The sequence below is a fragment of the Molossus molossus genome, unplaced genomic scaffold (genome assembly GCF_014108415.1).
Source record: "Molossus molossus isolate mMolMol1 unplaced genomic scaffold, mMolMol1.p scaffold_m16_p_3, whole genome shotgun sequence".
Taxonomy (NCBI): domain Eukaryota; kingdom Metazoa; phylum Chordata; class Mammalia; order Chiroptera; family Molossidae; genus Molossus; species Molossus molossus.
The window spans coordinates 120,070,910-120,207,207 of record NW_023425366.1 but is presented as its reverse complement, the minus strand read 5'-3'; the positions used below and the strand labels follow the sequence as shown (position 1 = coordinate 120,207,207).

General features: G+C 52.6%; 11 protein-coding genes and 2 non-coding genes across 14 annotated transcripts; 6 read left to right on the top strand and 7 right to left on the bottom strand.

Moving 5' to 3' along the window:
* Window positions 1-16,522: 16,522 nt before the first annotated feature.
* On the bottom strand, window positions 16,523-22,317 carry HS3ST6 (heparan sulfate-glucosamine 3-sulfotransferase 6). Its single transcript, XM_036280690.1, has 2 exons — window positions 21,905-22,317; window positions 16,523-17,145 (listed from the first exon to the last, which is right to left on the bottom strand). The coding sequence occupies exons 1-2, from the start codon at window positions 22,315-22,317 to the stop codon at window positions 16,530-16,532; spliced, it is 1,029 nt and encodes a 342-aa protein (XP_036136583.1). The 3' UTR covers window positions 16,523-16,529.
* An 11,363-nt stretch (window positions 22,318-33,680) lies between these two features.
* Window positions 33,681-39,739, bottom strand: MSRB1 (methionine sulfoxide reductase B1). Of its 2 annotated transcripts, XM_036280619.1 has the most exons (4): window positions 39,597-39,736; window positions 37,594-37,742; window positions 37,145-37,259; window positions 35,862-36,011 (listed from the first exon to the last, which is right to left on the bottom strand). In XM_036280619.1, exons 1-4 carry the CDS (start codon window positions 39,649-39,651, stop codon window positions 35,980-35,982), a joined length of 351 nt encoding a protein of 116 aa, XP_036136512.1. In that variant the 5' UTR covers window positions 39,652-39,736; the 3' UTR covers window positions 35,862-35,979. The 2 variants fall into 2 exon arrangements, with proteins under 2 accessions (XP_036136513.1, XP_036136512.1); XM_036280620.1 differs by lacking the exon at window positions 37,145-37,259 and having other exon boundaries at window positions 33,681-36,011; window positions 39,597-39,739.
* Window positions 39,740-40,094: 355 nt separating this feature from the next.
* Window positions 40,095-47,652, bottom strand: RPL3L (ribosomal protein L3 like). Its single transcript, XM_036280094.1, has 10 exons — window positions 47,533-47,652; window positions 46,854-47,046; window positions 45,002-45,170; window positions 43,636-43,771; window positions 41,952-42,138; window positions 41,698-41,858; window positions 41,393-41,494; window positions 40,799-40,894; window positions 40,468-40,587; window positions 40,095-40,201 (listed from the first exon to the last, which is right to left on the bottom strand). The coding sequence occupies exons 1-10, from the start codon at window positions 47,533-47,535 to the stop codon at window positions 40,145-40,147; spliced, it is 1,224 nt and encodes a 407-aa protein (XP_036135987.1). The 5' UTR covers window positions 47,536-47,652; the 3' UTR covers window positions 40,095-40,144.
* Window positions 47,653-49,919: 2,267 nt separating this feature from the next.
* On the top strand, window positions 49,920-52,187 carry NDUFB10 (NADH:ubiquinone oxidoreductase subunit B10). The gene is made up of 4 exons (XM_036280122.1): window positions 49,920-50,174; window positions 51,348-51,486; window positions 51,617-51,756; window positions 52,025-52,187. Exons 1-4 carry the CDS (start codon window positions 50,027-50,029, stop codon window positions 52,129-52,131), a joined length of 534 nt encoding a protein of 177 aa, XP_036136015.1. The 5' UTR covers window positions 49,920-50,026; the 3' UTR covers window positions 52,132-52,187.
* A 95-nt stretch (window positions 52,188-52,282) lies between these two features.
* On the bottom strand, window positions 52,283-54,615 carry RPS2 (ribosomal protein S2). Its single transcript, XM_036280121.1, has 8 exons — window positions 54,588-54,615; window positions 54,249-54,428; window positions 54,077-54,166; window positions 53,455-53,562; window positions 53,028-53,201; window positions 52,788-52,947; window positions 52,487-52,578; window positions 52,283-52,402 (listed from the first exon to the last, which is right to left on the bottom strand). Exons 2-8 carry the CDS (start codon window positions 54,423-54,425, stop codon window positions 52,322-52,324), a joined length of 882 nt encoding a protein of 293 aa, XP_036136014.1. The 5' UTR covers window positions 54,426-54,428; window positions 54,588-54,615; the 3' UTR covers window positions 52,283-52,321.
* On the bottom strand, window positions 53,268-53,402 carry LOC118643014. The gene has a single exon (XR_004961910.1). It is a non-coding gene; the product is annotated as a small nucleolar RNA SNORA64/SNORA10 family (small nucleolar RNA).
* A 107-nt stretch (window positions 54,616-54,722) lies between the features above and the next one.
* On the top strand, window positions 54,723-58,363 carry RNF151 (ring finger protein 151). The gene is made up of 4 exons (XM_036279936.1): window positions 54,723-54,865; window positions 55,124-56,841; window positions 57,147-57,243; window positions 57,881-58,363. The coding sequence occupies exons 2-4, from the start codon at window positions 56,675-56,677 to the stop codon at window positions 58,361-58,363; spliced, it is 747 nt and encodes a 248-aa protein (XP_036135829.1). The 5' UTR covers window positions 54,723-54,865; window positions 55,124-56,674.
* Window positions 54,928-55,049, top strand: LOC118643046. Its single transcript, XR_004961933.1, has one exon. It is a non-coding gene; the product is annotated as a small nucleolar RNA ACA64 (small nucleolar RNA).
* Window positions 58,364-60,899: 2,536 nt separating the features above from the next.
* Window positions 60,900-67,508, top strand: TBL3 (transducin beta like 3). Its single transcript, XM_036279393.1, has 22 exons — window positions 60,900-61,060; window positions 62,548-62,599; window positions 62,683-62,778; window positions 62,866-62,913; window positions 63,031-63,172; window positions 63,265-63,349; window positions 63,435-63,605; window positions 63,689-63,764; window positions 63,846-63,939; window positions 64,026-64,207; window positions 64,296-64,437; window positions 64,776-64,834; window positions 64,920-65,023; window positions 65,529-65,676; window positions 65,766-65,996; window positions 66,088-66,158; window positions 66,244-66,400; window positions 66,480-66,538; window positions 66,775-66,878; window positions 66,982-67,053; window positions 67,140-67,298; window positions 67,380-67,508. The coding sequence occupies exons 1-22, from the start codon at window positions 61,020-61,022 to the stop codon at window positions 67,487-67,489; spliced, it is 2,403 nt and encodes an 800-aa protein (XP_036135286.1). The 5' UTR covers window positions 60,900-61,019; the 3' UTR covers window positions 67,490-67,508.
* A 273-nt stretch (window positions 67,509-67,781) lies between these two features.
* On the bottom strand, window positions 67,782-71,401 carry NOXO1 (NADPH oxidase organizer 1). Its single transcript, XM_036279395.1, is given in 10 exon segments — window positions 67,782-68,113; window positions 68,202-68,319; window positions 68,621-68,734; window positions 68,825-68,991; window positions 69,153-69,333; window positions 69,428-69,503; window positions 69,652-69,732; window positions 69,834-69,995; window positions 70,357-70,503; window positions 70,505-71,401. Coding segments are annotated over 10 exon segments (1,356 nt in total). The 5' UTR covers window positions 70,547-71,401; the 3' UTR covers window positions 67,782-67,845.
* Window positions 71,402-72,056: 655 nt separating this feature from the next.
* Window positions 72,057-74,443, top strand: GFER (growth factor, augmenter of liver regeneration). The gene is given in 3 exon segments (XM_036279394.1): window positions 72,057-72,737; window positions 73,120-73,316; window positions 74,200-74,443. Coding segments are annotated over 3 exon segments (1,041 nt in total). The 3' UTR covers window positions 74,363-74,443.
* A 3,946-nt stretch (window positions 74,444-78,389) lies between these two features.
* Window positions 78,390-81,417, top strand: SYNGR3 (synaptogyrin 3). The gene is made up of 4 exons (XM_036279919.1): window positions 78,390-78,593; window positions 80,465-80,702; window positions 80,915-81,057; window positions 81,148-81,417. The coding sequence occupies exons 1-4, from the start codon at window positions 78,495-78,497 to the stop codon at window positions 81,355-81,357; spliced, it is 690 nt and encodes a 229-aa protein (XP_036135812.1). The 5' UTR covers window positions 78,390-78,494; the 3' UTR covers window positions 81,358-81,417.
* Window positions 81,418-85,296: 3,879 nt separating this feature from the next.
* Window positions 85,297-98,433, bottom strand: ZNF598 (zinc finger protein 598, E3 ubiquitin ligase). Its single transcript, XM_036279754.1, has 12 exons — window positions 98,191-98,433; window positions 91,762-91,874; window positions 90,883-91,012; window positions 90,287-90,498; window positions 89,960-90,177; window positions 89,383-89,500; window positions 88,588-88,775; window positions 88,371-88,455; window positions 87,473-88,260; window positions 86,567-86,714; window positions 86,312-86,462; window positions 85,297-86,213 (listed from the first exon to the last, which is right to left on the bottom strand). Exons 1-12 carry the CDS (start codon window positions 98,431-98,433, stop codon window positions 85,860-85,862), a joined length of 2,748 nt encoding a protein of 915 aa, XP_036135647.1. The 3' UTR covers window positions 85,297-85,859.
* Window positions 98,434-136,298: the final 37,865 nt, after the last annotated feature.

The window sequence follows — 136,298 nt, the reverse complement described above, 5'->3', positions numbered from 1 at the left end:
AAACTTAACATATCAAAAATAAAATTGGCCCTGGCCCATTTGGCTCAGCAGTTAGAGCTTCTGCCTGCAGACCAGAGAGCACCGGGTTTGGTTCCCACTAAGGGCACGTACCTCAGTTGCAGTTTGTCCCCGGCCCTGGTTGGGATCATGTGGGTGGCAACCAGTCGATGTGTCTCTCACATCAATGTTTCTCTCTCTCTCTTCCTCCCTCTCACCCTCCCACTCTATCTGAAGATAAATGCAAAAATGTCCTCAGGTGAAGATAAAAATAAAAAATTGATCCCTCCCCCTGAAGCCCCTACATTCAATCCTTCTAGCCTGTCTATTTCATTCAATGGCAACTCCATTCTCCCAAGATGCTCAGGCCTAAACCAGAGAGTCCTCCCTGACATCTCTTTTACACCCTAAATGCAGTCTGTTGACCAATCTCATATGTCCTACCTTCCCCCACTTTCTCCCCACCTACCACCTTCTCCCTGCCAGTCTTGCTGTGATTATTGTAGCAGCCTCCAGCCCCGTCTCCCTATTCCACACTTGCCACCTCTGGTCTCTTCTCTGCACAACAGTCAGGTGCATCAACCCTCCAGTGTCTCCTCATCTCACTGGAAGTAAAAGTCTAAGTTCTCACAAAGACCTTCACACTCCCCCCTCCCCCACATAACCGCCTTTCCCTCTCCCCATCGCACGCAATACCCTCATCTCCACAGAAGGCTCCCTCCCGCCTCAGGGCCTTTGCACTTGATACTCCCTGTCTGGAATGCTCTTTCCCCAAATACCAACATGGCTTGATTCCTTCAAGTTTTTGTTCAATGAACCTTCCCTGGTCACTCCTTTGAAAAATGCAGCTCTTCCCAATAAGGGAAGTGAGAAGCAGATAAGCATAAGGCTAATATTACCCTGATACCAAACCAGACAGACATCACAAGAAAACTACAATTTAGTATCTCTTATAAATATGGAACAAAAGTCCTCAACAAATTACTAACAAACAGAATTCAGCAATATTTAAAAAGGATTATACAACATGACCAAGTAGAATTTATTCCAGGAATCCAAAGCTGGTTTAACATTAAAAAATCTATTCCTGTGCCCTAGCCAGTGTGTTCAGTGGTTAGAGCATCGGCTCACAAGCTGAAGGGTCTCAGGTTCAATTCCAGGTCAAGAGCATGTACCTGGGTGGCAGGTTCAATCTCCAGCCCCAGTCGGGGCCCATGCAGGAGGCAATCAATCAATGTGTCTCTCTCACATCAATATTTCTCTCTCTTTCTCTCTCTCTCCCCTCCCTTCCACTCTCTCTAAAAAAGCAATGGAAAAATATCCCAGGTGAGGATTAAATAAAGAAAAAGAAAAGAAAAGCCTAAGGAATCTATTAAAACCTATTAGAATTAACCAGTGAATTCAACAAAGTTGAAAACTATAAAGTTAATAAATAAAAATCTATTATATTTCTATACACTTGCAATGAACAACCCAAAAATAAAATTAAGAAAACAATTCCGACCCTGGCTGCTGTGTCTCAGTGGTTAGAGTGTCAACCTGAGCACCAAAGTGTCTCAGGTTTGATTCTCGGTCAAGGGCACATACCTGAGTTGCAGGTTCGATCCCCAGCCTGGTCACGGCTAGTAAGGGTAGCAACAAATCTCTCTCTGTCTCTTTCTCTCTCCCTTCCCCTCCCTCTCTTCTACCCTATCTAAAAATCAATGGAAAAAATATATATCCTCAAGTGAGGATTAACAAAAAAGAAAACAATCCATTTACATAAACTCAAAAAGAATAAAATACTTTTATAAAATTATAAAAGGTTAACACAAAAGTGCAAAAGTTACATTCTGAAAGCTACAAAATGTTGAAAGAAATTTTAAAAATAGAAAGATATTGCATGTTCATAGATTGAAAGATGAGATATTACTAAGATGGCAATACCTCCCAAATTGATCTGCAGATTCAGTGAAATCCCTTGCGAAATCCTAACTGGCTACTGCAGAAATTGACAAGCTGACCCTAAAATTCTTATGGAAATGTAAGGGACCCAGAATACCCAAAACAATCTTGAAAAAGAGCAAAGTTGGAGTCACATATCCTGATTTCAAATTTTTACTACAAAGCTACAGTAATTAAGACAATATGGTATTAGCCTAAGGATAGACAGAGCGATCAATGGAATAGAATTGAGAGTCCAAATATAAATTCATACATATATGTCAATTGTCAATTGTCAATTGATTTTTTTGACAATAGTACTGAGACAGTTCAATGGGGAAAGAATAGTCCTTTCAAGAAATGGTGTTGGGGAAACTGGATATCCCGATTCAAACAAAGTTGTATACTTTCCAAAGCCTGGCACAGTGCTGGATACATGGCGCATACTGGGAGCATACTTGTGGCATGATTGAGATAAAAATTACCCATGAAAAGAGCCAATAAGGCCCCCTCAGTCCAACTGTCAGATGAAGAAGCTTGGGGGGTGGGTCCCAGGCTCACATGTCCTGTCTCATGGCCCAGTGCATCTATCAGGACAAGCACCTTCCCTGTGCTTCCCACGGCCAAAATTCCCAGTCCCTGACCTTCTTCCTTCTTTCCCTACAGACGGGATGACAAAGGGAAGCAACGTTGGCTGTACAGAGCCAAAGTCCAACCCCCTTGGGAAATAACTGCAACCCACTCTCTGCACAGAGCTGCGGAAATGCAGAGGGTCTGGCCCGGTATCAGTGGGAGGGCCAGCCTTGCCCCTGGCCTGTCAGTTGGCTTTCTCCAAGAGCTCTCTCACTTGTAGGGTTGGAACTAGAGTCCCTCATCTAAGGAGAAGCCAGCGTCCAGAGGCCTTGAGAGCAAAGCCGCACCAGAAAGGAGGCCTCAGCAGCACATCTCAGGACAATTTGTGCGCGTGGGGAAAGGGGCACGCGACCTCCCTGCCCTTCGGCACCCCTGGTGTGGAGGAAAGGAGGTCAGCCTGTGCACTTCACACTTCCTCCAGGGGAAGAGGTGCACTGCAGGGCCAGTTGCACTGCAGGAGTTGGTACAGAAGGGCTCTGGGTTGCATTTTGTTTATTTATTTGTTTTTATTTTTTTGTTAATCCTCACCAGAGGATATTTTTTCATTAATTTTTAGATAGAGTGGAAGGGAGAGGAGTGGAGAGAGAGGGAAACATCAATGTGAGAGAGACACTGACTGGTTGCCTCCCAAAAGACCCAGATTGGGGCCAGGGATCAAACCTGCAACCCAGGTACATACCCTTGACCAGGAATTAAACCCAAGACCCTTCGGTCTTGAGCCAATGCTCTAACCGCAGAGCCAAACCGGCCAGGGATCTGGGTTGCATTTTTTTTTTTTTTTTTTTTTTATCATCCTCACCCGAGGACATTTTTCCATTTTTTATTCAGGTAGAGTGGGAAGGAGAGAGAGGAACAGAGAGAGAGAGAAACATCAACGTGAAGGGACACATCGAGTGGCTGCCACCCGCACAAACCAACCAGGGCCGGGGACAAACTGCAACCGAGGTACGTGCCCTTAGCAGGAACCAAACCTGGGTCTCTCTGGACCGCAGGCCAATGCTCTAACCGCTGAGCCAAAATGGCCAGGGCTCTGGGTTGCATTTTAAATGCCTGCACCTGGTCCCTGGCAAGACTTGCAGCTTTTTATGAAATGACTTCTTTCATTCTCTCTCAGAAGTAGCGTGTGGCTTTGATTTTTTTTTCCTGGCATGGGGAGAAGGGGTGCTGGAGCCACCTGCGTTGTTCTGGCATCCCAGAGTACAGACACACAAATCATCCCATGATGTGGATGCAGGAGGGCACAGAGGTGAATTCCGACTGAGGACCAGTCAGCCATGCCCAGAGCCTCCCCTACCACCACCCCACACTGGCTGGCCTCCCAGTACCTAAGGACCCCTCTCTGGATACCAGGCACTGTCTCGTCTTACTACCGAAAAGCCTAGCTTTTTTCTCCTCCCAAAAACCTTTGTCATCATGACCCCTGCCTTCACCCTCTACTTCCCTGATCCCATGGCATCCCCTTGGGCCCCACACACCCCATTAGCATCCTGACAGGGTGTGGATTTGGGCTCTGGGTCAGGAAGATCTGGCTGAAGTTCTGGTGGGGGGTTTTCTCAGTGACACGACCTTCATCGAGTTGCTTGGCCCCTCAGAGCCTCAGTTTTCTCATCTGTAAAGTGGAAATATGGTTACACCTACCAAGTCATTTAAGGCTGCAGAGACAATCCATGCATCCTGCAGGAGTGACAGAATGTGGTAAGCATTCAGTAAACTAGCATCTAGGATCACACCATCATCGTCAGTACCATGATGATGTTATCAGACTGTAGGCTGCACCAGCTTTCTCCCCTGAGTTCAGGATGGGAGAAAGCAAACCAGCCTGGCCCTGGGAGCTGGAGTCAGGCTTTCCCTGGAATAAAGGGTGAACAGAACAAGCTCAAAGAAGGCATGGATGGTACAAGGCCAGTTACATCAAGACAAAGAGCCAGGCCCTGGCCAGTGTGGTTCAGTTGGTTGGGCATTGTCCCATACACGGAAAGGTTGCTGGTTCGATTCCCAGTCAGGGCACATGCCCGGGTTTCGGGTTCAATCTCCAGCAGGGGGTATGCAGGAGGCAGCCAATCAATGTTTTGCTTTCACATTGATGTATCTCTCTCTCTCTCTCTCCCCCCCCTTCTTCTCTATCTAAAAATCAATTAAAATATTTTTTAAAAAGAAGAAAGAGAATCAGGTTCCCAACAGCCCCATGTGGGTCTCGATTTTTTTTTTTTTTTTTATCCTCACCCGAGGATATTTTTCCATTTTTGTACAGATAGAGTGGGAGGGAGAGAGAGGAAGGGAGAGAGAGAGAAACATCGACGTGAAGGGACACATCGAGTGGCTGCCACCCGCACGACCAAGCAGGGCCGGGGACAAACTGCAACCGAAGTATGTGCCCTTAGCGGGAACCGAACCCGGGTCTCTCCGGACCTCAGGCCGATGCTCTAACCGCTGAGCCAAACTGGCCAGGGCTGGGTCTCGATTTTTGAGGGACCACTCAAATCAGCAGCACTCGGGAGGAAGTGCAGCCCAGGGGAGCTGCTCTGAGAGTCTCTGCCCATGGAGCCCACAGAGAGGGGCTTCTTATAGCAACTGCATAGCCAACCTGCAGCTGTTCCCCTGGGGTCTTTGCCTATCAGCAGGGGCTCCCTGCCTATCAGCCTTTTATTTCCTCTTTACAGGAGGAAAATGCAGTCCAGAGGTTCACTGGGCATCTACTGTGCCAGCATTTATAGAGCCGTACCCAGGGGCCCAGGCCCATATGGAGAGAGAATGAGACACTGTGTCTCTTCGAGGCCTCACCTTCCTGCAGGAACAAGAACAAGACACACAAACCATGGAAGCTGCAGGTATGGGGTCGTGAATGAAGAGCTTGACCTGAAGGTAAGAAGAAGGCCAAGTTCAATTCTCTGTGCACAGGAGTGGGCGAGGTAGCCGCCCCCAGCCCAGCATCAGAAATACCTGACAGCTTGCTGGGCCAAAACCTATGGCCCTGGGGACATGCTGAATGTCAGGGCCTGGAGAGGGCCTGAGATCTCTAGGTGTATGTGATGTGAAAAGCCTGGGACACCTTACCTGATGGCAGCAGGGGACCAGGCCCCAAATGGAGAAAGTGCAGTAGGTGGAGACAGGGCCAGCCAAGGGTGGTGAGGCTCTGCTCCTCCCAGACACCAACCTATGTCCCCAAGCAAAGACAGGTCTTGGGTCATTGCTTTGGGGTCTGTAATTGACAAAATGACAATCCCTAACCAAGATGTCCACATCCTGATCCCCAGAACCTGTAAATATGTACCGTATATGGCAAGAGAGGCTGTGCAGATGGGATTAAGGTAAGGATTTTGAGACTAGAGATTATCCAGGTGGACCCAATGTCATCACAAGGGCCCTTACAAGTGGAGACCTTTTCCTAGCTGCAGTCAGAAAGAAATGTGACAATATAAGAAAGGTCAGTGAGACTTAAAGCATAAGAAGGACTCTACTCATTGTTTGTGGCTTTGAAGATGGAGGAACGAGCCAGGAGCCAAGGAATGCAGGCCGCCTCCAGAGGAATGGCCCTCAACTGACAGCCAGCAGGGAAATGGGGACCTCAGTCCTACAGCTGCAAGGAACTGTGTTCTGCAAACAGTCTGAGCAGGAAACAGATTCTCCCCTGGATCCTCCAGATGAGTTGCTGTCCTGATAGCACTTTAATTTTATCCTGGTGAGACCCATGCTGGCCTCTGGCCTTCAGAACTATAAGATAACACATTTGTGTTGCTTTAGGACAGTAAGTCTGGCCCTGGCCAGTTTGGCTCAGTAATTAGAGCCTCGGCCAGCAGACTGAAGGGTCTCTGGTTCGATTCCGCTCAAGGGCACATACTTGGGTTGAAGGTTTGATCCTCAGCCCTGGTTGGGGTCATGCGGGAGGCAACCAATCGATGTGTCTCTCTTATATCAATGGTTCTCTCTCTCTCCCCTCCCTCCTTTCCACTTTATCTAAAAATCAATGGAAAAATATCCTTAAGTGAGAATTTAAAAAAAAAAAAGACACTGAGTTTGTGGTGATTTGTTAAGGCAGCAACAGAAAACGGAGACATGGCTCCTTCTTGCAATGCCAACAAGCTGCTTCAGGTTGTCTGCTGCCCTCAGATGGAACCCCGTGCCTCTCCCGCGCTCAGGACACTGCTGCCTACTGAGGCCCTGCCGTGTCACACACACGCAGCCCCCACCCGGTGCTGACACCTTCCAGGAGCCGCACAGGGGAAAGCAAGCATCAGTTCTTTTTCTCCAGCCCTGTGTTAGTTTCCTGGAGCTGCTATAACAAAGAACCACAAACTGAATAACTTAAAAAAAAAAAAAATGTATTCTTTCACAGTTCTGGAGGCCAGAAGCATGAAATCCAGGTGCCACAGGCTAGGCTCACTCTGAAACCTGTAGGGTTTCTTTCTGCCTCTTCCAGCTTCCAGTGTTGCCAGCAATCCTTGGAGTTTATTGGCATCACTCCAATTTCTGTCTCCATCATCACGGCCCCTTCTCCGTGTTTGTGTGTCCTCCCCTCTTGTTAGGACACTAGTCCTTGGATTTAGTACTCATCCTGATCCAGGAGGCTCTCGCCTCAAAATCCTTAACTAATTGCATCTGCAAAGACCCTATTTCCAAACAAGGTCAATCACAGGTTCTGGGTGGACATAAATTTGGGGGAACACTACTCAACCCACCAAGGACCTCTTGGGAAGGTAAGCCTCTGTGGCCCAACTTCCTGTCTGCTTGGACGGGAGCCTCCTGTGGAAGGTCCGAGTGGCAGCCTGGGTTTTCATCTCCGCCCACAGGCGGTTGTGGGGGGTCCCTCACAGAGGGAAGGAGCTCGGTAAGTTCTGCATGAATTGCTTCAAGCATGTCACACAACTAAAAAAGTCCCCAGAAAAGTTCCTGGTGACAGTATGTACCGTTACACAACCCCTCCTAATTGATGCCTGGACGAGGACACAGACCATTGTCTCCACAGTTTGCCAGCTCAGACCTGATGTTACTACAGGAAGGAGCTGAGGGCATTGTCATGAGATCTGGCCTTCCTCCCCTTACCCAAAGGCTCTACCATGTGGACAGGGGGCTTCTGAAGGACCACGAACACCTCCCCCACGGCCCAGGGACCTGTGTCTTAAAGTATTTGTGTTTACAGCAGGAAAGGGAGTAAACATTGTTTCTGGCAAGAATTAATTCTGAGCTTATGATACTTAATGAAAACCAGACTGCACCCACAGGGTCTCATCCAGAGTGGCGCCAGCCTTCCCAGTACTTCTGAGGAGGAGTGGTGGGGTAGGTGACCTGGGAGAGCTGCCCACCCACGCGAGTCCATGGGTGGAAAACACTTGTATAAGCCAAATCACCATATTGTCGCTTCTGGATTCTTCTCCGCATCTCACCGTCTAGAAGGTGAGGATGGCATGAGCCTTGTCTGAGCTTGCTCCTCACTTCCAGGCGATCTCCTGGCTCTCCCGCCCTGCTGCATTCGTTTTCTGTGCTGCCTAACAAATGGCCACCAGTGTAACAGCTTAAAACAGCACCCATTTATCTCCTCACAGTTTATGTGAGTCAAGAGTTGGGCACAGCTTAGCTCAGGATCCAGGGACCCTTCCCAAGATCACAGAGTTGTTGGCAGAATTCATTTCCTTGCATTTGTGAGCCTGAGGCCTCTGCTATCCTGCTAGCTGTAGGCCAGGACCCCTCTCAACTTTGGAGGCAGCCTCTGGATCCTTTCCACCGTGCCTCCACGGGCCATTCTTGCAGACCAGCAAGGAGAGTCTCTTTGACTCCTTCTATCTGCCTTGTAGACTCCCTGTTATGGACTGGATGTTTGTCTCCCCTGCAAATCCATATGTTGAAATCCTCACCCCCCAGGTGATGGTATTAGGAAGTGGAGCCTGAGAGGTGACTAGGTCACGAGGGTGGATCCGTAAAGGTAAACGGGATCAGTGCCCCTATAAGAGCTTGCTTCCTGCCTCTGCTCTCTTCGCACATGAGGACACAATGAGAAAACAGCCATCTGCAAGCCAGGAAGCAGGCCCAACCAGACACCAGATCTGTCAGCACCTTGATCTTGGACTTTCAGCCTCCAGAACTGTGAGAAGCAAATGTTTGTTGTTAAAATCACCTAGTCATTGGTATTTAGCATAGCAGTTCATGCTAAGACACTCCCTTTTTATTTGTTTTATTGAGGAGAAATTCACATATAAAATTAACTATTTTAAAGTGAACAATTCAGTTACGTTCACAATATTGTGCCACTACCACCTCTATCGAGTTCCACAGCATTTCATCACCCTGTACCCATTAAACTCGACCCCCTTTGAACAGCCCACATGATTAAATCAGGCCCACCCAGGATGCTGTCTCTTATGACGACCTCAAAGTCAACAGGTTAACAACAGAATCACAAGAGTGACATCCATCAAAAGAATTCACACTCATGGAGAGGGGATTTTACAGGACATGCACGCCAAGGACTGGGCATCTTTCTTTTTTTTTTTTTTTCCTTTATTGATTTGAGAGAGAGAGGAAGGGAGAGGGAGGGAGAGATAGAAACATCGATGAAAGAGAACATCAATTGGCCACCTCCTGCATGCCCCTCACTGGGGATCAGGCCCACAACCGGAATCGAACAGGTGACCTCTTGGTGCATGAGTCGACACTCAACCACTGAGCCACACCAGCTGGACAGAACTGGACATCTTGAGGGCCATCTCAGAATTCTGCCTACCATACCGGTCCACCCATGGGCCAGCCCTGAAGAACCGCTTCCTCCTTCTGCTTTAAGCTGGCATCCACTTAAGCAACCTCACACCACAGCATGGGTGGTGAGGTTCTGAGCCATGGGCAGACAAACCTGTGTGTGCTCTGCCAGCTCCTGGTAACACTAGGCTCTTTTCAGCCTCAGTTTAGTTATCTGTGAAATGGAGATAATAATATAACCATCTGATAAATAAAATAATACTGATTGAGCATCTGCCCAAGGCCAGCACTGTGCTAAGTACAGGGCTTTTTTTTTTAAATTCTCACCTGAGGACATTTTTGCATTCATCTTCAGATACAAGGAGATGGAGAGAAGGAGGAAGAGAGAGAGAAACATCGATGTGAGAGAGACACATCAACTGACTGCCACCCACACGACCCCAACCTGGGCCGGGGACAAACCACAACCAATTGTATATGCCCTTAGCGGAAACCGAACCAGGGTCTCTCTGGACGGTGGGCCAATGCTCTAACCGCTGAGTCAAACCGACCAGGGCCAGTGCATTTTTGTTTGTTTGTTTTTTGTAGTTCTTAGGTAGTTTTGTTTTATTAATTCCCATTTGGAAAAACTTCTCTCTGTTAAGGCAGAAACTGGAATTGTGAATACGATTCTTGAAGCAATACAATGCTTTCTTTAAAAGATTTTTTATTGGACCCTGGCCGGTTTGGCTCAGTAGTTGGAGCATCGGCCTGCAGACCAGAGTCCTGGTTTTGGTTCCCGTTAAGGGCACATACCTCAGTTGCAGTTTGTCCCCGGCCCTGGTTGGGGTCATGTGGGTGGCAACCAGTTGATGTGTCTCTCTCATATTAATGTTTCTCTCTCTCTCTCTCTCTCTCTCTTCCTCCCTCACTCCCTCCCATTCTATCTGAATATAAATACAAAAGTGTCCTTGGGTGAGGATTAAAAAATATACTTTTTTTTTATTGTTTTTTTTTGAGAGGGAAAGGGAGAGAGAGAGAAACATCAATCAGCTGCTTTGTGCACGCCCCCTACAGGGGATTGAGACCACAACCAGCAACCAACTGAGCCACACTGGCCAGGGCCTAAATACAGTACTTTATTTTATTAATTTATTTATTTTTAATACGTGCCCCTAGCTGCTAGGGCCTAGCGGGAACTGAACCCAGGACTCTCTGGTTTGCAGGCCGACGCTCCAACCGCTGAGCCAAACCAGCCAGGGCTAAATACAGTACTTTAAATACATTCTACTGTGCCCGGGGAAACGCTAGCTGTCACTATTATAATTGGCATCTGCCTCCTTTCCTTCTTTCCCATTCTTTCTAGTTCCCCCGGGGCTTCTGGACTCTTTCTGGGCATACCATAAGGTGGTGAACTTCTTAGGGACAAAGGAATCTTGGGTTTGTTTCCTCTGCTCTTCTGGGCTCGCCTGCAATTCTGTGCCCCATCCATGCTCTTCCTAGCCTGTGTGCATCTCCCCACTTTGCACCCTGACGAGACTAGACTCCCTGCACACCCCACCTGCTTGAGGAGTCTCTCTGCACTCCTCAACCAGAGTCCAGACTGACCAGGGGTCAGACAGTTTCCAGATGATTCTCACAAAAAGATTGGTGTGCTTGGCAGAGGAGTTCCTCTGCTGAAGCCCCTCGTCTTCCCTCCTCTATGGGAGAGAGGCTTTCCCTGTGGCAGGCAAAGCATTTGTCTCCAGGTTGGCTTTCCATTAGATATCCTGTCCTCCCTTGTGAAAGAGGAAGGGAGTGATAGGATCTGACCTGTGGGCAGCGTCAGGCCGGGCCAGCTCTTCCCCCAGGGCTTGTGGCCATCAGGGAGGGCTGGGATCAGAGGGACAGGGAGAACAAGATCTCCAATTGTTTCGAATGCCCAATGCAGTTCTCGTTTTCCCCTTAATCAGAATCCTCTTGTATGAAATCCTCCTGGCAACAGTTTTGCATTAACTGTCTTGGTTGAATGACTTTTCGTACAGCTCTTCCAGGGAAAAGCATAGGCAATGTGGCTCAGATTAAGCAGAATGAAAGGAATTCCTTGGCCTCAAAGCTGGGGATTTGGCTCTGAGCCAGAGAAGGGTCCCTGGCCTCTTGTCTGCTGTCCCTGAGGCCTGGGCAGTGCCCATACTGGGGGTCTTGTTGGAGGAGTCACAGCAGGTGGGGAGGCATGCCCCAGGGCAGCAGGGCTCAGGTGCAGGGACATCACCTGAAGCTGCAGTGCATGCTCACTTGCAGGTCCCTTGGCTCCAGTGGCCTGCTGTCCACTGGCATAATCGTGGTGGCCATCACAGACAGAATCCCCAGCCAACCAGGCCTTCAGCGCATTCCAGACCAGGCTCTGCCCTCAGCCTATCTGGAGATGCAGCCCTGGCAGCCTTGTCCACAGTGCGGGCCCTGCCTGTGGACCCTAGCAGACTGACCAGCCTCCAGGAGCCATCATGGGCCTCCTCATGCCCACCTGGGGTTTTGATCAAACCTCTTCTTTCCAGGCCAGCTTGCCTAGCACAGACTGGGCCCCCAGCTTGTCCCACAGATCCCCTGGGAGCAGGTCAAACAGTCTTCAAGGGAGTATGGGGGGGGGGGGTTGTTGGGACAGGACAAGCCTCTACCAGCCAGTCTCCCCAAGCCCATGGGCCACGGAAGGGCTGCACCTAGCCACTGTGCCCTGTGCCGTGGAAAGATGGCCAGCCCAGGGCCCCAGCAGCCTAGGACCCAGAATGTCCCAAAGCACAGTTTATGTCTGAGACAAATCCCTAGTGTGGGTGCTGTGGATTACAGCTTGGCAAGGGGCCAGGGCTCCAAAAAAAAACAGTTCCTACCACAGAAGGACCTGAGGCTGGTGTTCCAAGTCTGTTTTTTTTTAGATTCTGTATTAGTCTAGTTGATATCCATTCATCACAGAGCCAAACTACCAGCCACAGGTGTTTGTTACATCTCCTGGGGCCCATTCTCCACACCAGCTCCTTTACTTAATCCTCACACACCACACCAGTATTGCCCGGCCCTAAGCCACGCAGGGCCAGGTACCAGACAACCAGGGACAGCCCCTGCACTCCAAAGTCACTGAAACGATTCAAACCAGCCAACCCTAAGCTGTCTACACTGCCCTGTTCTTTCATTTCTTTCTGATGTAAAACTCTCCACTTCAGGCCAAGATAGAGTAACGGGGACTGGGTTTACCCATTTGCCTACAACAAGTGAAAAATGAGGCAAAACCTACAAAGCAAAAACAGTGGTTTTCAAACACTGGATAGCGTGCAGGCAGCATAGACAGTGTCGCTGAGAAACAGGAAATAAGATGAGTCCTACAGTCACCCTGGCTTGCTGTCCAGTGATGGCTTCTGGGTTCAAGGAGGGGAACTGAGGTCACTCCATGAAGAAGAGCCAGGGCCTCCAGGGCAGCCAGGCAGCTAGAGTCTGCTCAGGATGGAGTCCTGGAGAACCAGGCCACTCGCAGACTGAGCCCAGAGATCTGCAGAGGGTCCCCCTCCAATCTTCAGCTGAGGACTAAGGGGTGCAGGTGTGGGGAGAAACTAAGGCTGGGGCAGGATGTCTCCCCTCCCCCCAGAAAGGAGCAGAAGGACTAACCTGGGGCTGTGGACAGCGCAGCTGCCAGCAGAGGAGTCGACTCCATGTGCAGTTCCCCTTCGCCCCTCTCACTGTTATGCCCCCAAACTGTCCCTCCCTGTAACCTCATTTTATTACACTGTGGTCCATGCATCCCTTAATGAATCCTTCATGGCCATGGAGAACTAATAAAGATCTCCCAGAACCTTCTCTCGCTGACCCATCCGTATACTGCTGAGTTTTCAGTTCACTTGAAGGCTGACTCGACTTCCACTTATCACTCTGGCCCCTCTCATCCGTGGTCTGGCCCCCTCCCGGAATGGTGGACCTGGCTGGGGAACAGATCCCAGATGGGACCGAGGGGAGGACGGCCCAGCCCTGGGCAGAGGGGCCACAGTGAAGGACAGGAAGTGATGTGCACACGATGAGGAGGAGGACAAGCAAATGGCTGGCACTTTCTTCTGGTTTCCACTCCTCATCTAGAATAAAGACTCATACTGGGAAAGTACTTTGGGGCCAGTGGGGTGGGTGCATCCATGTTCCAATGCCTCTCCTGTCTCCAGCTTGTTACAAAGCCCTGCTGGGGTTTCCAGGCCTGCGGGGTACACAGCCCACAGTGGAGAACACTGTGCTCATCCAAATGCACCTGCCTGTCCTGGTGGCAGAGAGGAAGGGCCCCAAGGACCCCAGCCTGTACCAACCATAACCAAAAGGTCTGGAGTGGGGTGGGGTGGGGTGAGGACCCCCAAGGTAAAGGCAGCCACCTCCCAGGCTTCTCCAAGCCCCTTCCTGGACACCCAGGGTTCTGAGGACCTCACCCCCACCCACTGCACCCCACTTGGGCTGGGGTAGGAAGAGTGGAGAAGGGGTCCCTGGCCCCTTCTCCTCCACTGGATGGAACAGGAAGAGGGGTGGTTAAATCAGCACTTCTCACCCCTTCTGGAACATTCCAACATGGAAAACCCATTAAGCAGCTGGGGAAGCAATTTAGGGACTTTAATTAAAGGCTGATGAATCTCCCACAGAGCCCCACCCCCACACACAGCTGGGAGGACCCACCACATCTGCCCTCAGTGTGTGCCGAGGCCCAGGCACTGGAGCTGGCGGTTAGGCCGTTTCCACTGCGAGGGGTGTGAGCAGAACAACCCAGTTTACCCTTTCTACTCACGGCTTCCGGAGTCTGCCTTCTGAGCTCGGCCTGGGCCCCGAAGCCAAGCAAACTAGTGGCCCCACAGCTCTGCACCCAAGAAGCTTCAGGAAGGGAAAAGTGGGTCACAGCAGCAGGCTCAGGAAAGGGACTCTAAGTGTAGGGAAGGAATAAGCCGCGAGTGAGAACTCAGTGGCCCTGTTCTATGACTGTCTCCATCTCAGCGAGCACCTTCTGCAGGAAAGGCATCCCAGGCAGAGGGAACAGCGTGTGCAAAGACTATGCAGTCAGAAAGATCATAGCAAGCGAGGAAGCTTGGGGGTGAGAAAAGCACACAGGTGTGGGAGTGGGGGCCACACCTCAGAAGGCTTGATAGCTACAATCAGGAATGTGGTCTTCATTATAGAAGCATTAGGGGTGGGAGATAAGATTTGAGTGTTTTAAAATAATGGGATCTGGTTTACTCTGAAGGCACCCCTGTGGTCGCCATGCATGCTGGCTACTTGTTGCAGGAGAATAAAAGAGGTGCCAGGGCAACAGTGAGGGGCCCGTGAAGCCATCCAGGCATGAGATGTCAGAAGTTTGGACAAGGGGGTGTCCAGGGAGAAGAAACAGGCATGGGTCAGGCTGGGGCTGTCCTGCTTTCCCTCCTGCCCCTGCCAACCAGGGCAGTCTGCCATGCCATCCCTAAGTGGGGCCCCAGCACAAGGAATGGGGACAGAGCTGCCAGGCACAAGTGCTCGCCACCCAGAAAGGATTCCAAAACGGAGTACCCTTGTTATTATAAATTGGGCCAGCCTTCCCCTCCACCCACATCAGAGGTCCAAGTTGGAAATGAGGTTGTGGGTACATTTCACCCACATCTGCCCACATCTCTACCACAGTTCCACCAAGGTGACTGGGGACCAGCCCCCAGCCCTGCTACTGGCTTGCCCTGAATGGTGGGCCTAGAAGACAGGACTGGCCACTCAGGGCAGCTCCGGACTGGAGTGTCCTCTGGGACCAGAACTAAGAGGGCCAGGGGCAGGTCTCCTGGCTGCTGGAGACAGATGTTCCCATCTCCCTCTCTACCTTCTGCTGAGCCTCTGCTCATACACTAACATCAGCTGACCTCAAGTCCACACTATGGGTGGGTCATGTGACAAAGAAAGTGGCCATGATTAGTGGGGCCACTAGCCAAGGAGGAGAATGGTAACTGATACTCTCCTGAAAATCCTCCCTCTTTCTGACCCTGGGGTCCAGGACAGGGTGTGGCTCAAGTTGCCCAGGGTGGAAAGGCCACTTCAGGATCAAGGATATGATATGGGCCCAGCTGGTATGGCTCAGTGGATTGAGCCTCATCCCCCGGACTGAGGGGTCCTGGTTCAATTCCTGGTCAGGGCATGTGCCTGGGTTGTGGGCTTGGTCCCCGGTGAGGGGTATACAGGAGGCAGCCGATTGATGTTTCTCTCTCACATTGATGTTTCTATCTCTCTCTAAAAAAAATCAATAAAAACATATATTTTTTAAAAAAGGGTATGATATGGACCCAAGTCCTGGGATGCAGAGGCCATTGCCAGGTCCTAAGAGGGCCTGGGGCAGTGAGGTTATTGTCAGTGCAACTGGTGGGTTCCTGGCAGACAGCACTGTGATCAGGAGCAGTTAACAGTCATTACTGAGGGGCCTGCCATTCCCAGCGGTAGAGAGGTAGACAGGGCACCCTGCCTGCCGCAGTCTGGCCTGACTAGGTTAGGAACTGAGCAGGCAGCTGGGCTGCAGATGAGCCTTCATTCCTGCCCATCCCCACTCCTCCGGGAAGCAGTAAACACAGAGACCTGGGACAATGAGGGCCTGAGGCATGCCCTGTGATAGGGGCAGGGTCTGGTGAGTGGGACCTGCAGGCTCGGCCTGTGTAGGGCTGTGTGGGGAGCGGACAGGAGGCTGTTAGAAACACCATCCCTGCACACAGGAGTCACCTCACACTGCACAGTAATTCCACCAGGTTTCCAGGAGGGAAGGTCCACCAGGCAGCAGGACACCAAATTAGCCCAGGTCATGAGTGCTGCCCAAAGAGTTGGACAGATCCAGCTGTAATCCTGCCCCACCATTCAAGTGGGTAGCCTGGGACCTCAGTTTCCTCATCAGGAACATGGAACAACTCAGCTTGGTGTCTCGGAGCTGGGAAGAGAGCTCTAGGACAGCCTCCAGAGTCAGCAAAGCTCTGCTGTGTGTCCCTGGGCAGGCCCTAAACCTCTCTGAGCCTCAGTTGCTTATCTGTGACATGTGGCCAAGCATACCTCAAGGGTATAAATATCAGGTTTAGACCTCTTCTGGCACTCAACAGTGCCTGTTAGAGTTAGCTGGTATGATTATCATTACCCTGGGCAGTGGCACCTCCAGACACCTCCAACCCTCAAGGTCACGTGGAAGAACACAGATCCAAACTTTATTTCTTAAATAGTTCTCTCTACCCTGTCACCCAGTATGTGCATATAGCCTGCTTTGGCTGGGTGACAGGCATAAATTAAGGTTACTGAGTATCCCCAGACAGGGCGTGGGCTGGCCTGGCCTCTCAGTCCCAGCCAAAGTCCTGGCCAGTCATCTGGTAGAACTTTCCGTTGAAGGGCTGGTAGAAGTCCCGCAGCCGCTGGACCACTGCCTCCGGCACTCGGGGGTGGGGCCGGCCCTTGGACTTGCCCAGGCAGCGGGGACGGCTGCTCCCCTGGGCCTTCTTAAGGCAGGGGAAGCCCTTGGTGGCATTGAAGTAAAAGTGCTTGTCTGTGACGACCCTTTTGAGGCCCAGGAAGTCCTGCACTCGGCCAACTTCTCCAGCGGGGTCACTGACCAGGCGCTCGCCGCTGACGAACAGGAAGCGGGACAGGGGGAAGTAGCGCAGCCAGTTGTCCAGGTGCTGGGCGTAGAGGCCGATGCGCACGGCGCTCCAGGCTGTGTCCACAGGGCCCAGGCCATGGCGGAAGGCCAGGGCTTGGAAGCTGGGCAGGCCTGGGGTCTTGGAGAGCATCTGGGCATAGTCGGAGATGGCCCGAGTCACAGGGTTCCGAACCACCACGATCAGCTTCATGTCTGGGGACATGCTGTGGATGCGGTGAGGGGCCTCGAGAGTCACAAAGTAGCTGGGAGTCTTCTCTATGGTGATCTGCCCTTCCAGGGTGCGTGGCATCAGACTCCTGTGGGTTGTGTGGAAGAATAGGTGGGCATGGGAGGGTGCTGGTGCCCCTCAAGCCCTCCCATTATAGACCTGCTCCAGGGACCCGAGACTCACCTCCCCTTCCCCCAAGGAAGCTCCAAACCTCCAAGGCAGATTAACCTTTCCCCTGTCCTAGACCCACACATCCTAAAGTGCCAGGGTGGGCAGCCTGGGATGTGGGCTGAGAGCGCCCAGCCCCAGCACAGACCGACAGTGGGGGCCTATCCTGCCAGACTGCTCACCCTAGATAGACTGCACCCCAACCCTGTCATTGCTGTGCCTCCCACCCCAAAGCACTAGTAAGGCCAGTGGCCTGGACTTGCCATCCTTATGGCTCCGCCCACCCTCCCCATTCTAAAGGCCCCAGTACTGTAATTACCCCAGGTCACACTTTCATTAAATGGCTGAAGGTGTCCCCTAAATTAGGCCATTAATTATTGACAAGTGTCCTGACATAGGACAGCTGCTCTTCTTCTCACTCCTTGCCCTGCATAGCCTCTTCCCTCCCCTTTGATTCTCACTGACCTGGGCCCAGTTCAAATGCCAAAAGCCTCCAGCACAGCCCAGCACAGCCCAGCACAGCCCAGCACAGCCCAGCACAGCCCAGCACTTTGGACAACCGTGAGTGAGGTGGCCTGAGGACTCATCCCAAGACCTCAGCAGCCAGGGCCTCCCAGACCTGGCTCAGACCACAGGATGCAAGGTTGTGACTGCAGCATTTCTGATTATTTCTCCCATTCTGACCAGGTTCTGGGAGAGTTGGCTGATGACAGCCCCCTGACTGTCCCAAACGTGAGGAAGTCCCTCCTGAGCACATCACTGGGCAGGCCAGGTATCCTGAGCAATTTCCCAAGGTCAAGCCTCACCTGCCAGCCAGAGGTAGTGCAGGGAGAGGCAGGACAGGGTGCTGCAGGGCCAGCTGAGCAAACAGCTCCAAGGGAGGACTGGAGAGAGGGCTGGAAACTAGGTCAGTGGAGGCAGAGGCTGTGGAACCTGTGCCTTCAGAGGGGGCGGTCTCTGCCCAAGGCCCTGCCCTGTCTCCAATCCTCTGAAGGGACTGTCTCTACCTCCACTGGCAGCCTCCAGATCTGGCCCCAGCCAGGCAACACACAGGTCAAATTTCAGTTTCATCCAGCCTGCATCCAGCCTAAAGGACCCCCAGACTCAAGCTCCTGTGAGGCAGGGCCCCAGTTTCCTCTTCCTGCGTAGCCCCAATGAAACTCAAGCTGGGTGAACACACAGATGTGCAGACCCACATGCTGGGGTGCTTGGCCAAACTAGAGGGTGCTTGGGTTGTGAGCCCCAGGCATATCAATGGCTCCCCTGACACCACTCCATTGGCTCTGGTGGGGGGGGGGTGCATGGTCTCTGGGAGCTTCCCTTATCCCCTCAGGACAAGGCCCTGGGCAGAGCTGGTCTACAGAAGTCACAGGGAAGTGGGGGATGACAATTCTGTCTCCCCATCATGGTGACAAAATGAACTGGAAATCTCCCTCCAGCCCAGTCACTGCCCCCACTTGATTGGCAGGCACGCTGACTCTCAGAGAGGGAGCAGGAAGCTCCAGGATGGCGGTGAACACTGACCCACAGCCCTCCCACCCCTGGGCGGCAGCTGCCGGAAGGGGCAGTGTCAGCTTGGCTTCTGCTCCCAGAGCCCCTGCACCCATGCCCTGCCCTGTGCCCTGGGAATATAGGTGGGAACAGCATCCAGCCCTCCTGGGACAAATCCAGTGAGATCTTGGGTGTTAACAAGGACAGAAGCCAGGGCTGCAGCCTGGGGTGGCCAGCTCAGGGATTCCCCTTTCCCCAAAAAGAAATCAGAAGGGAGTCTCCCCTACTTGGCCTCACTGCCGAGACCCAAAAAGAGAAGCCTGGGCTGGGACAGATGGACTGCCAGGTGGATCAGAAGTCATTGTCCTTCCCTTCATTGACCTTTTCAGGGAAGGAACCATCCCTGATTACTCCAGGACCCTCCCTTCCCATCTTTGACACCCCCTTCTGATCCCTTTCTTCCCCCAGGCACCAAGTGATCCCAGAAGTGCATCCTCTTCCCCACCCCACCCCAAGACTGGGCTCTTTGGGTTCTGAACATCCCCCCACTCAACACTCCTGCCTGACGGGAGGGAGCTGCAAGGAAGAACACCACAGAAGTCAGAGGAGCAGAAGGGGAGGTGCTTCCCGGAACCCTGTGGAAGGGGGATGGGAATGGAGGGGGGCTGCAGATTTTCCAGGCTCACTTTTGCTACAGACCAGCTTTGAGATCTGAGATCTTTGGGATCAATTTCTTATCCTCACCCACCCTCAGAACCCTGTCCTAGCCAGCGGGTGTGGAGGAGGGTAGGGATGGAGATTTTAGGGAGGTGGGAGAGACAGGGGAGGGGATGAGAGGACGGGACTCTGATCTCCACACAGCAAACATCTGACAAGTTGTTCCCAAACCCTCCCTCCCTGTTCATCTGGTCTGCATTTCCCTGAGGCTTCCATCCAGCCCCAGGCTACTCTCCCTCCTTGGTCTCATCCCCACTTATGTCCCACACCTTGCCTGGGCCCCATCCAGCCTCCAGCCAGACTAAGCAGAAGCCATTCAGGATTCCTGCATGGATCCATAGGGTGCTAGAGGTGGACACCGGTCCCCAACCACAGGAGCCTCTCCTGGGTGAGCACAGGGAGAAAAGCCTCACAGAAGACCAGGTCCCTGCCCCCACATACTTAGACTCCAACTCCCTGCATTAGACCCAGAAGTCAAGGGCGTTCCCCCGCCTGCACCCCTCCTGTTTCCTCTCACTTTTCCCAAATACTAAGGTCCAAGTAAAGCCCCACCTGCCCCCAGACAGGATAGCCCTCCTGATAAGACCTTGGAGTGCTCGTCTGTGGGACCCCGGCACCTGCCAAACAGAAGATGCTCAGTGAGTGAATGGACTGAATGAATAGATGAGCAAATGTTGACAGAGTGTGGGAGTACTTTAAGGTCATAGAGGACCCTCAAGAGTCTGAGAGATGGGCTAACTGAGGCCCAGGGAGAGGGAAATGTTTGGCCAAGGTCAACTTTGGGCAGCCCCAGAACCCATCTGCTAAGGCCGTGGGAAGGGCCAGGGTCACTGCCTAGAATGAAGTTAGTTACAGCCCAGTGAGGGTAGGTGTCCCCAAAACTCAGCTGGGGGCACTAGCCATTTCTCCTATACTCACCACTCTAAACCTCCACCCAAAACAGAGCTCAGCACTCCTGGAGGCTCAGCCCAGGGTCCTGAGAGCAAACAATGCCACCAGACCATGCCCAGGGGCTGGGCACCCTCTTGCAGCTGGGGAAGGGGTGGTCATTTTCAGAGGCTCACTGCACACTCAGAGTAGGTTGAAAGAAAAAAAGAGCCAGAGGCACAGGACACCTGTGAGCACACCAAGCCCACATTTGTACATGTCAGCACACGGCCACATGTGCTCTGCACTCTGCATTCACACCCTATCTCGTGCCCTGAGATGTCAGGTGGGAATAGCACCCAGCCCTCTTGGCATAAGTTCAGTGAGACAGACCCCTCTGTGGGCACTCCAGAAGCTCAGCCAGCCCAGCTCCTGCTCCAAGTGCACCAGCCAGTGAAGGGTGGGAGCTAGTCAGCCCAGAGGGACAGCTCTGAATATTAACGGGGCAAGGCCACCAGGACCTGACCCTCTGCATCCTCTGCACCCTCCCCACCCCCCAGTGAAGGTAGCTCTAAAAACGAGAAAGGAGAAAGTCCCTTCTCTACTATAGCTAAACTCACTCCTTAATACCCTGGCTCCCATGTTGGGCACCCCAGGGTTTCAAGAAACCCCAGAGCTGAGGATCAGACCTCCAGTCTGGGTCTAGTGCCTGCTGCCTCTCAGGCCCTCCTCCTCCCCAGACCTGTCCCTCAGAGCTGGAGCATGTGCCCAGGGGAGCTGAGGTGAGAGCTTTGGAGAGTGGGGTGACTCAGTCTCCATCTCTAAGCCATCATTTCCTCTACAGGGAGGGACAAGGGACAGAGCAGGTGGCAGGCATCTGTGCAACTGACAGGCTGCAGGCAGGCCCTCAAACTTAGGCATTCAGTGCCAACCTCAGCAGGGAGAGGCTGGTGGAACACAGCCCCCAGGACAGGCGGTTTTGTCCAGGGATAGGTGCTCCCCCACATTCCACAGCACACCCCAAGGCTGTCCCTGGTGGGGGAAGGAAAGCTAGAGCCCCATGACATGAAGGTGGGGTCCTAATTCCCACCCCTGGGCACTGACTCGAAGGCACCATCCTTCCTCCTAAAGCCCAGACTTTCTCCAGACCCTCAGGACTACCAGGGATTCCTCTTCCCAGGATCAGGAGTCTTGGGAGGTAGACACTTTCTAGGAGACTGCAGATATCCTAGAGGTCCCTTCCTAGGGTAACTGGCAGCAGGGGAGGGTAACTGAGCCTGACGAATTTCCAACTCTCCTCAAACCCCACTAGCCTGAAACTACTTCTCAGCTGGGATTGCAACTCTTCCCCGGAATCTTGCTAATACCCCTCAGCAGCCCCGAACCAGGGTTTTCCCTGGCCTTTCAAAGTTTCTTGGAGCCCCCGGGCAGTGACCAACCCTCGCCGCCCCACCACCCACCCAGGCTGGTCTCAGCCCGCGATGCCCGAGGCCTCTCCCCGCCGCGTCCTGATGCACCCCAGAGGCCCACTACGCTGTTTCCCGAAAGTCACGGGCCAGGGCGCGCAGGGAAGCAGATGGGGAGGAAGGGCCCCGGGCGCTCACCGGTACCAGGCGAGGCCGCGCTCGTACCACCTGTCGAAGAAGTGGGGCTCAGAGCCCAGCGCGCGGACGTCGGGGTGCAGGCGCAGGAACTCCAAGAGGGCGCGCGTGCCACCCTTCTTCACTCCCACGATGAGAGCCTGCGGGAAGCGCCGGCGGCCTGAGCCACTGGCCACCGGCAGGACCGGCACCCCGGGGCTGCGGGCGACGCGGGGCGGCACAGCGGGGGCAGGGGCCGGCACCGGGACGCGGGCGGCCGGCGGGCAGCGGCCCGGGAGGGCGCAGAAGCAGTATGCTCCCAGCACCAGCGCAGCGAGCAGCAGAGGCGCACGGGGTGCCCGCAGCACGGCCCCCGGCCCTGCCCCCGCGCCCTGGCCGCACCTGGCCCCGCTGCCCAGGCCGCTGCTACCTGCCATCCGGCCGCACCGCGCCCAGGCCCGAGAGCGGAGGCTGCAAGAAGGCGCGCATCTCGGTCCCAGCCGCGTTCAGCCCGCGGCGCCGGGCTTCTGCTCTGCGCCCAGCCTCCCCACCGCCCAAGAGCGGGCGCGAGGAGGGGCCGGGGGCGGGAAACCCGGGCCGGAGCAGAGACCCCGCCCCTCCTGGGCCACTGCCCCGCCGGGGCCAAGCCAGCACCCACTGGCGCAGCGGCGGAACTCGGAGTCTCGGACCTCTAGGCTCCAGGTCTTCACCCTTGCTCTCCGCGATGGGGCAGCGGCGGGGCAGCGGCGGGACAGCACGCAGGGCAGTGACAGGGCTGTACCGCGGGCCCCAGCACTAGTCCTCGCCGACCAGGTTGGCGCAGCAGGTGCGCGGGCTGAGCAAGTGAGTCAAGGAGGCACGTCGACCTGGGCCCTAGTGCACAGAGAGATTCCCCGGGACCTCTGCAGCAAGAATGGGGCGCTCCTCGCAGACCGTCATTTTGCCGTTCATCAGATGCACAGCCCTGGTGGCTGGAGAGGGCTAGCCAAGTATGATTACCATCTTAGAATCGAGGAGACAGGTTCAGCGAGGACAGCCTAAGGGCCCGGTGAAATTCAGACTTCAGTCTCCTGATCCTTCTACAGGGTCACACTGTCTTTCTGTGTAGCCTAGTCTACCTGGTGTCCCCCTGGGGTGTCAGTGACCCGTCTCTGATGCTGGCAAAGTGGCTCCTATTGGAGATCTGAAAGACTTCGGAGACCTGTGCTAGGGGAACTAGAAGAAGGAGGAGCCCAGGTGCTATCCTAGGAGCTCCCTCTGAGGGTCAGTGAGGTTCAGGGTTACTCACAGTCACGGGACTTGCTGTGCACTGGGCACTCTGAAGGAGTTTTATGCACCCCTAAGTTCACTGAACCCCCAGGACAGCACAGAGAAGGAAGGCAGAGAGGAGAGCCAGGCTCTGCAACAGTCCTAGGTAGAGATGGACATGGACCCATGTCCTCTCTCCACCCTTTCCCCAGCCCATCCTTCCTGGCAACATGGTCAGCCAGCCTCTCCAGCCAATACCCAGAGGCCTCTGCCCTGAGTTTTGCTCATTAATGGCATCTGGGCAAGTCCCAGCTGCCTGGGGCACCTCTGAGGGGGGGGGGGGCCTCTGTGACCCACAAATATTTCCAGAGCTCCCACACAGAGGAAGCCCTGTCCAGAGTGGCCTATGAAGAGCCAATGGGGTGAAGACCATTGCCTGGGGCCCCAGCCCAGGAACCAGATGCCAGGCATGCACCTGCTTGTCAGGGCAAGACTCAGCCAGGAACCCTGTAGGTGGATTGTTGGCATAGTGGTGTCTGGGGTGCATGCTGGCACATGCAGGGTCAAAGGACATTCTTTTTCTGGTCTAGCTTAAAGCAGGATTTGTTCTAGACAGGCTGGATCTTAGAGCTATCCTGGTAAGGTCCACTCCACCCACAGCACCCACCCAGAGTCCCAGCAGCCACCACTCAGGGCTCCAAATTCAAGTATTAAATCCTGGTTGCCCCTCCATCTCCCTGTCTCAACACAGGCATAGTTGTTTTCACCTTCTAGCCTTTGCTTATACTGTTCCCCTTGCTGAGAATGTCTTTTCCTTAGGCTCCCCCACACTTTCTTGAAACCGTTCCAGAAGAAATTTACCAAGACAAACAGGACATTGAATGCACTGAGGGGCAAGGGGGTGATATCCAGGGACAAGCAGTCTTGGCTTGGAGAGTTTGGCAATTAATTCCCTCCCTCCACCCACCATATATTTCTCAGGTGAGCGAGGGGTGGGTGCAAATGTGGTGACAACCAGGATGACAGCCTTGGGACGGTTGTGCACCAGGTTTGTGCTCCAGCACCTAACAGAGCCTGGCACCAAATAGATACTCAGTAATGGCTGCTGGTGGAAGGGTGTGAATGGAGAGGTCAAGGAAATCTTCCTGGAGGAGGTGATGATCAAGTGAGGAGTAGGAGGACAGCATCCCAGTTGCCATAGGGAAAGGCTCAGCAGTAGAGGAGGTAGTAAAACTGGGGTAGAGTCTGGGCTCATCCTGGTGTAAGAGGGAGCAGCTCTCAGAATCCAGCCTGAGGATGGTCTTAGCCCCACTTTCCTTTAGCATTGGCCTCAGGCTCTTACCTCCCAGAGCCTTCAGTTCCTTCTTTGTAAAATGGAGACCTCAGTCCTGACTCTGAAGTGAAAGACTTCATTTAAATGGAATTCCCACACCATACAATTCAGCCACTTAATGAGTAGAATTTGGAGGGTTTTAGTATATTCACAATGTTGTGCAACAATCACCATAATCAGTTTTAGAACGTATTTATAACCCTAAAAAGAAGTTTCAGCCCTGGCCAGTTTGGCTCAGCAATTAGAGTGTTGGCCCATGGACCAATGAGTCTCGGGTTTGATTCTGTCCAAGGCACGTACCTCGGTTGTGGTTTGTCCCCAGCCCCAGTCAAGTCATGCAGGAGGCAACCAGTCGATGTGGCTCTATCACATCGATGTTCCTCTCTGTCTCTCTCTCCCTCCCTCCCACTCTGGCCATAAATAGAAAAGTATCCTTGGATGAGGAATAAAAAAGAAGTTTCATACCCATTAGCAGTCACTTCCCTTTCTCCCCTCCCCAGCCCCCAGCAACCACTAATCTGCTTTCTGTTTCTATGGATTTGCCTGTTCTCCACATTTCACACCAGTGGAATCATACAACATGTGGCCTGTTGTGTCTGACTTCTTTTGCATAGCATGGTATTTTTGAGGTTCACCCACATTGCAGCATGTGTCAGGGCTTCGTTCCTCTTCATGGCTAACATTCCACTGTATGGATGAACCACATACTGTTTATCCACTCATCAGTTGATGGACACGGGTTGTTTTCACTTCTTGGTTATTGTGAATGATGCTGCTGTGAACACTCACAAGTTCTTGTGTGAACACATGTTTCATTTTTCTTGGGTATATACCCAGGAGTGGAATTGCTGGGTCAGATGGTAACTCTGTGTTTAACCTTCCATGAAGAGTCTTTTTGAGCCCTAGCCAGTTTGGCTCAGCGCTTAAAGTGTCAGCCTGCGGTCCAGAGAGACCCGGGTTTGGATCCCGCTAAGGGCGTGTACCTCTGTTGCAGTTTGTCCCCCGACCTGGTTGGTCGTGCGGGTGGCAGCCACTCGATGTGTCCCTTTCACGTCGATGTTTCTCTCTCTCTCTATCTTCCTCTCTCTCCCTCCCACTCTATCTGAACAAAAAATGAAAAAAAATGTCCTCGGGTGAGGATTAAAAAAAAGTCTTTTTGAAGGTTAAACTTGAAAATTTCAGAAACTGCCTCTTCATGCTCCTCATGCACAGGGTCACTGCCTTCCCCCTCTGCAGGATGTCTGAGTGGCTCCTCCACTCTGCCTCTGCCCTGCGCTGCCATCAGGGTCCAGCCCTAGCTCCCCACTGGCTCCCTCCTGTGTGAGCTAGGGACAGTGGATTCTCCTTTCTGGGTCACATGATGAAAAGTGACTTTGGGACCAGGCTGGTGTGGCTCAGAGGTTGAGCGTCGACCCATGCACCAAGAGGTTGACGGTTTGATTCTAGGTCAGGACACTTGCCCAGGTTGTGGGCCCGATCCCCAGTGGGGGTCATGCAGGAGGTGGCCAACTGATGTTCTCTCTCATCGATGTCTCTATCTCTCCCTCTCCCTCTCCCTTCCTCTCTCTCTAAAATGAATAAAGAAAAAAAAAATTTTTTTTTTTAAGTGACTTTGGGCCCTGGCCAGTTTGGCTCAACAGTTAGAGCGTCAGCCTGCGGTCCCAAGAGACCCGGGTTTGGTTCCCACTAAGGGCATGTACCTCGGTTGCAGTTTGTCCCCAGCTTTGGTTGGGTCGTGCGGGTGGCAACCACTCGATGTGTCCCCTTCATGTCGATGTTTCTCTCTCTCTCGTCCTCTCTCTCCCTCCCACTCTATCTGAAAAAATAAAATAAAAATAATAAAATATAAAAATAAAAAGTGACTTTGGGGCCCGGCCAGTGTGGCTCAGTGGTTGAGTGTAGACCCATGCACTAAGAGGTCTCCAGTTCGATTCCCAGTCAGGACACATGCCCAGGTTGTGGGCCCGATCCCCAGTGGAGGGCATGAGGGAGGCAGCTAATTGATGTTCTCTCTCATTAATGTTTCTATCTCTCTCTCCCTGTCTCTCTAAAATCAATAAAAGAAAAATGAAACTTTTTTTAAAAGGTGACTTTGGGGTCCCAAAAGAGACCAGGCCATGGGAGCACCCTAAAAAGTTCACCCACATCCTGCCCTGTCTGATCAGGGCAAGAACGGGTCACCAGGTCCCTTCTGCCCAACCAAATCTCCCTGGGGGCCCTTGGCTTTGAGGGTCCAGGATGGCCAGAGCTTAATTCTTTTCTTACTTTATCTGGACCCCGTGCCCACACAGGGTGACTGGAAGAGGTCCATCTGTGCACCCTCCTTAGGCCAGTCATCAGACATGCACATCGTCAGGTTTGATGTGGTGGCCTGTTGGCCAGGAGGAGGGGAAATTTGGGAGAAGGTGTACACTGTGCTGCTCAGCCACTGGGCCAATTAAACACCATCCCTGGGGGAGATGACAAGGAGGACCAGAGCAGAGAGGGAAAGAGAGGACAAGTTTAGGGAGGGAGTCTTGGGGAGCAAGGTCAGGGTGGGAGGAAGGCCCAGCCTGGCCTCACAAATTCATGACCCAGCTGCCCAACTATGTATCCCCTTCACAGACTATGATTTCTTTGTGGGTGATGTTGATCCCCATCTGCCTCCTCTACCTACCCATGAGCTCTGCAAGGACAGGGGCAGGGGCAGTCTTGATCCTTTCTCCACGCCTAACCATGATGAGTATTCATGGGTGTTTTCTGAGTCACCAAGCGAGTGTGTGCCCGTGTGTGTGTGTGTGTGTGTGTGTGTGTGTGTGTGTAAGAGAGACTGTCTGTAAGTTCCTCTCTGATGCCCCTCTTTACCTTTTTACCAGCCTGTCCCCAGGAGGGGCACCCCCAGCCTTGTACCCACAGGCAGCAGGGCTGGATGTGTAAGAAGCTGAGTCCTTCTGGAAAGTAATTAATAAGCTGCTCGCTCCATGGGGGACAGCTGGGGGAGATTTCACACTTGAGGGGCTTCCAGGAACTCCCACTCCTAGAACCACACCCTCACCCCCCAGACCCTGCTGGAATTCCAAGGGGAGGGGGCTACAGCCAAGGGCTGGCCCAGCTGTCCTTGATTTATGTGGGGTTTTTCCACTTTGGGTGCCAGATTCGCCTGACCGTATAGAGGATGTGGTTTCCTCCCAGGGAGGGGTCCCTAAGAAATGTCTAACCCACCCCGGAGCCCACTGTGCCCAGTTCCCCTGGTAGGGAACAAGGTGGGGGAGGGGGTCAGGAGCCCATTCCTGGGGGTGGAAGCAGCACCATAACACAGTGCTGACAGCAAGGACTTTGGAGCCTGATTCATGTCACCCCAAACCAAGCAGGTGAACTTGGCAGGTCTCCAGTCTCTGATCCTCACTTTTCTACTTTATGAAACAAAAGTAATACTGTCCTGCTCTCTGGGTGCCCAGCTCCTAAGCTCTTCATGAGAAGGAGGCAGTGGACATGTGACAGTGACTCCAGCACAAGAAGGGGTACCCTTGAAGCTGCTCCCACCCTAGGAGACCTGAGTACTTCATAGTTTGCCCTCCTTGGGGACAAGACTGGAAAGGAAAGGTTTCCCTGGTCTCAAGGTGGCCAGCCAGCCTGGCTTGCCAGAACCCATATCTTATTCCTGGGAACCAGCTAGACCTGGGGATGTTTGCCATGAAAGACAAGATTCCCAGTATTAGGAGGGAAAGTGAAAAGCTTCCCTTAGCCAGGAGTTATGAGAAGGGAGGCCTTCTCCAGCTCAGTAGCCACCTGGAGGAGCCACACATATGCAGGAAGCCATGCTAGGGCTGCAGAGTTTGCCAGAAAAAGCTAGACCCCTCTTCTGTTCAGGGATGGACCCCAAATTGCACCCTCCCTCTTTTCCCTTGGATCTTCACGGAGGGATCAGCACAGACAGGGGGCTATTTGCCACTGGTCCATGCTTCTTCTCCAAGAGAGGGCAGGGATCCAGGTTCCCAGGATGCATATAGCTGGATCCTGCAAATTGCTTCTCACCCACCAGCCTGGCCTAGCTCAATTTATTACAATGCAGAAATTCTTCTAGGCTGGCAGTCCCAGCTCTGCAGGAGGGGAGGGCTGGTAAGAGCCTTTATCCCTGCGGTGAGTCTAAAGGAGCAAGAGAAAAGGGCCCCACAGAAACAGGGCCCCACAACTCCCCCTCCCCTAGCTTCATAGCCCCAAGCCAGGCCTCTGAAAATGGAAGCCTGCGAGCATCATAGGGAAGGCTGGGTATCATACAAGTGGCCCCACATCAGGCCACTGGGGCTCTGTGGCCAGTTCTGCTCATCCATGTCCTGGTGAGGAGCCCCATGGACTAGAAGGGAACTGTGAGCACATTCCATCAGGAACAAGGCAAGGGGCTCAGGAACCCCATCCTCCACAGAGGGCATAGGACAGTGTATATGGGGTGTGTGTGTGTGTGTGTGTAAGCAGGAAAAGGGAGGTTCAGAGACTTGCCACCAGGTCCCAAACACTGTCCGCGCAGTGTGAAAAGCCTAAGTTTGAATCTTCCCGTTTACCAGTGACCTACTTCCAGAAGCAAGTCTAGCCCAGCAGCAGACAAAACCTAGGGAGGGCTGCACTCCATCCCTCTTCACTTCCAAGGAAGCAGCCCACCCCACAGTTGGCCAGACAGACATACAGACAGATATAGCTCAGTGCTCAGGAAGACCCAGAACCCAGAGCCCAGGGCCCAGCACTTTGGGGCAAGGGCTGCAAACTCCTTGCCCCTCCCCAGCAGGACACTCCCTAAGCTGAAGCTTCCTGCTCTGACAACAGGACCTTCAAAATTGACCCTACTCTCTCCTCAGAAGACAATAACCTGTGTCCCCTAGACAGGTCACTGCTGTCCTGACTCTGACTCTAGCTTCCCTGCCCTCCCCCCACATCCAGATGCATACTAGGGGCTCCTAGGCTCGAAGATGGGGGCCCAGCAAAAAACCTACACTTCGAGACTAAGGAAGCAAAAAGCCACTAGAGTCAGAGATGGGAGAGGAATCCCAAGACAACAGGCAGCCTGCACTTCGGGGGGCAGACCCCACAGAACCCTATCTCCTCTCTGCCCGGTCTCTCTTCTCTCTGGCAATGCTGTTGCCAAGCTTTTTGACGCCAAAAGTAGCTTGTAAATGTACTGGTTGGAGATAATACATGATAAGACATGAAGCCAGGGGCTGAACCATGGACAACCTTCAGAGTTTTACAAGGAACAAATCACGCCTGGAGACAGGCGCTGGAGGCAGTGGGTGAAAGGTTGAAATGGAGGGAACTTATCTGCAGGTAATTCTCAGTCAGCCCCCACCCCAGCAGCCCCCCTCCTATCTGCCACAGGAGGACCACCAACTGTCTTCCCTGTGCTACTTGCCCCTAAGTTTATTAAGCAGAGTCCTAGTGCCCAGGGCCAAGATAGGGTGATTGGTAGTCCTGGGGTCCTTGATTCCCCAAACCAGAGACACTCATGCAGATGGGATGCAGAGGAGTGGACAGAAGGCAGTACAATTTGACATACCTTCATTCATCTGATGCTACTGTGTGCAGCCTCCCGAGGGCTTGGCATTTGGAAAAGGAAATGAGATGAATGTGTTAGCCTGGCTAGTGTGGCTCTGTGGATTGAGTGTTGTCCCATGGACTGAGAGGTCCTGGTTTGGTCCTGGTTCGATTCCTAGACAAGGCACATGACTGGGTTGTGGGCTTGATCCCTAGTAGGGGTATGCAGTAGGCAGCCGATTGACATTTCTCTCTCACATCAACGTTTTTATCTCTCCCTTCCTCTCTCTCTAAAAAAAATCAATAAAAACATTTTTAAAACAAAAGAGAGATGGCCCTGGCAGGTTGCTCAGTGGTTAGAGCATCAGCCTACGGACCAATGAGTTGCTAGTTCGATTTCAGTCAAAGGCACATACCTCAGTTGCAGTTGGCCCCCGGCCCTGGTTGGGGTCATGCGGGAGGCAACAAATCAATGTGTCTCTCTCACATCAATGTTTCTCTCTCTGTCTCCCCCACACACACACACTCTATCTGAAGATATTTGGGGAAAAAAATCCTCAGGTGAGGATTTAAAAAAGAGAGAGAGAGCCCTGGCCAATTTGGCTCAGTGGTTGGAGCATCCGCCTGCGGTCCAGAGAGACCCGGGTTCGATTCCCGCTAAGGGCACGTACCTCGGTTGCAGTTTGTCCCCGGCCCTGGTTGGTCGTGCGGGTGGCGGCCACTCGATGTGTCTCTTTCACATCGATGTTTCCCTCTCTCTTCCTCTCTCCCTCCCACTCTATCTGTACAAAAAATGGAGAAATGTCCTCGGGTGAGGATAAAATAAATAAATAAAAAGAGAGAGATGAATGTGTCCTAGTCACTGGCATTGAGGAGCTGTTGCTCTGGGGTAGGGTGAAACCTGCAAGGGGATAGCAACAACCCAGTCTGTGCACACATGTCGGAGACCTGCAGTGTGGGGGAAGGAGACAGCCACTGGGGCAGAGCCACCAGGAAAGGATTCTAGGAGGATTCTGGACATGGGAAGGGGATGAGGAAGAAAAAACAGCAAACTCTAGGAAGCAGAAACACGGGTATGTTTCTAGAATGGAATCTGTCTGGTCGAGAGGCCCAGCTGCTGAGGTTTGGGTGCAGGGGGTGTGGGTCATAAGAATAACATAATTATGATAAACAACGCTGCTGTCATTTATGGAGTAGGAAATCAAGCTGGAGAGGTGGGGTCTGCGGACTCAAGCAAGCAGAGCCTGCGGACACCGCTGACGGAAGTTATCTGGTCTGATGATTGTTTTGCAAAGTTCACACTAGTTGTTGGAGGCTAACTAGGAGCTGTCAGTATTGTGGGGGAGACAAGTGAGAAAAGATGCGTGGGAGGTAGAACTCCAGAACCTGGTGCTCCCCAGTGGGCCAGGGTGGTAGCAGGTGCAATTTGAGGGCATGGGAGGGCTGCAGGGAGAGGAGGCCAGGGTATCAGTGCAGGTGATTCCCACACAGCTGCCCTGGAGAATGGGCTGGGTCGGGAGCGTCCTGCCTCCACCTGCGTCCCTCCACCCTGTTTCCACCGTCTGTTCCTTCCCCCCACCACCCAGTTCTGTCCCTCTCCAGTGGACTCAGGAAGAGGCACCCTGGGCCTCGACTGCCCTCCCTGGACCCGTCACTTTCTTGAAGCCCATCAGATGGGGCCCCGACACCACCAGCCTCCGCACCCTCGGACACCAGAAGGCTTCACGTGTTGTCCCGGGCACTGGCACATTGGGCAGTGTGGCTCAGGGGCTGGAGTCCCGGCGCTGGGACCCGCCTGTGTCATCGGACCTGTCGGCCGCTGCGCCCCCGGAGGCGCCTCGGGGAACTGCAGCGGGGCAGGGCGAAGCATGGCGGGGCGGGGCGAGCGCGCCCCCTGCCGGTCAGTTCTACTCACAATCTCTGCTCCCACTCCACGGAGGTAACCTTGAGAACCAGAGGATCTGGAAGGAAGTCATCGTGCTGCGTCCCTACCGGGGCCTCGTATGGAAGTGGGGGCACGGTGGATCTTGTCTGGCTTGGCGACTCCCCTGGGCACACTCTCCCACTTGCCTGCCCTACCCTCAGGCATAGTCAGGGACTTCACACCGGACCTGCCCTGGGCCACACCTCCACCAGGGTCTGGGCCCGCCCTGACACTTGTCACTAGCTGAAGGTGAGCAAAAGTCCCAAGCATTGTCAACTCGCTCATCCATTCTTCAAGCGTTTATTGAGTGCTTCTCTGAGCTGATGAACGGGGACCAGATTTCTTCTTTCTTCCACCCCTCCCTTCCCCGGGACGCACCGGCCTGCTGAGCCCCGCCTGTCAGCTGTTACTGGCTAATAATAGTAGAACACCTGGAGCCATCTGCCCCTGAACCCAGCCCTTGGCTCACAAGGCTGTGCCTGAGGGCCACTCTGGGAAGGAAAGTACATTGGAGTGGAAGGGGCTGGGCTCTCAAAGAACCTTTTGTTTCTTTTTTTTAACATTTTCTTTATTAATTTAGAGAGAGAGGAAGGGAGAGGGATAGAGAGATAGAAACATTGATGAAAGAGAACATCGATTAGCCGCCTCCTGCATGCCCCCCACTGGGGATTTGGCCCACAACCTGGGCATGTGTCCTGACCAGGAATCGAACTCTTGGTGCATGGGTCAATGCTCAATCACTGAGCCACACTGGCCGGGCAGAGCCTTTTGTTTCTTAAGGAGGAACTGGGGCCCTGGCCGGTTTGGCTCAGCGGTTAGAGCGTGGGCCTGCCGTCCTGAGAGACCCGGGTTCGGTTCCCGCTAAGGGCGCGTGCCTCTGTTGCAGTTTGTCCCCAGCCCTGGTCGGTTGTGCAGGTGGCGGCCACTCGATGTGTTCCTTTCACATCGATGTTTCTCTCTCTCTCTCTGTTCCTCTCTCTCCCTCCCACTCTACCTGAACAAAAAATGAAAAAATGTCCTCGGGTGAGGATAAAAAAAAAAAAAAAAAAAAAAAGGAGGAACTGGGGCTGCAGGCCAGAGGTTATGGTGTAACCCACAGGAGGAGAGGAGTGAGGGATAATTTATTATTCCATATGAGATACCCATCCCCCACCAGGCCCCTGACAGACAGACCCTGACCATGGCTATCCACTGGGCTCCCACATGAGGGGACCTCAGAATCTGTGCATTTATGTCACTCCCATGGCTCTCCTGTCTTCAACAAGGAGATAGGCTGGGTTCCACCGACAGAGGAAGGTTAAGTGATCTATCCGAGGTTGCAGTGAGCTGAGGCCACCAGGGCCCAGCAAGTGAGTTGGCAGCCCCTGTACAGGTGGGTGACCTCACACCAGAGCTGGGGTTCTTGGCTGGGGATTGGGGGAGGGTAGAATCCCATCACTGAGGAATGAGCCTTACAGGCAAGCCACACAGGAGCCTCATCATCTACCTCCCTCCCCAGCCACTCCTACCTCAACACCTTTGTCCTCACACCTGTGAGCCCAGTTCCTCCTTCTTCCCCATGTGGGGTGCTCCCAGCTATGCATTCAGAACTGGGGATATAACCACAGGATGGGTTTGAGAACCCACTAGACCCACTGTGAAATGGATCTGAGCTAAAACTCCATTGATCACCCATCCTCCATCTCCTAGATGGTATGTTTATTTCTTAATTATTGATATGAGAGATTTGTTGTTCCATTTATTTATACCTTCTTGGTTGATTCTTGTATATGCCCTGACTGGGGATCAAACCTTGGCGTACTGAAACGATGCTCTAACCAACTGGGCTACCAGGCCAGGACTGGATGATATCAGTTTAGATCCAGTGTCCACAGTCCCAGAAATGTCTGATTATTTCCTTTTCCCCACACAGGCTCTCTGGTAAAAGACTGTAGGTCCCTTTAGGAAAGGCTAGAAGAAAGATTACTTGTAAAGATTAAAGATGAAAGACTAGTGGGCAGCATACCAGGGTTCTTCCTTAAGGGGTCCGGCCTCCCCTTCATTCAAGTTCTGGGTCTGTGAACTGACGCAAGTCTGGCAATTGATTAAGGGATCATAACTGTCTTTATGATTAAGTTAGCCTTTTGTTCACTTGACCTAGAACTCTTCTGCTTAGGAGCTAAGATAACTAAGAATTCAGTAAGCTTCCCATCTATTTCACTTCTAGAGACATCATGATCAAGCAGCCAATGCCATAGGCCAGTAAGTCACACTCTGCTGCTTTGACTTTGCTATAAGGCTAACCACACCCACCTTGACTTTGGCCATTAAGTACCTCCACTTGGACCTTGACATCTCAGGATCCAATGCCCCTATCTACTGCATTTAGTTTCCCAATTCCACGGCAGCAGTTCTCATTAAGTTCTGGCCTACACAGAAGAGTGATCACAGAGCTCTTTGGGATACTCACAATGGTGGTGAAACGTGTGTCATCCGGACATTCCCAGGACAGGTCTTAAATGTCAAATCCCTTGTAACATTCCAATCTCCCTAAGCCTTTGTATCCCTTTCTCTAGAGTGGACTAAGGCAGGTCCGGTATTTCAATTCCATTTAGTGTGGGCCTTTTGGTCCATGTCAACCAACTAAACAAACTGTTAGAACACTTTCTAACCTCAACATTAAATCCCGAGTCTCTTAGTGAGCCCCTGTCAATAAATTCAGCCTGATAGAACTTTGTGTTCTTTCCACCACTATCCCACCCCTTAATGTTTATTCCCACACTTTCCCCAGATTTCTGTCAATATAAATTGCAAAAATAACGTAGTTCTTTTGGAGTGTAGCACACCTCCTCATAGGTCACATTTTGCAACTCCCCCTACAAGGCCTGGGGCATGCCAAGTTTGCTGCCATCTCAGCACCTGTCACATGCTGTGCCTCTGCCTGGGAAGCTCTTCTCCTTGCTTCTCTCACCTGTCACTGCTGAATTGAGATGACCCCTCCTCAGCATCCTCTCCCTGACCACTGGAGGCACCCCCTCCACATATCCTAACATTATTATTCTTATTCTGTTGTAATTGCTTAGGGTCCTTCTCATCATCTGACATGAATTTACTGTCTCAAGTATACCATAAAACCCCGAGGGCCCTGTCTGTCTTGCACATGGCTGCATCCCCAGCACCGAGGCTAGAACCTGGCACAAAGCAGATGCTCAGTAAATATTTGTGGAACAAATGAAACAACTGTTCAAAGCCTGACCCTTGTATCCTGGCATGTGATGCTAATAAACAGAGCAGGCCTGGGTTTCATTTGTTTATTCATCTCCTCCTAATCATTCCAGAGAGGATTCAAGATGGGAAAGAGGGCTTCAGAATCACCCACCCTCCCAGATGGCAGGAGCTTCAGGGCAATAAAGCGTGGTCACAGTGCCCTGGGAAGGTGTGGACTATAGGCTGTGAGCTCCAGGGCCCCTAACCTTGTGCAAACAGGGTACTGGAGCAATAGATGCTTTCCTAAGACTGAGTGAGGCAAGCAGTAGTTACATTGTGAAACAGCATCCAGGATTTCTCCTCTCATAAATGAGAGCCCAAAGGTCTGTCCCCTCTGCCCAATCCCACCACAAGTCACAGATCTGTCAACACTCTGGCTGCCTAGAAGGGTTTAACCAGAGTGAATCATGCAGTGACTGAGGCTGGAGCAGACAGCTGGGGCTGCCTCCATTTGTACTGTCTCCTTGCATAGCTTGAGGGAGATGGGCACCAGCTTTAGTGAAGGCCAGAGTCAGTCTCAGAATTGGGTCCCTAAGGGGTGAGTCCAGACAGGCAGGAAGGAGGGAGTGGACTGAGAAGAAGTAAAGGTAGCCCACCTCCCTGAGGCCAAGACGAGTTGACAGCTGGGCCCTCCAGTCCCATCCTGGCAGCGGGATATGGGCCATAAGTGGCAAACCAGTACTTTTCCCAAGGAGAATCAGTGCAGAGCCAAGGCCTCGGGAGCCTTCCTGATGTTTCAGCCACCCTCCTTCCCTGTCTGAATGTCTGGGGTACCAATTCCAAGTGAGGGTGGCCAGAGTATGGCCACCATGCAGTACCCATCTGGGGTGGCTGAGGGATGCCCGCCTATTTCCCCTGGGAGGCAGAATTTTCTTTGCCTGAAAGAAAGGAAGGAGGGGAGAAAAAACAATCCTTATGATTCAGACACTATCCACTCCAGCCTGCAAGCCAGGGGAGCTAAGAGGACCCAGACACCCAGTTTAAGGGAGTCTGTGTGTCCCATCACAACCTAGAGCCTCTTCTTCCTGCATACGGGCAGAAAATAAAGAACTACAAAAGGACAAAAGCATCATCGTACCTTATCATGCACCAGCTCCTACGGACACCCTGGCCTAACCCCCATGACGGTAGCAAGCAGATGCTGTCAGCAGCCCCATTATACAGAGAATAAAACAGACTAGAGACTGGCCATAGTCTTGCGGGTGGCAAGTGAGGTGCTGGGATTTGAGCTACAAAGCTTTGGGAGAAATCCAAGGGTGGCTGGGTGTGCAAACAGAAGTGCGGTGATTTGTGAGCGTTTGTGTGAGCAGGAGAGCAAAGGTCAGAGAGGAGGCTGAGCTCAGATAAAATGCAGAAAAATGACGCCCTGGCTGGTTTGGCTCAGCGGTTAGAGCGTTGGCCCGCAGACCAATGGGTCACAGGTTCAATTCTGGTCAAGGGCATGTAGCTCGTTGTGGTTCGTCCCCAACCCTGGTGGGGTCATGCAGGAGGTAGCCAGTCGATGTGGCTCTATCATATCGATGTTTCTCTCTCTCTCTCTCTCTCTCTCCCTCCCTCCCACTCTATCTGATAAGTAGAAAAATATCCTCGGGTGAGAAATAAAAAAATAAAAATAAAAATGCAGGAAAATGAAATACAGCTCCCCAAAACAAACTACAAATAAGAATACTGCCAATAGGATGCATATCTGAGCTATTACTACATGCCAGGCCCCAGGTGCACAGCCTTGGCCTGCTTCCAACTCCAGTCAGGGAGAAGAGCCAGATCTCTGGAGAAAATCCTTTGCCACATCCACCCTCAGATGCCCCTTTTGGGGGACACATGTGATCAACCAGGCACAGGAGGTAGGATATCTGTTCCTCCATCCTTATCTTACAGCTATCTTTTGGGGTGACCCTGGGAAGTCCTGGGCATCGTGCCTTGGTGCGCTCATGCTTTGTCACTGTAAGTGGATGAGAACAATGTGCCCCTTGCCACAGGCCTATGCTCAGCTGCCTGATAACAAGCTCACCTTTAGGGACAAACTTCAGCGAGCTGCTGAATATTCAGAAGCGTGACTGCCCCTTCTTGGGGCCATCGTTCAGGAACTCATGGCCCAGCCCGTTACCACACTTGCCACAGGAGACCTGGGAAGAGCATAAAAGAGCCACATGAGCTTCTGGACACAAAACAACCACAGCAATGGCCCCTCCTGCCACCAGCAGATGATGTCCTCCCCATGCCCATTTCCCAAGGTAACTGCTGGCAGGAGAGGTTGACCTGGAGCCTGTGCAGGAAAATTGTCCTATTTCCCACCAGGACCCTAAGCTCCCCCATAGTTTGGGGTGACAACTTCCCTCGCTGAGGCTGGAGGCCTGGGATAGACAGACTACAAGCCCTTACAGCTGTGTGGAGAGCAGAAGAAAGGAAAGGGTGGCCTACACTCTCCCCCCCTTCCCAATCCCTGCTGCTACCACCCACCTTTAAGGCTTCAGGCCGATTATGCTCTGGATGCTTGGTCACACTGTCAGCATGGATAGTCTCAGTGAAGGCTGGCCATGGGGATGAGTGTGCATACTTTGAGCGGCTGGAGAAGAGCTCGTAGCCACACTTGGCGCACACATAGATACCTGGAGGTGGAAGAAGAGGCAGAAGCAGAGATGCTGCCTCCAGCCTCTTTGGAGTGAGCTCCCAAATCCTCAGACCCAGTAGAATACAGCACTCTCCCCAGTCGCAGAACGAGATGCACACCTTCCCCACCTGGATATCGGCTTTGTGGAGGAGACATACAGCTGAGCTCACATTTAGTGGTTCTTACCATGTATCAGAGACCAGGAGAGTCACTTTTCACACTTAACTCATTGACTCTTCTAAACAGCCATGTGATGAAGACCTATCCATTGCACAGATGAGGAAGCTGAAGCTCAGTGATGCAAACCACTCAGCTAGAGGGTGTGCAACGAGGAAGAAGCCCAGGGAGTCTGATGAGGACACAACATTCTCACCCTTCACAGGCCCCACACAGTGGGGGCTCTGACATGGCCAGCACCACTCCCTAGCCCCCGTCCTTTCCCAAGTGGCTGTCATGTTGCTCAGCCAAGCCTTGACCTAGACTCCCAGTCATAGCTACTGGCCTGCTCTCCCTGTCTGAAGAGAATGGTTCCAGAGAAAATGCCTCGGGGCCAAACAGGCAGCCAGGAAGAATGGGTTTTATCCTCAAAAGATCACTTTCATGGGGGAGAGGGGGGAGGGGAGAGAAGGTTGTGAAACTGACTTGCAGAATAAGAAGCAGGTACCCCTTGCCCTGGCCGGTTTGGCTCAGCGGTTGGAGCATTGACCTGCAGACCAAAGAGTCCTGGGTTCGGTTCCCACTAGGGGCACGTACCAAAAAGAAGAAGAAAAAAAAAAGCAGGTACCCCTTACCCACTGCCTGGCCTGGGGACAGCCTCCCTTGGAGTCCGTGAACTACTCAGCCTTTACCAGGAAGGAAGGAAGCAAAGAGGAACCAGGAGCTGCTGCAGGAGTAGTTACCAGCTTGGCAGAGCAGCCTAAGGGTCCCACAGCCAGAGGGTCTCAAGAGGAGCTTTGCCCAGAAGGTCCTATATCACACCTGATATCCACAGATGCTCAGTGTCAGAAACTAGCCCCCTGGAGAGCTGATACCAAACAGATCCCACCCCAAGTAAGTAGCTGCCCTAGTCTTGCCTCTGGTATGTTTTTACCAAATTAGTCCATTACCAAGCAGCTCAGCCCAGAAAGGGACTCACCAGGTCTTCTCAAAGCCTGGGGCCAGGGCTGAGGGCTGGTCATGCCCCAAATCACCCTCAACCCCACTCCTCCCATCTTCCCACCCCTCACCCCCACCACCCCCCACCCCACCTCCAGGCTGTCCGGTCAAACTTCACTACACTGGCCACTGGTGGCCTAGCTGCACTCCTGATTACCCAACCCCAGGGTCCAGGGCAAGTGGGAGAGGCACCTAAGGCAGCACATTCGGATCGGAACAGGACGTTCTGTGCTTGCCGGCTTACTTCGCGGGTCCCAGGAACCCGGGAGGGGAAAGGGCAGGGGTAACATCAGAGAGAGGGAGTAGCCTCGAGGAGGGGCAGCCCTGTCACAAGAGCTGCCCTTGGACAAGACCCTCTTCCAACCGCGTCCCTCTGATGTCCAGATCCTGATCCGTGTACTCAGACCCACAGATTCCCCCCGGAAACGACCATGTTCACACTTAAAGGCTTTTCCCCCTCAAGGGGAGTAAACTCCTTTGGTGCCCTCCTTCCCTCCGGTACCCTGACTCTCCGAGCCCCCCAGACTCCTCCCTCCTCCTTCGTGATCCCCTTTAACAATATGCGCTCCTCCCCGCGCGGTCATACTCGCCCCTTCATTCCCGGGGCTCCAGGGCTCCACCACCACCTGAGAGCAGCGATGCCCCATCTGATGTGCGCCCCCGCCCCAATGCTCTACCAGGAGGTCACAGGTTGTACCCGGATCAAAGTGGTTCTGGAAAACTTCGCCCCCGAAGAAGCTGCAGAACGACATGGCGCCGAACAGACCGCTGCACGATGGTTGCTTTCGGCTGACTGAAGCCTCGGATCGACCACCTCCCGGCCTGGGCCAAGCCCCACGCCCCGAGGCCTCGCCCCCTCCAGGAGGCCAATCACGTCCAGGGACGCCGGGACACCCCCGCGGGGCCCGCCTCCAGAGAACCCGCCCCTTCCCGCGTACCAATCGGCTTCCTCCTCCAATAGGCCCCGCTCTTCCGGAGGACCTGCCTTTTCAAGTCCTCCCAACAGGCCCCGCCCATCGACAACTCCTAAGGACCGCTCTGCGCTTCGGCCCCGAGGCGCAGCGCCAGGGGGCGCCGCTGAGCTGCGCTCTCCCTGCCCCGGCACTAAGTCCGGTGCCACGGGCCGTCCCCGGTCTTTCCGTGCCCTCAATTCAGACACCGCGGGAAGAGTTGCTTCCAGCCTTTATTAGACAAAGGAAACAGGCGGGGGTCTCGCGCGCTTCTTTCATACTCCATCCGAGCCACCTACAAGTCTCCCGAGGACTCCGGCTTTTCTTTCTCCAGATGCTTCTTCTGGGGACCCTGTGGGAGTAGTAGGCAGTAGTATTCACAGGGGTCTGGCTGAGAATACTGCCCCTGGCAAGCCGCCTGAGTCACCCACAGCCGTCACCGTAGTTCCTCCCCTCTCTTACAGCAAGAATCACTGCCTAGGGCTGGAATCCTAAAAGCCCCCTCCTTATGGATGAGTGCAGGGGGATCCCACCACCCCAATCTGCTCCAGCTTCCCCACTCTGAAGCAGGTGGGATGTGAGGGCTAAGTCCCAGAGAAGGGAGGTGGGGGGACTCACCATAAAGACCCTCTTCTCTTGGGCTGTCTGGAAGCGGCCATGTCCAAACTTGGAGGTGGTGTCGATGAACTTAAGTTCAATATTCTCCAGGGCCCGGCGGCTGTGGTGCACCAGGAGGGACTGGGGATCCGTGGGAGAGGAGAGTCTCAAGATGGAGGTTCCCACCCACTCCGGTAACCCCAATCCACCCACCCCTTCCTTTTGGCTCTCCCCATCCCCTGACCCTCTTCAGAGCAGGCTGAAGGACAAAGCAGGCCAGCCAGCCACCCACCCCTCCCAAAGCCCATTGGGCTCCTGCTCCCCAGCTTCCCAACCCACTGCCTGCCCTGACCTTCCTCAGCGTGATGACCCGCTTCTTGGTTCCTGCGATGCAACCTTTCAGCATGACAAAGTCATTGTTGACTTCCCCATAGTGAGGGAAGCCACCCTGTGGGAAAGTAGGTCAGGGTCCAGATTGAGTTAGGAGGCAGCTGGGAATCCTGGGAGAAATCCCATACACACCTGTGATTTGAAGGAGCCAGTGCTGGCCAGGGGGTGACACCCTCTATCACTGATCAAAGCAGCATCTGAGCCACACCCTACGTCTTCCCTTACGGTATCTCATTTAACAATCTGCATTTTACACAGGGGTAAACTGAGGCTCGAGGGGTGGAGTCACCTGTTCCAGAACATACTGCAGCTGGAGTTCGAACCCAGGCAGCCTGTCTCCAAGACCACAGTCAAAGCTGCTGCATTCTACACCCCATGACAGCAGCTGGAATATAAGCTATCTATAGAGGAGGCTCAGAGAGTGCGGAAAGGAAGGGGTTTATTACACCAGCGGCTGCTTGGTGGGGCCTGAGCTCTTGGGGCATTACAACACCCCACACACCTCCCCACACATGCTCACCAGGCTCCCTCAGCCAAACTGGCTGCCCACCCTCACCAGTGGCGTGATGGACTTGTCAGTCATGTCGTAGCTGGTGGACGCATTATTCTTAACCACCTTCCCATCCTCTGTGTGCAACCCCCGGCCAATACGGTAGATCTGCCAAGAGAACAGAGCACATTGAGAGCAGCAAATGGCCTCTGGGGCCAGCACTATGTCCACATCCATCAGCTGTGGACTTAAACCCAGGTGCTGGTGGATGCATTTCAAAGCCTTTGGGGGCCAGGCAGTGTTTGGGTCATGCACTCCACTAACTGGAGTCTGGTCAAGACGTTCCCCCCTCACAAGGACTTAGGACACACCTTCTTGTTGAGCTCTGTGCGGTGGTGGTAGCCCTTCTGCCCAGCCCGGGCAATGGAGCAGCCCACTCGGGCAGGGTGCCAGGCGCCAATGCAGGCCACCTTTCGAAGCCCCTTGTGGGTCTTTCGAGGCAGCTTCTTGGTGTGCCAGCGGCTTGTGACCCCTGCAGGTGGGAGGGGTTGGTGGCTGAGAGGCCAGTCTGGCCCCCATCCCCTCAGGCAGCCTTCCAGGAGCTGTTATTTCCACCCAGCCTTACCTTTGATGCCCCGGCCCTTGGTGACAGCAATGACATCAATGACCTCGCTCTGACTGAACACGCTGTGCACCGGCACCTGCTTCTCCAGCCGGGCCTGGGCCCAGGCCACCTTCTCAGCCACTGTGCCACCATTCAGCTGGATCTCCATGATGTGGGCCTTCTTCTGCCGGAAGGGCAGCAGCTTCATCTGCAGAACGCAACATGGCCAGTCGTCTCCCCGAGGGTCAAAACCCCATTTGCAGACATGGTATGACCAGCCGGTGACCCCTAGCAGGCTTGCATGCCTGCATTCATTCAGCATATGTTCCCATGCCTGGTCTGGCTATGTGCCATGTCCTGTGCTAGGCACTGGGGTACAGCAGAGAATGAGGCAAACAGAGTCCTGGTCCTCATGGAGCCATTATCTAGTTGGACAGAGCCAAGTAAACTCTTGGAGAAGGCAAAGTGTTCTGATGGACTATTGGGGGTGTAGGGAACAGTAATTACAGATAGCGTGGTCAGGGAGGACTTCTCTGAGGAAGTGACACCAGTAACAAGAAGGAGCCACTAGCCTGGTCAGTGTGTGTCTCAGTGGATTGAGCACCATCCCATGCACCAAGAGGTCACTGGTTTGATACCCAGTCAGGACACATGCCCAGGTTTCAGGCTTGATCCCATGGCGGGGGCAGGGTATACAGGAGGCAACTGTTTTTCTCTCTCCCTCTCTCTTCCTCTCTCTAAAAAAATCAATACAAATATTTTTTTTAAAAGAAGGAGCCACTAGGTAAAGATATAGGAGCTTTAGCAAAGGGAACCACATGTGCAATGACCCTGAGACATGGAAGATCCTGGGGAGTTGAGGGTGCAGAAAGGAAACCAGTGTGTCTAGACTATGGGGAGCAAGGAGGAGGCCATGCAGGATGGAGTCAGACATGAGCAGGGGCCTAGCCTGGCAGGTCTTGTAGGGAAGAACTCAAGCTTTACCTCAACTATGGGGTCTGATAAAATCTGATTCATATTTTTAAACATCTTTGGCTGCTCTGTGAGGCACAGGCTGGAAGCAGGAACACCATTAGGTCACAGCATAGTGCTCAACAATGAGTATTTATGGAGCACCTACTGCATACAAGGTTCTTGGTGGGTTCTGGGGGCACAGCACTGAACAGGGAGCCATGACCCCTGTCCTTATGGAGCTCAAGGGAGATGGACATTAACCAATGACATAGGGAACCAGGAACTGCAAGTGTGAGAGTAACTGGGCAGGGGCGGGGCAGGGTGGGGGGTGGGAGTAGTGTCCCTGCTCAGAGCCTACAAAAGGTTTCCCTGGGGACTAGGCACCAAGGAATGTTCTAGGATAAGCCAGATCCCTTATACAAATGTGGATTCATATACACACTTGTGCCAGAACCCACACAGAGGCAGCTGGCCTTCTACACTGGACATTTGTCAGGAGACTCAAGCCTTTTGGGGCATTTCAGGGCCTTGGTTGACCACTGGGCATGGACAGTGCCCACAACCCTTAGAGCATACTGGCCCCCAGCATCCCATCCCTGGAGCTGCAGACAGACAACACTTTGGTCCTGTGCCCAGGGCTCATAGTATTTTTAGGCTGACATTTGCCAGGGCTCCTGGAGGCTGGTTGGGGGAGGGTGAACCCAGGGAGTGAACTGGCTGACTGGGTGTGGACTGGGGTTAAGGGACTGACCTGGGTGTGGACAATGACCCGAATGACCTTGCAGTACTTCTTCATGGCAGCAAAGTCTTTCTGGAGCTGCTTTTTGCCATCGGCGTCACGCCACCTCTTACAGGCCTTGGTGAAGGCTTTCTTCTTGCTCTTGTGCCTGAGCCATGCACAGAGGGTGCTTAGAGGGGCCAGTTAGGGTGGTTCCCTGGGCCCCTGACCACCTGTCACCCACCAAGCACGGGTCTTTGAACAGTAAATGTCCCTTTCCGTCCTCCTTTCCTCCCTGCGGAAGCCGTTGCCATGCCTTCCCTGGAGTCCCTGGGCTGGCTCCAGTCATCATCTTTAAGCACAGCCTGTCCTTTCCTCTCTGGGCCTCAGTTCCCTCCTCTGCAAACTGGGTATCTCCCTGCCTTCTAGGGCCCGAGGGTGAGTGGCAGATGTGCAGGAGCTCGGGGAAGGAGTACGTTGGCTACTTGTCCACACTGATACAGCTGCTGGCCTCACTTCTGCAGCGAACAGCCAGTACTGCCTGTTGTTCCCAACCCTCACTGGAACTCTGGGTGGCAGACACTATTATCCCCATTCTACAGACGAAGAAGCCAAAGTTCACAAAGGTCAAAGCCCCTGGGTGGGGAGCAAGTTGATAACAATGTAAATAGAGAAAACAAGACCAGCTGGCATTTGCTGAGCACTTCCTCTGTGCTGAGCCCTAGACCCCGCTTGCTCATCTCATTCACAGCAGCCCCAAGATGCAGGGACCACGCCCGTCTCCACTGATGGTGTCTGTGGCACGCCTGAAGGTGAGGGGTGATACAGGACTCTAAGAGGTCAGCCAGCTTGTCCTGGTCACACAGCCCACTCTGACCCTAGAGCCCAAAGAGGGCCAAGGCTGGGCTGTGTCTCTGCCTAAGGAGGGGTGTGTCTGTGAGGTTCCTCAGGCAGGGGGCCCTTCCCTTTCAGGACTTGTACCAAGGAAGATTTGAAGCCTGAGAATACCTTCCTTTCTGATGTGAAGAGCTTGTTGGCTGTTTCCCTTTTCATCCTAGGAATCTCAGCGCCAACTCTGCCGTTTCATCAAAGTAGTTCCTTAATTAACGCTGAGGATTAGAATACCCGCTTCCTCTTGTTTCCTCTATGTTTCCTCTTTTTCCCCTCCAGCCTGCTAATACTCATCTGTTACTAAATCGAAGGCATCCCTTCACACACACACATACACACACACACACACACACACACACACACACACACACACTTTCCTGCCTTCCAAACACTGTTGACACTTCTCCGGCCCACCCCCATCATTCCAGCACAGGAATGGGGAGTGAAGGGCCCGCCCATCGCCAGTGGCCCCACTAGCCCACACAGGGCCCACCCGCAGGGCCCTCACCAGTCCTTGTAGAAGCGCCGCCGGCACTCATCGCTGAGGTGCTCTGCAAAGATGGTCTTGAAGCTCCGCAGGCCTCGCGGGGTAGCCACGTAGCCCACGACACCCACCACCACAAGAGGTGGTGTCTCCACAATCGTCACGGCCTCCACCTCCTCCCGCTTGGAAATTTCTGGATGAGACCCAGAGATGAGCATGAAGGAGAGCCTCCAGGGCCCATGAGTAAGGGAGACAGAGTGGAAAAACCAACTGCAGCCCTCCTGCCTGAGGGAGGATGGGCACCACAGCCCCAGGGCTGCAGGTACAGAGGCCCTCTGGACCAGAGCCCTCTCTGACCTCCAGCCCTCAGCCTGCCAGCTCCTTGCTCTGCCATGGCATGGAGCAGCTGCTGAACAGGGCCCCACAGTGTAGCTCTGACACTGAGATCTCAGGCAAGGCCTGACCTGCTCCCTGCCTCAGTTTCTCCACCAGGCCACCCAGGAATTGGCTAGGAGAGCAACAGCCAGGGCAGCATCCTCCAAAGGGTGGCATTGGGCCTCCTTTAGTGGGGCACAAATGATCTTTTTTCTGTTGTTGCTAATCCTCACTTGAGAATACATTTTTTCATTGATTTTTTAGATAGAGTAGAGGGGAGGAGAGGAAGAGAGAAACATCAATGTAAGAGAGACACGTCAATTGGTTGCCTTCTGCTGGCGCCCCAACCGGGGCCAGAAATCGAACCTGCAACTCTGGTACATGCCCTTGACCAGGAATCAAACCTGCCACCCTTTGGTGCACAGGCTGAAGCACTAACCACTGAGTCACGCCAGCCAGGGTACAAATGATCTTTTTTTTTTTTTTTTTTTTATGTGTGGTTTTTTGGTGGTTTTTTTTTTGGTACGTGCCTCTAGCAGGAACCAAACCCGGGACTCTCTGGTCCATAGGCCGACGCTCCAACCGCTGAGCCAAACCAGCCAGGGCTTTTTTTTTAATAGTTGTAAATGTAGTCCAGCCGTGTGGCTCAGTGGTTGAGCATCGACCCATGCACCAAGAGGTTGCCAGTTTGATTCTTAGTCAGGGCACATGCCCAGGTTGCAGGCCCGATCACCAGTGGGGGACATGCAGGAGGCAGCCAAATCGATGTTCTCGCTCATTGATGTTTCTCTCTCTCTCTAAAAATCAATAAAGAAAAAGTTTAAATATATATATATATATATATATATATATATGTTAGGAGAGATGAAAAATGAAGAAGTGGGTATAAAAGGGCACCAGGGAAACCCACATGGCAATGGAATATTCCGAGGTGGTGGGTACACACATGTACACATGACAGAACCATATAGAACTAAACACACATGCGCGCATACAAATACAACTAAGGGAACATGGGTCAACAAACATCCTGCTTCGACATATAGCTTTATCTTTACGAGAGGTTTCCAACCCGGGGAAACTGGGTGAGGGGTACACGAAATCTCTCTATTGTTTCTTTTTTTTCTGTATTGTTTCTTACAACCACATGTGAATTACAATTATCTCAAAACAATAAGCATAATTGGGTGCCTGCGTTTGACTCCTAGTTTCTCCACTTACTAACTGGGCCACTGGCAGGTTTTATAACTGCTCCATTTCCTCATCTGTAAACTGGGGGCAATGACAGAATTCACCTCCAGGGGTGGTCAGTGGCCAATGGTCAGATGGTCACGATTCTGACTGCCATTCCCACAGGCAGGGCCTCACTCTTTCTGGGCCATTTCCCCTCCTGAAGTCCCATTCTGATTCCTAGCATTCGGAAGTTTCTCCAGATCTTCTGGTAGTCAGGGGTTCTCTATCCAAATCCCCCTGCCCTGTGTGTCCCTCTATGGCCACTCACTGAGCCCCGGCCGGTGCACCTCTCGGAGAGTGTGTGTCATGCCAGCCTTGTAACCCAGGAAAGCTGTGAGGTGCACCGGCCGGCTGGGGTCATCCCGAGGCCATGTCTTCACCTTGCCCCGGTGCCGGCGGCTCCTCTTGTGGGGCAGGAAGCCCAGGTGTCCATGCCGAGGGGCAGAAAACTTCCGGTGGGACTGAGGATAGGAGAAGATGGAGGTCAGAGCTGGGGTCACCCTGGAGAAAATGGCTAGATGTTCCCAGAGCCCAACCCAGAGAAGGGAGTTAGAGACCCAGGCTGAGGCTTGGTGGTCTTCAGTGCCTCCATCTGTCTGCAGGAAAGGAGGGGAAGGTTTGCCCAGGGGCAGTGTCTTACGAACAGAGCCAGCACCAAGCCCTCGTCACCCACAGGTTTCCTGCCTCAGTGAGTTCAGACTGGCTGGGCCCAGGCGAGGTTGGCCCACACTGTGGCTGGGGCTACAGAGACAGGGGGCTGCTGCCATCGGTCCATCTCCTTGCCTGTTCCAGGCCTGACAGTCTGAGCTTCAGGCCCTGCAGTCCTTTCCAACCCACTACTTCTTCACAGGCCCAAGGACTAGCCCTGCTGGGAGAGACTCAAGAAGCCCATTTGTCCCTCCCCAGGAAGCCAGCTTGCTCCAGCTCCAGCCCCCCAGCCCACTGACCATGGCCGCTGGTCCCTGCAGGTCAGGAAAGAAAGGGGCCTCCCTGCCAGGTGCTGGAGGTCGAGTGGCAGGGCCAGGACAAGCAGCAGCCAGATCCCAGATTTAGACCCTGGCAGGGGAGCTTGGTCATCTCCCGTGGCGGGCATGGGCTCTGGTGCCAGAAGCAGGCTCAGCTTGGGGCGGAGCAATGGGGGGACATCAAATGGGCAGCCTGGGGTGGGGACACTTGAAGCCAGGGCTTGCACTTCTTTCCTCAAGGGCCCTGGGAATGGGTCACACTCACTCTGTTTTCTTTCTTATAAGACTCACACCCAGGACAGAAACAACTTGGCCTGGTGGGAGGCAAAAAAAACCCAGCTGGGGGGCTTTTCTCATGCAGCTGTCAGAGATGAGGGTCTGAGTCGAGTTTTCTGTCATTGAGGCAGAGGGGATTCCAGTCCTAAGTGCTGTGAGCCTGAGCTGGAGCAAGATGGGAGGATCACCAGGGCCCTGATTCAATACCAGGATCCCTTTGACTATAATAGCTGTGATCTAAGAACATTTAGATACTTTTATGAACTGAAGTTTTGAATGAAAAGGAGATTGGAATCTCTTATTTTTAATGTAAAGATTCTGTGGTTATAAAGATCTGTAGCTGTAGGACCAGATTTTTATAGGCCTAAGATGTCTCTGAGCGTCTGTGGATCTGTGGATTTTGCAATACTCAATGCTAATATTCTGTACTACTAAAATGTCATGATTCTTTGTTTTGTTTGTTTGTTTGTTTGTTTAGAGAGAGTGGAAGGGAGGGAGGTAGAGAGAGAGAGAGAAACTTTGATGTTGAAAGAGACACATCGACTGGTTGCCTCCTGCATAGCCCTGGTCGGGGCTCCAGAAACCTGCAACCCAGGCATGTGTCCTTGACCGGAATTGAACCCTTGACCTTTCAGTCCGAGGGCTGATGCTCTAACTGCTGAGCTAAACCGCCAGGGCTGATTTTGTTGTTTTTGAATTACAAAGCTACTTTGGGCTGAGCCCCACAGAAATAAAATCACTGGGAAGGGGTAACCCCTTCCACTGAGGGAGGGAAGCACAGAAGAGACCACTGCAGGCTTGGGGCAGAGGGAATGCCATTGGTGCTGGACTGCTACAGGACATTTGAAGGTGGTAGTACTGGCTCCAGGCACACAGGCCAGTGGCAGGAGGGTTGGACACAGAGCCACAAAACCAGTAGGTTCCTCCCTCTCATTTGCCTTTTCTGCTTCAGCTGCATGATCTCTGAGTCCCTCTGCTCCCAGCAGCAGAAAGCCATCACCTCAGCACTATCAGGGCATCATGATGATGTCAGCAGCTCAGTCCTGCCTCCATTGGGACCGCTTATTCAGTCTGACAGTGTGTTTCCAAGAATTCATGAAGGATTGACATTTCTGTGATTCTATCTTTCAGATTCTGTGTGTCCACAGAGTTGATGGCTCTCTGTCTCTGGGCCCAGCCTTTGGCCAGGAAGTGACCAGCCCCCTTCTTAGTGCTGGTCAGGGGCCAGGCCAGGTGTGGAGATCATGGAGGACAGCTAGCAGGGCCCTGGTCAGTGGAGATGCCTCAGGGGAACAACAGTGCTCAGGGCCAGGATGAAACCATCAGAACAGGACCTGTGTACCCTATGCCCAGGAGCAAGTCCTGCCTCCTGCTATGCCCTAGGCAGGCCCCCCAAATCCACTGGCAAGCACAGTGGAGCCCAGAGAGGGCTGTAGGGAATGAGCAATCCAAGACGGCATCCTGGAAGAGTAGTTTGTTATTTGTTTGCTCTACCACCCTGAGTTCTCCAGAAGAGTCCATGTTCATCTTGTTCCTCGCTACACGTGGCATGGGCCTTAACAGTTTACTTATTCCTGTGTCAGTATCCTCTTATTGATTTATTTTTATTTTTAATTATATATTTTTTATTTTATTTTGTTTGTTAATTCTCACCCAAGGTTTCCATGGATTTTTAGATAGAGTGGAAGGGGGTGTGGACATGGACTGGTTGCATCCCACACGCCCCCAAGGACCCCACCCCAGATCAACCTGCAACTCACGTAAGACGTGACCTTGACAAGGGCCGCTGCTCTAACCACTGCGCACCCGGCTAATTATATTATGTATAATTATCTATATATCTATCTATTATTATCATCATCATCACCATCATCACCATCATCTAATCATCTCTAATCTATCATTTTATATGTATATATTAGAACGTAAGCAGAACCGCTCCATAGAGATCCAAGGAGAGGGCCGTATGTGCAATGGCGCGTCAGTACCACGAGGGGGCGCCCAGGCTGTGAGGTGTTGCCGGGGCCCACACCTGGGCGTGTCGGGAGAATAAGTCCCATGGTGCCTCGCGGGCACCGCCCGCCTTACGCAGGCGCAGTCACCCTCGGGCGTCCTCTGCTGCGGGCGAGCTAGGCCGCGCCACAGAGGCGGAGGCAGGGACGGTGCCCGCCCGAGAGGGATCCCTCCGTGAGCCACCGCCATGCCTGACAGTTGGGACAAGGACGTGTACCCTGTGCCCCCGAGCCGCACGCCGGCGCCCTCACCGCAAACCTCGCTGCCCAACCCCATCACCTACTTGACGAAGGCCTTCGACCTACTCGTGGACCGGCCTGTGACCCTGGTGAGAGGTACGGGTTCCACCTGGTCCTCGCCGCTCCCCGGGATCCCTGGACCCGGTGCCCCAACTTGGACACCCTGACGCACCCCTAGCTTCGCTCTCCTGACTATCCCCGCTGCATCCTGGGCGCCCACCCGTAGATCTGTGGGCCTCGTCACCTACTTAGACCCCCCCAACTGCACCCCAAGCCTTGCTTCCGAGGACGCCCCCCTCAGCGCTCTCCGGTTCCCGCCGCTTAGGGGATTCTCCACGCACTCCTGGTCTCCCACCTCGCCCAAGTTTTAGGGGTTTTTTTGCCGATCGCAATCATCAGTGCCCTGGGGCTTGTCAGATCCCCATCTCCCTGCAAGCTTTGCATCCTGTTGTGTACAGTAAGAGTCAGCAAACGGGTGTTTAAATGCAGGAGTTATCCGCTAACCCTCTGCATGCCTGCAAAATGACCGGGGTGGTCATATGATGGCCGAATTCCCTCAACCTAGACGTGCCGTGACTTGTTAAACGTGTGTGCCCAAATTCCTTGAAAGCTGCCCAAATTGCCCTGTCTCTGGTCTGAACCAGACTGTTTAAAAGAGTTCTTTGTTGCCCAGTTTGTGGTTCAGACAGCCCCACGGGGCAGCAGCAAGAGGATATCCTACCCTCAGTCACTAGTGCCAGGCCATTCATCCATGCTAATTTAACCAATGTCATTCGTTCAACAGAACATTTGGGGTGCATAGCGTGCTCTGGTCTCTCTTTTGTTAGGATAAAGTCAGCAAACCAAAATCCCAAGGTCTGGAAAAGGCACCACACTGGACCCACTCCCTTTTTATTTTTGCTGTTTCTTCCCTAGTTCAACTTGATAATTTCCCTAAGGGGAAGTTTAGGCCAGGTGAGCGGTGCGGGAACTGGGACTTGAATCCCAGCAGGTGGCTCCCTATTGGAGTACTACACACTGGAGTCGTCCCTGCGATGGGGGCTGTTAGGCAGGCAGGAGGCAGGCTTCTAGAACCTGGATTCTGAATCCTGCCTTCCTTCTGTAAGGACCTGCTCCATAGGGTTATTGTGGGGACACAGTAACAGGGAACTCTGTGAGCTAGCCCACACTTGAGAGGCCACTTGCTAGTCTGTAAAAATTGAGATCAGCCTATCTAAACTGGCCTGTCCAAACCAACGGGGCCTGAATCAGGGAATTTCTCTTTTGCAGAGTTTATAGAGCAGCAGCATGCAAAGAACAGGTATTACTACTACCATCGGGAGTTCCGCCGGGTTCCAGACATCACCGAGTGCAAGGAAAAGGATGTCTTGTGCATGTTTGAAGCAGAAATGCAGTGGAAAAGAGACTAGTATGTTCTTCCCTTGATTGGGGAATTTTGAACCAAAATCTTGGGGGGTGGAGGAGCCAGACCACAGCTCCTATTTTTATTTGGTCCTTGGGCCTTTGTAGACCACCTTTCTTGTTCCTTCTTCTTTCAGCAAAGTCGATCAAGAAATCGTCAACATTATCCAGGAAAGGCTGAAGGCCTGTCAGCAGAGGGAAGGTGAGAGCTACAGGCAAAACTGTGCCAAAGAGATGGAGCAGTTCACCCAGGTGGCCAAGGCCTATCAGGACCGATGTGAGTGAGCCTCAATCCAACCTGACTCCTGCTTCCCTCTATTCCTGTGAGCTGTTACTAAAACTGGTTAATTCAATGCACCTGCAATGGTTTCTACACATTGCTCAAAGCCTAATTAGATCAGTCTTGCAGGGTGAAATAATTATCACTGTACCTCAGGTCCCCTTTCTGCCCAGTACCTGTATTGCCTACATTCCTCTCTGTAATCAAGATCCCTTTTCTTATTATGGCAGAAATGGCTCATAACCCCTCCCCCCATTTTTTTCAGATCATGACTTAGGGGCTCATTGTTCTGCCAGGAAGTGCCTGGCAAAACAGAAGCAGAGGATGCTTGCAGAGAGAAAAGCTGCTAAAGAAGCTGCTGCTGCTCTTTGATTCCCCCTCACATGACTGTCACCACTGCTAAGTAAAATAAAGAGTAATGAAATCTATTCTGGTGTCACCTTCAGCCCTCAATCTTGATACACTGATGAATCTTATGTAAGGCCCATTATTCAATTTCAGCTTAACAGAAGGCAACTATTAATTTAATTAACAGGCTTTATTCACTTTTTCTTGTATAAAATTATGTGGTGGCCACAGCTGGAGCCTGGGTCCTCTGCACAGAAACTCTGGTGTGTGTCTTTACAAGATGGTCGGTGAATTCCTAGAAAGATAGACAAGCTTTAGCTGTAGAGCCAAACACACACTGTACTTGAATAGGTTAACAAGGTGATAGGGCAAGAAGTACCTGATAGGGAGACTTGGTGAACACAGTCTCTTTCCAGAGATCAGGGGTGAGATAACTGTAGGTCTTAGAGATGGCATCAAAGGTGGCCTTGGCTAGAAAAGGAAATAGGGTTGGTGGATTCATCCAAAACACAAAACCCCAGACATAGAGACAGAAGCTGTCCCCAAATCCTAGGAAGAGGCCACTTTCGACGTCTCCCGATGCATTTAGGGTTTTCCTCTCTGAAGCTATGCCACCAACCAACCACCCAGACTGATTTAAGTGGCACTGAGAGGCCACAGACCATGTGTAAGACACCTACCAAAGTTGCCCAGGGTGGCAGTGCAGCCCCTGGCCGAGGTGTAGCAGTCGTCAATACCAGCCATCATCAGCAACTTCTTGGGTACAGGGGCTGAGACTATGCCAGTGCCCCTGGGGGCGGGGATGAGGCGCACCAGTACAGAGCCACAGCGGCCAGTCACCTGAAAGGGTTGGGATCAGAACACTGGGGCAGGAGAGTGTCTGCCACTGAAGACCCCATCAATTACCACCCCCAGCCTACCTTGCAAGGAACAGTATGGGGCTTGCCAATCTTGTTCCCCCAGTAGCCTCGCCGCACAGGGACAATAGAGAGCTTGGCTAGGATGATGGCCCCACGGATGGCAGTGGCTACTTCCTTCGAGCACTTAACACCCAGACCAACATGTCCATTGTAGTCCCCAATGGCGACAAATGCCTGTAAAGAGACTGAAGTGGCTGGTGGTCCACTGTCCTGCACAGCATCAGTAAACCACCACCAAGAGCCTGTTGTGCCCCTCAAGGAAAGAGTGGCCACTGTGAGGCCAACCTGAGGTCCTGAGGCGATCCTTTCTCTCTCTCCCCTTTACGAAAGTCACACGTGTGAAAACCAAGTGTAACAATGCAGAGCTGAGAGAGTCTCACAAAATTTGGCAGAGACAGCCCAAAAAGACACAAGGTGGCTGTGATACCTTGAACCGGGTCCTCTGGCCAGCACGCGTCTGCTTTTGCACGGGCATAATCTTCAAAACCTCATCCTTGAGGGATGCCCCCAAGAAAAAGTCAATGATCTCGGATTCCTGCGAGAAATGAGAATTATGACATAAACGTTAAAACACCATCTAGCCCTACCCCGTAGCTCAGTTGGTTAGAGCACCTTCCAGATAGGCCAAGGTTGTGAGTCTGATCTCATCAGGGAACATACAAGAATCAACCAATTACATAAAAAAGTAGAACGAATTGATGTTTCTCTCTCTACCCTCCTCTCTAAAATCAGCAAGTAAAGAATTTAAAGACGAACTTAAGGATTAACTAAGTAAAACAAAATAGAATAAACATCTGTGAACATCAGTCATTGGAAGGCTTCAGCTGACTTCCTTGCTGAACTGGTATTCTTGTCCACATTCTCTCTACAAGTTGATAACGTCAAAGCCGGGCCACCCATACACTCACACGACCTCTCAAACATAAAGCCGAGGTCAGCCCCTCAATGGCCCGGCAATAAATCTCATCCCTCCACCCTATGCCAAATGAGACTCCTCAAGGCTGCACCTGCCCAATACCTCAACAAGGAATAAAAGACCCACGCGTCACCTTGATTGGCAGGGAGAAAAGATAGATCTCCTCCAGGGACTTGATCTTCATGTCCTTGACCAGGCGGCCCAGTTTGGTGACGGGGATCCACTGGAGAGAAAAGGCGCCGATGACGGGGCTGACTACCCAGTGCCGCCCACGGGGAAGTATCCCGCGCATGGCCCGGACCTACCTCCTTGTCCTCCGCCTTGCCTCCGCGAGCTCCGCGGCCGCGACCCCGGCCCCGACCCCGGCCGCGACCCCGGCCCCGGATGCCGCTGCCAAATCCTCCACGGAAGCCTCCGCGGCCTCCCATTCCAGGGCCCCCGGGGCCCCCGGGCCCTCCCGCAGCACCGGCGTCATCCGCCATTTGCTGAAAAGCGACAAAAAAGAGTCAGTAAGGCATTTGCGGTCGCCCGGAATGGCGCTCCCGCCTGAGATTGGGATCACGCCAGCCCAGGTCCAACCCGATGTCCGCGGATTCCCGCCGCAGAGCGCCCCCTCCCCCCCCGCCCCCGCGAGCCGCACACACAAGAGCGGACACTCACGTGTCTCCTCGGGAAAGAAGAGCAAAGATTTCTGGGAGGGAAATTTTATATGGCACCAAGTACCGCGAGAACTAAACTGCACCGCCCCATCACGAGTGTTCCGAGGACCTGTAAGAAAGTCTGTGATTGGCTTCTTGGGGCCCGGTCCCGCCGGGCTCTACGCGCGTCATCGCGTCTTGGAGGCTGCTGCCCCGGAATCTGAGTGACTGCAGAGGTGCTATAAATGCAGGCGCCCCCGCGTTGGCGCCCTCTTGAGCTCCAGGTAGGTGAAGTTATCTACTTTTTGGGTTCTATGCGTCGCTGGGTGGTGCTCGGGAGATCGGCGTTGGTTGAAAATCACCTGCGGCTTTTGCCGTGGCCGTGGGTGAGATTCGGCGCCCAGAGCCATCGGGGCCTCAGCTCACTGCCCACTCGTGTGGGGAGGTGAAACCCAGGCCCCTACACGCGCCGGGACTCCGGGCCGGTGCTGCTGCTCGGGTGCTATGGTGTCAGATACCTGACCCCGTTTTTCTGCCCACAGGACGCCTGGATGCCCCAAGCCTGAGGCCGAAGCCGCCAGGACCGTGGGGTAGGGGTTGCTTCAGTGTCTTCATCTTTCAATAAAGCTATTGGTCTTGATAGAAGTAAACTGCCATTTCAGAAAAAAACAAGTACCCAGGAGATAACCAGACCTTTTTGCTTCCTGCTTCTGTAAGCTGCTTATCGCTCTCACATCTAAAGAATGTCTGCTCAGCTTGCTATAAAGCTAGGTGCGCCCTACAACTTGGTGCCCAGAATTTGGAGACTGCCTCCTCTGGGTCCGCATGCGTGAATAAAAGAACCTCTTCGCTTCCTCTGGCGTTCCAAATCTTCTGTAACAGTCTAACTCATGTTGGCATGGGTGTTTTTGGTCCCTTGCTCGTCAGCCTGGAAAATCTGTTGATGCTGGGATCAATGTGTGCTGTGAAGGGAAGACTTATGGGGGACATCTTTTTCTCCCAACCAGCCCTATTCTACTTCAGATGCCACACGGGTAAAACTTGGAATCTCTAAGGTTGGTGGGTGACTACAGCCCCACACCCCATACCTTCCGCATCAGCAGATGATGTATCTTGAGTTCGATGGGAGTCAGGTTGGGACTGCTAACCACTAGCAAAGGAAAGGAGTGTCAGATTCACAATTCAAATGGTGGCTCAGTTGCACTGAGCACAGGGTTAGGGTCTTTAGAATTTGAGGAACTCACTGCTCTGTGGTATAGAAACACTCGTCTCTTCTGTGCTTTACATGTGCCAACATGCTGGTTTCTCAGGTTGGAATTGATTTCTCTATGCCTTTCTCATAGGCCTCAGATCCTAAGACTAAGACTCTTGGAGATCTAGCTACCAGGGCAGCACTATTTTAGGAGAGAGAGCGAGGGGAACAATCCCTGCATTCCTGCTAAAGTCTCAGTCTTGGGGATACTGCCCCTAGAAGCTTGGTTCCTGGCCTAGTGCTGCTTGGGGATCAGCTCTCAGCCACCATCAAGGCAGAAGCTATAGGGACCTGTCCCAGGTCCGGGCTACCCTATCCCTCATCTGTGCCCCTTTAGAGAAGGAGAGTAAGCTAGGTATTGTAGAATCCCAGTGGGCCCTGGACCGGGGCTGTGATTGGCTTGAGTTGGACAATGCCACTGTGATGTCAGCCCACTCCCACTGTGAAATGGAGGCTCCTCAGCCCCAGGGGTCAGGAGCTGCCATCTAGACACAGATCATGGTGAGCCCAAGACCCTCTTGCCTTTGGCCCTTTGATTTGTGTCTAACTCCAGAGCTGGACCCCAATTCTCACACTGAGAAAGGTTGCACAGTGGGTTACAAGCTCCCAAATGGAACAAGAGAACCATTCAGAGGACTCTGGCCAAGAATAACTAGGCCAAGGCCAGCTTCTCCAGCTGGGAATTAATATTCTAGGGTCTTGACCCTCACAGCTGCCCCTTCAAGTGGGCAACCCTCCACTTGGGTCTCTCATGTGGCCCACCTTGCCACCCAAAGCTTGCTGGGGTCTCCCTCTGGGCTTATGGAGTGGGTGACCAGATCCTGGTCCCATCCAGGCCCTGATGTTGGCCTGGCCTTTTCAGAGCGGTGGATATGATCTCAACCTCTTCACCAGCCCTCCTGACAGCAATTTTCTGTGCTCTGTCTGCCATGGGGTTCTCAAGAGGCCAGTGAGGTTGCCATGCAGCCACATCTTCTGCAAGACGTGCATCCACCGGTGGCTAGCCAGGTGCTACTGGGTTCCCAAGAGGCTGGGAAGGCAGGGGTGGGGATGAGGGCCGCTTCCTGTATCCCAAGACAGGAAGGTCTGCAAAGCCATGAGTCATGGCCATAAGATTCAGCTGCTAAATCCCCTGAGACTGAAATATGTGGGTCACCTCACCCTGTGGTATCTGCAGCCCCTGGTCCAGGCCTCAGCCAAGAGGTCCCTATAAAGGCCTCTCATGTCTTTTCCAGCTAGAGAGAAAGGACCAACATGTTGCTGCCAGTTAACTCCCTTCCCAATCCCAACACTCACCCCCACTCGCCTCCTAGACAAAAGACTTGTCCGTGCTGCAGGAAAGAGGTGAAACGAAGAAAGATGGTCCATGTGAATAAACTCCGAAAGACCATTGGCCACCTGGAAGTTAAGGTAGTTCAAAGCACTCCTTGCCCTTTTTGGGGCGTGGGGGAGCAGAGCCCGGAGAGGAGGCAAGGAGAACCCCACCCTCAAAGGGAATTGAGGGTTTCTACTCCAGCAACACAGATTATACAGACTTGGGGTCATCAGACCTAGCTGAGTTGTCTCATCTGTACCATTTACTTGCTGTGTGAGTTTGAGCGAGCTACATAACCTCCCTGTCCCTGGGGCGTCAAATGTAAAATGGGGATTACAGAAAATGTTTACAGGATGATGTATCTGCTATGTCTGCTATTAACCTTCCAGCTCCCTAATTTTACAGATTGGAAAACTGAGGTTTAAAAAAAAAAAAAAGGCTGGCGTACATGCCTACATACAACCCACTAGACCAACTCAGCCATGTACCTCCCAGTTTACCAAGCCTTAGGCCCTGACACTCTCCTCTCAAAGATCTAGATTCTTCCCACCTCTAAGCACCTGTACAATTGTTTCCTTCTGTCCACTTCATTGGTGCCTTAAAAGCTTGGGAGGCTCCCAGTTATTTCACTGGTTCCTAGTGAGTGGACTATATGTCACGGAAGGGGGATTCTCAAGGGCTGGCAACGCCCGACCTGGTTTGGCTCATGATGAACCTCTCCCTGACCCCTAGTGCAAGAATGCCGAAGCTGGCTGCTTGGTGAGGTGCCCCCTGGCCCATCGCAAGGGGCACCAGAACTCATGCCCTTTCGAACTAATGGTCTGTCCCAACGAGGGCTGCATGGCACGAATGGCACGTGGGGCCCTGGCCGAGCACCAGCAGCACTGCCAGCATGGTACCCAGAAGCTCTGCCCCCAGAGCTGCGGGGTGACCCTGGACCCCACTGAATGTGTATGCCACAACTGCCACGGAGAACTGCGTGAAGCCTGGGGCCAGCGCCAGGAGCGCAGCCAGACCCTGGTGCTGTGCCTGCTACAGCACGTGCGCAAGGTGCATCGCACGACCAGCCTCATCCGCCAGCAGTTGGCCCAGCTAGGAAGCTTCCTGGAGGAGGATGCACTGCTTCTTGGCAACTGGCGAGAGGATGCCCAGGTTACCACAGAAGGCAGCACTGGGGCTGAGATGTGTGGGGTCCAGAGCCAGAGTACCTTGTAAATTAAGGGTAAATAAACACAAGCCCTAAATTGGCTCACCCCTGCATCTCTGTGCTTGCAGCCCTCCACCTCTGCAGACAATATTCCCTTCACCCTACAGGTACATTTTGCCCTCTCTCCCTCCACCTCTCCCAAGTTCTTTCCCACCACTGGATCTTAACACTGGCTATTCTCCCTGCCCAAAGGCTCTTTCCCTCATTCTCATTTGCCTGACGTCTTGTCTTTCCACTCAAATGAATGTCTCGTTAAAAGGTTTTTCCCAGTCTTATTCCCAGTTACTTTCTAGCAATCTGCTTATCAGCTTCATAGCTAGTAGCACAAATGGCTCAAATTCCTGAGCTCAGAGTAAAAGCCAACTCATCCCAGTGACTCAAAGGGTACCCCCATTATCTTTGACCTCCTCTCCTTATAATTCTCCTCCCTACTCACTCCCAGAAGCTGCAGGGCTTCTGTTGCTCCTCCTAACACTAGGCCTGTGGCACTGGCTGTTCCTTAGCCTGAAGTACTGTTCCCCTGACAGCCACAGAGCTCCATGTTTCATCGATTTCAAGTTTTTGTTCAGGTGTTACCTCCATGAAGCCTCCACAACCCCATTTATAATTGCACCCCCTGCCCTGGCTGGGTAACTTAGTTGGTTAGAGTGTTGTCTGGATATGCCAAAGTTACGGGTTTGATCCCAGGTGAGGGCACATATAAGAAGCAACCAATGAATGCATAAATAAGTGAAACAACAAATCGATGTTTCTTTCAAATCAATGTTTCTTTTAAATCAATAAATAAAAAATATGCAATTGCACCCCCTAAACTCCACTCCAACCCTCATCATTTCTTTCCACAGCACTAATCATTTAACTGTCACAATCATTCCTTGCCCTTCCACCCAGTCCCCACCCCACTAGCATGTGACCAGTTACTTTCTAGCAATCTGCTTATCAGCTTCATAGCTAGTAGCACAAATGGCTCAAATTCCTGAGCTCAGAGTAAAAGCCAACTCATCCCAATGACTCAAAGGCAGGGTTTTTTGTTTTCTGGAGTTTCCCTAGTGCCTAGAAAGGTGCTTTGCACACAGAATGTGCTCAAATATTTAAATGACTCTGAAATTACCTGATTTATTAATTTACCTGGGTTATTTCTCATACCAGGCCGTGGGCCCCAAGGCTTTAATTACCCTCGGACTCGCTCACTCCCAAACTCCAGACTTCGGAAGGGACAGGATCCCTGGGATTACTTTAACATTTACTTAAATATTCCCTATTAATGCCTTTCTAAATTTCCATTACAAGACCAAATATACAGATGATGTATTATAGAAGAAACCTATATAATTTTATTATCCAATGTCACTCCAATAAATTCAGCCCTGGTCAGTTTTTTATTTTTATTTTTCCTTTATTGATTTTTAGAGGGAGAGGGAGTGAGAGAGAGAAACATCGATGAGAGAGAGAAGAGAGAACATCGATTGGCCACTTCCTGCATGCCCCCCACTGGGGATTTGGCCCACAACCTGGGCATTTGTATGACCGGAAATCAAACTGGTGACATTTTGGTGCATGGCTCCATGATGAACCACTGAGCTACACAGGCCAGGCAGCCCTGATTGGTTTGGCTCAGCAGTTAGAGTGTCAGCCACAAATGAAGGGTCATGGGTTCGATTCCCAGTCAGGGGTGCTACCTAGGTTGCAGGTTAGACCTAGGGGCCTGTAGGGGTCATGTGGGGAAGGCAACCAATTAAATTGATGTGACCTCACATGTTTCTCTTTCTCCCTCCTTCCCTTCCACTCTATCTAAATATCAATGGAAAAATAGCCTCAGGCCCTGGCCGGTTGCTCAGCGGTTAGAGCACTGGCCTGTGGTCCAGAGAGACCCGGGTTCGGTTCCGCTAAGGGCATGTACCTCGGTTGCAGTTTGTCCCCGGCCCTGGTTGGGTCGTGTGGGTGGCGGCCACTCGATATGTCCCTTTCACGTCAATGTTTCTCTCTCTTCCTCCTACTCTATCTGAATAAAATATGGAAAAATGTCCTGGGGTGAGGATTAAAAAAAAAAAAAAAATCCTCAGGTGAGGATTAACAACAAAAAAAGTAAACTCAATAAAAAAGAAAATATAATAAAATAAAAAGACAGATCGCCCTGGCAAGTTTTGCTCAGCGGTTAGAGCGTCGGCCTGCGGTCCAGGAGATCTGGGTTCGGTTCCCGCTAAGGGCACGTACCTCGGTTGCAGTTTGTCCCCGGCCCTGGTTGGTCGTGTGGGTGGCAGCCACTCGATGTGTCCCTTTCACATCGATGTTTCTCTCTCTCTTCCTCTCCCTCCCTCCCACTCTGTCTGAACAAAAAAATGGAAAAATGTCCTTGGGTGAGGATAAAAAAATAATAATAAAAAAATTAAATTAAAAGAGGGATAGCTAGTTTACGCAGTGCCCTGCCAGTCTATCCCACCGGTTCTAGCCAGAGTACAACCAAACTTCCACGCAAGAAACAACCTCTGCCAGCTTCCGCTTCCTGATGCAAGCTGCCACTGCCCACAACAAAGATGTCGCGTGTTCCGCGGTGCTGATAACGTCGCAGTAGCGGGTGGTGACGTCACTGAAGCGCGCCAGCAATTCAGATCGGCGCACGGGCGTTCCTCACGCGGTGGCGACTGCGGCGGCATTGGCATTGGCATGGAGGAGGCTGCGGCCGGACTGAGCCGCTTCAAGGCCAAGTGAGCTGGGGCGCTGAGGTTGTGGGCTCCGCCCGGGGAGGGAACCGAGCTCGCACCCGCACCCAGAGTAACGAAGGCGCCCGCCGCGGACCGAGTGTTCATGCGGTTTGGGGAGGCGGTGAGGGATGGGTACGGACGGGTCCGTGGGGTTGTGGCGGCTGCAATATTGTAAGGTGGGAGAGCCAGCAATGACTGCTCTCGGGGAGTGGGTACTGGACCCCGATCGGGCGTCGCCACTTAAACTAGGAGCCAGTTTGGGGTGGGGACGAGAAATCCCGGAGAAGGAGAAGGGGGCGGGCTGAACACAAATGGAGGCTGGTCCCGGACGGGCGCGGGACCTCTGACACAACCCCCCACCCACCTACCCAGAGTAGCAGAGAAGAACCACCTTTGGGTCAGGCGGCTGGGCGCTTTCACCTGCTGTCCCTCTTCTCCAGGGAGCAGGAAGAGAGGTCAGGAGACAGCCCCGTCAGCGGTGGCCGAGGAAGCCCTGAATCCTGTTCTTATTCGATCCCCAAGCCTCTGCTGAAGATATAAGTGTTTAGTGTCCCAAAAGGGATAGACTCAGCCCTGCCTGTGGAGTGCAGTATGATGGGATGTGTTAAGCAAATCATTTTCATCAGTGGCTGTGACAAGCACTAGCAGAATAAATGCGAGTGGATGGTCTGCTGGTCTCGGGAGTTGGAGGCTTTGTTTCATCTTGGCAGTAAGGCTTCCCCTAGTGGGATTAGTCAGGCGCCATTGAAAATTGGCAAGAAAGATCCAGGCCACGGACAGGGAACAGCTTGTTTGAAACAGGAAAGGTTAGCAGTGGCCCCTTTGGGCAGGACCTTGAAAACATGTAAAAAGAGGAGATGGTTTTAAGGCAGAGTAGTGACCTAAATAGAGTAAATAGAGTAATGTTCTAACAGGCTTTTTTTGGCAGCAGGGTTTGAGAGGGTGGGTGGGGGTGTGGTGAAGAGACTGGAGCAGCTCTCCAGAGAGCATGGTGCAGTGACCTGGAGCAGCATGGAGGCAGCTGAGAAGGAAGGAATAGGGCTGCTTGGGGACTGAGATGCAGGCCAGACTAGGGATGGAGGAAGGAGGAAGTGTTGGGGAAGGGTTCAGGCTGGACCTCAGGGATGATGTTGAGGATGTTGCCATAGGCTCTTAACCAGGCCTGGCCTCCTATGGCCAGCAGGGGGCCCCCAAGGTCTGGCCTGATCTGCACTGGGGAATCTCTGGGAACACTGGGCTGTTGGACAGCATGTGTTGTTATGGGACCCTCTATGGATCACCAACCCAGCTCTGTGTCTCAAATATTCTGTAACAAGGGGGTACCAACACCCACCTCACAACAGTGAAAAGAGGCATCACCATCACCACCCCATTCCTACTGTTGTCTAAGAACTCAATTACAGGGGCCTATTGGGAGAGTACCCAGCCCAGGGCTTGGCACTGGGGACCAAGGGGTGGTGATTCACTCTCTTCCTCTGTCCTCCCTCCAGCTATGCTGTCGAGCGCAAGATCGAGCCTTTCTACAAGGGCGGGAAGGTGCAGGTACCAGTTCAGGGAAGGGCAGAGTGGTGGGGCAGGCAGGGGCTTCAGAGTGTTACCTTGGCTGAGACCCCCTTTCTCACCAGCTGGACCAGACTGGGCAGCACCTCTTCTGTGTCTGTGGTACCAAAGTCAACATCCTAGATGTGGCCTCAGGGGCCATGCTGCAGAGCCTGGAGCAGGTAAGGGCAGGGAGAGCCAGGGTTAAGGACTAGTGTGGAAAAGAAGCCTATTCTCATGGCACTCGTTGTGCTCACTTTTGCCCCTAGGAAGACCAGGAAGATATTACTGCCTTTGACCTCAGTCCTGATGATGAGGTATATGGGGCAGGGACAGGAGGTGGGCTCCAATACTTCCCAACCAAACTTTGTTTCTATGACTAAGGATAGCCATGCCTCTACCCACCCTTCCAGCTAAACTACATTCTCTCCCAGGTGCTAGTGACAGCCAGCCGGGCACTGCTGCTGGCTCATTGGGCTTGGCGAGAGGGCAGTGTCATCCGCCTGTGGAAGGCTATACACACAGCCCCTGTGGCCTCCATGGCCTTTGACCCCACTTCCACGCTGCTAGCCACAGGTAGGGCCCCAGCTGGGTGGGTGGGCTGGCAGGTGGGCACATGGGCAGGGGACTTTGGGCACACCAGCTCTCTCACAAACACATTTCCACAGGCGGCTGTGATGGGGCTGTACGTATCTGGGACATCGTGCGGCACTACGGGACACATCACTTTCGGGGCTCACCAGGTGTTGTGCAGTGAGTAGGGACGGCAGAGACTGGGTGGTGAGTGGGACATCACACTGAGATGGCATAACTCACTGCCCCATCTACCCGCCTGCAGTTTGGTGGCCTTCCACCCGGATCCCGCACGCCTGCTGCTCTTCTCCTCAGCCACAGATGCCGCCATCCGCATATGGTCATTACAAGACCAGTCATGCCTGGCTGTACTGACTGCCCACTACAGTGCTGTCACCTCGTTGACCTTCAGTACTGATGGCCACACCATGCTCAGGTAAGCAGCCAGCTACTCAGGCCTTAGCAGGCAGGGGAGGACCATGGCTGAGACTCCGGAACTGAGGTGGTTGTTCCTCCCAGCTCAGGCCGGGACAAGATCTGCATTGTCTGGGACCTGCGGAGCCACCAGACGCTGAGGACCATCCCTGTGTTTGAGGTGGGGCACCTGGGGGGTCAGGGCCAGTGAGTGGGATGGGGCTGGGGGTAGAGCTGCCACCTCTGACCTGCTCTTCCTCAGAGTGTGGAGGCCGCAGTGCTGTTGCCAGAGGAGCTGGCACCCAAGCTGGGTGTGAAGTCTACAGGCCTATACTTCCTGACAGCTGGCAGCCAAGGTGTGTGGGGCCAGGCCAGGGCAGGCAGCAGAGACTGGGGGTGGCCCATGGACCTGTGAGTCCCAGCAGCCTCTGTCCCTGCACAGGCACACTGCGCGTGTGGGAGGCAGCCTCTGGGCAATGTGTACACACACAACAGCAGTTGCCAGGCCCTGGGCGGGAGCTGACCCATTGCACCCTGGTCCGAGCCGCTGGCCTGCTCCTCACTGTCACTGCTGACCACAACCTTCTGCTCTACAAAGCACACTCCCTGAAGCTGCAGAAACAGGTGAGCACTGCCCCCTGGTCAACCTGTGGCCTGGGTGTGCTGGCCCTCTTCTCACATGGGCCCTGGCTTGTGTCTCTCCACCCTGCAGTTTGCTGGGTACAGTGAGGAAGTGTTGGATGTCCGGTTCCTTGGGCCTGAGGACTCCCACATTGTTGTGGCCTCCAATAGCCCCTGCCTGAAAGTATTTGAGCTACAGACATCGGCCTGCCAGATTCTCCATGGTCACACAGGTAAGGGTGCCAGGCCAATGCCCCTGATACCTTTTTTCTGCCAAGGGCCATTTGGATATTTATACATCATTCTTGGGCCATACAAAGTTATCAACTTAAAAACTAGCCTGCTATATTTGGTCAGGCATGTGATGTTAGCTGGTATTGATTTCATGGGCCTTAAATGGCCCGCAGGCCAGATGTTTCCCATCCCTGCTTTGGGGACCGGCCACAGCTTCACAGTGCAGTCCTGGCTGCCTGTCACCAAGAAGGTCTCCTTCAGCCTGAAGCCCAGTTGGGAAGAGGGGGGAAACATTCTCCCTTCCACTTTTCTGACCATTCTTCCACTTTTCTTTCAGACATTGTCCTGGCCCTGGATGTGTTTCGGAAGGGGTGGCTCTTTGCCAGCTGTGCCAAGGTGAGGTACCCCAAGAGGTGTGGAGGTGAAGGTCCCCAGTGGAAAAACCTGGCCCAGCCTCTGTCCTCACCCTTCCTGTCCCCAGGACCAGAGCATTCGCATCTGGAGGATGAACAAGACCGGCGAGGTGACCTGTGTGGCTCAGGGCTCTGGGCATACACACAGTGTGGGCACCATCTGCTGCTCTAGGTATTAGATCCAGGCTGGGGTCGAGAGCATCATGGACATGGAGGCCTAGGCCCTGCTGATGGAGTTCCAGCTCAGGGAGACGGGGAGGAATAGGAGGTGCCTTTGGCCTTGTTCTTTGAAGCTTCAGCCTAAGGATCTAGAATAAAGAAAGCCCAGAACTCCCCAGGTGCCATTGTTGCGGGGGGTCCTCGGAAGTGGCCTTGGGGCTGGGTGGATAAAAGGGGAAGGGAGGTTGGGGCAGAGGGAATAACAATGAACAAGGTCCAGGTGGAGAAGATGCTCCCTGCATTTAGGGCTGGGAGTCCTGTTATTGGGACAAAGTTACCCGGTGTGGCAGCACCAAGGGCAGGCAGTGTGGGCTTAAGTGCAGGCAAGTGGTCCTAGAGGTGTATTTGTGTGACAGGCCATGTGGTCTGGACCTGCAGGTCTGAGCTGTGGTGCATTGGCTGACAGGGCTGGCAAGGGCTTAACATGTGTTCTCCCCCTCCCCCAAATTGGGCTTTAGGCTGAAGGAGACCTTCTTGGTGACAGGCAGCCAGGACTGCACTGTGAAGCTGTGGCCTGTCCCCAAAGCCCTGCTGTCCAAGAGCACAGCCTCAGACGGTGGCCCTGTCCTCCTACAGGCCCAGGCGACACAACGTTGCCACGACAAGGTGACCATACACAGTACACTGGGGTGGCAGTGTGGCAGGGTCTTCACTGTGATGGGGATATCTAAGCTGCTGCCTGTTGCCATCACCAGGACATCAACAGTGTAGCTGTTGCTCCCAATGATAAGTTGTTGGCCACAGGCTCGCAGGACCGCACAGCCAAGCTCTGGTCACTGCCGCAGTGCCAACTGCTGGGCGTCTTCTCAGGCCACCGGCGTGGCCTCTGGTGTGTCCAGTTCTCACCTATGGATCAGGTGCTGGCCACTGCCTCGGCTGATGGCACTGTCAAGCTCTGGGCATTGCAGGACTTCAGCTGCCTTAAGGTAAGCTGCCCCTACCACAGGCCTGGCCCCCACCCCAGGCCTGTCCCCCACCTGATACCCATCCCATTCCCTCCCTGTCCCAACCCTGCAGACGTTCGAAGGGCATGATGCTTCTGTGTTGAAGGTGGCCTTTGTAAGCCGTGGTACACAGCTGCTGTCCAGGTGAGTGGGCTGGGGACAGGGCAGGGGTTGGTGTAGGCTGGGGGCCAGGCCCCAGTGCTGAGCCCCCTCGCAATCCCAAACCCAGTGGCTCTGACGGGCTTGTAAAACTCTGGACCATCAAGAACAATGAGTGCATTAGGACACTGGATGCCCACCATGACAAAGTCTGGGGACTTCACTGCAGCCGGCTGGATGACCGAGCTCTTACTGGTGCCAGCGACTCCTGTGTCATCCTCTGGAAGGTGTGTGGACATTGGTGTGGTGGGCAAAGAGTGGGCAGGGCAGCATGGGGTTCCATTCTGACCCTGATCCTGATCCCAGGATGTTACCGAGATGGAGCAGGCAGAGGAACAGGCCAAGCGAGAGGAGCAGGTGGTCAAGTAAGTCTGGAGGGTCCCCCCCTGCTTTCTTGTGCGTGCCACCCATGTGTCTGGCACCTTCCATGCATTCACCTCGCCCCTGATTTACAGCATGGGGAAACTGAGGCTGGGAGAGGCGACATAGCTTACCATCAGTGAATGTTCAGACCCGGTCCGCTGACTCCTGAGCTAGCCCCCTGACAGCTCTGCCTTCAGCCCTCGCCCCATGGCCCTGTCCTCTTTCCTTCCCCATCCAGGCAGCAAGAACTGGACAACCTGCTCCAGGAAAAGCGGTACCTGCGGGCACTGGGCCTGGCCATCTCCCTGGACCGGCCCCATACTGTGCTGACTGTTATCCAGGGTCAGTGCTGCCTCAGGGGCCTAACAGGCAGCAGTGGAGGGAGGGGAGTCCTCTCAGGTCCATCCTGCACCTTCCCTGGGGCTTATCTTCCCTCCTCCCTCAGCCATCCGGAAGGACCCCGAGGCCTTGGAGAAGCTGGAAGCCACAGTACTCCGACTTCGGCGAGACCAAAAAGGTTTGGGGCAGCTGGGTAGAGGCTGGACAGTGGCTTATGTGGGTGAGGTGGCCAGCAGACAGGTCTGACCATCCCTATAACCCCAGAGGCCTTGCTGCGCTTCTGTGTCACGTGGAACACCAACTCTCGGCACTGCCATGAAGCCCAGGCCGTGCTGGGTGTGCTTCTGCGGCACGAGGCCCCAGAAGAGCTGCTGGCCTATGAAGGTGTGCAGTCCTCACTTGAGGCCCTGCTGCCCTACACAGGTACATGGACATGGCCCCAGGTGGGGGGGGAGTAGAATGGCCAGACTCTATGGACTGCCTGACAGCCTCTGTCATCCTCAGAGCGGCACTTTCAGCGGCTCAGCCGGACCCTGCAGGCAGCCACCTTCCTAGACTTCCTGTGGCACAACATGAAGCTGCCCACCCTCCCCGCAGCCCCCTCTGCCCTCTGAAACACGCAGAAGGTGTACTTTTCTATCCCAGCTCCGTGTGTCTGTTTGGGCTTTGTCTCATCCCAGGTCCCAGCCCACAACTTTGGCCAAACACCATCCCTGTGCCTTGGACTGGCTATAATCCAACAGGCCCTGCTCTCAGCATGAACACTGAGTGTGGGTTCATCAGAGCTTTACTCAGAGGAAATAGAGTGTAGCCTTCTGGCCCCACCAGCCAGGGAGTCCCCCCTCAAATGTGCCCCCCCTGCCCTGAGGGCCGTATGGCTGCCATCAGTCATCCCTGGGGTCTGGAGCCTCTGGCCTGCCGCTCCAGCAGTGGGATGCACAACGCAGCTCTCCGTGTAGTTCACACTCCTTCAAGGATAACCTTGACGCCATGGGACCCTCCCCAGTGCCCTACGGGTGATGGTGCAGCAGCGGCTCTGAATGGCATTCAGCAAGGGGCGGGTGGGCACAGTAGGGGGAAGGGTCATGGCCTGGGGGGACTTAGGGGAGCTTTGGGTCTCCCCCACTCTGTTCTCCCCACCCTCTGCCCCAGAATGGAGCCTTGGTCCATTCAGAAGCACGCCTATCCTGTCTGGCTTCAGTAGCACAGAAGGGAGAAGACCTGTGCGGCCACCGAACCTACAAGGAGGGCAGGGTTTGGTTAGCACTTGGCCCTACCCACCCCCCCTTAGACTGTCCATCCCCTTCCCCCAGCAAAGCCCCACACCTGCACAGCCACCAGCCTCGGTCTGACATTTCCAGCACTTGCACTCTTGCCCCCGCCGGCACTGACAGCTCATCGGCCTGGCTGCCTTCGTAGGCTCGGGAAGCACAGAACTGGGAGCCTGGGAGTGGGCACTTGGTGGTTACCACAGGACTCCCATCTCTGTCCCCTCACGGATCTCTCACTGAATCCCCACCTCCAGGCTCTCTCTCTCGGAATCTCTGCTAATGCCAGGAAACACTCTAAAACCCACTGGGGATCCAGCCTGCTGTGGGGCAAGCACAGGCTAGGGGACTGCTGCCACCACCGAGCCAGCCCTTCCACAGCATCTCTCCCCTGGGTCAGCTGCTCCCTGTCACCCAGCCTTGCTGCACACTGCCCAGTGGTGGTGGCAGACATGGGGAAGAGGGTTAGTCTCATACCATTACTCTCTAGGGGCTGTCCCCTGTCTTGTCCCTGGCCCAGGGCCACTTCCTCCAAGTAGGGAGCAGGAAACCATGCCATCTGCTGGTCTTCATTAGCCACCAGCCACCAACCTGTGCAGGAAAGGTAGGGGTTCAGATCCCCAGCCATGCTGGGATCCTGGTGGCAGCAGGTCAAGTCCCCAGGCTCCTGCCCAGCCCCACCTGAGGGGTGTCGCAGCAGCACATTTAGGACCTCCTGGGCCTGTGCATGGAAGGGTTGGCCCCGTGAGTCCTGGGTGCTGAAGGGCTGGAGGCAGTGCAGGCTCAGAGTCACGAGGCTGCCCACAGGGTGAGGTAGAGGCTCTTCCAGGACTGGCAAGATCACCAGGCTGGAAAGGGTGGTGGTCACAGAAGAGAGGTGTGGGGAGCATGGGCTGCCATAACCTCATAAGGCCACCCAGCTTTGTACCTCCTAGGCCCTTTCTCCACCATTAAGCTCCCACCCTCCAATTGCTTCCTGCAGGGTGTTAGGGGTGGGGCAGGCAGGTACCTGCCAGGTGGCAGTGAGGGCTCCAGGTCCTGGGGCTGTGGTTCAAAGAAGCCAGTAAGCACTGGCCCACTGGACACCCGCTCTGCTTCTAGCAGCTTCTGAGAATAGGTCTCCAGCAACCGCAGGCGCACCAGGCCACGGCCCTTGCGCCCCCCTCGTGCCAACAGTGATGTGGATGCATCTGTGGGCACAACAGGGACAGACCTTGAATCCCCTTCCCCAGGGCTCCCACCATCAGGCCCCTCCTGCCCCTCCCAGGCTCCCTGTGGCCTGACCTGGAAACTTGGGGAAAACTCGATCAGATCTCTGCAGCAGGTCCTCCTCTACCCGGAAGGTCTCCTTGAGGATCTTCTAAGGACAAAAACTGGCGTATCGGTCTGGGAGTCCCTTGCTGGGATTGTAGGGGTCAGAAACTAGCATGGGCATGAGGGTAGGCATTACGGGGTGGGAGTGGGGGGTCATTCAGTTGGAGGAAGTCAGGTCACCCAGGCTTACTCACGTGGAGCCTCCTGAACTCGTCCCAGCTCCTTCGCACAAAGGTGTTGCTGTCATCAGACCAGTACACAGAGAAAGCGAATGTCTGTTGGAGGAAAGGCTAGGGGCACCTGGAAGGAACTGGACCATGGACTCCCTTCCCCCGCTCCCCATTTCCTCCCAAGGTCAGCAGGACCCAGATCTTACTTGGAGCCTCTCTGTCTGCACCAGAGCTGCTGCACGTACTGACACCGGGTACCTAGGGCCCACCATAGCTGTGGCCTCCGGTTGAGGTCCTAGGTTTCTGGAGCTAGCGCCGTGTGGTAGAGTATCCTGCTGACTCTAACCACACAGGGACTGGAGGTACTCCTGGGTACCCGGAAGACTGGCTGGAATTCCCCTGCTTACCTCAGACCTGCCAGGTCCTGGCAGCACTACCCTACCCCTATGTCCTGAGCTTCCTCACTGGGCCCCAAACTGAAGATCTGGGTGGAGGAACAGGAGCACGGGGCTTTGGGGTAGAAGGGGGAGTACAGAGGTGATGGAGGGGCTGTGACTGCTGCCTGGGGCCCTCCTGCACAAATCTATCTGGCCACCAGAGATGAAGGAGGAAGCGCCATCAAAGTGCCGCCAGGCCTGGCCCACCCTCCCTGCTCTCCCACACCCTGCGTAATGCTGGGATTGGTGAGAGCCTCCTGATAGGGTGTGCCCCACGGCACTCTGAACTTGCCTGGACAGCTAACACAGTTGTCATCAGGAACGGCTTAATCCTCACATTGGAGGGAAGGTCTCTTAATGTCCCCAAGTCACAAAAGAGGAAATTTGTGGTAAGTGGATAATGTCAGTTTTTCTGTATGTGTTAGGCTGGGTCGGACCTCCACAGGCTCACCCCCAAGGTTTCCCTCCCTGTGGTGGTCCATCTCTAGTCACCGTCACTGTTTTAAGAGCTGCCTCTGAGCTCATTATTACAAGTTATTGCAAACACAGTCTCTGAGGTCAGGAGTGACCATTCCCCCACTGGGGTGGTGAGAAGACTATAATCCCCAGAGGGTGTACCCAGATGCCCCACAATTTTGGGGCATTTCTGGAGCCCCACCTAACATTGGCACACAGTGCTTCCTCCTGCTGTTGAGGCCACCAGTTCTGTGTTGGGACCCCTATCCCACCCCAAGCCCTTCAAGGAGGGGCAGTGTATAGGGCATCCCTCCAGGAAATTACCATGGCCTAGACAAAGGGCTTTTGTGTATCTCTCCAGCGGCTCTCTCTGAAGCTTTCAAACCTTCCCTGGTCTTGGCCTGGATAATGAACATCTGCTGGCATAGGCCTGATTTGCAGAGTGCCTTTAGTAGGGGCCATAATGAGAGCACCTGAGCTGGTGGAATCCAGGTTGGAACAGACCCTGCTCCTCTTGAAGACAAAGGATAGAAGCTAGGGAAGGGCCAATTTACTAAACAGCAGGGACCTAAGAGGCTGCTAAGGCCCCCTCAACTAACCCACTGATAACCCCTGCTCCACACTCCCCACAACCATGGATCTTTTCCACCCTCCCTCTTCATAGCCCCTACCCTTATCTCTCACCTGGACAACTACAACAGTCCACCCCCCCCCCACACACACACACACACAATTCCATGCTCCTCACTTGCTCCCATGAAGTTGACTCTCCAAAGGAATCTTTGCAAAACAGAAACAGAATCAGGTAGAGGGAGCCCTGCCCAAAACTGTCCAGTACCTTCCCGGTTCTTGGAATAGATTCCCAGTTCCCATGGCAACTGACAAAGTCCTAAGAGGGCACCCACCCACCTCTGGATTTCTCCTCCCCAAGTTCTGTCCCATTGGCCTTTCAGCCCATGCATGAAGCCAACCCTCCCACCCCCAGCCTTATCCTTGACTGCCCTTAGCAGGTTCCTCATCTTTCAGGCCTCTGCCTAAGCGCCACCTTGAGGCCACCTGAATTTACCATGCCCTGTTATGGCCCCCACCATAGTTTGTGAGTATTAGTGTAACTCCTTTTTTATTTTTTCTGTCTTGACCACTGAACTATGACCCTTTAGGGAGGTCAGGGCTGGATCTTGTTACCCGCCCTGCCCAGTGCCTGGAACAGTGCTTGGAATAGATGAGGCACTACACAGATATTTGCGGAATGACTGAGTGTACCTATGGAAGCAGAATTACTCCCGAGGCCACTCACTCCTGACGTGGGTTTAACTCCATGCAGGTTGAAAGATCCGGGGCAGCCTGGTTCGCGCTTAAGTCCAGAGACGCGCGCCGCGTCCTTTGCAGACACAGTCCCACCTGGGTTCGCGGTGCGCTCTTTGCCACGGCCCCGCCCAATGTTGCCATAGCACCGCGCAGGCGGCTGGTGGGCCGTGCCCCCAGTTGAAGGCACAGAGCCTGGCCACAGGCACGCGGGACTGTCAGAGCAGAGCAATGGGGGCGTCGAAGGCTGCAGCACGGTCTTCGACTCGGCCGCATTCCGAGTCCACCGCGCGGCCGCGGCGCAGCTTCCACAACACGCTGCTCTTCTACTGGAGGAAGCGAGAGCATTGCCATGGACCTTCCCAGCCGGGATCGGGTCGCGGAACTAGGCCCAGGGTCCTGGCCAGCACCCGGGCCTCGGGCTCTGCCTCTTCCCGAGTGCAGGCCCCAGCTTCCAGCCCCGCCTCCTCGCCGAACTCCGACTCCAGCCCCAACCCCAGCTCAGGCCCGGCCTCCGCACCGAAGGTCAAGGTGCGCACGCTGGGCTCCCGTGGCCGCGCCCGGGCGGCGGTGTGCGCGCTGGCCTGGAGGCCGATTTGAAGGCCGTCCTGGAGGCCGGGCTGGCCCGGCAGGCATTGCGCGGGCAACATGGCGGCGCCCAGCGAACGGGGGCGCTTCGGTGGCGGGAACCTCTTCTCCTTCTTGCCCGGCGGCGCGCGCTCCGAAGCAATGGAGGACCTGGTGACGGATGCGCGTGGCCGGGGAGCGGGACGGAGAGATGCCGCCGCCGCCTTGGCCCCGACTCCAACCCTGGCGCCGACCCCCGACTCTCAGGTCGCTGAGGACACCTCCCGGAGACGGCACTGCCGTGCCTGCGTGGACTTCAAGTCATGGATGCGGACGCAGCAGAAGGTGCAGAGGGCGCCACCTCTCCGACGAGGCTCGCGAGACTTGCCCACCCCTAGCACCGGCCTGAACACTACTCCCCCTCCCTGTCCCCCCCCCCCACACACACCTTATTCTAAGGCGCCCGGGGCAGACCTCCCGACGCCCAGGCCGAGCGGTCCCACAGGTCCTATGCCTGACAGACTTATGCCCCCCAGGGTTGGCTGTTCCTGAACCTTTCCCCCAAGGTAGGCCGGGCCTTTAGGCTTTTAGCCTCACGTGGGCCAGATCTGCAGCAGGACTATTGTCTGAAGTCAGTGGGCCTCAGGCTGGGGAGGGGAAAAGGGGAACTTCTCAGGTTTTTGGTAGGGGGACACCGAACTGACTCATGGTCGGCCTCCTTCCGCAGCGTGACAGCAAGTTTAGGGAAGATTGTCCACCGGATCGTGAGGAACTGGGCCACCACAGCTGGTCTGTCCTCCACACCCTGGCTGCCTACTACCCTGACCTGCCCACCCCAGAACAGCAGCAAGACATGGCCCAACTCATACATTTATTTTCCAAGTTTTACCCCTGTGAGGAGTGTGCAGAAGACATAAAAAAGAGGTAAGTTATTCTGTACCGTCTGCAGGCAGCAACACCCCTGGAGCCTAGGCCTGGAGCCCCTGACTGATGTCATAAAGGAGAGCCTAGAGAAATGGCAGAGGTGTTGCCAAGAGCAGGGATCACCAACAGAGTGGGGATTGGATCATCTGAGCCATCTCTCTCTACTCAAAGGCCAAGCAGCCTGGGGCTGCTACAGGCTGTTCCGTGGCCACAGGCCCCTGGGGAGGGCTTCCCTGGAGAGATCCCTTGCTTAGTGCTGATGGAGGATCTGGCAGGTTAAGGAGGACTCTATTTTGCCTGACTTCTGGAGCAGGACTGCTGGTTTCAAGATCTTGAGAATTCGCTGCTTTTGCTTACAAGAGCCACCTTTTTCTCATTAGATAGCCTACAAGCTGTCGTTAGGCATTTCTGGGCTGGATGTAGGGGTCATGGCAGCCCTTGCTATTTGAAGAGTGGGCAGTTAGAATGAGGTCTCTTGCTGAACTGAGGCACCCGGGGCCCATCGCTAAGAAACAAGTCTGATTTTTAGTTATGCCTTTGTGCAGGCCCCACCCTTTCCACACATTGCTTGGGGCCAGGGAAGCTGGGGTGAGGCTTCAGTGATTGTTATGAGATTGTAAAGTTGCCTGGTCTGTGTTAATGTCTTGCCCTAGGCTCTTGTCAGAGTTTATCAAGCTCCCCAAGTGAGGTTTTGAGCGGGCCTAGGAGCCCACCATGCCTGGACCCTACAGGATCAGCCCTGTTCTGGGAATTACTGTCTCTAAGAACATGAGGATACACCTGGGTGTAGCTTACAGCAGCATCCCATCTCTCCCTGGATTGAGCAGGCAGGGGCAGTGGGACCATGCCTGCCCTCATTTTCCATGTGCTCCCCCCCCCACAGGATATGTAGGAACCAGCCAGACACACGCACACGGGCATGTTTAACCCAGTGGTTGTGCCACCTGCACAATGAGGTGAACCGCAAGCTAGGCAAGCCGGACTTCGACTGCTCTAAAGTGGACGAGCGCTGGCGTGACGGCTGGAAGGATGGCTCCTGCGACTAGGGGGCAGCCAGCCAGAGCCCATGGGCTGCCTGCCTGGCCAGAGAGGGGCAGGGCACTCATTAAAGTGTGGCAGAGCCAGAGCCTGTTGTGTTTCAGTGGGTGTTCCCCAGCCACTGCCCATGGAGCCCTTTCCTTCTCAGGTTTGGAGTTGAAGTGGAGGTACCTGCTGCAGTCACCCCAATGGCCTCCTCCTCAGCCAAGTTCCTGTGAGACTGCAGGTGAAGGAGTAGAAATAGCCTAGGCTATCCCTTTTTTCAGAATGCAGCCTCCTGCCCACCCCACGCCCTGGTGCCCAATTCCCCACACAGGAATGTGATAGGCTTGGCTTGGCTGAGCTCCTCTATCCCATGGAGCTCTCAAGACCAGGCCATTGTCTCCCCCCTGTGTAGCTAGAGACATCCACAGTGACTTGCAGCCTCAAAGTCTGTGGGCTGTGTGCTATTTGCACTTGAAGAAAGAGGTCTAGGGACTAAGCTTTCCACCCTGCTCAGTCCCTACAGGGAGGGAAAGCGCAGGCGTGGTTCTTGCCTAACCCTGCAGCCCATTTTCTGTCCAGCACTTGGCCTTTCACAGCTGTACCAAGCTCATCAGAGGCTTCCTGGGATCAGCTTCCTTGGAGCTTGAAACAAAAATAAAATGCTAAGGAAGTGACTGAGAACCTGGCATCAATGCGTTTGTGTTGGGACCTGCAGTGATGGACAGCCTGCCCTCCTCTGTGGTCAGCTGCTTCCTCCTGTCCAGGTTCTGGCTCCTTAGGAGGAAAGAGAGGTCCCAAGCCAAGAGTGGGCCAGGATATTCCAGGAATAGCAAGGAGGCTTGAGTTCCTGGAGCTCAGGGAAGGTCAGAGAGGTGACAGAGAGTCAGCATGAAGTCTTCAAGCTTCCAGCAAGTACATAGTTTCAACTCCTATCTTCTGTGACAGGAAGGTCTTGGATGATTCGGAACCGAGGAATGGTGAGATGTAACTTTTGAAAGATTCCTCTGAGCTGGGATGAGGCAGGCACCCATGTGGCAGCTGAGGGGGAAGCTGGCCCCAGGAAGAATGGGAGAAGATGTGGGATATATTCTGAAGGTACAGTCAAGAGGAAGAGCCAAAGGTGACTGGGGTTCTGGCTCAAAAACCTGAAAGGATTGAGTTACTCTATCAGTGAGATGGAGAAAGCTGTGAGTAGAGCAGGTTTAGGGGTGACCTGGATTCAGCTTTTGAGCCTTTCTGATCCGCTCAGCCACACACCTACTCCCATGCCTTGGCTCCCAGTTGAAATGGCCCAGCAACAGTATGCCCATCCCTGTGGTCCTAAAGCTCCGGTCACCTCTATCCCCACTGTGTTTCAGCCTCTCCCTAGGCAAAGGGCCAGCCTTTGCCACAGCCCCCTCAGCACCTTCACCTGATTTGTTCTCACAAGGATGCTGGCTTCCACCATGTGCTATCTCAAAGGGGCAGGTGAGGTAAAGTAATAGGTGGGGAGCAGCCAGCAGAGAGGTTGCTCTTCTTTCCTCCCCTAGATGGACTGTCCCCAGCACAGATCTCTCTGGCCTTTCCTGAATAGCATGTGAGCCACTGTGGTCCGTTCAAGAACATACCACCTATATTTGCTCTCCCCCCGCTTTACTTGCCTTATTCCCTATCTCTAGCTTCCCTGAAGTTTTACCCACCAATAAAACTTTTTTGAAAAATAGGTGTTTACTGATTTTTTAGAGAGGAAGAGAGAGAGAAAAATACCTATTGGTTACCTCTTGTACATACCCCGACCCAGGGAACTAGAACGGAACCTTGACACCTGAGTATGTACCCTGCCCAGGATCGAACCAGCGACCTTTTGGTGCACTGGGACGATGCCTAACCAACTAAGCCACACTGGCCAGGGCTAAAACTTTTTTTTTTTATCCTCACCCGAGGACATTTTTCCATTTTTTGTTCAGGTAGAGTGGGAGGGAGAAGAGGAACAGAGAGAGAGAGAAACATCGATGCAAAAGGGACACATCGAGTGGCTGCCACCCACACGACCAACCAGGACCGGGGACAAACTGCAACTGAGGTACATGCCCTTAGCGGGAACCAAACCCGGGTCTCTCTGGACCGCAGGCCGACGCTCTAACCGCTGAGCCAAACTGGCCAGGGCAGGGCTAAAACTCTTAAAGAGCGACCAGACTAAAACAAGTGGGATTCTAGTTCAAGGGAAGGTTGTGGCTGGAGCTGTCAGCACATAGTCCAATAGAAAAAAGAACCATGATCATGTTCTGCAGCCCCTTAAGGCTTGAAGGTCACAGGTTGGGCAAGAGGAGGGAACCTGAAAGGGATGACAAGGAAGGGCCTATGAAGTAATCGGAACTTGAAGAGGAGGTGACATCTAAAAGCCTTTCCAGTAGGATGGGGACATCAGTGTCTGAATTGCCCCCTGGAACTAAAGGAAGCAGTGATATGGGACAGCTGGAGTGAAAATGGGATCAAGAGTTGATGTTTGGCCCTGGTCAGTTTGGCTCAGTGGTTAGAGTGTCGGCCTGTGGTCCAGAGAAACCCAGGTTTGGTTCCCGCTAAGGGCATGTACCTCGGTTGCAGTTTGTCCCAGTCCTGGTTGGGTCATGCGGGTGGCAGCCATGCAATGTGTCCCTTTCATGTCGATGTTTCTCTCTCTCTCTCTCTCCCTCCCACTCTATCTGAACAAAAAATGGAAAAATGTCCTCTGGTGAGGATAAAAAAAAAAAGGTGATGTTTGTTAAGACAGAAGAAAGTGTAGCTGTTTGGGTGCTGATGCCAATGATTAAGAAAAGGGACAAATGGATGACGTAAGAGACCAAGACTGGGAACAGTTGCTAACAGATGAGAGGTGGTAGGACTGATGCACAGTGGAATGCACTTGACAGAAGACTGATGGGTAGCACCTCTGGCCGCACCTGCCCTGGCATGGGTTCCCCAGGGGACTAGCTGGTCTATGCACCACACTCTGTCCACACAGATGCCATGGCAGGGATCTGGATTTGAGTCCTAGTCTTCGCTTTCTGTGATCCAGTAACTCAACTGGCCTATTTACCACCTGAGAAATGGGGGTGATAATAGTTCCTACCCCTACAGGTCATTGTGAAATATTTAACACTATAAATACTCAAAAAATGCAGACTTGTCTTACTAATGCCCTAGATAGAAACATAGGAGTTACCCAGGCCCCTGCTGGGCTGGGCTGGGCTGAAAGGAACCTAAAGGAAGGGACACTGTCTAACTGGGAGCTAGAGGATCTGTGGAAAAGACCCAGCAGTCATATGGGGCTGGTAAGCCCCAATTCAGCCAGACTCGCATCTCTGATGCTTCTCCCCATTCCTTGGCCCCAAACTAAAAATGTCAGTCACAAATCAGTCCAGGAGACCCAGGAGACCCAGGAGTGTGGCAGGCTCAGAGCACCCTTGGAATAACACCTGGCCACCACAGAAAGGAACAGAAATGCCTCAACTCCCACCTATACTGGCTTTTGGGCTTTGCCCACCTGGGCAAGTGCCCCTGGGGGCAGAGGCCATTCTCTCTCCCTGTCAGGGAGGGTAGAACCCTCTGAAGAAGGCGTGCAGGAGTGGGGGTCATGAGGGGAAAGGCCCCAGTGACTGATCTCTGATCTACAGGGGACCAGGGCCAGGGAGCTGTGTTTCTGTTTCCTGGAGGTAGGGGGGAAGACACTGGAGTCATCGGGCCCCGATTACACATTCATGAAAGGGCCCTGCCCAGAGGAGTGAGGTCAAGTCCCCTCTGTCCATCCTCCTGGCTATAGCAAAGGCGGAGCCCAGTGTCTGCCTGCACTGCTGACTTCTTGTGAGGGGCGGTGAGGGCCCCAGCCCCGTGCCTGCTCCGTGATCGTCATCTGGCAAGTCCATCCCGGATCCGAGTCATGCAGCTGAGGGTTGGGGGTGAAAGGAAGGCGGGTCAGAGGGACCCGAGGGCTCCAGCCCGGTGCGTGGACCAGTGAGGGGGTAGTGCGGGCTCGGCCCCGCCCCGCGCGCCCCTGCCGTGGCCAGCGCGCGCTCCCGGGAGGGAGGCAGCAGAGGCAGCGGCAGCTCCAGCAGCTTCCGCAGCAGCCCCAGGCTGTCTCGGGCGGGGCCGTATAGACAACAGAGATCGCCAGGGCTGCGCGGCCCGCTGGGGCCGGCCATGGAAGGAGCTTCGTTCGGCGCGGGGCGCGCAGGGGCCGCCCTGGACCCCGTGAGCTTCGCGCGGCGGCCCCAGACCCTGCTGCGGGTCGTGTCCTGGGTGAGTAGCCACTGTCCTGGTACCTGATCCCACCGTCCCTAGCATCCCTCGTCCTTACCCCTTGCCCCTCATCCCCCTTCAGTTCCTCGCCGTCCTCTCTCCCCACTGCAGCAGGTTAGGGTGACGTCACCTGGCTGGGCGCGCCCACCTGCGGGCGGGGGAGGGGCTGGCGGTGACAGCCTGGGGACCTTGAGAGGTCACCGCCCGCCGTCCCCCCTCCAATTCCCTCTTAAGTCTCAGGGCCCCTTTCCTTAGCCCTCGCTCCGTTTTCCCTGTTCTCGTGACCTGGAAGCAGGCACAGGGGTGGGGACGAGATTTGCGGAGGGGCTCGGGCACTCAGCCTCAGCAGGAGGAGGGGGCTACGGGAGCCGAGAGGATCAGGCAGAGCCTCCCCTTGCTTCTCCAGCATTCTCCTTCGAAGGGAACTGGCCCTTCCCGAGTCCCCCAGTTCGCGGGTTGTGGGGAGGCGGGCGGTGCTCAGGGATCCTTCTGGGTGGGGCAGCTCTGTTTTGTGAGGGCTGACTGGCGGTGGTGTGGAAGGGGCAGCTTTTAGGGGCAGCCTAGCTTACTGGGGCATATTCCTAGGTCGGGTGGCCTGCTCCTCCTTCCCACTCCTCCAGGTAGGAGAGATGGGAGGTGAAGTACCAAGTTCTGGGTTTTGTCCAGCAAGTAATGGATGGTGGTAGCTGCACCTACTGGCTGGTCTTGAGTAGGGCGGTGCCCAGTGTGGGGCAGGGGGCCTCCACCCTCTGGGTGAAGTGACTCTGACCAGACCAGGATGTAGGAACCCTAACTTCAGGACCCAGCCCTGGTTCCACTTCTGGACCACTCTGGGGAGTGAGTCCAAATCCTGTACCTTGATTTCCCTCTTAACTAGATCTCTAGGAGCTGGGGTGAAAAAGGAGAGAAATGAAATGGAAACTGGAGGTCTTTTTTTTTTAGAAGCATAGGCCTACTCAAAGCTGAAAGAGCAGTATCTGGCTTAAAAGGATAGTGGTCTAGGATTTAAAAATAAAATGACCGTGGTCCACCTCTTACTTGACTTCTAGCCCTTGTGGGAACAGGGTACTGATGTTTGAACCCCCGAGGTCAATCCTCTCGCCTCAGAGCCCAAACAGGTATAGTCACATGGGGTTGTCATCCTTTGAGTGCCCACCAAGTGTAGGACGCTTGATGGGCATTATTTTTCTGTCCCCAACCCCCCATGAGCTGAGCCTGTTACTACATATGACATGCTGAGAAGCAGGGCCACACAGCTTCTAAATGCTGAGGGCGGGTTCCACGCCCACAGTTCTGTGCAGCTGTCTGTACCCCCCTGTTGTACCCTACACCCTGGCCTCTCTCCTGGCTCCACACCTACCTCCCCCAGCACCGCCGGACCACCAGTCCAGGTGAAGGCTCCTGTTCCCACACTCTCGAGTGGACCCTGAGGAGACACTATGGGCTCCACGCAGTGCCGAAGACCCAGCTCGAATGTCAGCCCCTGCCCTTATCATCAGTGAGACCTCAGACAATCACTTCACCTGTTGGAGCCTTAATTTTCTCATCTGTAAAGGGTGTAAGAATAATGAATGGCACCTTCGTGGTTTTCTGGAAGGATTCTATGAGCGAACACATATAAAGTCTCAGTTTTAAGCACAGTGCCTGGGCATAGGAGATGCTCACTAAATGGTACATGTCCATAATTACTAAATACTTGAGAGAAGTATTAAGGGAAATGTGCCTGAAGACCCTCACACAGAGACGGGCCCTGTGCAGCAAGGGAACGCGGGGACAGAACCAAGGTCGTGGCCGCGCGGTGGGCCTCGGAGACCGTCTTCGGCAGGGAGGGGCGCCACCGCCAGGTCCTGAGCACCACCTGCCGCCCGCAGGTATTCTCCATCGCCGTCTTCGGGCCCATCGTCAACGAGGGCTACGTGAACTCCGACAGTGGTCCAGAGCTGCGCTGCGTCTTCAACGGGAACGCAGGTGCCTGTCGCTTCGGCGTCACGCTGGGCCTCGGGGCCTTCCTTGCCTGCGCCGCCTTCCTGCTGCTCGACGTGCGCTTCCAGCAGATCAGCAGCGTCCGCGACCGCCGTCGCGCGGTGCTGCTGGACCTGGGCTTCTCAGGTGGGCGTGGCCGGGCCGAGAGGCTGGCGCCGGAGGGGCGAGCGGGCTCCTGAGGGGGCGGGGCCCCCGGCGGGCGTCGAGATTCTGAGGGGAAGGGGAGGCGAACAGGTTTGGGCGGGGCCTCCTGCGTCCCGAGGCTGGTTCCCGGAGTGGTTCAGGGGAACCCTCCCCACGGTGTAGCGCTCCTAAGCCAACCGCCCACCCACCTGCAGGACTTTGGTCCTTCTTGTGGTTCGTGGGCTTCTGCTTCCTTACCAACCAGTGGCAGCGCACGCCGCCCGGGCCAGCCACCACGCAGGCGGGAGACGCAGCGCGGGCCGCCATTGCCTTCAGCTTCTTCTCCATCCTCAGCTGGGTGAGTGCGGCCTGCGGGCGGTGAGGGCCGGGCCGGGCCGGGCCGGGCCGGGCCGGCGTCCGCTCTAGCTGACGCCGGGCTCCTCTTCAGGTGGCGCTCACCGTGAAGGCCCTGCAGCGGTTCCGTCTAGGCACCGACATGTCGCTCTTTGCCACCGAACAGCTGGGCACCGGGGCGGGCCAAGATTACCCAGGCTACCCAGTGGGCAGCGGTGTAGAGGGCACGGAGACCTACCAGAGCCCGCCCTTCACCGAGACCCTGGACACCAGCCCCAAAGGGTACCAGGTACCCGCCTACTAGTGGCTGGCAGGCCCAGACCAGGGCTGGAAGACTGCCCCACCAATGCAGGGCCCAGGGCCCCCTGGGATCTCCCTCAAGTCCTCCTGGCCCAACTCCAGGGATGGAGGAGTGGCCACTGTGGGCCATCTGGGGCCAAGAGAGGGTGGCCCTCAGGGTGCCTGCACTGTACCCCCAAATCCTTCAAGTACCTTTAATCCCCAGCCCCAGGCCTGAGGTCTTGAGGAGGGGACAGCACAGCCCTGGACGTGTGTCCTCCAGGCCTCAGTGGGTCAGCTTGGGCAGAGGACCATTCCCTTCATGAGGCAGCCAGCCCAGGGCTTACCTGTCCACTCTGGCATCAGGGATCCAGCTGCCCTCCATAGCCAGGTTGCAGGACCTGCCTCAGACTAGGGGCAGAAATACTGCCCTCACCCCCATGCCATGACCCAGGGAGCATGGCCACTGTTCCCCATCCAATGTCCCTGTGGGTAGTGACAGTCCTTGTTCCTGTCATGTTGGTTCACCCTGTGGGACCACATGCTCTGTCTAGAGCCTCCCTCCATTTCCTCCTACCTGCTCGCTAGAGTAGCCTGGCCGTGTCGATGTTGTGATTGTGGTCAAGTTTTCAAGTTTCATCTGGTAGTTTCTCAAAAGAAGCCCCTCTCTCTGTGGCCCCTACTCCAGCCCCTCCATGCCTTGGCCCAGGACTCTGCCTGGGTGTGGGGAGTTCTGGCCAGGAAGGCACAACATGGCTATAGGCCTGGGCACCAGCCTTCTCCCAGTCCTTCAGTAAAAACTTACCCAAGGGAGGCTTGCGACACCTTCGTGCCTGGCAAGCCCCTTGCAAGGACAGAGGCTCCAAATGTTCATCGTGCCCTGGAGACAGCCATTCCATGCAAACCCCTTTACCTTGGTTTCCCAGACCTGTCCTCAGCTCCCCACCCGACACCCCATTTTAAGGCCCAGTTCAAGGTTGGGGTCCCTCTGCATAGCTGACTACTCATGCATTGCTTGAAGCTGGCTTTTCATTATACCAGATGAGGTTGCCACATTTCATTCTTACAGACAGATGCCTCTGGAGTTGCGGTTGATTGACAACCCTGTACATTGTAGTATAGATCAAATTATGTGTGGATATTTAAGTGAACATGTTTACAATTTTTGTATATATGGATCTCTTCCTCCCTCCTCTGAAAGAACAATCCGTGATTGTGTATTTTCAGTGTCCCATGTTCTAACTGTAACTTCTTTACAATAAAGACTGTAAATGAGTTTACTGTGGCCCAGACACTCTAAGACTTATTCCTACCCTTTCCCCTCCCGGTGGCAGAGGCTGGGCTCTGAAGGGCACCTGGGCCCAGAATCTAGGAAGGTGCAGAGAAGTGGAGGCCAGGCAGACCTCCATGTTCTGGGGGTTCCAGGTCCATCAGCCCTCACTACACATCACACTGGTCTGGAACTGGATTGCTCAGAGCAGGCTCTCTGAAATGGTGGGGGAAATCCTGTCTCTTTTACCACTTTTATAATAGCAGGAGTACTAGATATTTCTTGTGGGAGTGTATCTTTAGTAGTTCTTTCATCAGTCAACAGATGTAAAATTGGAGTCTTTATATTACTCCCATGTTCTTGAAGGATAGTTTTACTGGGCATATAAATGTTGTCATTTTCCTCAGAACTTTAAAGCTATTTCTCTAGCCCAGCCAGTGTTGCTCAGTGGTTGAGCATCAACCTATGTACTAAGATGCTACTGGTTTGATTCCTGGTCAGGGCACATGCCCAGGTTTTGGGCTCAATCCCCAGTGGGGGATGTGTAAGGGGAGGCCAATTTATGTTCTCTCATCAATGTTTCTCTCTCTCCTTCTCTCTCTCTAAAAATCAATAAAAACATTTTTTTTAATTAAAAAAAATATATTTCTACTCTTCTTTAGGTTCTTATACTGCTGATGAGAGCAGTGATAACAATTTGCATTCCTCAATAGGTTATGTCATTTTGGTAATAATTTTTTTCTAAGTAGGTCTAGATGTGGCTTTAAAAATCATCCATAGTGCTGGTTTGTATTTTTCTTTCTTCAGTGCTTGGGTAAAGTGGTCATTATTTCTCCACATGTTATTTTCTCACCACTTTCTGCTCCTGGGACACCCATCAGATGTATCATGCAGCTTCCAGGGCCATATTGCATGACCAAACTGCCCTTTGGAGATTTCCCCAGCTTGGTCTAGTTTACTTTTTCTTTTCTTTTCTTTATTGATTTTAGAGAGGAAGGGCAAGGGAGACACAGATAGAAACATCGAGGAGGAGAGCATCAATTGGCTGCCTCCTGCATGCCCCCCACTGGGGATTAGGCCCACAACCTGGGCATGTGCCGTGGCCGGGAATTGAACCAGCAACCTCTTAGTACATAGGTTGATGCTCAACCACTGAGCAGCACTGGCCGGGCATGGCTTACTTTTGAACCAAACTTTTTATGTCAGTTTTTCATTTCTAAGATTTCTAATTGGTTGGTAACCTCCTGATTAAGCAAAGCAGTTAAGAACCATCTCTGGAGCTGGAATGCTGGCTTGGCCACAATCAAGCTTGGTCATCTTGGGCAAGTCTCTTGTCTGTGCCTCAGATTCCCCTTCTATAAAAGGATATTAGATCCTGTCACATAGGGTGGGGTGACTACATGTGTAAACTTGTTAACACGTGTTAAGAGCTCAAAGCAGTGCTTGTCACACAGCCAGAACTAAAGTGTCACCTAGTATTACAGATTTTACTTAAGAACAGGTATTTTTAGTACCATTAATGTTATATCAGTTTCCAGATTGCTCTTCTGTGAGGTTGGTTGTACTCAGTTCTGCAAGCAGGGCATCAGCTAGGAGGCACTTGTGTGTGGTGGGAAATGCAGGTGGCCTCTGATGCACTGCCTAATGGATGGTGACAGGGAGTGGAGGTTCTTCTCTCCTAGGGGGTGCTGAGCATGGCCATCACCTAAGGACACTGCTCCAGTTCTAGCCACCAGCAGGCAAGCAATACCATCCAAGTCCTCAGCTTCAGGCTGGCAGTGGCAATGCAGCCATGTGGCTCTGGCCTGGCCCCTCTGCAGGCCACTGACTTTAGCCTTCATCACTGTGGGTTCACCATTTTGCTTCTTTTAGAAAGACATTTCCACTTCCTCTCCCCTAAGGATGTTTCCTTTGCCTTATTTGGATGTAGTTATATGTTTAGAAGTTTTTCCTATTTATATGTTTGGGGCAGAAAGGGGAGATTTCAGTTGTGTCTAGTCCCCTTTCAAAATACCAGATCACAGCCTGGCTGGTGTGGCTTAGTGGATTGAGCATTGCCCCATGGACTCTGAGGTCTCACTTTGATTCCCCGTCAGGGCACATGCTTGGGTTGTGGGCTCGATTCCCAGTAGGGGGCATATAAGAGGTAGCTGATTGATGTTTCTCTCTCATTCCCTTCCTCTCTCTCTAAAAAAAAAAAAATCAATAAAAACATACTAAAAAAGATTTATCAAAATTTCAGATCATGAGTTATTTTTCTTATAGTAATTCATATGTGCCCCCTCTCCCACTGTTTCTAAATTGTTCTTGTTGAAGTTCATCTTTAGTAATTCTTTCACCCACCTTGGATGTAAACCCGTGCCTGTATGCCTCTCATGTTCTGGAAGTATAGTTTTACTGGGTACAAAGTGTAGGTCAAGCATGGCTGTGTCTATTCCTGGAAGGCTTGGGTAGTGCTAGACCTCCAGGATTGGGGCCCCTTGGGTGGCTTCTGCTTACTGTGAGGAAAGCCCAGCTGTCCATTTCTCCCCTGGGGACCTTCTACTGGCTGACCACCTGAGCTATAACAAGTAAAAATTCCAGAATTCCCCTTGCTACTGAGTGACCTCAGAAGTCAGAGAAGCTCAAAATGCCAGCTATGTGCATTATTGCAAAATAAATTTATTTGAAGATAAACTTTTATAAAAGGTCAGAGGCAATCTGAGAGCCCAGATTCAGCTTGTCTCGTAGAAAGATTTAACTTCAAGTAGCACAATTTTGTGTCTGCTTTTAATCCTGAATATTCTTGAATCATGAAACAGCCAACTGTTTACACAACACACTCAATACCTTACTCCAGCGCACCAGTGGACCCACAGCTTCAGGCTTGGGGGCCATGGTGCTGCAGCCCTCAGGCTCTAGAGGTCCCAGATTGGGCTGCTGTGGCCACTAGCTCTGACAGCATGGACAAGTCCCGGCAGCCCAGCCCTTCCCTCCTGTGGCAGCTTCCAAAATCATTAGATACAAACCAAGACTGGCCCACCACTAGGCAGGGGTATCTGCCCAGTTCCCAGGAGGAAACCAGATGGACTCCTGCCTAACTGTGCTGACATGGTTAAGTGGGCTGTCCTTGTGACTCCTGGTGGGCCGATCAAGCAAAGGGCCTGAGCAGACGGCCTCACCAGGGCCTTACCTGGCTGCCTGGCAACCCAGGAGGAGGAGGAAGAGGGACAAAGGAGGCTCACAGGTGTGGCCAGCTCCTGCCCACATGGCGGAAGCTATGTGAGGGTCCTGGCAACAGCTTGCAGGGAGGGGAAGTCATCATCCTGGGCAGTGTGCAGAGCCTGGTGGCTGCTGACGTCACCATTTGCAAGTACCTGCTGGCAGGTAGGGCACACACAGCAGTCCAGGCCCGCCTGCTGGGTGCTGGCCTGCCATGCACTCCTCTTGTTCTTCTTTGACTTGGTGCTGGGAAGCCTCTCTTGGCCTCGGAAGTCCGTGTGTGCAGACAGAAGCTCCTGTTGCTTGGCTGTGTCAGGCAGGAGCACCAGCAGCTCATTGAATATCTTCTGGAAGTTCTCCCCAAGCAGGTCTCGGCAGCTTTTATAATACTGGGCTGCGGAGATCATGCCCTGCCACCCAGAGCCAGATCCAGTCACCCCTGGCTCAGGCCTGGGCCCCAGGTGGCAGGCTGCATCCCCACCCCCTCTGCCTCCCCCGCCAGCCTGACCTGTCTAAACTCCCCCGAGTGACTCTTGAACTCGCTGAAGCGGGTTTCATCACTCTGCAGGAAGTCCTTGATGGACTGGATGAGCTGTAGGTTCCTCTCCCGGAAGTTCTCAGGGACCAGGTAGGCCCGGGGCACTGGTGTCAGCCTGGGTCTGGGAGTCGGGAGATGGAGGCTTCAGTTTTTGGGGTGGCCCAAGGTGAAGGTACTCTATCCTGGCCCCCAGTGGCACAAGGCTGGGCAACCCGCCACACTTACGCTTTTGTGGTGGTGGTAGTGCTGGGGACACAAGCTGGGTGGGGGCTAGGCAGGCCGGAGAAGCCAGGGGGCGGCTTGCTGATTGGGGGCACCAGACCTGGCGGAGGTGGGGGCGGAGTGCCCTTCAGGAGCACCACAGTGCTGAAGCCTGTGGGGTGGCACACCAAGACCCAGATAATGACCCTCACTGGCCAGGCCTCATCCCTCACATTCCATAGGCTTCCCAGCTCACCCAGGTCAAGCTTCCATCCAGAGACCACACCTCCCCTGAAGAACACGCTCAAAGCCTGATGATGCCTAGAGCCAGCACACATGGTGCACTCCCTTGTGGCAAATGCTGACCTAAGTTAACTCATTTGCCCGTCTTGAAAGGGTGCTAGGATTGCCCGGTTTTACATGGAGGAAAGGGGCACAGAGAGATTAAGTAGTAAACAAGGTCATGCTGTTCACAGATGGTAGCATCTACATCTAGACTTCCACTATACTTCTTTCTTTTTTATCCTCACCCGAGGACTTTTTTTTCCATTTTTTGTTCAGATAGAGTAGGAGGGAGAGAGAGGAAGACAAACATTGACATGAAAGGGACACATCGAGTGGCTGCCACCCGCACGACCAACCAGGGCCGGGGACAAACTGCAACTGAGGTTTGTGCCCTTAGCGGGAACCGAACCTGGGTCTCTCTGGACCGCAGGCTGACACTCTAATCGCTGAGCCAAACCGGCCAGGGCAACTTCCACTATACTTCTAAGGCAGCTGGAAACCACTGCACAGGCTCACCTCTCCCCACCTGCAGTCCTGTGTCTGCCTATACAACATAACCTCGGGCCCCGAGGGGCTCAAGACTGACTCTACTACCCTGACCCCTTCCCAGACATTCAAAAGCAGGCCTGAGCCAGGTGCACCTACCTGGGGGAGGGGGCATCCTGGGTGGGCAGGGGCCGCCGAGTGCTGGGAAGTCTTCCTGGGGTGTGGGGCAGGGGAGGGGCCCCAGCGGCCGCGGGAGCCCAGGGGGTTCCTTGGGGACACTCCGAGCAGGGGCCGGCCCCTCTGTGTGTCCATTGACGATGACAGTGACTGGCCCCTCAGCTCTGCCAGTGGGAGCCAGATGGGCCTGCTCAGCCCCAGGGGGCCCAACTTTTTCAGGGGGTAGTGGCAGTGGCAGGGGTGATGTGGCACCCAGCTTCTCGGAGCCCACCTTCTTCTTCTTGCCAACTTTGGTGAAGGTCTGGGTGGAGGCCAATGCCAGCAGGGAGGAGACAGCGACCGTTGTGGGCACACTCCGCAGCTCCTGGGTGGTGAGGCCAGTGTGGCTATCCTCCTCTTCCTCCTCCTCCGTGGTGGGTGGCCCACCCTTCTTGCTGCCCTTACCCCCCTTCCCAGCCTTCCTGGGGGGCTGACTGCCCCCACCAGCAGCCTGGGCCCCTGGGGTGGGTTGCACCACCTTCTTGCTGCTGCTGCTGCTATTCCAGGCAGAGATGAGGCTGGTGGGGGCTGTGCTGGGCTTAGAGGTGGAGGACACCAGGGCAGGGAAGTCATCCTCCTGGAAGGTGCTCCTGCCCCTGGTGGGAACTGGGTATACCAGTGCCAGCCCCACAGGGCCCAGGGCTGCTGCCGTGGAGCAGGAGGAGGAAGTAGAGGTGCAGAGACTGGGGAAATCTTCATCCTTGAGCTTCGAAGTGGGGGGCGGGAGGGTGCTGAGTCCAGGGAGGGGAGAGGGGTCAGTGGCCTGCCAGGCCCTGGACTGCCCTGCACCCACCCTCCATACAATCTCTGCACTTTTGCCCCAGTTCATGTACATGTGTACCTCAGAAGTGTGGCCCCTGCAGCTGGGTTTGTGGCTGGGAAGGCCTCTTGGCTTACAGGACCGTTTGTTGAAGCTTCTTTGGGGCCTTCAAGACACAAAAGAGCACTATGTCAGGTTGGTCAACATCGAAGGGGCATGAGCAGGAGCAGGCCCTCTGGGGTGACCAAGGAACCTCCCAGGCGGCTCCCAGAGCTACCTGCAGGCAGGGCCAGCTCACCTGGGCCTTCACCCTGAGTCCGGAGCAGGCGCCGGGGCCCCCGAGGCTCCTCAGCTCCCCATATCCCTGCCTCCTCTTTCTTGAGCCTGCTGCCCTCTTCCCGGTCCTCGCTCCTGTGCGTCTCCTGCTGGTGCTGCGTGGCCACCGAGGCCCGGATGGCAGCTGCCACTTCTCGATCCTCTTCTTCCCTGATATGGGGCGGCCTTTAGACTGGGCAAGGCCCTGGACTACAGTGGTGTGCAGGGCAGGGATTGGGGAGGGGCCTTGTTCCTAGGAAGACTGGACACCAGGAGGTGCCAGGAGCTAGGCCTAAGGCCAGCTGGTCAGTGCTGGTCCACCCTCACTGGCCACAAGAAGGAGCTGTGGAGCAGCAGAAGCCCTCCCACCAACCTTAGGCTGTGGAGACAGGCAGCACCTGGGCTCAGTGCTCTGGATTAGCATCTGGGGTCCCCAGGTACCTGGATCCTGCCAGGCATTGGGGGCAGCCTCCAGCCTGAGCATGTGCCTGTAGCACTGGTGTCTTATGGCACAGCTACACTGAACCTCCAAGTGATGCAGGCCCCTCTCACCCACCCCAACCTGCAGGTCCTGGTGTGTCTGGCTGAAATTAGAGGAAAGAAGGGGGAATTCTTGCTCGCTGAAGACACTGAGGAGACCCTACTGCCACGTCCAGGACATCAGATGCCAGAAGGCCAGAGTCCCCAGACCCCCGTGCCTGTTCCTAGCCTGGCTGTGGGCCGCTGCCATCGCAGCTGTGGTACCAGAAGAATGACGGCAGCATGCAAATCCTCCCACCTCTTGTACCTCCAGCTTCCTCGGCGACTCTGCTGGGCTCCACGGCCACTGGCCCGGCCTGCTCGGCCTTGACGGTTATACCTGTCCACCTCCTCATAGTCCTCGCCACTGACGATCCCTGTGGCCAGCACACAGCCTGTCACGGGCCCAGGCCAGGCTGAACGCTAGTGCTCTGGCTTATAGAGCAGAGGCTGCCCTGTCCCTACAGCACATGAGTCCAAGAGACAGGCTCATACATATAGAGGGGTCCACACCAGCCCCAGGCTTCTACGGCCTGGGTACCAGGTCAGAGCAAGAAGTGGGCTTGGAGAGGGGTCTGGGCCTGCCAGTTGCACAAGACAGGACCCACACACAGCAGGTGCTCAAAAATCTTCCAACCCAGGGAGAGTCCCAGGGACCCTAGATGCTGAGGAAATTGGCCAGGAAAAAGAGCTCCCTGCAGTCACAGTATGCTCAGAGAAGCAGGTTCAACAAGTGTCCCTTGTCCCCACTGACACATGAAGTGCCGAATCAGGACTTGGGAGCACCAGGCTGGAGCCCTTGGGAGCCCATTTGGCAGAGGGGAGCCCCTGCTTACCTTCATTCCGGCGTGAGTGTCGTGGTGTGTAGCTAAACTGCAGGTCGATCTGGCGGTTCTGGCGGGCCTCAGCACGGCTCCGACTGTGACAGGCTGTCTTGTGGGCCTTAAGGTCAATCTCGGTGCGGAAGGCATGGGTGAACTGCTCGGTACTGCAGCGGCCCTCCTCGCACAAGAAGTGCTTCTCCCGGAAGTGCTCACGCAGATAAGCATAGTCGCTGACAGGGTGTCAGCAGGCGCACTGTCAGCCCTACCACCCCAGCCAGTGGCCTCTGCCCAGCTTGCTCTGGGTGTCCTAGGGACCACCCCATGCCATCCCACACACACCTGTAGTAGTCTTGGGCCCCATCTGAATCACAGAAGTGGCAGAAGTAGTGGTCTCGACGCAGGTGCTTTAGCAGCTCATCATTATCCAGGTAACGCTCATCACAGAACTTGCAGAGTGGGTGCCCACGGTGCGACGTATCATCAGGGTCTCCCTGCATGCGGTGCCGCGCCAGGTCCTTGCGTGAGTACCACTTGCGCTCATACGTGAAGATCTGCAAGGAGGAGAGGGCTGGGCAAGGGTGTGGGCTCCCAGGCCTCCTGCCTCTTCCCACAGTCTGACTATGGAGAGGTCCTAGCTCTGATCCAGAGCCCCCAGACACCAGAGCCTGATGGGCCTACATAGTCACTGGGAGCCCCTCCCTGCCTGGGCTGTGTGCAGCCTGACTACCCCTACCCAGGGGTCTGTGAGGCAAGAGAGCTGGGGGGGGCTCCAGGGGTCCGATCTGTCCAGAGTCAGCCACCAGCCTCTCACAGCTATTTGGCTAAGTCCCACCATACCACCCCCTCTACACAGCCTGACCACCATCCACCTCTGCCTGGGGCTCTCCCTTGGTCTCTGAGAGCCCCAGATGGGTGCTGTAGGGGTAGGTGCGCACCTTGAGGTGTTTGAGGCACAGCTTGCAGCAGAAGAGCTCATGCTGTTTCCTCATGTGCTGCTCCAGGTCCCCGAAGAGGACGAAAGGTGGCAGTGCAGGGCACTTTGGGCACTCGTGCTGCAGCAGCTGCCTGGGAGACACCGAGAGCCACCCGCCCCCACAGACACTCAGCGTCGCCATCTGGAGCAAGCACTGGCACCTCCTCACAGCCCCCTGCTCCATGCCTGTAGATGCCCTGGGAGCAGGAGCCAGGACAGGAACTCTCATCCATGTCCTCCATGGCTCTGACCTTTGAGTCAGATGGTACTGACACAGGGTCAGAAACTACTCCCCGCCAGGGCCCAAGTCAAGCAAGGCCGCAAGATGGGATTGGGTCTATGATCCAGGAGAATTAACCCCTGCATCAAGTGGACATGATAATAAGCCCACACAGGGGGCTGGGATCAAAAGCCCAGGTTCTAGCCAAGCCAGGGGCCACCCCTTCCCTAGAAGACTAGGACTACCCTGTGACAACTGTACCCCTTCAATGGGTTTTCCTGCCAAGCCTGACTTACAGGAGCTCTTGTGCACCTCAAAGGCTCCAGAAAGCAGGCACTGGGTGCTATGCCAGGAACACTTTTTCTGAATTCACCCCCTGCCCCCATCTCTACCCGCCTAAGGAAGGGTGCTTTGAGTGTCTCCAGTTACAGGGAAGGAAACGGAGGACAGAAACCCAGCCACCTGGCCCTTGACGTCCATGCTACACCAAGCGCCCTTACCCTCCTATGGTTTTGGGGAGCACAGGAGGTGACGGGGATGTGCCCATCCTGCCACAAAGTGCCCCACAGACACAGGCCAGCCACAGACTCTAGGAGCCCAAACTGATGCTTTCTTTCTCACCTATACAAGGCAAACACTTTCCCATCAGCAAAGTAGATATCATACTTCTTCTCATGCTGCAGCTGGTGAATGGGGATTGTAGCAAAGGCAGGAAGCTTCTTCCCAAAGACCACCTGGAACCAAAAGTGAGAGGACCTGGTGAGCGGGGCAGTGGGCAGCCACTAGAGGGCACAATCAGAATGAGAAGAAAGGGCACTCAGGGCACCTCCTGGTGGGCAGGCCAGAGGCAGGTCCCAGCAGACAGCATCCTCTACCTCTCTGGGCTAATGGAGGCTCCTCTCCTTACCAGCAGTTGAGGAACTTGGGGTTGCTGGGATAGAGATGCAATGCCCAGTCTCGCCAGCAGGGGGAAGTAGGCTCCCCACTCATTCACAGCCAAACCTACACCTGCACAGACAGAGGCTGCCCCAGAACAGTGACTGCCAGGGGCAGTGACAGGGACCAAATGTCCAGGCAAACCAGGGTTTGTTTGTTTGTTTGTTTGTTTGTTTATCCTCACCCGAGGACATTTTTCCATTTTTTGTTCAGACAGAGTGGGAGGGAGAGGAAGAGAGAGAGAGAAACATCGACGTGAAAGGGACACATCGAGTGGCTGCCTCCCGCGCAACCCAACCAGGGCCGGGGACAAACTGCAACCGAGGTATGTGCCCTTAGCGGGAACCGAACCCGGGTCTCTGAATCACAGGCCGATGCTTTAACTGCTGAGCCAAACCGGCCAGGGCGCAAACCAGGGTTTAATCACAGGACAGTTTTCATGGGGAAAGACAAAGTCCAAGAAGCACCTAAAAAAAATAACAAATGCTGCCAGGCCTAGATAGGTCAGGTGACCATGTGTCAGGACCTGGCCACTCTGTCCACCCATGTTTCTATGCCATAGGAGAGGGGCTCCTCCACAGGACTGTCATGGCCCAGGCTGTTCTTGGCCAGCTTCCTGCCTGTTAACCAGACTGTCTATAGGAGTCAAAGGGACAAGATGGTGTGCATATGACAAGGCTAGACACAGAAACCTCTACAGCCCAGCAGCTCCTCAGGGGTCTCCAACACTCTTAGGTAAAGCCTGCTGGACCTGCTCTGCCCTTCCACAGACCCCTGCACTGGATGATAACCAAACCCTGTCCCTCCCCTCCAGGCCAACAAGGGCAGTGCTCTCTCCAGGCCTCCCTCATCCTCCATCCCCTCTTTCTCTATGGCCCCCAATCCTTTCCCTTGGATCAAAACACGAGCCTCTCCATGCCCCTTCCTGTTCCACCACTGTCCCCACAGCTGGAGCTGGTTGCTGGCCTCAGTTCCGAGTCCTCACTAACACAGTGGGGGTGAGGGGTAAGGGATCTTCACATTAAGAAAGGTCATGACAGACCTGGCTGGTTTGGCTCAGCGCTTAGGGCGTCGGCCTGCAGACCAGAGTTGTGGGTTTGATTCCCAGCCCTGGTCAGGTCGTGTGGGAGGCAACCAGTCGATGTGTTTCTTTCACGTGGAGTGTGGAGTGAGTGTGTGTGTGTATCTCCTACTCTATCTGAAGATAAATGGAAAAATATCCTTGGGTGAGGATTAAAAAAAATAAAAAAAAAAGGTCACGTGGAGTACTATGCAGCTGTTAAGAAAGAAAGATCTCTTATCCTTTGAGACGACATGAAGGGACCTGGAAAGTATTATCCTAAGCGAAACAAGCCAAGCAGAAAAAGACAAATACCACATGATCTCACTTACTTGTGGAATATAATGATCATAACAGTCTGAGGAATGGGGTAGTCCCAGAGACATGGAAGTAGGATACACACTAACAACCCTCAGAAGAGGGGATGGTGGGGGGAGGGAAGAGATAAACCACAGAACTTATATGCATGTACGAATAACTAATGGACATGGACAACAAAGCCAGGCATGGGGTGGGGGGGTGGGGGATGGGGAGGAAGGTGTCAACGGGGTAAAAAAGAAGAAACATCTGCAACAAAAATAAAATAAAATAAATTTTTTTTAAAAAAGTAAAAAAAAAAAAAAGGTCACGACAAGATCATCCCTTTATGTTTAGGCTCAGCCAGGGAGGATGTCTGGGACCAGAACTGCCATGAGCTTGAGAAAGCACAGGACTGATGGGGGAGAGCTGATGATCACACTGTCTCCCAGCAGCAGGGCAGTTAAAACTGGTTCCACTGGGTAAGGAGCCAGGGAGCTCAACCTCCACCTCTGGGGACAAACTGGGGGGGAGGGGTGTGGAGGAGGCAAACACTTAAGTCTGCCCCCACGGAAGCCCAAGAGAGGTGTTATGGTCCAGTCAAATCCATTGAGGGGTGGGGTTTGAGCAGGGCCCCAACAGGCCTTTTTACTTTTGGTCCTCATGGGTAGCAATGCCAAGCACTATCCTCTGCCACACACTGAGCTAGAGTGGGAGCCTCATCCCAGCTTACTCCCATGTCTTCAGGGGGTATTGTGGCTCCACCACCAAAGAGTCACCCTCCACATCCCTCCACACCCCTCCTCAGCTTATCCTCTGGTCTGGGCCTCAAGCTGGCATCTTCTCATGAAGCCCATGCCCAGCCCTGCCTTTCGACTCCTCCTAAGGGTACCTTACCAGCCCAGACTCCAGTTCCTCCTGCATTTTGCCCAGGGGCAGGTGCACGAAGGACCAAGGCCAAGAGTCAGGCAGGATGCTGCTGGAGGAGCTATCCGCCAAACAAGGTGCCTTAGCTAGGTTGAGGCAACACAGGCTGCAGATTTAGGAGCTTTGGCATCTGCCTGCAAGGTGACCAAGCAAGCAGCCTACAAAAAAATCCTTGAGGCTGCTAAGAAGCATCCAAGCACAACAGACTTAGCAGAGGAAAGACTTCCTTCCCCAGAAAAAAAACCTGTGCTGGTATGCCCTGTCACACCACCTCCCTGCTCCAGTGCCCTCTTCTCAGTGGTCAGTTCCCATCTAATGTGGGTGATGTCTCCTTGGGCTACAGGCACCCCTGCCATGAACAGAGGAAGGTGCAGGTCTCAAGACCAATCAGAGGAAGGTGCAGGTCTCAAGACCAATCACCAGGCCGCTTGGGTGAGTACTTGGCCCTCCTGAGTAGTCTGGTGGGGCAGCCCAGGCTGGGCAAAGCCAGGAGAAGGGGGACACTAGGCTGGCTCAGGAAAGGACCAGAACCATAGGAAAAGGCTTGGGAAAGGAAAGTGACCATGGGCATGCAGGCACATGGCTGGGGTTTTATAAGAATGAAAGTGAGCAGGTTTGGAGCTGGGGATGTGGAGTGGGAAAATGCTAACTGCCCTTCCCACATAGACTGTGAGACTGGGACTACCCCCTAACCCAAGGTCTGCACCCAGAGATCGAGCCCAGCAATGAATAGACAAGGTGATGGAAGTGCAGCCTGGTATAGCTAGTGTTCCTGTCTGCAGCTGAGGCTGAGGCAATTGGTAAGATTGAATGGCTGAACAAGGGCATGGTGGCCTGGCCAGGGATGGGCAGGAACACACCAGGGATCCAACAAGTATGGCCCAAGACCCACCCACACTGGTGATCACTCATGGGTCCAAGGACACTTGAGGATGGGCCATCCTGGGCAGCCCCTGGGTGGGCCATGCAGTAAATGACAAAGGGGGAAAACGCACTCCTGGGTAGGCCCAGGATGGCCAGGCTAGTCCCTGAGGAGAGAAAGGGGGAGATAGGGGTGAGGGAGCTCCCACTGGAGCACTCCACAGGGACAAGACTGGGGCCTTGCTGCTCCCCATCCCAGTATGCAGTGGGCACTCACTAAGAGTGAGTGCATGAGAGGACAGGTACTTCCAGCAGTGACCACTGACAAGAGTGAGCCAGATGGTGAGGGGCAGTGAGTATGGCCCTAGGGCAAGGAAAGGAATAGTGTGAGCTCCTGGGGACCATTCCACCTAGAGAGTACAGGCACCAAAGGAGCCCAGATAATCTTAGAGGAGGAGGTCCAGGAGGGAGGTAGTAAGGAGGAGGCACCAACAACAGAAAAGCATCACCTGAGTCAGCAGGTCCTGCCTCAGAACCTGCCTTCAGCCTCCCCTCCCACTTCCTGCCTGTGAAATGGGAGGTGGGGCTGTATTAGGTGGCCTGCAGGGCCCCTCCTAGCTCAGACACATCCCACTTTGTACAGCAATCCCATCAAGCCTCTTTGATATCACTGGGTATCAGGGCAAAGTGGAGAGCAAGACAAGAATCATCTTTTGGAAGAAGTTGCCTGTGGGAAAGATGTGATCAGGGAAGATGTGACCAGGGAACTGGGGAACTTGACATCAGTCTCAACCTTGTGCACTCAGCCTCCACCCTGAGCATCTGCCAGCAATCTAGATTGATCTGGCTCCTCGCCTGACCAGCAGCTGCAGGGCTATGCTTCATCTGCTCTTCCCAATGCCTGCCCCCATAGGCCAGCACAGGGAAGCACTCGGTCAAGGTGTAGAAATTCACCAGCAAATAGAGCTGGCCTGTTCTCATAGCATCACCACACACTTTCCTCCCAGTTTTTTTCAATGACATAGTTTCATAAGAGAGGAGAGAGCAGAGGCAAGTTTCCAGGCTAGGGATGGCTGTGGGATTCCTGACTTGGTATGGGACACAGGAATTCAGAGGACAGTGTAAAACTCAACTAATTAATAGGAAGGGTTAGGGCAAAGCTGCAAGTTAAAGAGTGGTAGTGCCCTGGCTGGTGTGGCTCAGTTGATTGAGCATCATCATCCCCAGCATCAAAGGGTTGCTGGTTTGATCCTGGTCAGGGCACATACCCAGGTTGTGGGTTCGATCTCCAATCAGGGCACGTAAGAGAGGAAACAGATTGATGTCTCTCTCTCTCTTCTCTCTCTCTCTCTGTTCCTCTCTAAAAACCAACTTAAAAAAATTTTTTTTTTAACTACAAAAAGTGGGAGTGGAGCAGGATGTATAGGAACATCATCTCCCGAAACTTCCTAGGACACTCGCCTGCTGCCCAGCAATTTGGGGCAGGCCTGAGAAGAAAGCCAGGGTCAGCCAGGGTCACCTGATGCCAAACCACACCCCAGCTGGACCCTGCTGACAGCTCATGTCAACATCTCCTTGCCACAAAGCATTTGGAGGACATGGGATCCATAAAGAGTGAGAGAGGCCAGATGCTGACGACAATAGCCATACAGAGGTGTTGGCTCACTTTTGAGTAAGACCAGCAGTGCCCAGGACGAGGGCCTCCTTGGCACCTTCTTTCCTGGACAGAAGCTACAGGTGTGCTGGGAAACCTGGCCATTCCAGAGTTTCATCATGCTACACAAGAATGGCTGGCAAGGCAGGCTCTGGCAAAGTTGGGAGGTGCCCTCTGAGTAGGCCCCAGGTTTCCCCGACTGTCCCAACACCCCAGATCTCTCGCAGGGCTGTGTCCATCTCTGTCCACCCCATTACAGACTGACAGCATCCCCAAGTGTCTTTTTCTGATAGGGCACAAAGTAGGTGCCCACAGAGTGCTCATGGATTACAAAATCCACTTGGTCCCTTTAACATAAATGTCTACTTTAAAAAAGAAAAAAGAATGAACCTATTCCCCAACAATGTCATTTCTGCCTTACTTCTAGGAAGAGAAAGTCAGATTTCCTGGCAGGTGTCACCAGCCCAAGCTTTCCATGAACCAGGGAAATTTCACAACACTGGAAGCAAACAGATCTCAAAGTGCAAACCAAGGGAGCCCCAGCTAGGTGCTCCCAGCCAGCAGCTGGCATTGTGGGGAGGGAGGGGGAAAGTTTCCTGACCCCTCCAAGGCTTCCAAGTGTGGACACACTCAGAAATCCCCCGCTTCACTAGGGAGCTGAGTGAGTCCCCCAGGCAGAACTGGCAAGGAGGAAATCTTCAGGACCCTTTTAACTTCATCCACCAAGCATTCTGAAGAAACCTCAATGGTTCTACCTTCCCTTCCGGTGGGCAGGTCTGGGTGCTACCTCCATTCAGTAGATGTAAAATGTCAGTTTCACTACCAGGGGGTGGGGTGGGCCAGAAACACAGCTAGGCTGGAAAAACCAAGTTTGACCCTGTGCTTCCAAAACAGATTGCCTCTAGAGGTGCCCACTTATCCTGTCTCCTCCATCAAAATAGACTCCTGAAGACAAGCAGGTCGAGTCCTTGCTTTTATCATACTCATTCCTATGGCCCGACAGGAATTCCCGGGGTGCAGAAGGAAAGTCCCCAGGCTCTGTTCCCAAAGGGACCACTCACTTTTCAACCCATCGTGGCCACCTCCTGCCTCCTGGCCCCAGACGCCCCACAGTAGGCCTGACGGTCAGGACACTGCCCCGGGTGGCCCGCCAGGCCTCTCTTTTGGAAGCCGGCGCCATCAGGTCCGCGGGCGGACATTAGGAAGACAGTCTCCTTCCGGATGACGGGTGCCCGCCGCCCAGTACCGCCCCACCCGGTCGCGCCCCCGTGACCGCCCGGCGCCCGGAACGCGCGGTCCGGCTGCCGCGACGCACCTGGCGCAGCTCCTCGCGGCACACGGCGCAATATCGCTGTTCGCACAGCACCCGCATCTTGGTGGAGCAGCGGTAGCACACCGGGTGGTCACAGCGGCCCAGCGCCGTGGCCTCCAGATCTCCGCAGCACAGCACGCAGCTCCCGCCGCCTCGCTCCGGCGCCACCGTCGCCGCCTCCAGGGCTGCGCGCAGACTATCGGCGTCTGCTGCTGCCGTCGCCGCCGTAGCCGCCGCCGCCGCCATGGTAAGGGCTCCGGCCCCCTCCCGGCCGGCGCGGCGCGGCCAGTCTCCTGGCGGGCCCGCCCCTTCCTGGGTCGACGTCATCGTCCCGCCCATCAACGGCCCCGCCCGGCGGAAGTGCAGACGAGATTTCCGCCCCGGAGAGGTACTTGTTAGACTAACCCCTCTGACGTTGGGGCTACATGTGAAAGTCTGCGGCTCTCTCGCTTGACCCTTTTCTTGGGCCGCCCTCTGTTCCTGCGGCTCCATTCAATAGGGTGCCATTGTCAAACTCTGTGTTAGAGACCTCAATCTAGACGGGAATTAAGAGGGCCTGAAGGAGGAGCTCTCACACCACGTGTCAGAAAAGTCCCACAGGAAGAACTCTAGGGTTACAACAGAGTTCTATGGTCGTATCAGCCCCTCCCCTTAACTTCCTGTGCTCCTCTATAAAGTATTCTCCATCTTTTTTCGGCTGAATTTGCACGTGGCTCACCAAGTGCGCAGGTTCTGTAATGAAATCCTTTCTTTTTCCTGAATAAATCCTTTTTTGTGATGAAATACCTAGTTGGCATTTTTACGCATGAGTTGGGGGGGGCTTACGTGGAATCTAGAGAATAAGCCCCCATTGCTTCGCATAGGGAAGCAAACCGGTGCTAGTGCCCATAGAGCTGTCTTGAGCTCACTGTCTTCAGCTCAGGAGCTGGAAAAGGTAAGCCTTCTCTTGGAACTGCGCTTCTGCTTCTTGCTCTGAAGCTCTCCAAGCATTACTCTGGAACTTTTGAATTTTTTGTTTAAAGGCCTTGTTTTGTTCATGAGCTAATTTGGCACTCTAGCCACATGCCCTATAGGGATGGTCTCTAGGAGCTCAGTCTTCGGCTTATCTCTTCGTAGAGCAGGCTTTATCCACTAAAGAACTGGCTTTTTAGCCTTTGGCGGGGACTCTCTGTGATTGGCAGGTATTTAGCCTGCAGGTTGCTTGAGCTTTATAGACTGTTTTGAGCCTTTGTTCTAGACAAAAGCCTCTGAAAGTGGGATCTCAGTTACCTAAATATTTTCAGAATGTTCCTCCTAAAGGCACTCACTCCACCTGAAATTATGTTGAAAAGCCCTCAGTCACTCTTTATGTGCATATTTAAGTTGGTTTGTCTGACCAAAAGTGATAGAAGTAAACCGTCATTTTAGAAAAAGCAAGTACTTAGGAGATAACTAGACCCTCTTGCTTCTCAGTAGATAACCAGACCTTTTTGCTTCCTGCTTCTGTAAGCTGCTTACTGCTCTCTCATCTAAAGAATGTCCGTCCAGCCCTGGCCTCTTTGGCTCAGCGGTTAGAGCATCGGCCTGCGGTCCAGAGAGACGCGGGTTCAGTTCCCACTAAGGGCATGTACCTCGGTTGCAGTTTGTCCCCGGCCCTGGTTGGGTCGTGTAGGTGACAACCACTCGATGTGTCCCTTTCACATTGATGTTGATGTTGCTCTCTCTCTCTCTCCCCCTCTCCCTCCCCCCCTCCCTCCCTCTCCCACTCTATCTGAACAAAATACCGAAAAATGTCCTCCGGTGAGGATGAAAAAAAGAGAATGTCCGCCCAGCCCACTATAAAACTAGGCACGCCCTGCAGCTCGGGGCCCCGAATTTGGAGACTGCCTCCTCTGGGTCCGCACGTGTAAATAAAGGAACCTCTTTGCTTCCTCTGGTGTTCTGAGTCTTTTCCGTAATATTTTGGTTCCCTGACCGGGAAACAACTCACACGAGCAGGTGTTTGCCACCGGTGAGGTGGCCTCATGGGCGCTTCATGGAGCCCTGTGACAGAGGGAAGCATGCGCCCCCGCCATTTTGAGTCCCTGCCCGCTCTGGGCTCCATGGCCAGCTGTCAGTGAGGTTCACACCCCACCTGGGCTACCAGGGAAAACGAATGGGACCAGCTTCAGGGACTGCACGGCTTCAGGACCAGTGAGTGCCCCGGGGACCAGGAGCCAGAGTACAGGCCCACCCTTGAGGTAGAAGGAGAAACTGGTCACCTCTCAGGCCTTTAGGTCACCAGGTAGGGCAAGCCCTAATGGGAGGGAATGTTTAAACTCTGTTGAATGTCGCCCTGGCTGGTTTGGCTCAGCGGTTAGAGCATCGGCCTGCGGTCTGGAGAGACCCGGGTTCAGTTCCCGCTAAGGGCACGTACTTCGGTTGCAGTTTGTCCCCGGCCCTGGTTGGTCATGCGGGTGGCAGCCACTCGATGTGTCCCTTCACGTCGATGTTTCTCTCTCTCTCTTCCTCTCTCTCCCACTCTATCTGTACAAAAAATGGAAAAATATCCTCGGGTGAGGATAATAAAAATAAAATAAAATAAACTCTGTTGAATGTCAGTGTGTGAATGAGTGTGAATGTCTGTGTGGCTCCACTGGTACAGGCCTACGGAGTCTGAGTGAGCCCCAACCTGCGGTACCGTGGTGACCTCATACCGCTCAGGGCAGCATCAGGTTCTGGGGGACATAATCCCTCCCTGCAAACATGATCTGAATCAGGGGTTTGTACTGACCTGCCAAAGCTAAGAGGCACCTAAATCCCCACCCCTTGTCTGTCTGTGCCATTATGAGAGGAGAAACTATGGGAGGAGGCCCATCAACAGTACTTGACTGCATGTTGCAGGATTTTGATTGGTTCCAGGGCCAGGATCCGAGCATGACCCCGAGCCAATTGGAAACCTTCTGTTCAGCCTAATGGCCTAGTTTTGGGGTAGGCTAGCCCCCTGAGGGAACCCTCAACCTAGGAATCATACGGGCAGTGCATCTGATAGTAACAGGGAGGCCAGGACACACAGACCAGTACATCTATATACATAGATGGAAAGAACTAGCTCAGGACATGCCAAAGTAGCTCCAACGCTGTGCTGGGCAGAAGCCGAGATTGGCAGGGATAACTGGAACAAAGAAAAAGACCTCACCTTGCCAAACATGGGCAGTCCCTACCCACATCCTCATGGCTCACTCTAAGGAGGCACACCGATCCCCCATTTTCAAAGGCGACCCAGAGGAAGAACCCCCCCCCCGTCTACTTACCCCCCATATGCGCCTGAGACGGTCCCCCAGACCCCCGAAATCGACACGCCACCACCATCTGTCACCAACACCAGCCCCAGAAGTGCCCCCGGCCTCCCCGGTCTCGACAAGGCGCGGCAATGGCAGCCACTCCAGATGCCTCTCAGGGAGACCCAAGCCCCGCCACAAGTTGGGCCAGATGGTACAGAGCAGCCAGGACGGACCATCGTTTATTACCAATTGTTCACCACCACTGACCTCTTAAACTGGAACCACCATACTCCGTCATACTCGGAGAAACCCCAAGCCCGATTGACCTTATGGAATCCATCATACAGATGCATCATCCTACCTGGCATGACTGCTGACAGCTACTCCTCATGCTGTTCAACACTGAGGAGCGAAGGCGCATTCTCCAGGAAGCCCACCGATATCTGGAGACCACAGCGTCCATGGGCACTTTAGACCCAGCCCAATGGGCAAGAGCAGCAGCACCTGAGGCCCAACCTGACTGGGACCGCCACTCAGAAGAAGGAAGGGCTGCACTTCAGAGATACAGGGATGCCCTTCTCCTTGGAATCTGGGCAGGGGCCCTACAGCCTACTAACATGTCAATGTGACTCAGTAGCCTGACGAATGCCCTGGGGTTTTTTTTGTTTTTGTTTTTGTTTTTTATCCTCACCCGAGGATATTTTTCCATTTTTTTTTGGTACAGATAGAGTGGGAGGGAGAGAGAGAGAAACATCGATGTGAAGGGACACATCGAGTGGCTGCCACCCGCACAACCAACCAGGGCCGGGGACAAACTGCAACCGAAGTACGTGCCCTTAGCGGGAACCGAACCCGGGTCTCTCCGGACCGCAGGCCGACGCTCTAACCGCTGAGCCAAACTGGCCAGGGCTGCCCTGGGGATTTTTACGAACGTCTGTGTGAGGCCTATTGGATATACACCTCATTTGATCCTGAAGGGCCAGACAACCAGAGAATGGTCAACATGGCGTCTGTCTCCCAATCAGCCTCGGACATCAGGAAGAAGCTTCAGAAACTTGAGGGCTTTGCCGATTGAACATAAGCCGACTAATAGAGATTGCCAACAAGGTATACAATAACAGAGAGGAGGCGGCTGAGCGGGAGGCTCAAAAAAGAATGGAGAAAAAGGCAGCCCTCCTAGCAGCCACACTAGGAAATCCTCTGCCACCCAGGAAAGGCCAGCAACCAGAAGGAAAAAACAAGCCTACACACTGGAGTGTGGAAGCAGACCAATGGGCATACTGCAAAGAAAGGGAGGGGACACTGGAAAAGAGAGTGTCCCAACCAAAAGAAGAAAAGGCAGGCCGATAGACAAGCGGGACCTGAGACCCAAGCGCCTACCATCCTCGGTTTGGCAGGCCTAGACTCAGACTAGGGGAGACTGGGCTCACTATATCTCGGCCCCCATGAGCCCATGGTTCAAATGACAGTAGGTGGCCAAACCCTCCCCTTTTTGGTAGATACTGAGGCAGAACATTCAGTAGTAACAACCGCGTTTGCACCTCCCTCAGGGCACGAGATCTCTATCATTGTTGCCACCGGTCAGCCTAGTGGCCCCAGACAGTTTTGTCAAGCCCGAACTGTAGAACTCGGGCCACCAGGTAAAGCACGAATTCCTGTACATACCAGAGTGCCCGGTTCCGCTCCTGTGACGCCACCTGCTTTCTAAGCTAGGAGCCCAGATCTCCTTTCGCCCATCAGGAGAGGCTCACTTACAAGTTGGCACCCCACACCTCATTGCAGTCTTGGTTCCCCGGGAATAAGAATATTGACTATATAAGGAAGCAGAGGAAGGCCAACGGGAGCCCACAGAGGGAAGAGGGATTGACCTTCGAAAGAGATACGCAAAGGTCTGGGCAGAAGACAGCCGGCCAGGATTGGCAGGGAACCATCCGCCTATAATTATAGAACTGAAGCTGGGAGCTGGACCGAAACAGATCCGCCAGTACCCCATCCCCAGGAAGGCCAGGCTAGGCATCACAGAAGTAATCCAGAAGCATCTATGGGAAGGTATACTTGTCCCATGCCAGTCCCCCTGGAACACTCCCTTGCTGCCAGTGAAGAAGTCAGATAAGAGTGGATACAGGCCGGTACAGGACCCGCGAGCAGTGAACGAGGCAACAATCACACTGCACCTTGTGGTACTGAACCTATACACGCGCCTTAGCCAGCTCCTGCTGGAGGCAGCCTGGTTCACCTGTTTGGACTTGAAGGACGCCTTTTTCTGCCTCCGACATTCAAGGCGAGCCAACTACTCTTTGCTTTCGAATGGGAAGACCCCCACACTGCAGCAAAAACCCAACTGACCTGGACCAGATTGCCATGAGGATTTAAAAATTCGCCCACTCTCTTCAAAGAGGCCTTGGCCAGAGACTTAAAACCATTTACTGACACAGAAATGGACCTAGTGTTGCTACAATATGATGATGATCTCCTACTAGCCGCCCCCACATTGGACTTGTGCTGGGAGGGTACCTACTAGCTCTTTGAACTGCTAACAGAGGCAGGGTACTGGGCCTCATGGAGGAAAGCACAGATACGCCAGGCCCAAGTAAAATACCTGGGATTCCTCATTTCCCAAGGGAAACAGGTCCTGGGCCAGGAAAGGAAGCAGGTCATAATGGCCCTACCAACTCCAGCCACATGGAGGGAACTTCGAGAGTTCCTAGGGGCAGCCAGGTTCTGCCGAATCTGGATACTGGGGTATGCAGCATTGGCCAAACCACTTTACCAAATGCTAAAAGGCCCAGACACAGCACCCCTCCTATGGGAAGCAAACAGGAGAAAGCCTTCCAGGCTATAAAATATCATCTTAGGCACGCAAGCTGGCCCCAGGGCTGCCAGACCCCAGTCGGCCTTTCAACCTCTACATGCATGAAAAGGAGAAAATAGCTTTAGGGGTTCTTACCCAGCAGATGGGGCCACGGCAAAGGCCAGTTGCATACCTGTCTAAGCAACTGGACAGTGTAGCAGCAGGAGGGCCACCTTGCCTGACGACCATAGCTGCAGCTGTCACTCTCTTACAGGAGACAGACAAACTAACACTTGGGCAAGAAATCAACATATTTGTTCCCCACGCAGTATCTAGCCTTCTGGCTGGACAGGGACACAAATGGCTCTCCAACCTGAGACTGACACAGTACCAGGGACTACTCCATGAGAACCCCCGAGTGAAAGTCAGCACTGTCTGGCGAATACACCTGGCTATGTTCCTCCCTGCTGAGCTGGGAGAACCAGACCACGATTGCCTCGAGACAACTGCAGAGGTGCATGCCAGCCTTCCAGACCTGCGGGACCAGCCTCTAGACAAGCCAGACTTAACACTCCACACTGATGGGAGCAGTTACATGACTGAGGGGAAGCGAATGGCAGGGTATGCTGTCGTGGACAATGAGAAAATAACTGAAGCAAAGCCCCTGTCGGCCAGCTGGTCCACCCAAAGGACAGAACTCTGGGCATTAATTAGGGCACTCGAAATAACAGAAGGAAAAAGGGTCAATATTTACACAGACTCTTGGTATGCCTTCGCCACCATACATATCCATGGGGCAATCTACTGAGAGAGAGGACTCTTAACAGTTGAGGGGAAAGAAATTAAAAACAAGGCAGAAATACTTCGACTGCTAGAAGCAGTCTGGGCCCCTCGGGGAGTAGCAGTCATGCATTGCAGGGGCCACCAGAAGGAAGAGACAGAAGTAGCCCAAGGGAACAGAAGGGCAGAAGGCAGCAAAGGCAGCAGCTACAGAAAGGGAGGCCCCGACAAATACCCCAGTCATAGAAGGTACCCTATTAGAACTGAACCTCAATCAGCCAGACTACACCCCGGAGGAACAGAAATGGGCCATACAAGAAAACTGCCTCCAAACACCCACTGGCATATGGAAACTGCCGGATGAACGGCTCTACATACCCCCAGGCCAGGCCAGCAGTCTCATCAGGCAATGCCATGCCCTCACACACCCAGGGAAAACATCTCTAGAGGCCTTGCTCGGGAGGTATTACTACTTCCCTAACATGTCTGGACTATGTGCAGCGGCAGTGGTTCAATGCCTGGCCTGTGCCAGGAACAATGCAGCAGATCACCCGAAAAGGCTTCCTGGAATACAACACAGTGGGCAACAGCCTTTTGAGGACCTACAGATTGATTTTACTCAGATCAGGCCAAGCAGGGGATACAGATACTTACTCATATTAGTCTGTACTTTCTCTGGATGGGTAGAAACATCCCCCACCAGGACAGAAAAAAGCAGAGAGGTAGTCAAGACCCTCCTCAGGGAAATTATCCCCCACTTTGGGTTGCCTATGACCTTTGGTAGTGACAGCAAGCCAGCGTTGGTTGCAAAAGTGCTCCAGGAACTAGCAACACAATTAAAAATTACTTGGAAGCTACACACTGCCTATCGCCCTCAGAGCTCAGGAAAGGTAGAACGCATGAACCGGACTCTAAAAGAAAACCTTGCAAAGTTCCATCAGGAGACTGACCTGCTATCCTTAGCATTATTCAGGGTACAAAACGCCCCTAGAGCCACAGGGTATACGCCATTTGAGTTAGTTTACGGGAGGTCACCAGCCATATTACCCCTACCTAGAGGAGACCTTCGGATAATAGGGGGAGCAGGGCAGACTAAGTACCTCCAGAAGCTGGGGGAAACACTTAGCCAGATACGTCAGGCCGGATTAGGCCAAGGACCCTTACTACGAGGGTGGCCAGTCCACTCACATAAACGAGGGGACTGTGTATGGATTAAAGATTGGAAAAAGGAACCCCTCCAACCCACATGGACTGGGCCCCACTTTGTCATACTAATAACCCCTACCGCACTTAAGGTTGCAGGAATCACCCCCTGGGTCCATCACAGCCGGGCCAAGAGGGCAACAGACCCAGCAGATTCCAGGAGGACGGACAGGGACCCAGAGGACTAGCCGCCACGGTTGCCGACCCTGAAGCTGAAAAAGAAATCAGGCATTGACGGAGGCTCAGAGGAATGGACAATTGCCCGGGATGGTACCTGACTGCAGTGGGAAGTTTTGCTATAATCTTAGGAATTGGACTGATGACTGATGACTGTAGCCCAAGAGAATGGAACACCTGGGAGTGACTGGCTCTTGGGGGAACATATCTTGGGCTTGTCTGTGCTTTTGGATACTTATTATGCTTTGCTTAGCAAACTCTACCCGGATTCGAACCCCTGTATGTCAATGTAGCAAGCCTGCAGAAAGGATACGACTTGCAGGAGGAGTAGTAAACTGGAAATTCCCTGCAACACCCTTCGCATATGCCACTGCTATGCCCGTGGGATGCCTACAACACTATCAGACTGGGTCCCCCACATGTGTCTGGGACAATAAATTATATATGACAGGGAAGTTGGGAGGGACCATTGGATACCAAAGTCAAAGATGTCAATCATACGGGCCCTCCAGTAGATAGGTTTGTTGGAGTACTTATCGCTGATTAAGTGATTTAACCCAGGAAGAATTCAAGATGGTCCAGAAAGAAGCTGTTAAAGAAATAGCCAGATGACTGAGGAAAAAGGAGGAAAAGATAATATATAAGGGTGCCAGCCTTACTACTTTCCGGAAAGTGTTACAGAAAATCAGCCCCACAGTACAGGTTCAGGAACTAGTACGAACCATGTACTCAGCACATCAGAATATTAGCAACTCCACTTGGGAATGTTGGGTTTGCCTACCATTCCAGGAGAAAAGACTCCTAGGAATACCTGTTCCACGTACCTAGAGTCATACCGGGGCGCCTCCTGGTCCCAGTCAGGCCCTAGCCCAAGGGCCCATAACAACCAATGTATTCCTAGATACTAGAGGATCAAATGTAACCTGCCTAGAGCCAGAAAAGGTCTCCCCAGAAGGAAACATAGTAGGGTCTCTTAACCCAGAGCTTGTACCAGAAACATCAATATTCCCAATGACAGCAGTTTATGTACTGAGCCAGGATTATTCCTCCTGTGTGGACGGGAGGCCTATAGGTGCCTCCTCGCCAACTGGACCGGGAGATGTCCAGAGGTCTTCCTTGCCCCTGGCCTCAGCATCCGAACCCCCCAGGAAATATCAAACCTATTCTTACTCCGACTGAGCCAAAAGGGACCTACCCAAATCAAAAGGGGTGTAGGCACAGCAGTTGCAGCCAGAATTGGCATTGTAGCTGGGATAGGGACAGGGGTAGGGGGCCTAGGGTTCTCTGCCTCTACCTACTATAAGCTGTCTGCCCAACTTAATGCAGACATGACTACAGTAGCAGGCTCCTTGACCACCATCCAACAACAGATTAATTCACTAGCAGAAGTAACCTTACAGAACCGCGGAGCTCTAAAATTGCTAACAGCAGAAAAAGGAGGAACTTGTGTGTTCTTGGGGGAAGAGTGCTGCTACTTTATAAACCAGTCTGGAATCGTAACAAAAAGGTCAAAGAACTCAGAGAAAACATAAAACACAGAGCCAAAGAATTAGAAAATTGGAATTGGGGAATAGACTCACGGCTGGCTCGGATGGCTATTTCCACTAATTGGACCAATAGCCATCATTCTCCTAGGAGTAAGCCTCAGATCACGCATAATACAAACCATAGTCCAAACTTTGGAGTCCACTGTAACCAGGTGGGCCACTGCCAAAATATTGGCCCTCCAACAGTATCAGTACAGATATAAACTCCTACAAAGATCTGATCTGTATCATGATGCAATAGGCAGCAATAGCAGCTAATAGCATCAAAAGGAGGGAATGATAGAAGTAAACTGTCTTTTTAGAAAAAGCAAGTACCCAGGAGATAGCTAGACCCTCTTGCTTCCCAGTAGGTAACTAGACCCTTTTGCCTCCTAGAGATAACCAGACCTTTTTGCTTCCTGCTTCTGTAAGCTGCTTACCTCTTGCATCTAAAGAATGTCCACCCAGCCTGCTACAAAGCTAGGCACCCTGCAGCTCAGGGCCCAGAATTTGGAGACTGCCTCCTCTGGGTTCGCATGCGTAAATAAAGAAACCTCTTCACTTCCTTTGGTGTTCTGTCTGAGTCTTTTCCGTAACAAAAGTACAAAAGTAATTTAAGAGTATCATTGGTGCCCTGGCCAGTTTGGCTCAGCGGTTAGAGCATCAGCCTGCGGTCCAGAGAGAGACTCGGGTTTGGTTCCCGCTAAGAGCATGTACTTTGGTTGCAGTTTGTCCCCGGCCCTGGTTGGGTTGTGCAGGTGGCAGCTACTCGATGTGTCCCTTTCACATTCATGTTTCTCTCTCTCTTTCTCTTTCTCCCTCCCGCTCTATCTGAATAAAAAATGGGAAAATGTCCTCGGGTGAGGATAAAAAAAAAAAAGAGTATCAGTGGTTATTGTGGGGAATTTTAAGGTTCTCAAACATTTCTTAAAAACCAAACTGAACAATCCTAGCACTAAAATTGGTAAAGATAAATTGAATGCCTATTTTGACTGGTATTTTGAGACTTTAAATGTTACCAAGAATTCCCTCTGCACAATAAAGTTTTTGAGTTAACTAAAGATACTACTGAACTTATGAAGAGAGAGAAATGGCTTTCTAGCCTCTAGCATTGTCTTGCCCTCCCCCCTGGAATTCCTTTGCCTCAGGCTCCTCTGAGACCATCTGGCCTTCCATTATCAGCTTCACTGCTCACATCTCCACCTCTGGTGCCTTCTCTGAATTTCAAGTTCAACCCTCTGAGGATCCTAATAGACCTCAAGTTTCATATGTTCCCTGGAGTAAAGTTGAATTATGAGCCATAGTGAGAGAATTTCCTAAAGTAAAATTTGTTGAAGAGTTTGATAATTATTCAAACCCACCAGTGTGGGTTTTCCCATTTATATCACCCAGTTCATTTGCTAGTCTTTGAAGACCAGGCTCAGCATTGGATGAGACTGGCTAGATGGGAACATCCGAAAGGGATTTAGAAAAATAAACATTGTTGTTTTTTTGGGGGGGTGGGGGGGGAATCAAAATGCTAAAAAACTTGCTGGAGACCTTCACCAAGCAATTCCAGTAGCCTTTCCAAAACCTGTTTGACAGACTCTGACCCATGACCCATCTAAGACTATATACCTTTTACTTAAATTTCTACCACTCACTCCACCCAACTTTTTTGTTTTTTCTTTATTGATTTTAGAGAGAGAGGGAGGGAGAGGGGGAGAGAGAGATTGGCCACCTCCTGCATGCCCCTGACTGGTGATTGGGCCCACAACCTGGGCATGTGCCCTGAACAGGAATCGAACCGGTGACCTCTTGGTGCATGGGTCGATGCTCAACCACTGAGCCACACCAGATCTTTTCTCATAGAGATTCTTCTCCCTCCCCTGGGGGACACTCTGGTAGAAATAATTTCTCTTTGGTCAGATTTAGTCTTGACCCTGGGATGCTGGGCTTGAGCCATCTCCCTCACTAGATCTTCCTAGAGACTTACGGCCCCTGAAAATTCAGTTTCCTTTTCTTCCTCCTAGTTAATATCATGGGAACTGCACAGTCGGGCCCAGCTAGAGACTCCCCCCTGGGTTGTTTTCTCAAAAACTGGAATAAGTTCCCTGGCCAGTTTGGCTCAGCGGTTAGAACGTTGGTCTGCAGACCAGAGAGTCCCGGGTTCAGTTGCCGCTAAGGGCACGTACCTCGGTTGCAGTTTGTCCCTGCCCCAGTTGGGGTCCTGTGGGTAGTGACCACTTGATGTGTCTTTCTCTTTTTTTTTTTTTATCCTCACCCGAGGACATTTTTTGATATTTTGTTCAGATAGAGTGGGAGGGACAGAGAGAGAGAGAAACATCAACATGAAAGGTTGCCACCCACATGACCCAACCAGGGCCAGGGACAAACTGCAACTGAGGTATGTGCCCTTAGCAGGAACTGAACCCGGGTCTCTCCTGACCGCAGGCCAACACTCTAACCGCTGAGCTAAACTGGCCAGGGCTCGATGTGTCTCTCTTATGTAGATGTTTCTCTCTCTCTTTTATCCCCCTCTCTCCCTCCCATTCTATCTGAAGATAAATGCAAACGTGCCCTCGGGTGAGGATTAAAAAACTAGAAGAAGCCCTGGCCGGTTTGGCTCAGCAGTTAGAGCCTCGGCCTATGGTCCAGAGAGACCTGGGTTCGGTTCCCACTAAGGATGCGTGCCTCGGTTGCAGTTTGTCCCTGGCCCTGGTTGGTCATGTGGGTGGTGGCCACTCAATATGTCTCTTTCACGTCGATGTTTCTCTCTGTGTCTCTCTTCCTCTCTCTCCCTCCCACTCTATCTGAACAAAAAATGGAAAAATGTCCTTGAGTGAGGATTAAAAAAACTGGAAGAAGCTCTGGCTGGTGTGGTTCAGTAGTTAGTTCATCAGCCGAGGACTGAAGGATCTCAGGTTCTATTCCCAGTCAAGGGTGGCAGGTTCAATCCCTGGCCCCAGTCGGGGTCATGCAGGAGGCAACTAATCAGTGTCTCTCTCTCACACTGATGTTTCTCTACTCCCTTCCCCTTCCACTCCCTAAAAATCAATGGGTAAAATATCCTCGGGTGAGGATTAACACACACATAAACTGGAAGAAGTTGGAACGTTCAAATCTCAGGCCTAAATGGATGAGTTTCTATTGTAATACTGCCTGGCCACAATATAAATTAGGTGAACAGGAGGTCTGGCCCCAAGATGGCTCCCTCAATTATAATACTGTTTTCCAGCTTGACCTTTATTGTTGCCACCTCTGCAGATAGTCTGAGATTGCCTACGTCTAGGCTTTCCTTACTCTCTCCTGGATCAGGACCTTCGTTCATCCTGTCTAATGCTTCTCACCCCTTCCCATCTTCTTCCTCCACCTTCATCTCTCCCTCAGTCCCCAAGGACCCCCTTCTACACCCACCTCCCTGTTTCCATCCTCAACCTTCTCTAACCCCCCAGCTCCCTGCCAGCTCAAGCTCCCATGGGTGATTGGCAATGGCCAGACCCACTCAAGCCTCCAATGTCAACCTGAGCCCACTTCATCTGGGTCCAGGTTCACTTTTCCACAACAGGTCTCTCTCAAACAGGACCCAGGGTGCTTTGCCAAGGAGTCTGAATACCTTACCCTCACCTATGATCTTGCCTGGTGGGACATTCACAGTTTTTCCACCTGTACTAACTCTGAGGAATGCTCTAGAATATAGTCTAAGGCTAGGGAATATGCTGATGATTTGCAGTCCGTGAGCCCACTGTCTACCAGGAAGGCCCTGTAGTCCCTGACCAAGACCCTAGTTGGAATTAACAAACTAGGTTGGCAGATAGAACATGTAGGGATCGCCCTGGCATGTTTGGCTAAGTAGTTAGAGCATCGGCCCACCGACCAATGAGTTGTGGGTTTGATTCCAGTCAAGGGCACTTACCTCGGTTGCAGTTCAGGCCTGGTCCAGGTCGTGTGGGAGGCAGCCAGTTGATGTGTCTCTGTCATGTCAATGTCTGCCTCCCCACACACTCTATCTGAAGATTAAAATAAAAAATCATATGTTAGGAATCATATGTTAACATGTCTCATTGAGTGTATGAAATAGGCCACTTCCAAGGCTGTCAATTACGATAAGGTGAAAGAAATTACTCAAGGCCCAGATGAGAACCTGCCTTACTCCTTTCCTGGTTCTTGGAAGCCCTCCAACTTTTCACTAACGTTAATCCTTTTTTTTTTTTTTTTTGCATTTATCTTCAGATAGAGAGGAGGAAGTGGGAGAGGAGAGAGAGAAACATCAACGTGAGAGACACATTGAGTGGTTGCCAGCCACATGACCCCAACCAGGGCCAGGGACAAACTGCAGTTGAGGTACGTGCCCTTAGCGGGAATCAAACCCAGTACTCTCTGGTCCACAGTCCAGCGCTCTAACCACTGACCCAAACTGGCCAGGGCCACTAGTGTTAATCTTGACTTGGAGGATGGAAGGCCATCCTAGGAATGCATTTCATTTACCATACAGCTCCTAACATTACATGCAAACTTAAAAAACTAGAAAAAGGCCTCCAAACTCCCATGTCTGAGCTTTCAGACCTGGCCTTCAAGGTCTCCAACAACTTTGATGAGGAACAGAGATTAGAGGAGCTGGAGAGGGACTGGAAATGGTCCCAAGAGCAGCAAAAGTCTCTCCAAATGTTTGACACTAAAGCCACTTACACTGCTCTTCTGAAATTCTCAGGCTCCCCTCTTCTAATTACCATCATCAAGGTAGAGGTTAAGCCTCAGAACACTTTTTTTAAAAATTGTTTTTCCCCTTTATTTATTTTAGAGAAAGAGGAAGGGAGAGGGAGAAATAGAAACAACAATGAGAGAGAACATCGATTGGCCGCCTCCTGCATGCCCCCCATTGAGGATCAGGCCCATAACCTGGGCATGTGCCCTGACCAGGGATTGAATTGGCAACCTTTTGGTGCATGGGTCGACAGTCAACCACCGAGCCACACCAGCCGGACTCAGAACACTTTTTAAACACCTTTGTTGCCTAGCTGATGTAGCTTAGTGGATTGAGCATTGTCCCATGGACTGAGAGGTCACTGGTTTGATTACTGATTAGGGCACATGCCTGGGTTTTAGGCTCGATCCCCAGCAGGGGGCATGCAGGAGGCAGCCAATAGGTATTTCTCTTTCACATCAATGTTTCTATCTCTCCCTTCCTCTCTATGTAAAAAAAAATCAAAATCATTTTTTTTATATAGAGTGGGAGGAAGAGATAGAGAAAAATCGACATGAGAGAGACACATCGAGTGGTTGCCACCCACATGACCCCAACTGGGGCCAGAGACAAACTGCAACCAAGGTACATGCCCTTAGCACAGTGGTTCTCAACCTGTGGGTTGCGACTCCTTTTGGGGGTCGAACAACCCTTTCACAGGGGTCACCTAAGACCATCGGAAAACACATATTTCTGATGGTCTTAGGAACTGAGACACCACTCCTCTATCCGTCTCCAGGTGGGTCTGCCCACTGCAGATATGCCCACATAACTGTACCCAGCATGATGACATCATCGTGCCAACCCCATCACATACACCCTGTACAAATACAAGTGTATGTGACAAGGTTGGCACCATAATGTGCTTAGGCGGACCAGTCACACATGTGTAGAGAGCAGCTACTGTGTAGAAAGCAGCTACTCTGTTAAAAGCAGCTACTGTGTTGAAAGCAGCAGTATTGGAGGTAAAACAACACTTCATGAATTATAATTACTGGGTAAATGTAAAATCATGTACCGTGAAATCATCAACTACTGCGAAAAAAAATATCTGTACCATGGGAACTTAACCTGAATGCTGATCAGTCTTTTCATATTCAGCTGTGGTTGATGTGAATACTGCCCCCTTATGACAGTAACAAGTATGTAAAAGAAAAAAACAACACAGAATGGTAAATCATAGGAAACTTTAATGAACTGTATTGACTAAACTACGCCCTGCATCATCTTTCGTATTATTAAAGCTATTGTTATATATTGTTTTCATTAGCAAACCATCCCATGACAATGGATCATGTAGAGAAGACTGTTAAGGAAAGAAAATATAGTGAGGATTTTTTACAGTATGATTTTAGCTCAATAAGTACAGCAGGAATTGAGAAACTGCAATGTGTTATTTGTTGTGAAGTTCTATCAGCCAAATCTGTGGAGCTGAACAAACTAAAACGCCATCTTGATAGCAAGCATCTGAGCTTTGCCGGCAAGGATACCAACTATTTTAGAAGCAAAGCTGATGGACTCAGGAAAACCAGATTTGACACTGGTGGCAAGTACCACAAACAAAACGTAGCAGCCGTTGAAGCTTCATATTTGGTGGCACTCAGAATCGCCAGAGCTATGAAACCTCAAACCATTTCTGAGGATTTACTGTTGCCAGCGGCCAAAGACATTGTTCGAGTCATGATCGGAGACAAATTTATCAGGACCAGGGCAATGATGGTGACTTTAAAGATGAGTTTCGCCCTGGTCAGTTTGGCTCAGCGGTTAGAGCATCAGCCTGTGTTCCAGAGAGACCTGGGTTCGGTTTCCGCTAAGGGCATGTACCTCGGTTGCAGTTTGTCCCTGGCCTTGATTGGTCATGCGGGTGGTGGCCACTCGATGTGTCCCTTTCATGTTGATGTTTTTCTCTCTCTCTCTCTCTCTTCCTCTCTCTCCCTCCCACTCTGTCTGAACAAACAAATGGAAAAATGTCCTTGGGTGAGGATAAAAATAAATAAATGAAGATGAGTTTCTTTTTTGCAAACCTCTTGAAATGACAACTACTGCACATGATGTATTTGACACAGTTGGTTCATTTCTGAAAGAGCATAAGATCTCTTGGGAAAAGATTTGTGGTGTTTGCACAGATGGTGCTCCAGCTATGCTAGGATGTCGATCTGGATTTCAACGTTTGGTACTGAATGAGTAACCAAAAGTAGTCAGAACTCACTGTATGATTCATTGGCAAATATTAGCAACGAAGACACTGCCATAAAAATTACAAGAAGTAAAGAAAAGCATCATAAGTTCTGTCAATTTTGTAAAGGCAAGCACTTTAAACAGTCGACTGTTTTCACAACTGTGCAACGAATTGGATGTGCTGAACAATGCTCTGCTGTTTCACACTGAAGCGAGATGGTTGTCAACAGGGCAAGTTTTAAAACGTGTTCTTGAGCTTCATGATGAACTCAAAACGTTTTTTAATCAGAAAGCAAGACTGCAGTTCGAAGTACTTTTCAGCGATAAAAGTGAACTGCAGAAAATAGCTTACTTGGTTGACATCCTTGCCATCTTGAATGAGTTAAATTTATCACCGCAAGGACCAAATGCAACATGCCTCGATTTGTCTGAAAAGATTCGATCATTCCAAATGAAACTTCAGCTTTGGCAAAAAGAATAGAATGAAAATAAAATTTACATGTTGCCTACCTTATCTGCTTTCTTTGAGGAACATGACATTGAACCAGACAAAAGGATTACGATGATAATTTCTGTGAAAGAACACTTGCACATGCTTGCAGATGAAATTTCATCATACTTTCCAAATCTACCTGACACCCCATTTGCACTTGCCAGAAGCCCATTCACAGTCAAAGTTAAGGATGTTCCTGAGACAGCACAAGAGGAGTTCATTGAACTTATTAACAGCAATGCAGAGAGAATTGATTTCTCTACAATGCCAGTTACAAAATTCTGGATCAAGTGTTTGCAGTCACATCCTGTTCTGTCTGAGACTGAGTTGCGCCTGCTTCTTCCATTTCCAACAACGTATCTTTGTGAAACAGGGTTTTCCAGCTTGTTGGTTATCAAGTCTAAATACAGAAGTAGACTTGTTGTGGAAGATGATCTTCGTTGTGCTCTTAAAGACCTCCCCAAGAATTTCTGATCTGGTGAGAAGGAAGCAATCTCAACCTTCACACTGATGTTGGCTTTTTACGCATACTGTCACAAAATGTAGCAATGTAGTTTACTGTTGTTATATTAAGACTGTTACCCATGCTACACCATGCTTCAAGACAAAATTTAATTTATAATTATAAATAAATATACCTCACTATATAATTACATATTGTTTTTGTGATTAATCACTATGCTTTAATTCTGTTCAGTTTGTAACACTGAAAATAACATCCTGCATATCAGATATTTACATTACGATTCATAACAGTAGCAAGATTACAGTTATGAAGTAGCAACAAAAATAATTTTATGGTTGTGGGTCACCACAACATGAGGAACTGTATTAAAGGATCGCAGCATTAGGACGGTTGAGAACCACTGCCTTAGTGGGAACTGAACCCTGGACACTCCAGTATGCGGGCCGACGCTCTAATTGCTGAGCCAAACCGGCCAGGGCTATAAAAACTTTTTTTTTTTTTCCATTCTCATCTGAGGACATCTTTCCATTTTCTGTTCAGATGGAGTGGGAGAGAAAGAGAGGAAGAGAGAGAGAGAGAGAGACATCAACGTGAAAGGGACACATTGAGTGGCTGCCACCCGCATGACCAACCAGGGCCGGGGACAAACTGCAACCAAGGTACATGCCCCCAGCGGGAACCGAACCCGGGTCTCTCCGGACCGCAGGCCGACGCTCTAACCGCTGAGCCAAACCGGCCAGGGCTATAAAAACATTTTTTAAAAACACTTGTTAGCCTGCTCGCTGGGAAATCAAATCTTTTCACGCTCCTTTCTAGCTTTTCCCAACTGTTCCACGCCCTTACTCAGAAGGGACATTATGTCTAAATTCAAAACTCAAAGTTTCCTCTCAGCACCCTCCTTGGCTCTCATAGTGGCCTTATTGCCTGCCTTGATCCCACCCCACTTTCTAGGCCACTCCCTCCTTCCCTCCCAATGTTTTACAAACTAACCCACTGGGCAGTCTTAGACCCCCCTGCCTTCATTACCCACCCATTGGCTTGGGGTATCTCCCCTGGCAAGATTGGCAGCTTGATTTCACCCACATGCCACTCCATAAATGTTACCAATATCTCTTAACTCTAATAGACACTTTCTCAGTTTGGATAGAAGCTTTTTCCTTCACCTCTGAGGGGTCTTCAGAAGCACTAAAATCCTTCTCCATGAAATAATTCCTCACTTTGGCCCTGGCTGGTGTGGCTCAGTGGTTGAGCATTGACCCATGCACCGAGAGGTCACTGGTTTGATTCCCAGTCAGGGCACATGCCCAGGTTGTGGGCCCAACCTAGGAGGCATGCAGGAGGCAGCCAATTGACATTCTCGATGTTCTCTCTTATCGATATTTCTATCTCTCTTTCTCCCTCTCTCTAAAATCAGTAAAGATAAAACTTTAAAAAAAAAAAAAAAATCCTCGCTTTGGCCTTCCATCTACCCTACAAAGTGACAATGGCCCTGCCTTCACTTTACTAATTACCCAATAAGTTAGTGAGGCCCTTGGCATGTCTTGCAAATTACATTCAGCTTGGCATGCCCAATCACCAGGAAAAATTGAAAAGGCACATTCCTCCTTAAAGTGGCAACTGACTCAGCTGTCCCTTGAACTTCAAACAGGATAACTAGACCTACTTCCCTTGGCACTCCTGTGACTGCTAACCGCTCCCAGGAGCCTTTTTCTAAGTCCCTTCGAACTTACGTACAGCCGTTCTTTTCTCCTAAACCCTTCTTCAGTAAACTCCACTCAGCTTCCTACCTACCTACCATCTGTAGAACTAACTCACTGACTAATCTGTAATCATGCTGACCAGTTCCTCCCTCTGCCCACTAATTCTCTTATAGAAATAAAATCCCTTTCACCAGGAGGTTGGGTGCTCCTAAAGGACCCTCTGGGACAGACTAAGCTTTTCCATCCTCCCTGGAAAGGACCGTTTGAAGTCTTATTAACCACCTCTACTGCAGCTAAACTTGTAGGACTCCCATCCTGGATCCACCTCTCTAGACTCAAGCTGACTGAAGCTCCTATGTCTCCACCAGACACTCCTTTCTCTCAAGCAACAGAAATATGCTACCAATCTACGTCTCTCAACGACACAAAACTCTGACTCAAGAATCAAGCAACAACTGGGACCACAAGCCAATAGAAAAACCTTAAGTTTCTCCTCAAGAAAAGGACAACACCCAGCTAAGTTCTTGGTCCCTATTAATTATTTATCCATTTCTCAATATTCTTTTGGATCAGCTCTCTATTCTGCTACCTTAAAATTTCTCCCTCCTCCCCATGGAAGTCTTTCTCAGAATTACTCTTTACTAGATTAATCAATAGTCCTTTATATAATTCTTCTCTTCACTCGCTTATTTACCTGTACACCACCTGGCACTTCACTTGAGATCTGCTTAAATCTTTTCTACAATCATACACAATGAGTCTTTTTCTTCTATTCTTACTTCTGATTCCACAAATTCCTTCAGCCAGCTCACGACTGGCTTCCTGCCACCCCTATTTTCAATTAATAAATACGACCATGTACCTGATGAATGCCTGAGACCGCTGGCTCTGTACTTGTATTGCTAAAACGATTCTCGGCATACCCAGCCCCTCCCCAGGTCTGAAACATCTAATACATCGTTCCCACCACTCAGCACAGCCGACAAGGATGGTGGGACAGGTATCCCCCAGGGAGGAATGGATTTACAAAAACCTTCTCCAGAACCTTTCTCTTGGGCCCCATTTTTCATCTATTAGGTGGAGGTAGCACTCAGACCTGCCCACCAGAGGGGAAGGAAGAACCAAGGTCTCCTCAGGGTGCTTGGTCAGTGAGGTTAAAAGGGCCCTGAAGTTTTCCCCCCTGCCAGTTCCAATTTGGGGCCTCACTCAGCTACTTAGTAAAGGGGGGAGTTTCCCAGTCTGTCCAGACGGAAGCCCTGGAGAGGTCAGAGGGCACCAGGGAGCTTTTCTCCTCCCTCCCCACAATGCCTTCAACTAATGTTTTATGGGAATGGATATTATGTCCCCCAGGGGAACACTTCCCCTACCTAGTATTGTAAAACCAAGACCTGTTGAAAAAGTCCTAATAGGGCCTACAGTTAGAAATGGGAGGGTTGAGGAAAAGGGACAGGAACGTTCAGGTTTTGCAGATACCCTTCAAGGAACTAAGCCGTCTGCTGAGGAGAGGCGCTGCCACAGGTTCCAGGGAGCAGGAGCGGTAGGTGTGTGCTGGCTGCTCAGGCTGTTTCTCAGTGTAGAACACGGGCAAAGAAGCACCTTCGGACTGCTGGGGTGGCTCTTGATGTTCCTGTTTACTGCTCTAAGGATGTGGGGGGCACGCTCCCATCTGGCATCATCTGGAGAGGACTCGTTTCCTTGGAAGATGCTTTACTGTTCACTCTGTAGCTTTCAGCACCCCCTTCTTGCCTTCACCCTCAAACCTAACTTTTTACCAGCCTCTCTTTTTTCTTTGGCCTCTGAATCTTTTTTTTTTTTATCCTCACCCGAAGACATTTTTCCATTTTTTGTTCATACAGAGTGGGAGGGAGAGAGAGAGAGAGAGAAACATCGACGTGAAAGGGACACATCGAGTGGTTGCCACCCACACGACCCAACCAGGGCCGGGGACAAACTGCAACTGAGGTACGTGCCCTCAGCGGGAACCAAACCTGGGTCTCTCTGGACCGCAGGCCGAAGCTCTAACTGCTAAGCCAAACCGGCCAGGGCAGACCTCTGAATCTTGACTCTGAAGTCCTGTCTGCACTCTCCTGTCCCATGTGCTCATCTGCTCTGCCCTCCTTCCCTCCAAGCGAGTGAGGGGCTGACTGCTCTCTGCTCTCTGCCTGCAGCTCTGCTCCCAGCTGTCCCCATTACCCAGCTGCCCCTGCAGGAGCCACAGGCTCACTGCTGCCTGTCACCCAGAAACCTGGCCAGACCCTCACACCTGGTTCTTGTGCACATTGTTTATCTAAAGGAAAAACTGTTCTCACTGTGAAATTCAACAGAACAGTCCTGGATGCTGTTACAAACTCAAGATGTATCCTTCAGGTGACCTTGCCAGAGTGACAGTGACAGTAGTTCTATTTGAGAAAAAATAAGAACAGAGGAGCCCCCTGTTCTCCAGCCCTTTTCTCTGCCCTGTATCCCCCCCCCAACCTTAATAAAAACAAAACACTAGAATTAAAAAACAAAAATTTGAGGGTTGATGGAATTAGGTAAAAGTTGGTAGGAGAATTGGTATGTTTGAGTAGGCTTTATGTGAAGTGGTCATGTCTCTCCTGCCTGATTGTGATATGGGGTGGACATTGTATATCACTGAGGAACGTTTCTCTACCGGTAAAGCAACCGTGTAGCCCTGGCCGATATGGTTAGAGCGTTGGACTGTGCACTGAAGGGTTGCAGGTTTGATCCCCAGCCCGGGTTGAGAGGGCGCACATGGGAGGGCAACCAATTGATGTATCTCTTTTATATCAACGTTCTCTCCCCCTGCCCTTCCGCTCACTCTAAAAATAAATGGAAAAAATATCCTCTGGTGAGGATTAACAAAAATAATAATTAAAAAAAAAAATAAAACAGGCATGTAAATGTGCCCTTCAAGCCACATGAATTGGACATGCTAAATGGGACCCCGTGTGAGCCCACGCAGTGTGGAATTGGAACAGATTCTCTGTGTGGTAGCCCATGTGGAGTGTGGCCTGGGACCTACGGCAACACCCCATGAGCACCTCCTAGTGACAACTACTGGGATGTTGGACAAGAGAATTTTCATTTGTGGAGCATTTACTTACCTTGCTATCAGACAAATTGAAGCTACTTAAGTGACTGAAGGACATAAAGTGATCCTGAAACCGGAAATGCCCATGGTGTCTCGGGTGATGTCAGAGAAATTATCTAATGGGTATTGCAGGGTTCAGAAGAATAAGATAGTGAAATGGAATTGATTTAACAAGATCATGCTGCGTGGAGATAGCAAGGAGAGGAGGAAGAAGCCTCTTTTCCCCTAGGACTGACTTAGAAACTGTGAGGAGCTGCTGGCTTGTGTTGTCAGTTGGACAGTGCCCTCTACATAGCTCTTGGCTGATCAACAAAGAGCTGCTTGGTTTGTGGCTGGCAGTTCCAAGTTAAATGGACAACATCCTGTTTAGAAGGCCACTACTCTGATCAAAGAAGGAAAAAACAGATCAGCTCAGTGGACTGAATTGCACGCTGTTTTTCCAGGAGTGATAGAAGAATTGAACAGCTGTAAAAGCCCCTTCCTTTGAGTTTTTACTCCGTCATGGGCAGTAGCCAATGGCCTAGCCATCTAGTCAGGCATGAGAAAAATGGAAATCTGGCCTGCTGCCCTGGCTGGTTTGGCTCAGCGGTTAGAGCATCGGCCTGCGGTCCAGAGAGACCCGGATTCAGTTCCCGCTAAGGGCACGTATCTCGGTTGCAGTTTGTCCCCGGCCCTGGTTGGTCATGCGGGTGGCAGCCACTCAGTGTGTCCTTTTAACGTCGATGTTTCTCTCTCTCTCTCTCTTCCTCTCTCTCCCTCCCACTCTATCTGAACAAAAAATAAAAAAGTGTCCTCGGGTGAGGATAAAAAAAAGGAAGGAAACTTGGCCTATTAAAGGGATACATAGGATGTGGCTCTGGAAATCCCTGTGGGAATTTGAGGAGTGCATTAAAGTAGGATATATTGGTGCTCATCTTAAGAACCCCCTTCCAGCCCAGCTGGTGTGGCTCAGTGGTTGAGCATCGACCCATGCACCAAGAGGTCGCCAGTTCGATTCGCAGTCAGGGCACATGCCTGGGTTGTGGGCCCAGTTCCCAGGGGGGCGTGCAGGAGGCAGCCAGTCAATGTTCTCTCTCATTGATGTTTCCATCTCTTCCTTCCTCTCTAAAATCCATAAAGAAACAAAATTTTTAGAAAAAAAGAACCCACCCTGGCCAGTTTGAGTGTTGGCCCATGGCCCAAAGAATTGCAAAGTTTGATTCCAGTCAAGGGCACGTACCTCAGTTGTGGTTCATCCCCGGCCCTCATTGGGGTTGTGCGGGAGACAACAAGTTGATGTTTCTCTCTCTGTCCCTCTCCCTCTCTCTCCCTCCCACTCTATCTGAAGATAAATAGAAAAATATCCTCAGGTGAGGATTAAAAATAATAATAAGAAGAACCCCCTTCCAGGTTTGGAAGGTGCTTAGAACCACCAAGTAGACCCTTTGGTGTGCTCCACTGAGGCGGCCACCTGGGCCCATGATATGAATGGGCATGGGCACTGCAGCAATGTAGAGATAGTTTGAATCAAGACATAGTCCTTGTACCCTGCAAGGCACAAAAATGCCAAAAGGAACTGTGTCTGTCAACAAGAGACAGACTACAGATAGCTCTGGGAAAGGCTTCCCAGGGGAAGTTGATTACACTGGACCAAAGCCAGTAGCCCCTTGGGGCTATAAATGGGTCCTAACTGCCCTGGCTGGTGTGCTAAGTGGTTAGAGCATCGGCCTAAGGACCAAAGGGTCTCGGGTTTGATTCCCATTTGAAGACGCATGCAGGGGCAACCAATCCATGTGTCTCTAACATTGATGTTTCTCTCCACCACCACCCCCTTCCACTCTCTAAAAATCAATGGGAAAAATATCCTTGGGTGAAGATTAAAAATTAATAAAATAAATAGTTCCTAACAGGAGTAGACATTTAACTCCAGACTGGGTTTTGCATACCTAACACAGATATAGATGCTCAGTACTATTCAAGGGTTGGACTGGAGAGTACTGTACATGTTTGTACCATCAGGTTACATTTCTTTGAACCAAGGAACACACTTTATAGCTAATAATGTCCCGCAATGGGCAGAAAGGTGTCCTCCTTAGTATAAGTTTGATAAAGAATTAAAAAAGGCAATTAAAACGTTGTCTAGCCCTGGCCGGTTTGGCTCAGCGGTTGGAGCATCGGCCTGCTGTCCGGAGAGACCCGGGTTCGGTTCCTGCTGGGGGCGTGTGCCTCGGTTGCTGTTTGTCCCCGGCCCTGGTTGGTTGTGCGGGTGGTGACCACCCGATGTGTCCCTTTCACGTCGATGTTTCTCTCTCTCTCTGTTCCTCTCTCTCCCTCCCACTCTACCTGAACGGAGAATGGAAAAATGTCCTCGGGTGAGGATGATAAAAAACAAACAAACAAACATTGTCTAGGCATTTCCCTGTCACATCACTCACCACAGTGTCAGTTCTGGATGGCGGACTTTGCCTTTCACTAACACTAGGATTTGGGACAGCTCCTTTTGCTACGTGAGACTTTGTATCTTTGTCTGTGGAATGCGGCAGCCACAGTTGCATTCCTGTGCCTGTTGCCTGGTAATTGTGCTCGGTACTTGGAGGCTGCTGGAAGAAGTAAAGCCTGCCTCTGTCAAGACACCTGATGGATCCCAAACACTTTAAATTTAGGGCTGGGGGCCCGGCTGGTGTGGCTCAGTGATTGAGCCTGGACCCATGCACCAAGAGGTCACTGGTTGGATCCCTGGTAGGGGGCACACAGGCAGCTGATCACTGGTTGGATCCCTGGTAGGGGGCACACAGGCAGCTGATCTATGTTAATACGTTGTTTCTCTCCATGTTTCTATCTTTCTCCCTGTCCCTTCCTCTCTCTAAAAAGCAATAAAAACATTAAATAAATTTAGGAGTGGGCTCCTAAAGACCCTTGTGTTCACAAAAAAAACCCACAACATTGTCTAAAACAGCAGGAAATAAAGACCCCAAGGGCTGACTTACATGCCTTCTTGAGTGTGCTCACACTCAACCTGAGGGGAGCTTAGAGTTTCGGGGGAGGGGTGGGGGAGAGCTGGTGAGTTCTTCCCCACATTAATGAAACTTTTTTTCCTACCTGACACAGTGGTCTCAGGACCAGGGCCGCAAGTGCCAGAAGCAGGGAGGATTCTTAAGCAAGAAACTTTAATTCTACTTACTGTTAAGCCTTTATGTCAGCATTCCTAAGGGCTTGCTGGGATGGGTTGTGCCTTCACCCCATTAGGCAGTTGGGGCTGAGAGTGGGCCCTGGTGTGTTGCCTACTGGTCCAGTTAGCCCTTGAGTTCTGCAGCTGTTAGCTGGGCCCATCTGAGTGAGAGCGTCCTGAAGGGGAGGCACTTGCTGGACTAGTGTGGCTGCCTGCCCTCTGGACCAGCACAATGGCAGACCCTAGTGACCCTTACAAGGGTAAAAACATCTGGGTAAGATAAATGACAAATGGAGAGAAGGAGAAATAATAGCAGCAGGCAAAGGGATGAATAACTGGGTTATGCAGTAAGGGAAATCCAACATTTTATTTTTTTGGTAATCCTCACCCAAGGATGTTTTTTCCATTGATTTTTAGAGAGAGGAGAAGAGTGGAAGGGAGGCGGGGGAGACGTACACACACATCAATTGGTTGTCTCCTGCTTGCGCCTGACCAGGGCCAGGGATCGAACCTACAACCCTTTGGTCCTCAGGTCAACACTATAACCACTGAGCCATACTGACCAGGGCTAACATTTTATTTTATTTTATTTTTTTAATCCTCACCGGAGGATATTTTTCTTTCTTTCTTTTTTAATCCTGAGGACATCTTTTTTCTCTATTTTGTTCAGATAGAGTGGGAGGGAGAGAGAGAGAAAGAGAAACATCTACATGAAAGGAACACATCGAGTGGTCGCCACTCACATGACCCAATCAGGGCCAGGGACTAACTGCAACCGAGGTACATGCCCCCAGCGGGAACCGAACCCGGGTCTCTCCAGACCACAGGCCAATGCTCTAACCACTGAGAAAAACCGGCCAGGGAGATATTTTTCTATTTATTTTCAGATAGAGTGGGAGGGAGAGAGAGAGAAACATCAGCGTAAGAGGGACACATTGACTGGCTGCCTCCTGCATGACCCCGACCAGGGACTAACCGCAACCAAGGTACGTGCCCTTGACCGGAATCAAACCTGCGACTCTTTGGCCAATGCTCTACTGCTGAGCCAAACTGGCCAGGGCGACATTTAATTTTTATTAATACCTGAAGAGAGGCTCAGCAAGAGATGACACTCAACCTGAAAGGGTGAAGCCGCCCTGCCAGTGTGGCTCAATGGATTGAGCATCATCCCATGCACCAAGGGGTCACTGGTTTGATCCTCAGTGTGTGTGAGTGTGTGTGTGTGTGTGTGTGGGAGGAGCTCTGGGAGGCAGCTGATTAATGTTTGTTTGTTTTTTTTAATATGTTTTTATTGATTTTTTTTAGAGAGAGAAACATGGATCGGCTGTCTTCTGCACGCCCTCTTCTGGATATTGAGTCCACAACCCGGGCATACGCCCTGAGTGGGAATCAAACCAGGACCTCTCAGCCCATGGGATGACATTCAATCCACTGAGCCACACCAGCCAGGCCCGATCAGTGTTTCTATATCTCTTGGTCTCTCTCTAAAATCAATAGAAACATTTTTTTTAAAGGGTGAAGCCATGTTTCTGCCAGTCTGCAAACCTGAATGACATCACCCTGGGGGACATTTGCATATGATAAGATGATGGGCTGAATAGTTACCCATGACTGAATGATATTCTAGTAATGGACCAGTATCTTTTTTTATTGATTTTAGAGAGAGGAAGTGGGGAGGAGAGAGAAACATCTATCCCTTTATGGGAGGTCGGAGATCAAACCCACCACCTTTTTGTGTACACGACCATGCTCAAACCAACCAGCCAGGGCTGGATGGACCAGTATCTTTTGACTTTAAGTGATTTGCTGTGAGGGATCTAAGTTCAAACACCAGACGGTGGACTGTGATACTGTGATTTATAAAATGTTTGGTCTTCATCCATAGTTCCTGGCTTCACTGCTCCCTAAACCCTTGGAGTTTCCTAAGTGTGTCTTGTTAAGTTAATGAGGTGACTTTTGGATGTACCTAAGGATGAGAGCTGGTTGCCAGTGGAGCCAGCCATGTGATTAGAGGATTGGACTGTCCCACTTTCATGCATCAGAAAGGGAGAGGGGCTGGAGGTTGAATCAATCACCAATTCCCAATGACTTGATCGTAACTCTAATGACGCCTCCATAAAAACCAAGAGGGGCAGGGTGCTGGTTCTTTCCTTAAGAGCTTCCAGGTTGGTGAACACTTGGAAATGTGGGGAGAGTGGTGCACCTGAGCGGGGCATGGAGGCCCCCGGCCCTTTACCTGTGCCTCGCCTTATGTATCTCTTCTATCTGGTCGGTCCTGAGTCATATTCTTTGATAATAAACCTGTAATCTAGTAAGTAACCTGTTTGAGTTCTGTGAGCCTCTGTAGTAAATGAACCAAATCCAAGGAGTAGGTCATGGGAATCTGATTTATAGCCATCTCTGGTCAGAAGCACCTGGCTTACAGCTAACCTCCAAAGTATTTGGGGGACTGGGGGCCGGTCTTGTGGGACTGAGCCCTTAACCTGTGGTTCTCATGCTGTCTTCAGTAGTGTAAGAATTTAACTGAATTATTTGATACGCTGCTGACCCCCTCCCCTATGTTGGAACCCCAATTCCAACCTGTAAGAAGAATCAAGAATCACTTATAATCCTGAAATACTGCAAACTAGAAGTTCCTCAAATTCCTGAGGGAATATGATTTTCATTCACAAATTCTGTGCCCAGGAAAACCCTGAATCCAGCACAAAAGGTCATTGACATAAAAAGGACATGTCCCTGTTTGCATGGTTCCTGTGCAGAGGCCTAGAAAGTGTATGTTCAGATTGGGACAGGAGGCCACCAGCTTCCAGAGTAAGGTCTCCAGAGTAAATGTGGAACTGATGATGGGTGACCTTGTGTGCTTGAGAACTAGGATAATTTATTGCAAGAAGTGTGACATATCTCTTAGAGCATTTGGGGGAAAATAGCAAAATAAGTGTATAAAAGAAATGACAGCCCTGGCCAGTTTGGCTCAGCGGTTAGAGCGTCGGCCTGCGGTACAGAGAGACCCGGGTTCGGTTCCCGCTAAGGGCATGTACTTCGGTTGCAGTTTGTCCCCGGCCCTGGTTGGTCGTGCGGGTGGCAGCCACTCGATGTGTTCCTTTCACATCGATGTTTCTCTCTCTCTCTCCCTTCCTCTCTCTCCCTCCCACTCTATCTGTACAAAAAATGGAAAAATATCCTTGGGTGAGGATAAAAAAAAAAAAAAAAAGAAATGACAGGCCCTGGCTGGGTGGCTCTCAGTTGGTTGAAGCCTCATCCTGTACACCAAAAGATTGTGGGTTTGATTCCCCGGTCATCAGTGTGCATGCGGGAGGTGGCCAATCGATGTTTCTCACATTGATTTTTTTTTTTTTAATTCTCACCCGAGGATTTTGTTCTTTTAAAAAAAACTTTTTTTTTTTTGAGGATATGTTCTTGTTGACTTCATAGAAACATCAACCAGTTGCCTTCCATATGACCCCCCTGGGGATCAAACCCCTCGACCTTTCCATGTATGGGACAACGTTCCAACCAACTGAGCCACACCAGCCAAGGCCTCACATTGATGTTTCTCTTTCGCTTCCCCTCTAAAAGTTGATGGAAGCATATCCTCAGGTGAGGATTAAAAAAATAAATAAATAAGCCCAGCCGGTGTGGCTCAGCGGTTGAGCATCAACCCATGCACCAAGAGGCCGCCGGTTCAATTCCCATTCAGGGCATATGCCCAGGTTGTGGGCCCAATCCCCAGTGGGAACATGCAGGAGGTGGCCAGTTGATGTTCTCTTTCATCAGTGTTTCTATCTTTCTCTCTCCCTTCCTCTCTCTCTAAAATCAATAAAAAAATTTTTTTAATTTTAAATAAATAAAAATTTTGAGTAAAACAAATGACAGCTATAAATGATAAAGTAAATGTAATCATGATACACTATTTGCCTCAGCAGAGAACAATGTTTACATGGTGATAATAGAAACACTGACTAGTGATTTAACCAAAAATGAGTATAAAATTAGGATGGAGACAAAAAGTAGGGTAATTCCGGTGCAAGAGAGCCAGACCTTCATCTAAATTAGGGTGACATTGATGCTACCTAAAACAAATAAAGAGATGTATATACCAATTTGTTCCAGTTGTTTATGCATTCATTGGTTAATTCTTGTATGTGCCCTGACCGGGGATCAAACCCACAATTTTGGTGTATCAGGATAACACTCCCACCAGCTGAGGTACCTAGCCAGAGCAGGCTGCTTGCCTTCTGGAGGCTCTAGGGGAGAATCCAGTTCCTTGCCTTTTCCAGCTTCTAGAAATTTCTGCATTCTGTGGCTCATGACCCCTCCATCTGCAAGTGCATCTTTCTGACTGCCTCCTTCCAAATTGAAGAACCCTTGTTATTACATCGGGCCTTTGTATTAAAGTCAGCTAATTAGCCTCAATTTCATCTTCAACTTTAATTCCCCCTTACCATGTACAGTGAATATTCACAAGTTAGGGTGTAGACATCTTTGGAGGAGGGGTTATTCTACCTACACAAATGAGTAAAGGCCAGGAATACTGCAGTGCACAGGACAACCCCACAAATATCAACAGTGCTAAGATGACAGATGGGGTTTCTGGCTAGGAGGGGGCAAAGGGGGAGTCCCCCAGGGAACTAAAATTATCTTAGTCAGGACTGTGGATGCACAGGTGTATACATATGTAACATGTTGTTAAGATGCATACACTTAAAGCATGTTAGCCTGGCTGGTGTGGTTCAGTGGTTGAGCATCGACCCATGCATTAAGAGGTTGCCAGTTCGATTCCCCATCAGGGCATATACGCAGGTTGTGGGCCAAATCCCCAAGTGGGGGAAGCATGCAGGAGGCGGCCAATCAATGTTCTCTCTCATTGATGTTTCTCTCTCTACCTCTCCCTTCCTCTCTCTCTAAAATCAATAAAGAAAAAAAAATTTTTTTAAGCATGTTATATACCTCCTTAAGAAAAAAAAAGACTATCAATTTTAACAATTGCAGGTAAGTTTAGTTTTTCTCTTTTTAAAAAATGTTTTTGATTTTTTAGAGAGAGAGAAACATCGATCAGCTGCCTCCTGCACGTCCCCCACTGGGGATTGAGCCTGAAACCTGGTCATGTGCCCTGACTAAGAATCAAACCGGGACCTCAGTCCATGGGACGATGCTCAATCCACTGAGCCACACTGACTGGGCTGGTTTTTATTTTTTATTTATTCTTTTTTTTTTTTTTTTGGTTAATACTCACCCAAGGATATGTTCTCCATTGATTTTTTTAAAAGTTGTTTTATGTTTTATCCTCACCCGAGGACATTTTTCCATTTTTTTGTTCAGATAGAGTGGGAGGGGGAGAGAGAGAGAGAGAGAGAGAGAGAGAGAGAGAGAGAGAAATGTCGACATGAAAGGGACACATTGAGTGGTTGCCACCCGCACGACCCAACCAGGGCCGGGGACAAACTGCAACCCAAGTACGTGCCCTTAGTGGGAACTGAACCCGGGTCTCTCTGGATCGCAGGCCGACGCTCCAACCGCTGAGCCAAACCAGCCAGGGCTTGTTTTATGTTTTCATTGATTTTTAGAGAGAGGGAGGGAAACATCAATGAGAGAAACTGATTGGATGGACGCCCCATTATCAGAGATCCAGCACACCCTGATCTGGCTGTAACCAGAGACCTCTTGGTGCTCGGGGTCCACACTAAACCACAGAGCCATAGCAACTGGGCATTTCCATTGATTTTTAGAGAGAGTGGAAGGGAGGGGGAGATAGGAGAGAGAACCACCGATTGCCTCCCACACGTGACCAGACCAGGCCAGGGATGGAACCTGCAACCCAGATACATGCCCTTGACAAAATCAAACTTGTGACCCTTCAGTGCCACGCCAGCCAGGGCTAAGTTTGGTTTTTAAATGAGAAGGTAAATAGAAGAAACAGCTGGAGGAGTTGGAAGCAGTTGCCTCTAGAGAGCAGGACTGACATGTGAAAGGGTGGCACAGAACAGCTTTATTTTCTTTTCCTTATATTAGAATTTGACATATAAAGTAAATTTTTAAAAATGAGAAAATTAAACAAGTGCTGGCGAGGGTGTGAGAAAAGGGGACTCTAGTACACTGCTGGTGGGAATGCAGACTGGTGCAGCCACTATGGAAGACAATATGGTGTTACCTCAAAAAGTTAAAAATTGAACTGACATTTGACCCAGTGATCCCACTTCTAGGAATATACCCTAAGAAGCCTGAAACACCAAGCAGAAAGAATATATGTACCCCCGTGTTCATAGCAGCACTATTTATAATCGCTAAGATCTGGATACAGCCCAAGTGTCCATGAATACATTAGAGGATAAAAAAGCTGTGGTACATATACACAATGGAGTACTATGCAGCTGTAAGAAAGATCTCTTATCCTTTGAGACAACATGGAGGGACCTGGGGAATACTATCTATCCTAAGTGAAACAAACCAATCAGAGAAAGACAAATATCACATGATCTCACTTAATGTGGTATATAATGAACAAAACAAACTGATGAACAAAATACACTTAGAGACATAATAGTAGGGAGCAGACTGACAAACCTCAGAAGGGGGGTTGGAATAAATGGGAGGGAAGAGATAAACCACAGAACTAATATGCAGGTATGCATAACCACGGACATAGACAACAATGCTGGGGACGGGAAGGGACAGGATCGGGAGGAGGGGGTCAATGAGGGGAAAAGGAGAGACATTTGTAATAAAAATAAATTATTAAAAAAATTAAAATGAAAACCTGAGCCCTGGACTGTGTAGCTCGGTTGGTTGGGGGTTGGCCTGTGTGCCAAGAGGTTGCCAGTTCAATTCCTGGTCAAGGTCACATGCCTAGGTTTTGGACTAAATCCCCAGTGGAGGGAGCATGCAGGAGGCAGTCGAATTGATGTTGCACTTTCACAACAATGTTTATCTCTCCCTCTCCCTTCCTGTCTCTCTGAAAATCAATATAAAGTGACAAAACGGAGAGATTTGCTCATTCACTGTGTCCTTTGGATGGAGTTCATGTTAGAAACCAGGCTCTGCCTGGGGTTGGGGCCATGAATACAAAGCACATGTGATTCCAGCCAGTAGAAGGTTCGTGCAGCGTTGGGGTAGAGTGGTGTGCAGATAGTCTGAATCCATGATCAATCTCTATTAAGATCTTCACCTCCGCCCTGGCCGGTTTGGCTCAGCAGTTAGAGCGTCGGCCTGCGGTCCTGAGAGACCCAGGTTCGGTTCCCGCTAAGGGCGCGTATCTTGGTTACAGTTTGTCCCCGGCCCTGGTGGGTTGTGCGGGTGGCAGCCACTTGATGTGTTCCTTTCACATCGATGTTTCTCTCTCTCTCTCTCTCTCTCTGTTCCTCTCTCTCCCTCCCACTCTACCTGAACAAAGAATGGAAAAATGTCCTCGGGTGAGGATAAAAAAAAAAAAAAAAAAAAGATCTTCACCTCCTACCATGGTTTACCTCCACATCTCTCCTGGTGGGAGGGAATAGCAGAGGCTTTGTCACTGGGTCCCTGGGCTCAGGGCTGGACAGCTCACTGAGCCCCTCCTCTCCACCCTAAAATGGGAGCCCCCAGGGACCATCAAGGTATTCTACCTTTTACTCCCCTAATCCAGCCCTGGCTCCTCCCACATGCTTTCTGCAACCTTGGCATATGGGATCAACACTAACCAACTAACCTACCCAGCCAGGGTTGAGAAATGGTCTTAGGGGAACCATGACCACTGAAGAGGTTGGAGGTTGCCCAGGCCTTATTCTGCCCAGGCCAGGGCTAGGGTATGAGGAGGGGCTGACTATTCTGGAAGCCTTGGGGAACCACTAGCCACTTAAGGCTTGATGTGGCCAAACTCGTGGTTTCAAGCATCTATTCTGCTGTAGCTAGGAAATGGATTTGTGGGGAGAAGCTAGGGGTGGGAGGGGAGAGGAAAGCATGTGAAAGAATTTGAGAGCTGTGTTAGGTAAAGACAAGGGAGGGGGGAGATACACAGGGGTCCTAAATGGTGCAGAGGGCCCCCACCAATCAGCTCTGCTTTACCCAAAGGCTTTGCCAGCCTCCCTGCCTTTGATCTGTTGGTACTCCACCAAAAAGAGGTCTGGCTAAGGGGCATCTCTTTGCCCCTGTGCCTTGGCAGTTACTTTCCTTGGAGTGGAAGAGGGGCACTTTTAGGGGAGCATCAAGATGAGTTCTAGCTAAAGGCCTACTCAGCTAGGGTGCACCAGTAACCCACATCCCTGAAGCAGCAACCTGGGCTCGTCTCCCTGCATCCCTTTCCCTACTCTTGGGAGTCCAGCGATTACCGCGGGGTAACTGGGGCGGGGCCACCGAGCAGTTATAGTTGGACCCATCAGGGATCAACTCCTGGCCCATAGCTTCCTGTGCTCAGGTTCCCAGACGCCCCAACTCCACTGCGCACCCAGATTCAGCTGAGCAAGCCTCTGGTCCGCCCTACCTGGCGGACATCAACGTGAACACCCAAGCTGGGGGCCTCCGCGAGTGGGCCGCTGCTCGAATCGTTGCTGATGCTATGCTGCTGCGGCTGCCCTCAGGCGCCTGGTTTTAACTACGTGGCGAGTCTCGCCTACCACACCTTGCGCTGCCCGGCCGCTCTGCTTGTGGGGCTGCGCAGCTAGCCCTACGTGTGACGCCGTGCCCTGCGTCCCACTGCCCGGCCTCTTGCCTGGGACACCCTTTGCCTGGGCCATCTGCCAGACACCCTTTACCCCGGGCTATCGCCCGCCAAGCTCCTCTGCTTCCCTCCGGAGTTCGGGAACCATGGGAGGTGCGCCACAGCAGCTCCCGCGCAGGGCTCCTCGTCATTGCGCCTCGGAGCCCGAATGCCCTGAAACCAATCAGCGGCTGGACGCGGGTTCCTGGACCTCAGCAGAGCTGGCCAGTTACATGGGCTAGAACCGCAGCGGGCTCCAGGCCGCTCCCGAGGTTTGAGCCCGGAGCGCAAGCCCACGTGCCCACCAAGCACCTTCCAACCTTCTCATCCCCCACTACGCTCGCTCGGAGAAAGGTTTTTTTGGAGCAGGCTGGACTCCTCCAACCGTTGGGGGTTGGGGAGGGCAGTGAAGGGCGCACGGCCCCTCTCCCCACGGTCCTGCTATGTTCCTTCTAGAGCCTTTGGAGAGTCTCCTGTTCAGCCGTGGTCTGCGCAGCGACCCGCCTTCGCAGGACCCCGTCTCGCTCCAGAGTCGTCCTGAGCCAGAGCCGTCCTGAGCTCATCCCCTGCCCTCGGCAGCCCCGAGCCTGACTCAGGCATAGCTTTGGCTTCCAGAGCATAAGGCTCAGGCCAGGCTGTTTGGTCGATAAAACATGTCTAGTTCCTGTGCCTCACTTGTGACCTTCTTTTTCCCCTCCACGATGTGTACTTTGCCATCTACCTTTGGGGCGCAAACAGCTGTCCCGCTCCCTGGCAAATGTCAGGAGCCCTCTTGTTGCCCAGTAGAATGTAGCACCCCTCCCCCCACGCCTCAATCTGTTTGTCCAAGAAGGGCAGAAGGGGAGACAGACGAGGCAGAAACACTTCCTGGGCCTGGGTTCCCTTCTCCCTTCTCTGCCAATGTTGCCCCCCCCCGTTTCGGGGATGGGGGTCATTAGACCAGGTCCTGGGGTCTCCAGGGGGGGGAGGGGTCTCACCCAGAGGAGGGGTAAGTCAGACTCTGAGTTCCTGCTGTCATCCACCAAGGTGTAGAGGAAAGCAGGAACTCATACCTCACCCACTGAGACGAAGCCTCCACCACAGCCTCCCAGGAACCCTACAAAGTGCTCCCTCAGTATGTCCCCTGGCCAGTTTGGGGAGATTGTCTTTCCCGAGGGAGTGGGACCTCAGAACTGGCAGCCCACCCAACCTTTTCCTCATCTCCCAGCATTCACTTCAACCTAGATATCCTAGGAACCCCTTCTTCTTTTCAGCAGAAGTCTTTTGAAAAGGAAGTGGGACCCCCTTCCCCCTTCTTCATAGCCGTGATCTCCCCCTAGGGAGGAAGATCTCCTCCACCAGAGTCCTCTTGCCTCCTCAGGGACCCTCCACCTCTTATCCCCTTATGCCTCTCTGCATTTCCAGTTACTGCCTCCACTCCCACCCCAGCATGTAATGTGTTGTGCCATCTTGAATAATAAAGACCTCCCTCCACCTGGGTCCTCTGTCCTTTCAAACCATGGGTGTCTTGACTTTGTCACACCCAGTACACAAAGGGCTCCCCACCATTGTTGGGATGAAACCCATCTCTGGGTCTGGGTCACAAGACTGGACTCGTTCCCCACTCTCATTGCTCCCTCCCCTCTCTACACAGCCTGCAGACACTGGGCAGTTTCCAGACACAGCCCCAGGGTCCACCCTGGAGGACTCCTGGGCTCCAGGCTAAGTTAAATACTCCTCTTTGGGGCTGCCCCAGCCCTGGGCCTTGCATCCCCTTGCCAAGGTACACAGATCTGTTTCCATGGGTCTCAGAGTTGTTTCCTCAGTGTTCACCAGTGCTTGGCACCAAGTGGTCAGCAAATATTTGGTCACAAGTGCTGGAACACTTGGTGAATGGCCAGATTTTACGTTGCCTGAGGTACCCCAGTCCAGAGAGGTTGGTGCTAGGTCCAAGGTGAGGGAGAATAGCCCATTAGGGGCTCGGCAGAGTCTCGGCTTCCCTGCCTACCACTGACATAGCACCCGTATATGTCTGTATTGCAAGCAGCCCTAGCGCTCCTACCTCACTCCAATACCCACTAGGCAGGGCTGGACCAAGTGGGAGCCAGATAGGTGGGGCCTGGGTCAGCCCTTCGTGTAATGCAATCCCATCCAGAGCCAGCAGGTGGCACTGTGCGGCTGTGCTTCTGGGCTACAGCCCAGCTCCGCGCCTCCGGTGATAGGAGGGACTGGGGTGGGTAGCGGGCGGAACCGGAGCGAAGTGAACGGGGCACCGCCACCCCGACGTCTTTGATGGGTTTCCTGCACCTCCTCCTCTTTGATACTCGCTGTTCTCCCCTTTCTCTCTCCCTCTAGTCTCTGGGTCTCGTTCTAATCTCTTCCCGTCACCCTGGTCCAGCCTGCTCCAATTTCGGGCTTGGAAGAGAGGCCTGCGTTGTCTAAGGGAGAAGCCCTAAGCCTGAGGTCCTGGTTATCCCGCGGGGCAATTAATGCCCATTAAGGATGGAGACGGTGCTGGCAGAGGAAGCTCTGAGCCATAACCCCGGCGTTAGACTAATGGCTCCAACCCCCAAAACGGGCACGAACCCATCTTCTGTCTGTGACCGGGCCTGCCCACGGCCACACCCCAAGTCACCGCCCAGGCCCAGGCTCCGCCCATCTCTGGGGTGTTGCAGCTGGGAGCTGGGCTCAAAGCTCAGAGGAAAGCCCCCTCCTTACCCAAGGTGGACTGCCCAACTGCCCAGAGGAGGGGAGAACCGGAAGGTCTCCTCGCCCTCTGTTGCAAGGCCCGAGTAGCTAGGTGACAGGAGTGGGTGAGGGCGGGGGGAGGAGGGAATCGCCCAGACCACCTCCCACCTGACTTCCTGCCTGTTGCCTCACAGGTCCACCACCCCTATCCCTTCCCCAGAGACCTCAAACAGCTTGCAGCTCTTGGATGGACACCTTTCAGTCCACACTTCTGACTCTCTGCCTTTGCTTCTTTTTCTGCGTCTCTCACCTCCATCACAGTGCCTGAGGCCGGAGACTGGAGGAAGCTCGGGGAAGAACTTGTCCAGGAGAGCAGCTGGTTGCCCTTCCTTGGGGCTTGTCAGGCCCTCCACACTGACGTGCTACCTCTCACTCATTCCTGTTCCCCCTTTGAATTTTATTTTATTTTATTTTATTTATTTATTAATTTTTTTATCCTCACCTGAGGACATTTTTCCATTTTTTGTTCAGATAGAATGGGAGGGAGAGAGAGGAAGAGAGAGAGAGAGAAACATGGACGTGAAAGGGACACATCAAGTGGTTGCCACCCACACAACCCAACAAGGGCCCGGGACAAACTGCAACCGAGTTACGTGCCCTTAGCGGGAACTGAACCCGGGTCTCTCTGGACCGCGGGCCGAATCTCTAACCGCTGAGCCAAACTGGCCAGGGCCCCCTTCGAATTTTTATCTTCAGTTCTTCCCCAGGCCTTTATTTGTTTATTGTTACCCACTTCCTTTATTACCCACCCCCTTTGTTACTCTATTACCTTCCCTGGTATTTTCCGGCCTTGGGGCCTCCTTTGTTACTCTTGGATGCAGTGTTTGTACCTGGCCCCTGGCTGTGACCACATGCCTTGTTGTTACCCCTCCCTCCAGCTGTGCTGTTCCCATCAGTCTTCACTTACAGGTTGAGTCCTTTGCTGTGGAAGGTAAAAGGGCCCAAGGTTGATCAAGAGAATCTGTTCTAGGGAGTGAGAAGGAGGTCTCCAAGCCTTCTGACCCAGGGGACCTGAGGCCCCTACCTTGTCTGGTGGTCTCCCATTGAGCCACCTCCCCCAACTCTGGTGTGGCCCCAAAGCTACAGACTGGCAGGTCTTGGGTGGTCCTCTTTGCACTGGGGTAACCCTTTGGGTGCTATATGGTGGACCTCACTCCCCACATCCATCCTCACAGTCTTCTCGTGCAGCAGCACTAGG

What these genes read in the sequence shown, in the direction of transcription:
- HS3ST6 (XM_036280690.1), bottom strand. Translation starts at nt 22,317, where the DNA reads ATGGCAGGTAGCAGCGGCCTGGGCAGCGGGGCCAGGTGCGGCCAGGGC. An exon ending in CGCGGCCTCGCCTGGTACCG is followed by an intron (nt 17,146 to 21,904) that starts GTGAGCGCCCGG and finishes CACAACCCACAG; the next exon opens with GAGTCTGATGCCACGCACCC.
- MSRB1 (XM_036280620.1), bottom strand. Translation starts at nt 39,651, where the DNA reads ATGTCGTTCTGCAGCTTCTTCGGGGGCGAAGTTTTCCAGAACCACTTT. An exon ending in CCAGAACCACTTTGATCCGG is followed by an intron (nt 37,743 to 39,596) that starts GTACAACCTGTG and finishes TTCCACCTCCAG; the next exon opens with GTATCTATGTGTGCGCCAAG. An exon ending in ATCGGCCTGAAGCCTTAAAG is followed by an intron (nt 36,012 to 37,593) that starts GTGGGTGGTAGC and finishes CCTTTCTTTCAG; the next exon opens with GCAAAGAAAATTCTGCCTCC.
- RPL3L (XM_036280094.1), bottom strand. An exon ending in CGGCGCTTCTACAAGGACTG is followed by an intron (nt 43,772 to 45,001) that starts GTGAGGGCCCTG and finishes TGCATGGCTCAG; the next exon opens with GCACAAGAGCAAGAAGAAAG. An exon ending in ACAAGTCCATCACGCCACTG is followed by an intron (nt 40,895 to 41,392) that starts GTGAGGGTGGGC and finishes ACTTTCCCACAG; the next exon opens with GGTGGCTTCCCTCACTATGG.
- NDUFB10 (XM_036280122.1), top strand. Translation starts at nt 50,027, where the DNA reads ATGCCTGACAGTTGGGACAAGGACGTGTACCCTGTGCCCCCGAGCCGC. An exon ending in GCCTGTGACCCTGGTGAGAG is followed by an intron (nt 50,175 to 51,347) that starts GTACGGGTTCCA and finishes TCTCTTTTGCAG; the next exon opens with AGTTTATAGAGCAGCAGCAT. An exon ending in CAAGGCCTATCAGGACCGAT is followed by an intron (nt 51,757 to 52,024) that starts GTGAGTGAGCCT and finishes CATTTTTTTCAG; the next exon opens with ATCATGACTTAGGGGCTCAT.
- RPS2 (XM_036280121.1), bottom strand. Translation starts at nt 54,425, where the DNA reads ATGGCGGATGACGCCGGTGCTGCGGGAGGGCCCGGGGGCCCCGGGGGC. An exon ending in GCCAGAGGACCCGGTTCAAG is followed by an intron (nt 53,202 to 53,454) that starts GTATCACAGCCA and finishes GTCTCTTTACAG; the next exon opens with GCATTTGTCGCCATTGGGGA. An exon ending in TGCCACCCTGGGCAACTTTG is followed by an intron (nt 52,579 to 52,787) that starts GTAGGTGTCTTA and finishes TTCCTTTTCTAG; the next exon opens with CCAAGGCCACCTTTGATGCC.
- RNF151 (XM_036279936.1), top strand. Translation starts at nt 56,675, where the DNA reads ATGTTGGCCTGGCCTTTTCAGAGCGGTGGATATGATCTCAACCTCTTC. An exon ending in ATCCACCGGTGGCTAGCCAG is followed by an intron (nt 56,842 to 57,146) that starts GTGCTACTGGGT and finishes CTCGCCTCCTAG; the next exon opens with ACAAAAGACTTGTCCGTGCT. An exon ending in TTGGCCACCTGGAAGTTAAG is followed by an intron (nt 57,244 to 57,880) that starts GTAGTTCAAAGC and finishes CCTGACCCCTAG; the next exon opens with TGCAAGAATGCCGAAGCTGG.
- TBL3 (XM_036279393.1), top strand. Translation starts at nt 61,020, where the DNA reads ATGGAGGAGGCTGCGGCCGGACTGAGCCGCTTCAAGGCCAA. An exon ending in CTGAGCCGCTTCAAGGCCAA is followed by an intron (nt 61,061 to 62,547) that starts GTGAGCTGGGGC and finishes TCCTCCCTCCAG; the next exon opens with CTATGCTGTCGAGCGCAAGA. An exon ending in CCTGACAGCTGGCAGCCAAG is followed by an intron (nt 63,940 to 64,025) that starts GTGTGTGGGGCC and finishes GTCCCTGCACAG; the next exon opens with GCACACTGCGCGTGTGGGAG.
- SYNGR3 (XM_036279919.1), top strand. Translation starts at nt 78,495, where the DNA reads ATGGAAGGAGCTTCGTTCGGCGCGGGGCGCGCAGGGGCCGCCCTGGAC. An exon ending in TGCTGCGGGTCGTGTCCTGG is followed by an intron (nt 78,594 to 80,464) that starts GTGAGTAGCCAC and finishes TGCCGCCCGCAG; the next exon opens with GTATTCTCCATCGCCGTCTT. An exon ending in TCTTCTCCATCCTCAGCTGG is followed by an intron (nt 81,058 to 81,147) that starts GTGAGTGCGGCC and finishes GCTCCTCTTCAG; the next exon opens with GTGGCGCTCACCGTGAAGGC.
- ZNF598 (XM_036279754.1), bottom strand. Translation starts at nt 98,433, where the DNA reads ATGGCGGCGGCGGCGGCTACGGCGGCGACGGCAGCAGCAGACGCCGAT. An exon ending in TGTGCCTCAAACACCTCAAG is followed by an intron (nt 90,499 to 90,882) that starts GTGCGCACCTAC and finishes TCCTCCTTGCAG; the next exon opens with ATCTTCACGTATGAGCGCAA. An exon ending in GCAGGGGCCACACTTCTGAG is followed by an intron (nt 88,261 to 88,370) that starts GTACACATGTAC and finishes CCCTGGACTCAG; the next exon opens with CACCCTCCCGCCCCCCACTT.